General features: G+C 51.0%; 1 protein-coding gene across 1 annotated transcript; it reads left to right on the forward strand.

The window, feature by feature from the left end:
* The first annotated feature begins 11,442 nt into the window (after positions 1 to 11,442).
* On the forward strand, positions 11,443 to 120,841 carry Shb (SH2 domain containing adaptor protein B). The gene is made up of 6 exons (XM_021161323.2): positions 11,443 to 12,670; positions 53,232 to 53,352; positions 84,715 to 84,930; positions 95,843 to 96,014; positions 98,763 to 98,882; positions 119,996 to 120,841. The coding sequence occupies exons 1-6, from the start codon at positions 11,972 to 11,974 to the stop codon at positions 120,177 to 120,179; spliced, it is 1,512 nt and encodes a 503-aa protein (XP_021016982.1). The 5' UTR covers positions 11,443 to 11,971; the 3' UTR covers positions 120,180 to 120,841.
* Positions 120,842 to 134,689: the final 13,848 nt, after the last annotated feature.

Below are 134,689 nucleotides of genomic sequence, written 5' to 3' on the forward strand. Positions count from 1 at the left end.
GAGTTGTGGATGCCTGTCTCAGCTGCAGCACAAAGCTGTTCCATTCCTGATTGCTGCTTACTTCTTAAAACAAATGCAGCGAACACAGCCTTCATTCCTCTACATCCCACTCTGAAGGCTGATTGCTGCCAGCCTCCCCTGGGCTTACTCTGAAACAGGACAGAAGCAATGTTTGCACCTTTCTCCTCCCCCTGAGACTTCCTGGGACTATATTTTCTCTACCTCTATCAGGCCTGGCTCTTTTCTGGACATGATCACTTCTTGGTCCATGAGCTCCACAGCTCCTTGTGCCAGGCCTCTAAGTTGTCTGACCCACACCCATGAGCCCATCCTCTCTGTCCTACTCCTGCTTCTTCCTGGCCTCACTAAAGTTATTGCTTATCCTCTTTTCCCCTTCCTTCCTTCCTTCCTTCCTTCCTTCCTTCCTTCCTTCCTTCCTTCCTTCCTTCTCTTCCTCCCTCCCTCCCTCCCTTCCTCCCTCCCTCCCTCCCTCCCTTCTTCCTTCCTTCCTTCCTTCCTTCCTTCCTTCCTTCCTTCCTTCCTTCCTTCTTGTTTTTTGGGTGTGTTTTGGTTTTTGGTTTTTCTTTTCTTTTCTTTTCTTTTTTTTTTCTTTTTTGGTTTTCCAAGACAGGGTTTCTCTGTATAGCCCTGGCTGTCCTGGAACTCACTCTGTAGACCAGGCTGGCCTCAAACTCAGAAATCCTCCTGCCTCTGCCTCCCAAGTGCTGGGATTAAAGGTGTGTGCCACCATGCCTGGCGGTTTTTGGTTTTTCAAGGCAGGGTTTCTCTGTCCTAGAACTTATTCCATAGTCTAGGCTGGCCTAGAACTTAGAGATCCACCTGCCTCTGTCTTCTAAATGCTGGTATTACATGCCTGTGCCACCACTGTCTGACTCCTTATCCTCAGTAAGTCTCAGATGCCCATGGTAACCTTCAAGATTGCTATCAGACTGACATTTGGGACTGAAATCCTGAAGTTGTTCTCCACTTACAATTTCAGAGATGCCCCTGCCCTTTCTTTGAGATGGGGTCTCACTACAGCCCTGAGTGGTCTGGAACTCACTACACAGATTGGGCCGGCCTTGAACTCACAGATATTCTGCCTACCTCTGTCTCCCCAGTGCTGGGATTACAGGCATGTGCCTTGCCAGGCCAACTGACAATCTCACAGATCTTGCTATAGTCATCAGTTGCAAGCAGTTTGTTCATAGAGACGCCTCCCAGCCCCACCAATCCCTGCCAGTCATTTGCTTCTCCAGCTCTTCTGGGATCTAGCCTTAAGTAAAGAACCCCATTTTGCACAAGGAACCTCCAAGATATTTTGGCCCTACTGACTCTTTGGCATACATCAGAATGATCTACAGGACCATGAGACTCCAGTTTCTAGTGCAGAGGATCTGAAGGGTTTTCCTCTTCAAGAATTTGCTTTTCTAATCTGTCTCAGGTTGGGGAAGGTGCAGGTCCAAGGTCCTCGGTTGGAAGCCACCATGCATTCTGATCTGTTTGTTTCAAACTTGACTGTATACTGTATGCAGTTAGGAAGTACAAAACAAAGACAGACAGACAGACACACACACACACACAGAGGGAGGGAGGGAGGGACAGAGGGAGGGAGGCAGACATGGTGCTGCAGGCTTGTAATCACAACACTCAAGAGATGGAACATAAAAAAGTGTAAGGTCATCTTTGGCTATATAGTAATTTTGAGGGTAGTCTTGGCTACATGAAACCTTATCTGACTCAAACAAACCACACCTGAAGTAGCCAATACAAATTCTGATCCAATGGTCTGGATTAAAACCAGTTCTTGCTGCTTCACAAGCTCTCTGGGTGATCCTAAGCCAGCACTGAACATTTCTGCTTTTGTCTGCGTCCTCAGTAGAGTCTGGCAACGGGGACTGAGTCTTCTCTGTCCCTAAAAGTGGACTTGGAGTTAGGTCGGGAGAAAAAAAAATAACACCCAGTAAAACCTGACGTTCAGACAAACAGCAAATGCTTGATGCCCCTAAGCATGCCCCAGCTAGTTGCTTTTCTAGATTATGTTCTCCTTACTCTTTGACCTCTCTGAACTACTGAATAAAAATCCTGGACTGGAGAGATGGCACAGCTCTTAAGGGCGCCTACTGCTCTTGCAGGGGACCCATGATTGGTTCCTAGCACCCACAATGGGTGGCTCACAACTGCCCATAACTCCAGCTCTGGGAATCTGCTGCCCCCTTTTGGGCTGAGAATACCTGCACAAGCACACATACATACACATAAATAAAAATAAGTCGAAAGGAAGAAAGATAGGCAACGGCCTGTCCGCTTCCATTTTACAGATGGGAAAACTAAGGTCCAGTAGTCCCATAGGGAATCAGACTATGGATCAAGGTAAGGGTTCGGGAGTCTTGAGCCCAGCCTGGAGTGCCTTCCTTCATTACACTTAGCAGCACTGGGCTGCATAATCTTCTTCAATAGAGGGTTGCTGTCATTTCGCTGCCAGGAGGTGACTTCAAAGGGGTCAGTGTGATTTATGTCTTTTCTGCTGCACCCGTCTTCACTTCTACCATCCCCTTTTATGCTGTCTGGAGGCATGATCCTATGGAGGGCTGTATCATTAATGGTCATCTCAGGGAGGGAGTTGGCTGGAAGTGGCACTGGCCAGAGACAGCTGCGAGCCAGAGCCCATAATTAGGTAACACAAGGACAAGTGGGATTTGGCACAAGCAAGCAACGGGCAAAGCATGTTGGGAGAGGCCCACTTAATTCACAGAGACACTTGGAATTAGTTGTAAATTCTCTGGGAAGAGATCAAGGCAGCGGCATAAACAGCTCAATTAAGCTGTCGGCTCAATACTCGATGCACAGTAATGGTCAAAACACAGCCTTTAATCTAGATATAGAGGATTATCTTCGGACTCGTAATGAGATTCCTAAGATTAGCTGTACCTGATGTGGAAGAAGTGGCTGGCTCAGTAATATCGCAAGGGACAGGCTTGCAAATCAGCAGGACTTGGACTTCTGGGGAAGGGGCTACTTGGAAACCACAACCTTCCTAGAGACCCCTCCCGATGCTGGGGAGGTAGGGATGAGTCACAGCCTGCTTCCTCTGTTTAAGGACAGGGTCTGGGAACAGAACCCCAGACGCATCTGCTTCAAAAACACAGCAAGTGAAAACAGTGTGGTACTGGCAGAAAAACAGGCATATCCGACCAGGGAACAGGATGGAGCGCCCAGAAATAAACCCAAGCCTCTACAGTAGCTTTCAACAAGGACATCAAGAATACAGAATGGAGAAAGGACAGCTTCTTCTATAAATGGTGTTAGGAAAACTGGATATCTATGTGCAAAAGAGTGAAATTAGACTCTTGTCTTATAACACACACATACACACACACACACACACACACACACACACACACACACCCCAAACTCAAAATAGATTAAAGGCCTAAATGTAAGACCAGAAACTATAAAAGCCTAATAGAGAAGGTCATTGGAATTGACCTTGGTAATGAGGTTTTTGGATGCTGCTCTAAAACAGCATTTCTCAACCTGTGGGTCACGACCCCCCTGGCAACCCTCAATCTCCCAAAACGTTTGCATTATGACTCACAACAGTAGCAGAATTACAGTTATGAAGTAGCAACAAAAATAATTTTATGGCTGGGGGTCACCACAACATAAGGAACTGTATTAAAGGGTCGAAACCCTAGAAAGGCTGAGAACTGCTGCTCTAAAAGCTCTGACCCTAAAAGCAAACATAAACCAAAGAGATGACATCAGACTGAAAATTCAGCCACTGCGCAGTGAAGGAAAGACTATGAAAAGGCATATGAAATTAGGGCCATCACATAGCCAAGCAATTCCTCTGCTGGTATAAATAAAAATGAAATGAAACTGTCTCCCTGTAAAGACATCTGCACTCCAGTGCCCATTTGCAGTATTGCTTACAACAAGCCGTGGTATGGACGTAGCCTGAGTAAGATGGTAATGATCAAACTGGGACACAGGGTGAGATGCTCTACCCAGGAGCTCTCAGGGGTTCAAGGCCAACTTTGGCTCCAGAGCAAGGTTTGAGGCTGAGTTGGGCTACATGAGATGCTGTCCCCAAAACAAAACAAAAGTTAGATGTGATAACATGTGGCTATAATCTGAGCACACAGCAGACAGAGGCAGGAGGATTGTCTGGGAGTTGGAAGCCTGCCTGGTCTACATAGTAAGCGCCAGACCAGCCACTGGCTCATAGGGTACATGTGAGACCCTGCCTCAGAGAGGTGTGGGGACAGGGAGCTCAGTCAGTGACATGCTTAATATACAGACATTGATGACTTGAGCCGTGGGTTCTCACAGTCCACGTCATAAGCCAGGCATTAGCAGTACATCCCTGAAACCTCAGTTCGAGGAGGCAGATGATCTCTCGGACTTGCTGGTCAGACACTGGGGTTGGATTGGCTCCAGGCTCAATGAGATACCCTGTCTCAAAAAAATAAAACCGAGAGTGATTGAACAAGACACTCCATATGGACTTCCTGCCTCCAAATGCACCTCACACATATCCCACACACATGTGCACACACAGGAACACACATGCAGAGAAATACACTCAGAGATCGTGCCAGCTGTTAACACAACACAGATGAATCTGGAAAACATAGAAATGCAAATATTACAAGATCTCACATAAATGTGAAATCTTTTTTTTTTTTAAGTAAAATCTATGGAAACAGGAATCAGGGTAGAGGCAGGGGCAGGAGAATGCCGTTAGAGGGTATCTATAATTGCATTTGGAGAGTAAGTCCAGGAGATCTAATGTCCAGGATGAGCATTAAAGTTAATATTGGAAGGTTGCTAACAGTCTAGGCTGTAGATGCTGTATGATGCAGACCCATAACCCCGGTTACTTGGGAAAAAACATTCCCCAGGGAAGTGCAACACATGTCTACTCACTCCAGATAAGGGAACTCATGACAGACCAAAGTTTGGATAACTCCAAAGACCAATTTGGCAGACCAATGAGTTTTACCAGCATTATTTACAGGACCATGGCTGAGATAGGAGCAGAAAAGACTCAAAGACAGCAGCGTCACCAAAGCCCACCCCAGCATGGATGACAGTTCACAAAAACTGGATCGTGGCGCCTGAAGACTGCACAATAGGCTGGAGAGTGTCCTTTCCAAGTGGCTTTGGTCTAAACCTCTGCCAGGCAGCTTAGCTAGTTTCTCCTTCTCCCCGACGCTGATCTGGTCTCAGGGTCTTCTTTGCAGCTCCGCTTGATTCCTTCAGTGCCTCAGTTGGTCTAAGCCTCCTCCAGGCTGCTTAGTTGGTCTCTGTTTCTTCCAGGCAGCTGGCCTGGTGGATCTTCGAAACTTTTCTTGCTAAGTGTTTTCTTTGCAGCTCAGTTTCACTCCCTCTGAGGGAGACACCCAGCTTTTATTGGTTACTCTGGCAGGGAAGGGCTAGTGAATCTGGTCAGTTTCAGGGACTTCCTGAAGCTATTTTGAGCTGCTTACTTTCCCGCTTAAGGAACTTCATTGAAGGAGGAAATGTTTCACAAGAGGCAGGAGGATTACAAGTCCAAGCCCTGCCTTGTCTTAAAATATAAAGTAAAAATAGGAGTAGGCAGACAGCTCAGTAGTAGAGGGAAAATAGACATGTCATGTCATGTATCTGAAATATATCTATGTATCACCCTGAGTTCGACATGTTCCCACCTCCAGGCCAAGAAAAGCCACTAGAAGACAGATACAGACAGGAATACTAAACTATAGCTCTTCTGCACAATTCACCCATCCATCCAACAGATAGGAATCATTTGTCTACCTACCATGTCAGACACTATTCTGGACATTGGAAATGGCAGTGAACAGAAGGGCAAAGATCCTCCAACCATATCAGGGCAAGATAAAAAGTAAACAAGAAAACTAAGTAAATATGCAGTGGATACGATGGAGTGGATGAGCAGGTGAGATGGATTTATTTACTCAAATAAATCGAGGAAGGGGCGACACCCAGTTCTGGGACCACACTTGTAGATAATGCTCTTAAGGGAGGCCTCACTGAGCATATGACATTTAAATAAAAACCTGAAGGACATCAGGAGTGAGCATGGGGTGGGGGTGGTACTGGGAATACAGTCTAAGCAGAGGAAGGGTCCAGGCAGCAGAGTAGCATCCTGGTAGTGCAGAGAGGAGAGGCTATGATAAGGGCAGGAACTCAGGCATGTGAGAGCTCATGGGCCACTGTAAAGATTTTTGGCATTTACTACTAGGGGGATGGGATTCAGTCTCCAAGATTTGAGCAGAGGAGGGACATAAGCAAACTTAGGTTAATGTTATAGGATGGCAGCTTCCATGTTGAGACAGAAATAGGAAAACTATGCAGTAATCCAGGCCAGAGACTCCTAACTAACTAATGGGATGTCTAAGTAGGAAGGAAAGGGTCAGGAGGCTGGACAGTTGCCACAGATCCGTGCAGCCAGCCAGACTCCAGCCCTAAACTTGTGTCTGTTATGCAGGTTGTGCGTATACGAGCCTCTGTAGTCTTAGGCATTTGAACACTTAGCCTCCAGTTGGTAGTGCTTGCTGGGGAGACGGAGGTAATGAGCCCTTGCTGGCGGAAGTATGTCACGGGCGGTAGGCTTGAGGGCAAAAGGCCTCCTGGCACTTTGCTCTCTTCTTTATGCTTGTGGCTCAAGATGTGAGCTCTCAGCTGCCCATTCCGGCTGCCACGCCTGCTGCTTACTGCTGTGCCTCCTAGCCTCCTCAGGGACTCATCCCTCTGGGATCATAAGACAAAATAATGCATCCCTCTTGTGAGTTGCCTTGGTCATGGTGTTTTATCCCAGCAATAGAAAAGAAACTAATTCATGTGTGCCTTAGCCACATATTCCCTTTAAATAACTCCTTTGTTTTTCAACTACAGTATTCCTGTCACCAGGCAAGGGCTGGTCAGTTTAACAAGTGGCCCAAGCCAGCGGTCTGGGAGTCCTGCAGAGTCCATTACCTAGCATTCTTCCATTACTGCAGCATTCGTTATTCATTCAACCAGAGCGATGGAGCACTTTCTGCGTACCAGATGTCATCCTGATGACATTTTTTTTTTAATATTTAAAAGCATGCATAGGCAAATGCAATAACAGGGTAAAAAAAGCTAAGCGGCTGCTCTGCCTACCATCTACTCACCCCACCAAGTGCGTCCTGCATGGGGCTCCCCCAAATGATCTTCAGGAAATGCAGGAAAAAAAATTAGGGAATTTCCTTATTTTAGCAAAGATCACAAGTGATCTTTTTAAAATTTCATTATTATTTTATATATATACTTAAAGATTTATTTATTATTATTCATAACTACACTATAGCTGTCTTCAGAAGCACCAGAAGAGGGAGTCAGATATCATTATGGGTGGTTGTCAGCCACCATGTGGTTGCTGGGATTTGAACTCAGGACCTTCGGAAGAGCAGTCAGTACTCTTACCCGCTGAGCCATCTCACCAGTCCCAGCAAAGCTCTTTCTAATGGGCAGCCCATCTTTGCCCTGTTACCCACCATTTCCCATACCTCACAAACCCTTAGATACTCACACTACCCTGCCCACTAGTTGCTCCAGGGGCTTCTCCCGTGTCCTGTCCTAAGTCTCTGCTTTGACTAGTGCTGAGACCTCTGCCTAAATCCCCCTGCCTCTTCCTGGATTTGTCTTGGGTGTTGTTTTGTTTTGTTTGAGATGAAGTCTCGAGTAGTTCCAATAGGCCTTAAAGTCACTCTGCAGTCGGGGATGCCCTTGAGTTGTCAATCTTCCTGCCTTCACCATCCAAGAGCCATTGCAGAAGGCCTAAGCGAGCTAAACAGCGGGAAAGACTATAGGCTCCACACTGAGCAAGTGAAGGGTGAGGTCCTTGAGGCCCGTTCATAGAGACAGTGGTCACCTACAGTGGCACCCTTGTAATATTAGTACTTGAGAAATGGAGACAGGGAGAAGAATTCAGAGATAGCGCGTTTGAGGCCAGCCTGAACTACATGATGCCCTGTCTTTAAGAAGAAAAAAAAATCAAAATGTCACTCATTGTTCAATGTAATCCCAGGTATCTTTTCAAAGTTCTTTCTACCACGGTCTTTTCTAGCCATTCTCCTGCCCTGCCCTTGTCTTGCCTTGTTTCAATTACTGGGAAGACACAAAACTGATATTTGAATTGTCCCAGTGCCTCTGAGGCCTCATATACAGACAGAAGATGGCCAGAAATATCCGAAAAACTATCTAAGCATGGTGGTGCACACCCAGTACTTGGGAGGCCAAAGCAAGGAAAGTGTGTCAAGTTCAAAGCCAGCTTGATCCACATAGGGAGTCCAGGCTAACCAGGGCTACATAGTAAGACCCTGCTCCCCTAAAAGAAAGACAGAGAAGGCCGGTGTGCTAGTCCACACCTGTTATCCCAGCACTTGGGAGATGGAGGCAGGAGGAACAGGAATTTGAGGCTAGTGACACCAGCATACTGAGTTTATGAATCTGAGGCCAGCCTGAGGTATCTGAGACCCTGCCACAAACAACAAAGATTGGAGGGGTGACTGCCAGTGGACTGAATGGTGCTTTATATAAGGAATGGATGAACCCCTTGAGTTGGTAACATCCTTTGGAGCCTCTCTACAAATGTCATTTTTTTTGTCCTGGTACTAGAATGAGGGACAGAAAAAGCAGCTGCCACGTTTGGCCCTTTGCCCTGGGTCTAACGGGGGAAGCTGAGATGGGGCAGAAACCGAAACATGGCTATCTTCACCTACCCCATCCTCCAAGAGAACTGGGGGCAGTGCAGGGAGGAGGGGACAATGCCAAACCTGTCAAAGGAGGTGTCAATGTCAAACCAGGGGTTAGCAGTAGAACTCGGGCAATAGAGCAAGTGTGAAGTCCTGTTATGGGTCTCTGACACTGTGGGGAGGGGGGGGCTTTATTTACAGCATGACATAGGGTGGGGCTTGTGACACCCAGAAAATGGCTATCAATCACAGCAGTTCTTCTTGACTGTTTCTCTGCCACTGGTCCTAGTTCTCCTCTGTGAATCCTGGAAGCTGTGACTGCAGAGAGAGAGAGCCCATCTTCTGGCTACTCTGATGATTTTCCTACAAGCATCTGGCTCCCCGAAACACCGGGCAGGATGCTTCTCCACTATCTTCTTGAAGATTTTCTGTTTCTCTTCAGAATTACTATTTCTGACTCCATCTCTGAAGGTGTGTCTCTATACGTTCGCAAAGGAAAACACCCATAGACATCTTGCTTGTATCAAGTAAATACCACTTTAGGCCAGCCACCCCATCTGTAAACCAGGAATAAGATCCGATTGCAGGGATACTGACTGGGGTTAATTATATACAGTGTTTAGGGGCCAGGCAGTTACACAGGGACTCTGGAAGCTCTTGGCATAATACTATAGCATTACAATAATTCTGGCTTGCAAATTATAGCCCAGAAGAAACCTTACAGGAGAGACAACTCTGACTCCGTGGCCAGCTGAAAGCAGAATGTGAAAAAATAAGTTGTGAAAGACAACTTCTCTTCCTAAGCCTTCAGAAAAGCAAGATACTGTTTCCATGTGCAGCACACATGCAGGGAGCAGCGAACAGGCCTCCAGACCCTGGGGAGGGCTTTCTTGGCCCAGGTGGCCTGGCTGACTGCCAGGATCTGGCTTCCTTTCCTTCCTGAGCCTAGAAGCGGGAGGGAGGGGGCGGGACGGGGGTGGGGCTTAAAACGAGGATGTCCTGGTCGGTCAGGTTTTTTTCCCCCTTAATTGGGGCCTCCCTCCATGCAGCATGATTAAGTGCTTGTGCAGCAGAGCAAGGATTTAAAGGGTAATTTGAGACATTTAAGTGTAGGGATACCCAAAATAAACATCTTAGCATCAACTTCTGGGGCCTCTCCCTATCTATGCTCCAGACACTAAACGTTCATTCAGTCTTGTCCTGTGTGCACAGTTTAAGACTATTTCCTAAGGATGCTAAATGAATAGGTCTCAGGTAAGAAATAAGTGGGAATGTTATCCGAGATTGTTGGGGTTCAGGTAGCAGTGGGGTTTGGGAAATTCAAGTGGCCTTAGGGAACGAGAGAGGCAAGTAGTTTGACTAAGTGCGGCTGAGCAGATAGATTGGAGCCTTCAGAGTCCTGGCTCTGCCTTTCCCTAGTGTAGTGTCGCTGGGGCCTGAGTCTGGTAGGTCGCAGGGAGAGTTTGGAAGAGGTAACACTGTGCCTCACCAGGTCCCGAAGTCTCAGGATGAGAGTCTGACCTCCAGTTCTAGCAGATCCTGGATTTGCTCTCTACTTCGATAGGTTACTGTTCCTACAGGACACAGGAAAAACAGTGTGCCCAACTCATATATATAATGAACAGGTGACAGGTGAAATTACGGTCACAGTGTGCTATTTTGGCAAATCACCATTCTGAAGGACGGTTTCAGCTCAGAGGTACTCAAGGGGGATGAGGGGTGGGGCTGGCCAAATAGAACTTCCAAACAGATCTAACATCTAGAAGACAGATACCTTATTTCATTTCCAGGCAGTATTTTGGTCTTGACAAGGCTCCTGCTACCCCCTCTGAGAGCAGACTAGTAGGAAAGCTCCCCCACCCCCACCCCCTTTGGCCTGGCTTTCCTCACGTTTGGATAATAACTCCGTTGTCTTAAGTTACATCATCCTAGTCATCCATGTATAATCTACCTCGGGGCCTCAGTTTCTCCATCTGGAAAACTGTCTCTGGATTAAATAGAGTCTCGCCAGCTCCGGCAACCTTAAGCGTTAAATGTTTACATAGCTGGTTCCACTAGGTTGGCAGTGAACAGGGTTAAAGCCCCACTTCCTAGAAGGTGAAAAGGTAAGCAAACAGTCCGACCTCCCCTTAGCCTTGCTCCGGGATTGGTGCCCCGCCTGGTCCCAGCCGCCTATCCCGTCCGGATCCGTCATCTGGATTGCTAATACACTCATTAGCATAAAGAGTTTTTCGAAGATCCGGCGCCGGAAAAGCTGAACCGGAGTCTCTGTCCCTTTAAAGAGAAGAGAGACAGCCAAGCCACTCTCTCAGTTTAGGGCATCTCCTCTGCGCGGTCCTCTCGGTCAACTAGAGGTCGTGCGTTAGTCCAGCCCGCCTATCACCTCGATGGTGGACATCCATTCCTAGAGTGCACGGCGCGCGGACCCCCCAGGGACTGTGCTGACTGCTTTGGCTTCAAAGAGCCGCAATCCCTGCTGGAGGGAGGCACGGTCTGCCAAGCCTCAGGACGCGGGCGCCCTAGGGCAGGACCCCGGGGCTGGCGCCCAGGCGGCCGCAGGAGGTGGCTCCTGCAGTCGTGAGGAGGTTCCGGGCTGCACGCGGGGGCGTGGCCTAAGGGGCGGGGCATTGGCGGAGGGGTGGGGCCTGCGGGAAGGGGCGGGGCCGCGGCGCTGGGCGGGTTCTGGCGGCCGAGTGTCACACACGCGGCGGCTCGGGAGGCGGCAGCAGAGGCAGCGGCAGAGCCAGGCGCCGCCGGGACTGGCAGGGGCGCGCGGGCTCCGCCAGGCGCCGGCCGCCTCCCTCATTCGTTCGCTTGTTTTCCGCCCCGCAGTGGGGCCGGGCTCGCCCCGGTGCACTCGAGAAGCCCGCAGCTGGCCGCGGCTCGCACGGGGCAGGGGCGCGCTCCGCGAGGGTGGGGGCGCTGGGTGCGGGCGTGCGCGGCGGGGGGCGCCTGGCCTTCCGCTCTAGGCGGCCCGGGGCCCTATGAGACACGTCTGTGCGGGGCGCGAGATCCGAAGCTCGGTCGGCGCGCGGCAGGGGCGGAGGGCTGTGCAGCAGCGGCCGGGGCCAGGCGGCGGACAGCAGGAGGCGGCGGCTGCGAGAACTTGAACTTGGCGACCGGTGCCCCGCACGCCCCCCACCGGGGCAGGGGCGTTGCGGGACTGGGCGACAGCGTTGTCCCCCGAATGGCCGCGGCGGCGGACCGGGCTCGCGCGCCGCGGCCCTAGGCGGCCCTTCGCCATGGCCAAGTGGCTGAACAAGTACTTCAGCTTGGGCAACAGCAAGACCAAGAGTCCGCCGCAGCCGCCGAGGCCGGACTACCGAGAGCAGCGGCGCCGGGGCGAGCGGCGCGAGCAGCCCCCGCAGGCCGTGCCGCAGGCCTGCTCGGCGTCCTCGGCGTCCTGTGGGTCGGCCGCCGCCTGCTTCTCCGCCTCGTCGGGCTCTCTGCCCGACGACAGCGGCAGCACGAGTGACCTCATCCGCGCCTACCGCGCGCAGAAGGAGCGCGACTTCGAGGACCCGTACAACGGGCCGGGCTCGTCGCTGCGCAAACTGCGAGCTATGTGCCGCCTGGACTACTGCGGCGGCGGCGGCGGCGGGGACCCCGGCGGGGGCCAGCGCGCCTTCACGGCGGCAGCGGGAGCTGCGGGCTGCTGCTGCGCGGCGGCGGGAGCGGGCGCCGCCGCGTCCTCGTCCTCATCCTCCGGCTCCCCGCACCTCTACCGCAGCAGCAGCGAGCGGCGGCCAGCGACGCCGGCAGAAGTGCGCTACATCTCCCCTAAGCACCGACTCATCAAAGTGGAGAGCGCGGGCGCTGCGGGGGACCCTCCGGGAGGCGTGTGCTCTGGCGGCCGTACCTGGAGCCCCACGACCTGCGGAGGCAAAAAACTGCTCAACAAGTGCTCCGCCGAGGAGACCGGAGCTGGTCAGAAAGATAAGGTAAGCTCCAAAGCTATTGGTGCGCTTGGGGAACTGAGGCATTGCCACGTTTCCCATCCCTTGCATCAACTTTGCTCTGGCATCCTGGGGTCTAGGCTACAGCGCGCATTTTGCCAGATGGTTGATCAGACTCTGACTCTTTGGTTCCTGCTCCCCAAACGCAGCCTTGCGGATCCCAGAGCCAGAGCGAGAGCACCCCGCCTAACTACCCAGAAGACAGACCCAGCCAGCCCTTCCGGCTCCCCCAGTAAAGTTAGCAGCGGCTGACCTAAAAGAGCATTTACTCTCGTTTACCCCGGGGTCCCTGTAATGGCCCCCCTCCCAGATGCAGATGGGAATTGAGGTCTAGAGTGGGAAAGGGAATCTCCGGGTCGTAGATTTCCTTATTGGCTGTCCCTGAATATCTGTGTGTGTGTAAATGCTTCTAAACGTCCCACTCTGCGTGCCAGGTTTCCGAAGCCAAGCGGCCTTTTGTACTAGGAGCGATATTGGGAACCCCCACGCAGGCTTTTCCGGTGTTAAGGTTCGTCCTCCCAGAGAATTCACCCATCTGGCCGTTCCCACCCGCTCTCCCCAGCTCCACAGGCAGTCTGCTAAAAAGATACCCTCCTCTGCCCACTTCATTCTCTTTCCTGATTCCATCCCTGTAGTACCATCTCGGGAATGAGAAGCCTTTGTGGCAATCCCCTGCCCAATCTATCAGGCCATCTTGTTCCCTGCTTCATAACAAGGGAGTTAATTACAGGCAGGCCCCTCTACTCTTCCTTCCCTTCACACTCCTGAGTTAACCTCCCTTCCCCCATAAAATACTTGTTCTGCCTACTTCTCGCTGAGGCAGTGTTTTGATTAAATCTGAGGCCCAGTGAGAGATCTTCACTGGCTGGCCGGCCCCTGCTTTGCCTGCGTTCTCCCCCACACTCTCCTTGCAAGCTCAAACTTTTGCCTGGACTGATAGAGATTGGCTAGCCTAGCAGGGAGACATTTCCTACCTGTCAGCGGGTGCTTGGCACGGTTTCTTTTTGTTTTATGGGAGAGGTGAGGAAGGATATGCCCTCCTGAAAAAGTTGCCTGTCTGGTCTTCTCCCTGGGGTCATCCTGCATTGCCTGCCCAGAATGGATGGTATGAGCAGCCCGAAGGAGCCTATGTCCCCAGGAACGGGGTGGGCACACACGTTGGAAACGCATACTCTGTGCACTTCCCAAGTATCCAAGATGCCACACTGAGAACAGAGAGCTGGAAGCCCTGGTGACTCATACAGTCACCAAGGGTACAAGAGGAGAGATGTCCCTGAGAAGAGCTGAGCTATTGGGCTTGTGGTTGATGTTTTCTGGAAGTCAAGCTTCCTGCAGCTTCCTATGTGGTGGGCTCACTGGGCGAGCCTGGAGCGAGAGCTTTCCAGAGAGGTTTGCAGCCCACCCCACCTGACTCAGCATCCCTAGTTGCCCAAGACCGTTGCCCCCCAGGGGGCAGACTTTCCTTGTTTACTGCTTGTGCTTCAGCCTGCTCTCTGAAGTCTTTGTGTGGCTTTCAAATTTGTTGTAAACATTTTTTCCCCCCAATTAGAGTTAAGACTTTCAGATGCTTAGTAATCATACTTTGTAGCTGGAATGTCAAGTGTGCCTAAGACTTGGCTACATTGTCACAGTATTTCCCATGGGTCTTTGCTCTCGTCTACCAGGTGCTGGAAGGGGGATCCTGAGCAGGGTATGTGTGTGTTGAGTGCTGTGACAGAGGGCACCCTGTGATGGGGCCTGGTGTTAAATGGGGTCTCCATTGTTGACCTGGAGCCAGGAGTGATCAGGGGATGGCTGGAGAAGGGTCTGCTGCTTTAGAGATCTGCAGGTATGAAGTCTTACGTGGTTGGAACGGAGAGGTTAGGATTGGACAGGACCCGAGAGGGGCTGCAGGGCCTGGACCAAGGAAGGTAAACTGAGTTGAATGGTGGCAAGGGATACGGTTTTAAAGAAACACTCTCTCAGGGATGGTTTTCCCTTCTCATGTTGAAGCTTTGATCTTTTAAAAGTTGTCTCTCCTGGGAGACAAGGGAGGAGGTTACCTTCTGGATGTTCCTTCTGTCATGAGAAAGAGAGGCAGCAAGGGAGTGGTGGCAAGACAGCAGACTAGCTAGTAGAGGGACACGGAGTGTCCTGGAAGGCTGGCTTGGACACTACTTTATTTACTTTCTGAGATAAGACTGATACAATGCTGACCTTAAAGTCACTAGGTAGCCAAGAATGGGCTTCAGTCCCCTTTCCCTTCCTCCCTCTTTCTTCCTTCCTTCCTGTTTTTAGAGACAGGTTTGTGTGAGTGTGTGTGTGTGTGTGTGTGTGTGTGTGTGTAGCCCTGGCTGTTCTGGAACTCATTTTGTAGACCAGGTTGGCCTCTACCTCCCGAGAGCTAGGATAAAAGGCATGTGTCACCACCTCTCAGTGGGGATTACAGGTATGAACCACATCTAGTTTTGTGCAGTTCTGGAGATTGAACCCAGTGCTTTGTAATGCTAAGCAAGCAATTCTACCAAAGGACCTCCATCCTCACCCCTCCTCTGCAACTTCTTAAAAAAAAAAAAAAGCCCTGCACATATTTGTTTTTATAGACTTTCTGACAGCTTTCTACATAGATGCAAATGTATCTTGACCACGCCCACTCTTTGCTCCCCACTCCCTCTCTACCCCCTCCCCCACTTGCTGTTCCTACCTTAATCTCCTTTTAAAAAAAATCACCTACTGAGTCAAATTAGTGCTGCCTGTATGGGCATGGGCAAAGTACCAGCTGTACCCCCCACTGCACCCCCTGCTCCCCCAAGCTCCCCTAAGAGCTGCCAGTAGCTCCCCAGTGACCTCCGACCCATGCTGGAATGGTTATTGACTGACTTGTGTGGTTGTGTGGTTGTGTGGGTGTGTGGGTGACCATAGTTGCCTTGAGTCCGTGAGTGCGATGGTCGTCCACGGTTAGACCGCAATGCTTCACGGCATCTCTCCCATCCTCTGTCTCTCACATTCTTACTGTTCCAACTCTGATGCATTCATTCCCGGAAACGGGTGGCTCCCATCAGTTCTCGTGGGAGCCTTGAGAATTAGCCTTTTGATAAGTGTCTGGGTGATTGCTCCTTATGGTCTTGGGTCCCACTTTGGCAACCCTGTTGCCACGATGGCTCTTCTCCACCTAATTCCCCAGTCTTCTGGCCAGGACCACTTTGGATACAGGCTGCAGGTGCCCATCGCCAGCTCAGTATGTGGCCAGTACCTCCCCATCTGGCAGTCAGATGGCAATCTGGTTTTCACATTATTTCTAGCAGACAGCATTTGGGAGGCCAGACCTACTGTGATCCAGCTCTGAACATCCCTAAACTTGTCTTCAGTCCCTACCTATAGCTTTAGGAAAATCCCACTTAGCCTGGGGCAGCCTAGCATCCTGTTGGTGCCTTTTGAGAATTGGCTGGCACCGGCACCGGCACCGGCACCGGTGTCAGCTTTAATCCCAGACCCAAAATGAGAGTTCTTGTGGCATGCAGTGTTGCTGCTGGCTTGTGCAGCCATCTTCTAGTGCTGTTCAAACATGATTCAGCTTTGGGGTTCCATTCCTGCCCTGCACACTTGAACCCTTTCCTCTTTTGTACGAGTAAGTTGTCCATCTCTTTTCCCAGGTTAGTGAGTCCTGGGGCACATCACCTGGCCACATCCCACTCCTCCACCGCAACATCTCCAATGAGGTGGTTTTTTTTCCCTTACAGCCATTCTTGAAAAAGAGTCTTTTTCACTGTTCCGAATTCCCCCTTAACATAACTTAGTCACCATCTCTGTGCTCAGAGATGAGATGTGAGTGAGTGAGTGGAGTGGGGGAGAGGGGTGGAGGTTAAGGATGCAGTAATCTTTGGTCTGAGCTTCTGCAGGAAGTTCTGATGGGAGTTTTCATCCCCCACAGTGATTTTTGTCCTGAGAACTCGGGGAGGCCTTTTTTCTAGTAAGTAGGTGTTTAAGGTGAACCTACAGGCGATGGAAGGGGGGATTTAAGTGGGATGGGGTGCCTACAGGCTGTAAGGGGGCTTGTGTGTGTACATGTGCTCATGCTGGTAAAACACATCCTAATGTGTTCTTGGAAGCCAGAGCTCATATGTGGTGGGTCTTGCTTGGGAAATAAGAGGTGACAGTATAGGAGAGGTGGGGTAGGGGCTTCAGCCGGTCTCATCCAGTTATGTTTTCTGCTGGTCTTGTTTCTTTTTATCATAATTAAGTGGTGTTTCCAGTACACCTGAGAAAGTCAAGAATGCATCATGAAGTCAGTTTTCCTAGGTATTAAATACATGCTAATGTGTACCAACACTTGGTATAGTATCAGCATCTACAGAGTTGTGTTAAATAACACGTTTTCCATATCAAACGAATAAATAAAAATAATTTTTAGCTGGGCAGTGGTGGTGGCGCACGCCTTTAATCCCAGCACTTGGGAGGCAGAGGCAGGCGGATTTCTGAGTTCAAGGCCAGCCTGGTCTACAGAGTGAGTTCCAGGACAGCCAGGGCTACACAGAGAAACCCTGTCTTGAAAAACCAAAAAAACAAAAAAACAAAAACCAACCCCCCAAAAAAACCCAATAATAATTTTTAACAAAAAACATAAAACAGAACAAAAACAACACCACAATAAAGCACCTAGCAGATTCTGAGCTCTTAAAAGCTAGACATGGGGAATTCAGAGGAAAGTAGGTGTGGTCACGGAGGTTCACATCAGGGTACAGCAGGGTATGTGTCCTGTTTCTGCAGCTGTCTGTGCCATAACCACCTGCCACTCAAATGGGGACAGAGAAAGCTCTGTGTTCCCAGCTACTCCGGAAGTTGAGTCAGAAGGATTATAAATTGAAAGCCTACCTAGGCTACAGAATGTTCAAAGCCAGTTTGGGCAACTTAGACCTTGTCTCAATGTCAAATGTAAAAAACTGGGTCTGGAGGGGTGGCTCAGTGATTTAGAGTACTCCCTGCTCTCCAGAGGACCTGGGTTCAATTCTCTGCATGCACATGGAGCTCATGCGTACAGCTCACAAACACCTGCAACTCCAGTTTCAAGAGGTCCAAAGTCTTCTTTTGGCCTCTATGGGGACCAAGCACATAGTGCACAGTGAGCATGCAGACAAAACACAGAAAATAAAAAGTCAAAATAAGAAAAGAGAGAGAGAGAGAGAGAGAGAGGGTTGAGGTATTGCTTAGCAGTAGAGTGTTTGTCTAGTATATGCCAAAATTGTGAGAGAAAACTTTTCTTGGGTATAAGCAACACTCAAGTCTTTGCAGCTCGCTTCCTTCTGAGGGGGGAGGGGGGCTCTTCGCTTACTCTGGCAGGGAGGGGCCTAATGAATTTGGTCAGTTTCAGGGACTTCCTGAAGCTATTTCTAATGGTTTACCTTTGTGCTGAAGGAACATTCCTGAAGTATGGAGTGCTTCAGTCTTAGAGGAAGATTTTACACACACACCAGCCAGGCCTTGGATTCAATTCCTAGTATTTTGCCCCCAAGTTGAAACAAAATTATTGACCCATACATCAACTTATATTTTCTTGTTATTTCCTAACCCATAAACAGTTGTGTAACTTATGTAATATTACTTTGTATTAGGTCTTATAAGTCAGCTAGACAGGACTTAAGGTATGTGGAAGGCAAACAGCCTTGTGCCTTTCCCCTTTTTATTTAGTTTGAGTCTGGCACTCGCTGTGTAGACCAGCCTGGCCTTGAACTCATAGAGATCCTCCTGTCTTTGTCTTCTAAGGTCTGGGTTAAAGATGTGTGCCACCACGCCTAGTCTACTATGTTATTTATATAGGAGACATAAGCATCCTTGGTTTGTGGTATTCAGGGAAAGTTCTGGAAACAACATCCTTTGGGTATCAATAAATGAACAAGCCCACTTGGTTCTGAAGCCTGAGACGGTATCAGAACCTAAGGAAAGGCAGGCTGAAGTGCATCCAGAAGGCTGGAGCAGCCCGAATGCTGGCAGGTGAAGGAGACCTGCCGGAGGAGCTGCTTGAGCTGACTGGTGAGTAACAGTGGGACTGCCTGAGCAGGCACTGGGGAGCAAGGCTCCTGTGCTGAGTGCTGGGCCCAACAGGCAGGGGCAGGGGCAGAGCCGTTGGCAGAATGGGTCTAGGGGCCTTGATGTAGAGGAGCTGACCAGTCATTTGATCTTTTTCACATAAATCACTAGTCCAGATCAATGGAAGCCAGGATCAAAATGTCAGGCGTTTTGATTTGATTAATAGCCATCTTCTCCAGCCCTTAAAATGTCCTTTTTGGAAAAGGTTAGAACAAAGTTCATGGCCAAGGACAGGTTCCCCATTCATGTCCCAACCCTTGATAGGAGAGTGAGAGAAATTTTGTCAAAGCTATTCTCAGTGTTAATTCCCCAGAAGGCTTCATTGTAACACTTCCTTGGTCACAAAGTCCTCACAGCCAGTCTAGGTTCTAGGTCCAGATACTGTGTCAGCTATTGCTCCATCCCATGTCACTCCAGCCTCAGAGGTCAACTTTTTTTTTTTTTTTTAAAGGGCTAGAACCAGGCAGTAAATGTTTTCAGGTTTGAGCTGGTCTCCATCACAGTGGGTTAGCTCTGTCATTGCATCTATAGGCAGCCTTAGAGACTATATTAGTAGGAATACTTGTGTTCTGAGAAACCTTTATTTCCAAAGCCAGGCACTGAGCACCGAGCACCATTTTCAGTCTTGATGGGGCTCACTCTGTTTAGGGTACACTCAAGCTGTGCCAATCCGCTCCGTTTCAGTATGGCTTGGCCTCTTATTCTTCAGCATATGTGCCTGTGGCAGGACAGGGTTCCAAGAAAGGGCAGAAGCCCTTGAGGTTTCTTGAGGTTTGAATCTGGGACACTGTTCCTTTAAATGCTGTTGACCAAAGCAAGTCACAACACAAGGCCAAGATTCAGGAAGAGAGGTGGAATGGTGGGGTAAGGGGCAGGGATGGAGGCAAGACATTCTAGGCTTTCAGGGCTGTTCGTACTGTCAGCTCACCCTGAGGTTTAGAGACATCAGTGATGGACCTAATGTCGTAGCTTTTAAGGATGACAACAAGATGCACACCGTGCATTCTGAGTCCACTCACTACCCGTGTGCTTTCTACTAAACTGCTTCACTCTTTCCCAGCCTAACCAGCCGTGAGAAAGAGGGCCCTGCTGTTGACTGATGGCTGTCATGTTTCCTCTCCCTGCTACCAAATATTCCTCTTAGCCCTTTCCTTGTTTTGACCCACAGCTGGACTCTCTCTCCCATCTGCTGCCGAGTTCCATAAAGAAGATGTTAATGCCGCACTTGGGTTATTTTATAGAGAAATTCTGCACGCAGAGTAGGCGCATCCCAGAGGACAGCTACACAAAAATATGTGTCTTGTAACTGTCATGTCTTCTCATTCTAACACCAGACCTTCCCTCCCCCTAGGATCGGCTAGGCTGTGTGTGCTCTGCTTTAAGATAAAAGCTGGTGGTACCTCTGCCCATATCTAGAAAGAACATAAGTTTCCTAAAAGGAGGTCAGGTGAAAGCCTCCTCTAATTAGACACTCTGGAGAACAAGACGGAACCTTGGCCTTGGTTTTAGGATTTCACCTCAAGACTTGATCCCCATCCTCTCTCAGCTCTTAAAGCATTGCTGGGCTGTACCTTGGCTTTAAAAGGCAAATCTGAAGCAGGTGTGGTTTCCTCTGGTCCTGCAGCCAAACCCTCCCCTGCTGAGTTTAACTTGTGTTGCAGAACCATTGAAGCAAAGGTCAGCTTTGGTCATTGAAAAACCAACCAACCAAACCAAGCCAACCAAACCAAAACAACATAACCCTGGACTTGGGGACCAGGAGATGGCTCAGCAACCTGATTTTGATCCCTGGAAAAAAAACAACTTTTTTTCGGGTTGTTCTGTGGCTTCCACATGGGTGTACACACACTCGTGTGCGCGCACACACATACACAAGCCTGAGACTCAACAACTTTACAGCTGAAAACTGGGCTGCTGGCTGGTTGGTGGCACCCATTGGTTGGGGGTGCTTTGATGGAAACAGGTTGCAGTGGTCTGTAGCCTCTCAACTCCTGTTGGGCCTGTATTGTCTGAGGAACTTTTATATGCAGACCATTGTCCAAAGCTGGGGGATATGAGGATGGTGCCGGAACTGGCCAGTGCCTGCACATAAGGAACTTCTGGTTGGGGGACACCGGAACCAAGGTTGGAACACAGCTCTTATCTACATGACAGAATAGATATGTAAACAGGTTTTGAGTGAGCTGAGATCATGAAACAAGACTGGTCCTGGCAGCACCTTGGTTCCTGGAGCAGAGAGAGGAGGAAGAAGATACCCTTCAGCTGAGGGAAGCCGGGAAGGCTCCTCTGAGGAGCAGATACTTGGACAGAGGGGTAGTTACTGTAGTCATGGGGATTTGCATGCCTGTGCTAGCTAGTTATAGTATTGCGTACATTCTGAGCCAGACGCTGTGCTGTGTGCTGGGGTTCTTTCTCCTCACTGCCCTCCTTTGATGTGCACGATACTTTTCGTTCCCACTGTACCTACTCTACTTATTTTGCTAGTACAAGGCAGAGATGAGATTTGAAACTGGCACTGTGCATCACAGCGAATTTTTTCTGCGTTGCGGTTTGTTTTGCTCTTCACCATCTCCCCAAACCCTACAAGAATGACTGGGTCTACGTCCTTGTAGTTGTTCTACAGTCAGTGTTTATACCTGTAGCTCACTGACCTCTCAGATCTGCTTTGGTGAAGGTGCTGGAGTCCCTGTCAGCACTGGAAGGAGGTGAGCCTGCCCTGCATCTCTTAGCCAGGGTGGGGAGGCAGCTTGGCCAGAACTTGAGCTGTCAGGAAGCAGGACAACCTGATTGAATTCTGTCCCTTCTGTGTTTTGATTGTGAAACACTTAGCTGAGACTGTTGAGGCGCATGGACAGAGGGCCTTACTTCCACAATGGAATTTTCCTTTGCTTCCTGTTTGGTATTTTCCAGTAATATTTCTATTAATGTTTCACTTTCAGAGTCAGAGGTGCTGACTTCCTGAGAAGCGCGAACTTTCTCAATGCCGAGCCAGGAAGGACTGACTTTTCCTCTTGGTCATTCAGTTCCTTTCTCTTCTCTCCAAGGGGAGTTCTGGACTTCCCATCTTGCTGGAAAGGAAAAGCTTAGGGAGTGGGTTTCAGAGAGGATGGGTTATTCCCCACCCCGGGGAGGTGCTTACAATAACGAATGGTCAGACAGTGGCTTCCCCAGGCCCAGAAGGAAGTAGCTTGGTGTGTGTGTGTGTGTGTGTGTCTGTGTGTGATAGAAGGTTAGAGGTCCTCTGGGCAGTATTTGCTGCCTGAACCCAAAGTCTCCAACTGGAATGAGGATGGCCTCGTTCATGTATTCTCTTTTATTTATTCGACATCTCTTGCTTAGAGGTGCTACATGCCGGGCACTGCTCTGCGTAGGTGATAAGAATAGAGCTGTGCACCAAACGTGTATACCTCACTCCCCCTGTGGGTATGTGGGATAGAGAGCCTAAGGTGGCTGTGTATGGGACTTAACTATAGGGTCAGTTGGTGTGAGCTGTATCTCTTCCAAAGAGAACTGCATACAAGAGAAAGGCCAAGCAAGAAGGGGGGAGGCAGGAGCTGGCAGGATTGCTCCAAGGACAGTGCAGAGGGCCACATGTTTGGGCAGGGCAGGTGGAGACTGAGGGACGTGCAACAGGCAGAGAAGTTGAGCCTTGTGGGTATAGGAGAGATCTTTCACTAGAACTGTGAAGTGAAGTAGGAAGCCTTCAGGGAGTTCTGAACAGAGCTGTTGCATGGATGGCTGTAGGTTTTAGAGAAGATTGCTTCAGGGATAGCATGTAGCCTAGTGGCAGAGAACTTGGTCTACTGAGAGGTCTTTTAGAATTTTCTGTAAGCTTACCTTCCAGCCCCATGGCAGGGCATGGGTCACTCTGTCTGGGGCCATCTTACCCTGTCCTTGTGCCTATCCCTCATCTGGCAGTCTTGTTCCAGTTTTCTGGGTTTCTTTTGCAGTTCCAGACAGAGGTCATCCCTGTCTCCTGCGTACTTAGGAACCCTAACAGACCTTCCCTAGAGAAGCCAGTGACCACTCGTCTTCCCAGCTACTCAGGCCAAAACCTACCAGACATGTTGGCCTCTTTTCTTGCTGTGGGTTCTTACTTCAGAACATGCCAGACTGGATGTCTTCTCATCAGCTGCCTATGGGCACCCAGGTTCCAATGGCTTCCGGTCCGTTCCCTCCACTCTGTTCTCTGAGTTAGTCAGGGCAATCTTTTGGAAGCACTGAGGATGGAACCCAGAAATAAACATGATCAGAAGGTTCCCAAGGGTGCAGCTTTACCATCTCAGTGGCCATGGGCTCTCAGAAAGCCCCACAGCCCCACAGTTCTGGTATATTCTAAGCCATAGCATGTGATTTAGGGAATGCATAGCATTCAAGGGATGGTACAGCCCCTACCTGCCTGCTGTTGTGAGCTAGCTGTGCCCAGAGCCAGTCCTCAGAAAGAGGCAGGAACTGAGAAGTGTATTATGTATCAGTCTCAGTGGTAACTTTACCTGTTACAACAGGATTAAAGTTTGCTACAGAAAATATAAAGGAAACTAACCCAGACGCCAACCCCAACTACACAATTCAGAGAAAATTCACAAGTGTTAACCTGTTAGTGTTCTTACGTCTCAGCATCTTCAGTATACATATATATTTCCCCACATAAAAATAGTTTCTTTCTGACCAAAGACATAGAATGGTGCTTACGCTGTCTCAAACATACAACAGCAGGAATTAATGCTGGTATTACGTTTGCATCGCTCTTGTTTACTGGTTTTCACCAACTTAGCAGGATTCTGAGAGCACCTTTGTGACTAAATTCTTAGCAGAGGTTCCTGTGATTATTTCCCTGGCTTAATAGGAGAAGATCTGTTGGGTATGCAGGGGAAGTGTTTTGATACCTGCTTTCAGAGTGTGTCCTAGAAAGGCACATTCGTTTTAAGGCCTGCTCACTTTTTTCGAGAACCGGGATTTTGGTTTAGTTTGTGGTTTCTTGGATTTACTGGTGTATATGAGCTTTAGCTGTTTGTTGCCTTCCTAAAAATGTTTACCTCTGTCTTCTTCCACACAACCCGTGGATGTGTGACGGTGTCTCGTCAAAGCAAGCTATAACACTGTCTGAGAGGGCCAGGTTCCCAACCAGGCACCACGAGCTAAGGACAGGGACCCTTTGGGATCCCAGCAGAGGAGGGCTTTGATGAAGCTCAAACTCAGGAGTTTGCTATAAAGAGGAGACCGGCCAGAGCAAGTTCTGAGAAGGTGGGCCACGGTAAATGCTCAGAAGTTCTCAGAAAAGACAAAGGTGGTGTGGAGCGGGGTCTCATTCGTGAGTGAATGGAGAGGATTTAAAGATCGAAAGGAGAAGCAGGACTGGATTCCAGAGGAAGCGCTTGGTGTGAGGCAGAGGTTGCCTGGCTGAGTGACACGGTGTCGGGAGCTGGGCATTCTCTCTCCTTGTCCTTGGGGCTAGTCAGTAAGGCCATACCTCGGGGTTCAAAACTGGTGATCTGAACACTGTAGGACCCTGGTGGCAGGCAGTCCACTGATTGTGGCTTGAAACCAGCATTGGTATTGGGAACAGAAGGCCTAATCTTCCATGCTGTTCCTGGGCTTGGAAACTTTGTAATTTGGAATAAGTAATTCGTTTCCCTGGACTTGGAATGTCCTGTCTGTCACATGGGGTTAATGGCAATGGTGTTTCCTGACCACTCACTGTGTAGGCTACTTTTGCCATGTTTGACCTTCATGGTGGGTCTTTGAGGAGGTACCATGAGGGTCCTCACTTTATAGATGGCAAATGAGATGCTGTTCAGGGGAAGTGTGTCTGTCAATCATTGTAAGGGTTAAAGAAAGCCGTTGCTTTCTGGCAGAGCACAGAACCTGTGGGAAGAGCCTTAGGACTTTTGTATTACTTTGACCCTGCCTGTCCTGGTCCTTAGCCCAGCTTTAGACGCAAGGCTTGGCTTTCAGGCTCCTGGCTGTCCTTTTCCTACTCTGCCAGGGAGGAGCAGAAGGAAACACTTTCCCTGGGACCAGCCCGAGTTCTGAGACTGTGTGTGCTCCTCACAGGGCCCCACACATTCCTTAGGAGGCACATTCCGAGAACCCCCATCCCCATGTTAAGGAGGAAACTGAAGCACACACATGACACAGCTACTGATAGGGAGATCTGGACCTGGGCCTTGAGTCCAGTCTGGTCCCTGTGTCTGCCCTTAACCTCTTGTCAGCACAGATACAGGGGTGTTGAGAGGAAAGTGCTGTATCACCTGGTGGTCTCAGAGCTGTGAGGCCACCAGGGCAGTTTAGTCCTTATGTGGTGGGAGACAAAAGTAAGACACTGGAACAAGGAAGTGACGGGGTCAGGTCTGGGTGCTCTCAGAAAACTTGTGCAGCCTAAGGGGACAGCTAAAGTAGGGAGGTCTCAGTTGAGTCCCTCCAGAGGTGGGGACCTCAGTTAAGCAAATGTCATGTCTGTAGGCAGAGGTAGCAAGGATCAGACCCAAATCTGCATCCTTAAGCCATGAAGTGCGTGGCTGGCCATTCAGGCAGCTCTCAGAACAACACTGGTCAGTGGAGGGAAATTGACCAAGCACTTGTCAAGGTATAGGTTTTTCAAGATCGCTGTTGTCAATAGCCCAAATGCCCTCTGTGGGTGTCTATAAGTTACTTCAGCTTTTAGAACAGCTGACCACATTCTCTCAGGGTCCCATGGCATGGGTAGAGGTGGGAGGGAGTGTATCACATCTTGGAACTGCTGGTGATGAGCAGATGGAGGGAGCCCAGCAGATTTAACTGCTCACCTCTAAAGGAACATGGAGCAAGTAAAGGCCTTACTTCTCTGAGGCAAGAAGGGGCAGAGCAGCGACTGATTGGCTCATCTACCTGGGGCTCAGGAGCCTGGTGGAGACAGTCACGTGTGTTTGGAAGGTGGACAGAGCTGGCCACCGAGGCTTGGATTGAGGGTCTGCTGTCTCATCTGGTATCACACAGAGTTGGAGGCACTCCCAGGTGTCAGGACCAATGGTGACTGCGAGGAAGCAGCCACAGCGAGGCAGGGTGGACCTCATGGTCCGTAATGTCCTCTCAACAGGGAGCATGGGGTTCTGAGCTCATACTGACCTGTGGCCTGTCAACAGTGTCCTCCCAGGGGACATGATCTTTGACAAAAAGTAAGTGCTCAGAACACTTTGGGTTACCAGAGCAAAGCAGCAGCCTATGGAGATGCTTGCCGGTTGGGGGACCCTGAGGAGTCCCCAGCCAGGTCTTCCTGCCTTTGTAGTTCTGTGGCTGGCCACTCTGTCCAGCAAGGAGCCAGAAGGAAGACTTCACAGATCGAGGCGTCACACTGCTTCTCAGTAGACTTCCACGGGGCCTGGATCCATTTGAAATCCATCTGTGGTGTGACTGTGAAGTGACAGGATGGTGGCAGTGAGTGTCATCACTTGCCAGTCACCTGTAGGGCAGCTGTGAATGCTGGGACGGCTTGGATCCCATTGCCCGAACTTGAGCCTGGAGGTTGTTCCAAGTGCAGACACTGAACTCAGGGGTGTGGCTGAGTCCTATCAACTCGCCCGTACCTCATGGCAGGGTCCCTGTGTGGGTGAGGTGGCCGTGGGCTGATTCTGACATGGGAAACTTCAGTTCAAGCAGGCTTCTTGCTTGGAGGCCTTGCTAAAAGGTTTTAGCCACGATGCCTCTGGTGGCAGCGGAAACTGCTGACATTGTTTGCTCTCCATGGGCTGCTGATGAAGTAGTTTGGTGGTCAGTTTGTTGTCCGTGGGTGGAACCTTTTCAACTTTTGAGTACTGTCCTTTGCATCTATTCCCCGACTCCAGCACCCCCCACCCTCCCTCCTGGTTTCCTCTGGATTGCTTTAAACTTCAGCAAATTGAGGTTGCCTTGGTACTCCACCTTTTGGTACCATGAAGGTACATTTCAGCGGTATGATGTCTCTCCTTTTTAGTTATTTTATACTTTGTGGTAGAAGGACACCGAGAGAACACCAGGTTCATACATTCTTGTGTCTTCCCCAGACTCCTCAAATTCAAATAGGAATCAGCTCTTCCTTGGTAGAGAGCCCTGCCATCCTGTAAAGAGTTACATATTTGAATTACAAAGGCTTGTGTGAATGGGGCATGGCTAGTAACCTGGAATTCAGTCTAGAAGTTGGTTAGCCCCCTATCCCCAGTAAGATTGTCATCCTTCGTCTTCCTCTGTTACTGTGGTGTGGCGTTACTTGTTCTTTAATGAAAGACCACCATTCTGTAAGGGCTCCTGGCATTTCCCAGCCTCGGTCCAGGGATGTTCAAACCTTGACTGGCGTATGTGGGTAGACTCAAAATAATGAGTTTGACCTAGAGGTTCATACTATAGCAGTCTGTGTTGTAAATTGTCGAGCGCCATGGACTTGATTTTAAAATGCTCCTGCGGGACAGTATTGGATTTGATCCCAGAACCTGTGTGATGTAGTCCTATGTGCTTGTAACCCCAGCACTAGGGAGGCAGAGATGGGCACACCCCTGGGGCTCCTGGGCAGCCAGCCTAGTTTACCTGACAAGATTCTGTCTCAGAAACAAGGTAGGCAGCAGTGGGAGAAGACACCAGGAATTGACCTTTGGCCTTCACCCCCATCCCTGCACACACAGGAACAACGTATACACATAGTATAAATGCCTGGATTCCCTCTCCAGCAGGCACAGCAGGGTGTGCTGGTGTACGAGGGAGGGCCTTGAGTTCTAGGCAAGACCTGTTGGAAACAGAGCTAGTTGTTGGCTTGCTTCAGGTCAAAAAGAGTGACCAGAAACAGGGATGACACAGTTGGGAGGCACCTCAGAAGTCTGAGGAATTTATTCAAGAATAGAATGAAGAGTGTTACAGTGATTTAGTTACTTTAAAGCACTGGAAAAAACCAAAACACTGGTAATTCCCCAAGCATCCCACCACGGGAAATGGCTAATGTGAGATGCAGGCCTGTAGTGAGAAGGAGCAGCCGATAGGCGTGGAGTTCAGCGACGACTGTGGGGCTGGAGAGGGAGAAGCTGTGGGTGAAATGCCTGCGATAGGAAAAGCCGGTGTGTGCATTCCCCGCACTTCCTCCCAGCACACCCCACCCCCCACGTGTAGAAAAGGGGGAGGGAGGAAATAGACCCGAACTGTTAACAGTGGTTGTCACAGGAAGGTTGGATTATTTTACAGTTTCAAGAACAAAGGCAGATTATTTAATCACAAAAGCAAATTAGAAAATGAAGTTTAAACAAGACTAAAAAGCCCTGTCAACAACAGTGCCGCCCCAAGCTCCCTGGGAGGGGTGTGGGGAGGTAGGGAAGTTAGGCAGTGACCAGCTGAGATTTGTGCTGGGCCATCTGAATGAATTGCTGAACTTCAAAGCCAGGGCTGAGGGTGTCTCATTGTGTCGGAATGCTGGTGATCACAGGAAGTGGTGACAAGCCCTTTGTTATATAAGCCTACCAGGCTTGCTCATCTATGCTAGCCCTCGGTGCTGGATGCGACCGACATCTGTCTGTATCAATGGCCACAGCCCATACATGCTTAGCACTGTATCGGAAATGCACTGTCAGGCGGGGGAAGGTGAAGTTCACACCCTCTCTTCCTTAACTCCCTCTGGCGCTGTGGGGCGAGGGAGGAGGGGAATTACCGCGGAGGGAGGGCCTGACTGGCTGTATTCCTGCCTGACCCAGGAAGGGGTGGGGATTTTCTTGGCTATCTGCCAAAGTGAGAGCCTGCATTTTGATCTCTTCTGTTTCTCCAGTCCTGTCTGTCTGTCTTGCTGTGACATCTGTGAACATGCTGTGGAATGTTGTTGCTCTGCAGACAGGGGACAGTTTTCCTCTCAAACTTCTCAGCAGGAGGCAGACAGAAGCACAGGACAGGTGCCTAAAGAAGTTTCAGAGCCTCTGTGTTTGTGCTGCAGGTGTGTCTCCACTGGTAGATGAGGAGCCCTGAGTCTCACAGGGAGGAGATAGCTCAGTTCCTGGCTCAGGGCTTTGTTGTTGTTGGTTTTGTTTGGTTTTGTTTTGTTTTGGCTGCTTTCTATGGTCTCCAGGGCATGCTGTACTCTGTCCTATTAGTTAAGTCCCTGCATTGCCCCATGTGGTCCACATGGATGTGAAAGGAATGTACCAACCATTTTTCTTCGAAGGGAGGTGTCCTGGAGGTCAAGGCCTGCCAAGCTTCCCTGTTTTTTTTTTTTTTTTTTTTTTTTGGTTTTTCGAGACAGGGTTTCTCTGTATAGCCCTGGCTGTCCTGGAACTCACTTTGTAGACCAGGCTGGCCTCGACCTCAGAAATCCGCCTGCCTCTGCCTCCCAAGTGCTGGGATTAAAGGCGTGCGCCACCACCGCCCGGCAAGCTTCCCTGTTTTTATTGACATCCCTGTGTTATCTGGACACCGGGGATCGGGCTCCTTGAGCACACATACTTATTTTTCATTGACCCTCCAACAGCTGGAACAGAACCTGGAACACTGAAGCCACTTTGGGTGAATTGAACTTTCAACGTCCAGGGCCCAGGTGCCTTGGCAGGTTCCATCCTGTCTGAGCCACTGGGCCTGCATTTGTAAAATGGCCAGGTCTTAGTCTTGTTCAGAAGTCTTTCCCCAAAGGCTTCAGCCATCTCCAGACAGCAGGTTCCCATAGAATGCAGTAAGAGAGACTCAGAAGCCATGGCGAGTGATGGCTTCTTACTGTCAGGCCAAGGCCCAGTCATCCGACGACGACTGTTGTTTGCAGTTAAGGAGACACAAGAAGTAAAGTCCCACAGCTTCTTAAGGAAACCACGTTTCTCACTATGGTTTCCAGTCCTCCTGTGTGGACAGCACTTGGCCTGCTCTTGGAAGGCCTGTGTGCTCATTCTCTGGTCAATCACTCACCTTTTCACCTGAATGGCGTTGGAAAAGCCTCAGGCACTTAATATCTAAAACTGCAGAGGGTGGAAAATTTACCAGACCAAGAGCTTCAGAGAAATGTGGGGCCTCCTTGGGGAATTGCTCAGACAAGAGGGACCAATAGGGTGTTTAGGCATGAGTCTGTTGCCCCAAGGGTGACAATATGTTGTTGGCCTGTGTTACGTTTTTCATTTGTACAGCACAGGGGTCAGCAGGCTTTCTGTCTGAAGCATGTAAGGATGAAGAGTTTTAGGCTTTTGCCAATGGCCACTCGGTTTCTCTTGTAGCTCCTCAGCTCTGCCCGAGTCACACAGCACTGAGCAAATGAATAGGTGGGGCTGGGCTCCAGTTCCCACCGTGGACACAAACGGAGGAGTTCCTCCTCTCCATAATCAAGGCCCATATCGAGTTGTTCTTGCTGGGTTTTATCCAAGCCCGTCTTGACCTTCTGAGTTCATGGAGAACCCCATCCACTCCACCCCTTAGCTCCCTGCAAGCCACCTCTGGCCCAGGCATGCAGAAGGCCTTTGATCTCTCCAGAGTTGCACTTCAGTTACCCACATTCTCATGTCAAAAATACATTTTTATTTTTATTTATTTATTTTTAAACCTACCATCTTTTGATCTTCTAGCAACTGTGTTGTCCTGGGTAAGATCTCTCATCATATCTGTAAGGGTTAAGAAGTGGATGCATTAACAGATGGTCTATTGTTAGGGTTTTGTTAAATGTGTGTCAGAAGAAAAGCCCTATACCTGATAGCCCTTGTTGCTTTCATAAAAAAATTCACTATTAGCTGGGCAGTTGGTGGTACATGAATCTAATCCCCGCTCTCGGGAGGCAGAAGCAGGTGGATCTTTTGAGTTTGAGGACAGCCAGGGCTACACAGAGAAACCCTGTCTCAAAAAAACAAAAGAAACCCAATTAAATCCTCTTGCTATGCACAAGTGTCGGTATGTGTGTTTGTGTGTGCCATGACACACACATGGGAGTCAGAGGACAGTTTTCAGGCCTTGGTGCTCCTTCCATCGTGGGATCCACGAATTGAATTCAGGTCGTCAGGTTTGCCCAGCAAAGCGCCTTAACCATTGAGCAATCTTATTGATGTTTCTGGAGACCACCTGTCTTCTGAATGTGGCTGTAGATAATGTCATTGCTTAAGCTTCTCCATGACTTCTGTCCTGTCCAGCCTCCTAGTTTGACATCTGAGGCCTCTGCCTCTTAGAAAGGCTTCCTGTTGCCTCATTGCCTCTGGGCCAGCCAGCTAGAAACGTCTTGCCTTGCCTAGAGTTGCAGGGCTCACCTGTGTGCCTCCAAATCACAGCCCCCCTTAGCCGGCCGGCCGTGTCCTCTCAGCTGCCGTGCCTCCTACCCTCCATCTCCTTCCCTCTCTCTGTGCACAGGTCTGCAGCCCTGGTAAGAGAGGTCACAGCATGTCTGTTGTCACTGCTGGGTTTGTGGAAAGACCGTGAGAGCTCCCTCACTGTTGACTTCATAAAAGTTGACCCTCAAAGAGGACCTAGGGTTGCTTGTCAGCTTCAGACTCAGTGTGCTCTGTAATTTTGTCAGTGCTCAGGGATTCCTGTAACTCCAACATGGGAAAACACCTAAAAACCCAGGGTCCTGTGGAGGAGCCAAGACACGCCCTGTTGTAAGCATCTGTGGCTCTACAGGCTGAGTAGCCGGCTTGAGCTGCCTGCTTTTCTGGTATAGCGCAGAGACTTTTGGGTGAGTGTAGACATCGAGGGAAAGCAGCTCTCCTCTTCAGTGGCGAGTGGGAGAGAGAGAGAGAAGATCACATCTCCCAATCCCTGAGTAGCCCCGTATGGGGGGAAAAAGCATTTTCAAGGGACTTGGCTGTGGTCTGCTCAGAGTTCCAAGTGGGTGGGACGGACAGGCCCTTCAGTTGTTCTAGCATAGTGCCCAACACAACAGAGGTATTTAACAAATATTTTGAAGCCGGGCAGTGGTGGCGCACACCTTTAATCCCAGCACTTGGGAGGCAGAGGCAGGTGAATTTTTGAGTTCGAGGCCAGCCTGGTCTACAGAGTGAGTTCCAGGACAGCCAGGGCTATACAGAGAAACCCTGTATTGAAAAAAACAAACAAACAAAACAAAAACAACAACAACAAAAAAACAAATATTTTGTGAATGGACTAAGCTAAATAGAGCCCCCCCTTTGGAGGTGGGGGAAGCTTTGTTGTGGTTAGATTGAAGGGCTGCAAATGTCACAGTAAGGAGTTAATTGAGCCTTTGCCATGCAGGCAGTGGGGACTCAAGGACAGGTTTGTGCAGGGAGGGACTTCATAATGCAACATGTGTTGCTCTTAGCCCATTATTTGCCCTTTCCGGTGTGACTGAGATGCCAGATAATGAGGCGTTGGACTACATAAAGTGCTTCCTTGTGTTGGAGAGAGGCTGGGCCAGTCTTGAAGCCAGTTGGCCACCAGCCTCCTCCCTGTAATTTATGTGCAGTGGCAGGTTAGAGTGGGAGACCCCGCCTCTGCTGAGTACCAGTCAGCTTGCTGGCTCCCTGCCTCTGAGTTTCCCTGAAGGGTTGAAGGCGGGGCTGGCTCTTCCCAGGACTGACCTACACAGTTGGTAGTTCCTGTGGCATGTGGGGGGACAGGTACCGCTGACCCTTGGTTTCTTTTCCTCTAGAAACCTGTTCCCCAGCTCGGTGACCTCAGGCTTTTCCCAACTAAAGATACTAGTTTTCTGTTTTCAGTCCCGGGATCTAAGTCTGAGGGGAAGTCATTGAGGGAGGAAGCAAGCAGCTCACCTGCTTTGGTGCTGATGTAGAGGACAGGAACAGACCGTGTGGACCAGGCAGAGAAAAGATGGAGGCAGGCGGGGCCGTGGGACCAAGGAAAATGGAGTGTTAGATTTTCATCTAACACTCCATGGGAATTGTGGTGGGGTGGGCACCCCTTGGAAGAAGTGGGATAGTTTTAGTTCCTGGAAAGCGACTGAGGGGAGAATAAAAGTATGTCAGACACAGGGCGCCACCTGCCACAGTCATGGAAGTTGGCAAAAACAGGTTGAGCCTGGGGCCTGGCTGAGGGTAGCATATGAGTGCCTTCTAGAGCTGTCAGCCTTGCTGGTAAGAAATGGGGGTGAGTGGTCATCCCTGCAGGGACTCAAGAAAAACCCAGGGTTGGGGGCATTTGGCAAGAGCTAACAGGAATTCAGCTACTGAGGTAGGCCCAGCAGAACTAGTGTGCTTGGCCAGGCTGGAATTGGGCCCCTGTTGTTCCTGCTGCTGCCCTGCTGTCTTTCTGGCTTGGCCTTCCAAGAGTCCTCAGAGTGAACTCTGAGGGAAGCTGACATGTGGGCAGAATGGAGATGGCTCTCCTGTGGAGGCAGGGCCCGCTGGCCCCAGGTGGGCGCTTTACACTTGTCCTGAGCCAACAGTTCCACATCACCTCAGCTGCCTCAGAAGGCAGAGAGAGGGGGATCTCCTCCCCCCTAAAGAAGTCATGATTCAAGGCACCCCAAAGACAGGGAAGCTCCGAGCAAGGCTGTGGCTCCCCCCCCCCAGTATGTTACTCATACAGCACCGCCCCTCCGTAATTAAGAGGGTGTGCGCACACTTTGGAGGTAAGGTTTGTAATTAAAGGACAACTGAAGACAGTGACTGATATCTGGATTCTCCTCCCTCCCCTTTTAATATAAGGTCTCATGTAACACAGGCCTGCCTGCAGCTCCATGGTAGCTAAGAGTGACCTTGAACACCTGATCCTTCTGCCTCCACCACTGGATCACAGTTACTCATGTCTAGGCCCGGTTTATGCAGAACCTAGGGCTAGGCATAAACATTCTAGGCGTACGCTCTACTACTGAACCACATCTCCAGCCCCACGACTGGATTTTCTAAACCATCCTAAGCCTGCCTGGCACTGTGCTAAGAGGGTCTCTCCATTCTTGCGATAACCGTTGTAGGCAGGTAATTGTGTTTTCCTCATGAGACCCAAGTATGAAGGTGGAAGGAACTTGCGCAGAAATCTTGCTCAGGGACAGAACCATGTCTGGTTCTTCCCCGGGGCCTGAGCTCTTTCCCCCGACCGATGCTCCAGTGTCTGAGAGCCTGGTGCTGCCTGCACTGCCTCTCGTCAGCCTTGCTGCGCCTGGCGTGCTTTATAATTAGAACAGACTGCAGCTCTGCTCGTGACATCACTGTGAGATTAATATTCAGAAACTCAGGAGGAAACGGAAGAAGAAAAGGCAGAGACTGAGGTGGTGTGTACCAGAGCTCAAGGCCTAATTAGAAGGAGTGCATGGAAGCTGACTTTGAATGACTTCGGTCATTTCAAGGCTCCCTCCCACTGCAGGTCTCTCTGCTTCTGCTTGTGCTCTGTGAGTTTGGTCCTGCCCATGCCATGAAGTTTTATCAAGGACAGCACAGATCACATCCCTCCCGTAAAGCCCAGCACTGCAGCAGTCATTTGGCTTTCTGGGGGCTTCCCTTGCCTTGGACTATCGGGGAGTTCTTTTAATTTGGCTTTCAAGACCCATGAATGGATTCTAGACTGAGGCAGGCCAGTCCATCAGCTGCCCCTGGATAACACTGGCTCCCCTCACCCTCTCACATCTGTGGACAGTGCCTGGGAGCCTTGCTGCTGACTGGAGACCTGTGCTGTGCCCGTGCCTTAACAGGTTTACAGCCCCTCCTGTACAGATAGTTCCTAGCTGCTGGACTCAGGGTGCGCTGGTTCTAGGCATAGTACCTAGAGCGAACCGACTGGCAAGACGTCAAAGAAAGATTCTCTGCGAGGAAAGGGGGCTGTGTGAGTCGCAGGCCAGAGGACTTGTTTCAGTTTGCAAAGAGCAAACAAAGGCTGGCTGGTTGGGGACTGTACTTTTTCATTTAAAGAAAAGCGACCTCAGGCAAAAACAGATGCCCTCTCCTGGGCACCACGCTCCTGAAGCTACCGACCTTCTTGCTGAGAACCCCAGGACAGTATTTTCTACCTGCCTGTTTCCTCTCCAGTTTGGCTGTGGGCCCTCGCTTCAGCTCTCACCACTGTATCTGTCTAAAACCCTAGAAAGAAAAGCCAGACATGGTGGCATGCACATTTGAGATCCCAGTGCTAGGAGGGGGAGATCAGAGGATGCCTAGAGCTTACTGGCTTACCTAATCAGTGAGCTAAAAATAAGCCCTAAAAGCCCTGGTATGCAGGGTCCTAGAACCTATAGTAAACTCTCAGGCACCACAGACTGGTCTCTTTACTTCCACCCAGAAGACAGTGCTGCCTGCCAGAGGGAGAAGCCTGAGCCATCTCCTCCAGGGTGGCCTTGGACCACTCCAGTACAGCCAGGCATTGGTGTTTGGAGTCGGGTCTACCAGTGGCTCTTGACCTCCATCAGCATGGCCTGTAGATTGGTCCCACATCCCCTCTGCATCCCATCCTGTGCCTGGACGCAAAGGCGAGGAGCCTGGCTTTATTGGTTCCAGCTGATCCCTGTGAGATTACACACATGGTCTCAATTCTTCCTCCGGGTGTCCTCAGTGGGCGTCACCTGTTTTATCATGAGGCAGCTGAGACTCGCCTAGATTAGACACATTCCAGCTAGTGGCTCAGGCTGGGCCATAAGTGGCCTTACCTCATCTAGGCTTGTGTCTTTGTACCTCTTTCAGCCTGATTGCCCCTCCCCCCAGAGCCGGGCGGGGGTGGGGGCTCTGAGGAAGTGGCTTTTCCCTGCAGCCAGGGTCTGTGCATCCCACCGTGGTGTGGGCTGTGCATTTCTGAGAAGTGTAACAAGGCTTTTCCTTTGAGGATAGCCATGCTGTGAGAATTGGGCCTCTGCGAACTCCCCAGCTCTGACATGTGGTTCCGTCCCAAGCAGTGATCCTATCTCAGATAAAGCTGTGGCCTAGGGATTTGTGGAGCACAGAGCCTGGGCTGCCAGAATCCCATCAAGACTGCTCAGAGGAGTCTTCCTCTCACCCTTCAGTGCTGACTTTCCCTGGAGGAGAGGCCTTGTTGCCCTTGGGGGTGTGTGCAGCCACTCCCCCAAGAAGTCAAGTGTAGCAGGGCCAGGAATGACACTTGGTGCATGGAAGTGGGAGGGAGCCGAGCCTCCACGAGGAGGCCTTGCTTAAATCTGAGCTGCATCTGGGTCACCCATTTGCTCTATTTTTAAACTGGTTGTATGGTTAGGAGGGTCCTTCGGAAAGCTAGCCTGGTGGCGTCACCAGGAGATAGGATGGCAGGGGAGCTTGCAGGGGCTCTGTGGCCTCTGTTCTGCAGTTGGTGGGCAGGGTCAGCTGGTGGAAGGAGAGGATAGTAAAACTCATGAATCATGGGATCCATTCCCACAGGAGGGGAAGGGGTGTCGTCAAGTGTGCCCCCCTCTACCCCCTGCTCCTTTCCATTTCTCATTCCTTGTGATCTGAAGCAGGCCAGGCCAGCTGAGGACAGCAGTGCCCACCCTGCTCCTGCCCTTAGAGTTTCCCAAAGACCTGGCTTATACAAACCTGTTTTATCTGCTTTCTTCTAACGGAGCTGCCATGGTGAATCAGGAAAGAGCTGGGATTGTTACAGGTTTCAGTCTGTCGCAGGGGCAGTGTTGGAGGCTGGAAGGCTAGACAGCAGTATCTGACAGAGGACTGAAGAATGACCCTCTCCTTAGCTGCAATGTCCCGGGCACCAGCAGTCCCGCCACTCAGGTCTGATAAGCTCTGTGCGCTCCAGAGTTGCCAGGCTATTGCAGGAGCTTCCATCCCCTCACTTCCTCAACCTCCCATCCTGCCCATCCCTGCCTGTGTTCTGTCTCTATGTCCCTATCTGTCCTTTCCCACCCCTCCTTGTCACTTTCCAGCCACCTCCCTAGTGGGTAGCCTTGGTCTCTGGCCTTCCCATGCCCAGGTCGGTCACAGGTTGGCAGGGACTGGCTAATAAATGACTGAGTGGGTAACAGTGGGGACAGAGTCCCCTGTGTCAGGAGACAGGCAGGAGACTGAGGCAAGAAGGGATCTTAGGGTCAGGTGGACCTGCTGCTTTTCTTTGTGACCCTGGGTGTGATTCTTAGCCTCTCTGAGCCCATTTCCTTTCTTAGAGAACTCCGTTTTCCATATTCGCTGTCAGGCCCCGCTTTAGATACAGATAGAGATCATAAAGATGAATGGACTCTGCCCTGGAATATTCACGTTAAGGACTCTTAACGAGCATGGTAAGGTGAGTCAGTGGGGGTTGGGAAAAGAACACATAACATTTAGACATAGAAATGACGTCAGTGCTCAGTGTTATACACATGAGAAGCGTTCAATCCTGGGCCTTGCTGGACCATTGTTTTCTGGTATAACAAGGTCTGCCTGTTGGCACTCAAGCCTGGAGGTCCCCTCAAGTATTGTGCCCATGTGCACATCCTGCCATGTGGCATTGGCCTCTGGCAAGTAGAGACTGGAGTTGGGCAGCAGAAGGCAAACAGCCCGGCTTAAAGGAAGAGGGTTCTGGGAGCTGTACCCAGATTTCTAAACATACTTTATTTAGTTCTTTAAAAACACATATAGCTTGCTGGAAGTTAGTGACAGTAGAGACAGACTTTAAAAAAAAAAAAAAAAATCCTGTTAGCAGAAGACAGTGTGGAAGATCACTTTGGAGGCACCTTGTGTCACTGCTGCTCGTGAGCCCTTGTCTGTCCCCTGGCTAACCTGTGATCTCCTGTGGACCCAGAGTTGTGTCTCATTCTGCTCTGAGTCTAGAGCCCAGCATGGGCCCTGCCTAAGGAGGCCTGTGGAGTAGCAAGCACATGGAACTCTGGGCTCCCTTCTGTGTGTGCTGGAGGGGCGCCTCAGAAAACAGTATTAAATGGGTCATGGACCTGGAGTGATGGCAGCCTCAGTTAAGCCCTTGCTTTGGCCTAGCACTGAAGCTGGGCACTCTTCTTACCCACCACTGTGGTGGAGAACCGAGGCCCCGAGAGGTTAAGTGATCTTCTCAAGGTGGTGCAGCAAGGATTTGAACTTAGAGATCACACCCTCAGTGCTCTGCTATGGGGATACAGTACGTGTAACAACATGAGCAGTCCAAGTGAGTCTGACATACATGGACAGAAAGCCATGGAAGCTGGAGGCTGGCAGTGAGTGGGAGGGGGTATCAAGAGGGGGATGCTGTCCCTGGGCCCCAGGAAGAGGGCACTTCCAAATGTCACTGGTCCCTTAGCAGTTGGTACATAATGCAACATACAGAGTCCTGGGAAGCTGGCTTTCGCCTGTTCAGCAGGCTCCTGGCCTCCTGTTTGAGCCCATTGGCAGATGCCATGAAGATTTGGGATTTGTTTGCAGGATAGAATTTGGCTTGGCTGGGACAGTGGGCAGTGCTGGTTTTCCTGTCCCTGAGCTGTGGGTTCACACAGCCCTCTCTAGGTCTGTTCCTCCATCCTCAAGAGGAGGACATCAGGATTTTCCTGTCTGCTGGAACTCCTTGCTCTGCAGACATTGAGGTCATCACTCTAAGAGACCGCCTGGCCAAGCTCTTGCAACATTTCCAAGGCCCTGGGGGTTCCTTGTGCTGAGTCCTGTGTGGGCAGAGCTCTGGGCAGGCAGCACGTTTTGGCAGGTCTCTGGTGGTGTCATTGGAGAAAAGCTTCCTATGGCTGTGCGCTCATTAGGACTGAAGAGCCCCAGCTTTTACAGCCTGCTTTTGTTCCTCCCAGATGCTAATAAACAGTTACAAACTTTGGTTAAATGCAGCTTCTGGAAAGAAAGAGGGGTGTTTGGGAGAATTCTGTTCCCATGGTTTCTAGGTCATCTGGGACAGGGGAGTGTCTCCTTTATTGGGGTGGAGTGGACCAAACATGGCTGGTATTTTTCTGGGGTCCTCGACTCCCTGGAGTGGAGGGACCCCAGAGCCAGGAAGGCTCTTGTTTCAAGCTCTGCACAGCTGCATCTGCCCTGTACAAGGTGAAGGCTTGGGCCGCCATTCTGCAAGCTCAGATTCCCTGCCTCTTGACTCATCGTGGGACCTTGAGGAAATCACTTCCCCTGGGTTTGTGAAACCATGGGATTAATAGTGAGGTATTGGCACACATCTGTTACTACTGAGAATTCTCAGTCTTGGGGGTTTGTGCCAAAGCTCCCAGAGAGCTTTTTAGAAAACACGGGCCCCAGGTCCTTCCTGGTAGCGGTTCAGTCAGAGTACCTGGTGGGAACCTTCAGGGGATAGTGATGTTGTGCTAGACCAACATGAGACTGGACCAGGAGTAGGTCAAATCTGGGGTAGCTTCTGTCCATATTTTGTGGGGTTCTGTTGTGTTTAGTTAACCTTTATTTGACTAAGAACTTGAGTAGGTTAGCAGATGTATGGGAACCTCCCATTTTTAATACCCCACAGGAAGCCCAACGCTTTACCTTTCTCCAGAGAAGAGGCCCATCCCTCCTGAAGGGAGACACGGAGCTGTCTGGTTTCTCTGTGTACCATGGACATCATAAAATTCCAGATTCGAGTGCGATTATGCCTCTCCCACATCACCCAACCTTTCTGATGCTGCTGGGACCCTCCCTGAAGCTACCCTAGAGACACTGGGCCTGGTCCCATGCCCTTCATCTTTTCTTAACTTGGAACAGCCATCTTGTCCCCAGTGCCATGCTCTGCAGAGCCGTGGAGATCTCAGGAAGGGCATAGAGCTTCCATTGACAGAAGATAGCAGTTTAGGTGCTCCTGTGAGCTAGTCCTGGCCACTCGTTCTCTGTGGCAGAGAGCCCACTGTCTCAGAGCATCCTGTTCTGTGTGGAAGTGCTGTCAGGTTCAGGCCATCCTGAAATTGAGTCAGAATATTTCTCATAACTTCTGCTTATCGGTGCTCATGCCACCCTTCCTGACCCCCCCACAGAACACTTTTGCGTCCTGTTGTCGGGATTAGCTACTCATCCGGCAACCCCCACACATTAAGTCCTCTCAGAACACATTTCTTGGTTCCTCCTCCACCAATCCCTGTGAGACAGAATCCAGATGCCATATTATTATGGGGTGTCCAGAGTGGAGAGTGCTTCTTCCAGGGGACCCCCCCCCCAGCCAATTCTGTACACAGAATTGAGGGGGGGAGACTTCTTGTGGGTAGAAGTCCTCAAGTGAACACAGCTTGAGATTAGGTCCGCTTTGGGGCACATAGGTCTGTTAGATCACATGTGTGCAGTCTCTGGTAGCCAAGACACTGGGTGTGGCACACATGTGTAGGCTCTTGTCCACCGAAGGGCCCTAGGTCCTCCTGGCTTGCTACCAGGGAAGGGGTGAGTATTTGACTCCTTCCGATAGCAGATGGGGAGTGTGGCCATGAGAGAGCTTCCTGGGCCTTGGTTTTATGACATCATTGGGAACAAGGTCACTATTTAATGGTGCAGGGTGAGCCCTGTTATTACTGGAGCTCATTCAGCGGCGGCAGCAGCAGCAGCAGCAGAACTTGTTCTGCCTGTTAGCGTCTTGCTGTCCTGAATGGAGATGGCGAATAGGAATCCAGTTTTCTCTTCAAACCCGAACCCCTGGTCCCTAAGTGCAGGAGGGGTCGTTTGGACTTACGGCCATTTTTCCTGCTTCACTCAGCAAGCAAGCCCACCCAAGCTAGTCCATAGACTCAGAGGCTCAGCTGTGATTAGGCATTTTGAGCTGTCTGTTGGTCTCACTGCTTTTTGAGGGTGGCTGACAGAAGTGGTGCAGAGAGATTTGTCACTGAGCCACTCTGTTTGGCGCTCCAAAATGGCTGATGTGTCTACAAGAAGACCCGTGGGTATTCCAAGTCACCTGCTTCATTTCCAGTAAATGGGCAAGCAGGCCACCCATCAGGATGTTGGGACTCATTCAGCTCTTTGGAGGGTGCTGCGTTGAGTCATGGCTTGACCCTCACAGGCCCACTCCCCCTCCTAACTCCCAAGGGTCTGGCACCTTTTGTCTCTCCACTACAAATATGGTGACTTGTAACCCCACTGGGTTCAACTCGTAGCTCCAAGAAAAGTGAGTTGACTCTACCTTGCTGTTGTTCCATTTTCTTGGTAGCTCTGCTTAGAAAATGTAGCATCTTCCCCCTTTTATCAAAAACACGGAATACCAAAAACAAGTGTGTTCACTGGGTACCTGCCACTTCATAAGAATACCTTCTCAGCAAGCCGGGCCGAGGATGCCCGAGGTGACTGTGTAAGGAGTAGATGACATCTGTTCAGAGCAGCTCACCTTGTCTTGTGCCCGGGACTTGACCTGGCTTGGCAGCCAGGGAATGAAGGAAGAGTAGACACGTGTAGATAAGCTGCGGTCAGCTGGCCATACTGGCTCTGGGCGAGTAGCACCAACCCCAGGACAACCAGGAGCCACAGTGCCTCCATCTTGTATAGCACTAGGAACCTCAGTGCCTCCATCTTGTATAGCACTAGGGAGGGCTTCGCTCCTCTCTGTTGGAGGTCCTTATAGGGGAGCAGCCTAGGGGGAGAAAGCTGAGGTTATTAATTTTTGTCCAACCCACTAATATTAGTGCTTGAACCAGTGGAGAGCTTTGTCACTCTGCTTCACCCTGCCTGTACAGGGACAGCTTGGCCGTATCCATGGGTCTGAGGCATTGGGTGTGGCTGTGTGTCTCAAACATACATATCCACTCAGGACTCAGTCCTCCGAACTCAGCTCACTCAGGGAGGGAGGCAAGTTCCCAGTTCCCTTCTGGCTTTTATTCCCTCCTCTGTTCAGAGGACATCTTTTGTGGAAAGGTTTGGGGATCAGGAGAGGAGGTCCAGTGGCCTCTTTCACAGGATACTGTGAACTGGCATCATATCATTCACTGCCTCTAAGGATGAGGCCTGTGTCAGTGTACTGCTTTGGGCGGGGCCATAGGGTTCCTAGGCAAGATAAGCCTAGTGTAGAGATGGAGAGAGCTAGAAGCCAGCAGCCTGTTAGCACAGGCCACAAGAGGAAGCCCTGCTTCCCCAGGTGTGGCCCCGGCAGGTGGCAGGTGTGTGAAGTAAGTCACAAGGGCCGCTGCTGTCTGAGGAAGAGAGACTTCCAGTACTGGCTGACGAGGGAGTGTTAGGGCCGCCCTTGCCTAGGGTTGGCACATCTGAGCCAAATTGGCAAAGCCTCCTCCTCCTCTTCCTGTCAAACCTTCCTTTGGAGATTTCCTGTTACTGGGAAAAAGTGGGTGGCATGGGAGAGCCAGCACTGGGGATGACGCATCTGCTCAGAGGTTAGGTTGGTGAACTAAGATGATATCGGAAACCCAGAGCCAAGAGCCCGGCCCTGGGGAGGTGCTCCCTCAGCAATACCCCTATGGCTGCTTCCCATGCTCTTTGTGCCTTCAAGGTCTGGTCTGAGGTTCCAGTGTCCTCGCACTAGTGGTTTAGGGTTTTCAGGACTCGAACCCCATGAGCCAAGCCTGGTCTCAGCAGAGAGGAAGCAGGTGTTGGATAGTTGCCTTATCAACAAGACCCCATCCCTTCCTTAGCTCCCAGTTTACCTAGCAAGACCACTGTAAAAGACTGCACTTTTTTGTTGTCTTTTTTTAATTGATAAGTCTGGTGTTCAGCTCAGCATACCTCTTTAAGGATGAGATGTGTCCTGTGGCTGGTGAATTATGGCCTGTTTGGAAGGAGATTTTTACGATGTACATTAATAAATACGAGCTGTTCTGGGCCTGACTCACGGAGCTCTTCTCTGAAAATTGTGATGGTGCTTTCTAGAGACAGTTCAGGGGGAGTCCAGGAGAAGCCCTGGGGAGAGGACTGGCCCAGGCCAGGACCTTAGTTAGACACACACCATTACTGTGGAATCCACACAGTGATTGCCTTGCTGTGCTGCTTCCCAAAGGCTTGGTGGTGTTCGAGGAACCACAGAAATGAAAAGCTGGGTGGGCAGACTGAACTTTGATTTGTGCTTCGACTTTGTTCTCTTTTAAATGACATCTGTCCCCCGCTGATGGGGAAACAGGCACTGGATGTGTAATTTAGCAAATACTGCCGAGCTGGGGAGAAGAGGCCTTTAGGAATTTGAGCCTGGGTGGTGGTAGCACACACATTTAATCCCAGCATTTGGGAGGCAGGTGGATCTCTGTAAGTTTGAGGCCAGCCTGGTCTACACAGTTAAGTTCCAGGACAGCAAGGGCTACCAAACAGAAAGAGAAACAAACAACAAAAAGCCCCAAGGGCTCCATGGGAACTTCTGGGTGTGGAAGTCAATCAGAATCAGCCGCATGGATTGCAGGGCCGCCCCATCCCAAAGTAATGTAAATCACGTCATTAAAGAATTACTGAGCGCAGGGAGTGTAGCTGAGAGATGTAGCCCATACTTAACACTTGGGAGGCCCTGGGTTCAGTCCTTTATGCTAAAGGGAAAGAACTTTCAAATCAGTGACAGAAAGACATTAATTCAAGCCCTGGCCTATGTGACTGCACAAGCCACATGTCATGACGTTGTCCCTGGGGACCATAAACGTCAAAATCCCTGATAAATAAAACCCTGTAGTACTTAACCCAAGAATCGAAGTACGCTGAGCCAGGCCTTTTAGATGCCCACGATCTCAAGAGAGCATTTTCTCTGCTCCCTGCAGACCTCTTCCATGCAGCTTGAAGTCTGAAAGAAACCAAAGCAGGAAAGCCGCAGAGGTGAGGCCTCTGGTAGCCCTGGGGGAGGAGGAGATGGCAGGGCTCTCCATGTTTATGCGGCCTTCGGTGCCTGCCCTTCTGTCTCTACCTTCCTGGGGACGACTGTCACTCGAGGCCCACCAGGTCCCCTGTGATTTTTGTCCAGGCACCTATTTTGACGATGAAGGGACAGGAGGTATTGTTGGAGAAGCTTCCTGCTCGAGAGCAGGTGGCTTCTGAGACCTGGGCAGTACCTCTAGAATTTGCTCAGCATCCCAGAGGGAGGTTCATCATAGAAGATTGGTCTCCTCTTTCACAGTGAAGAAATAGAAATGACGAGATCAAATGTGTGGGCAGAAAAAGGGACAAGGTGATGGGAGCCCAGCACAGTGTGTTTGGTGCTCTTCTGGTTCAGCGGGGATGAACTAAGCAGAAAGGTCTCCGTGGGTCCAGTCAGTCTCTCTCCAGGGGCCCCTTCCTGCCTCCCCTCTGGGGATTTCCACCCCTGCTTGAGGGTTCTTACTGTTGCTTTCTTGGAGCACATCTACTCAGCTGACCCTGCAGCCCAGTTTTTCTAGCTACCCTCCCTTCTCAGGCTCATTTCCCTGTCTTCTCATAAGTGTCCTCTGCCAAATATGCCACTTGAATGGCAGTCCGGATGAAAGATCCGTATCTGGGGAAGTTCACACAGGCCTGTGGACTGTAAGGGAAGATGGCATCCTTTATGTATCCCCAGGGCCCTTGCTGTCGCAGTACAGTGTGCTGAGCATTGTGCTGTCCTCTGGTTCCTTTACCCCATCTTCTCCATACACAGGAGGAAGGAGGCTTCCTAGAGAGTTAGGAGGCACAAACTGAGAGAAGGGATGCCGCTTGCCCAAAGCCCAGAGCTGGCAGAAACCTGGAAACAGCGGCAGTCAGCAGTCGGGGCTCAGATCAGCACCACTTGCCATCTCCGCCATACCCCTGCCTCTTGCCCACCATGCCTTGCTGGAACCCTGCTGTCCACCAGGAACTGTGCTAAGGTTAAATAAGGGGCAATCTTCAGAGCCTCCCTCCTAGGGGAAGTAGGAAAAGACAAGCCTATTAAAGGTTATGGACCAGAGCCTGCAGCAGGCAGAGGGACGATTGAACAGCAGGCAGCCCAGGTCTTTGTGAGGTACCCGAATTCTGCTACCAAGTGCCAAGGGCATGTGAGACAGCATTTTGGGTGTTAGGACAGTTTGTTAACATACCTGAAAAAGTCTGTTGAGGATTGGCCACTGGGCATGACAAGCAGATAGCATTACTTTAAAGTGAATCAACGGTTCCTGAGCATTCACTATGAAGCTGAACATAATCGGGAATCTCGTGGTGGTGGTAGTTGGGGCTGATGCTGCGTGTTGTCAATAAAAATGAAAGTGTCTGTTGGGGGAGGGCAGCTCTTTATTGCTCTTGTGCCTAACGATGCCCTGGTCTGCCTCTGGGCTCGGAGAGGAGCTGTGTATGAATCATTCTAATGGGCCCCATTCAGAGAGAAATGACCCTTCACTCTACAGTTGGCTGCTGCTTATTGAAATGCACCATGTGGGGGCTGGTGAGATGGCTCAGTGGGTAAGAGCACCCGACTGCTCTTCCAAAGGTCCAGAGTTCAAATCCCAGCAACCACATGGTGGCTAACAACCATCTGTAACGAGATCTGGCGCCCTCTTCTGGAGTGTCTGAAGACAGCTACAGTGTACTTACATATAATAAATAAATCTTTAAAAAAAAAAAAAAAAAAAAAAAGAAATGCACCATGTGCCCAGAGCTGCACCCCGGCCAGCAGCCTCCCCTTGTCCTAGTAGCTTCAGCACAGAGAGAGGGCCTCTGGAGGGATGGGCTCTGCTTGGTGATGGGTGCCTGGTTTCTGAAAGGTCCCACCTTGCACTGCACAGGCCTTAGGCTCCCAGGCATTGCTGCTTTGCTCTGCAGACCATCCCAGTGAGCAGATACCCTACCCTGGGGCTCCACTCTCACCGCAAGAAAGCCTCACTGCAGTCCTGGTTTTTCCTTGTGAGGGGAGTGGTAGTAGATGGGCCATGCCTGTCAAAAACATGGAAATGGCCAAGTGGTGGTGGCTCATGCCTTTAATCCCAACACTTGGGAGGCAGAGGCAGGCGGATTTCTGAGTTCCAGGACAGCCAGGGCTACACAGAGAAACCCTGTCTCAAAATAAGCCAAAAAGAAAAAAACAAAACAAAACGTGGAAATACCCTGAAAGTTGGGAAGTGTCAACTGCGTTTTAGAAGTATAGACAGTCTATAGGTACCCACACTAACAGATGACTTTAGCCATGCCTCTTGTCCTTCAGGGGTAGGAGGAATTCTGCTTTAGTCTACCTCTGGCTGCGTGGAAGCCTCTCATTGCTCCTGGTCAATACAGAACAGAAAGGGCCTGCTCTGGTGTTCAGGTGACCTTGGCAAAGCTGTTAGTTCTACCCATTGTTTGCCCATTGTCTTTTTATAAAATGTGGCAGAGGGTCCTTAGTTCCTGCAACCTTCTTGTCCCCACATCCCTCCCTCCCTTCCCAGCCTTAGCTCTGACATCACTGCTTTTGATTTTGTGGACCTTGGTATGGCACTGTGCCTTGCTTCCCTATCCAACACCCCACCACCACCCTACTCACCCCTGCAAGAAGCCCGGGAGGAAGGGTTGTCTGGTCTGTAGGTTGGCCCAGCATGATGGAGGCTGCTATGGAGAAAAGGGAGCAGTAGTAAGACAACACAGACCCAGCCCAGCCTGGTGTCCACCTCCCACAGAGAGCTGTTTGTGGGTGGTGCTCCTTGCTGGAGAAGCTGAAGTGGAGGGGCGGAGGTGGACTATGGTGGTGGGCTTCCAAAAGGGTGGCTATGGTGAGATTTCTTTGAAATATTTATTGGTGGTTTTAAAAGAACAATTTTGAACTGTAGGAATTGCAGAGATGGAGTGGTGTGGACTCAAAAGTTAGGAAAGGTATTTGATTCCTGTCTCTGGCATTGACTTGGCTAGTTCATCCCTTCCCTGGGCCTCCCATGCTCAGTGGGTTCCTGGACAACCACCTCCTTTCTTCAGGCAGTGGCGTATGTAAACACTGTAAGGTTTCCCTTGCGCAAACCTCGCACACTAGCCGAGAGCCAACAGATTGACTAGGTCAACTCTTCGAGTCCTCTTGGGGGTGTGGAACACCACTGGGTGTTGGCTGAGTCTGAACTGAGAGAGATGTCCTCAATTCTCTGTCCAGAGATCCTGGCAGAGAGCAGTTGAAGTTCTAGGACTGAGTTCAAAAAGAAGCTCGCAGTACTAGAGAGATGCAGACAGGCCGGTCCCTAACATTTGACAGTAAGTTTCTGGGTAAACAGGGTTGGGCCAGGCTATGCTCCAGCTTCCTACCCAGATTAACAGCCTGGGTGGAGGGTGCTCAGCAGAAAGAGTTGGGTGGGTGTGTGAGAGAGCAAAGGAGGGCTGTGAGTGGGCCTGACAGGAGCCAGCAGAGGCTGGTTTGGAATGTCTTTTTCCTGACAAGCTGGAACCTGCACGTATTTAGGCAGGCAGCTGTGGCTATCCCAGAGGCGGGACTAGAAGGGGGCGGGGAGGGCGGACGTTGCATTTGTTCCTCTGGCCTCCTGATGTGGAACAGGTATGGACAGTCAGTAAAGGGACATCTTGGTGGAATGCCAACTAAAAGGTCACACACAGGCCCCGGTGGAGGCAGAGCTCAGTGTAAATGGTAGATCCCTTCCTTAGGGACGGCACCCTGCATAGCGGAATCGCCAAGTCCTGAACTCCTTTTGCTTGAGTTTTAGGGCCAAGCATTCAGCAGGCGCCCTTCCATGAGGAAAGAGGAGCCTCAAGCTTGGAGTGGTCAAGACTGAGGCAGATCTTGAGAGGGAAGAAAGGGAGCCCGGTCTGAGACCGAGTTGGAGAGTGCTCTCCCACTCTCTCATTTCCAGAAGCTGAGGCTGATTGCGTAGATGCAGCTAATTAATCTTTCCCAAATTAATTTCCTTACCATGTCAGAAATGATTTATTGGCGTGCCTTTACTGGGGGTTGGTCTGTGCTGGTCCAAACCCCAGAGGACAGGGAGAGGCAAGTAAGGGCACTTGCTTGTATATCTCTGTAGGGTGTCACAACTGGGTCTGTGGACACCTCTGAGCCTTGTGCACTGGCTGGATGTGGGCTGTGCACTGCACAGACAAGGGTGGGCTTGAACCTCTGGGTGTTTGCTGAGGTTGTAGGGAGGTGCAAAGGCGGGAAAGAAAGGGTTATTCTTTGAGGCTGTCCCTTTGGGGACTGAGAACTATGAGAGCTGTTGTTTTGTTTAATTATGGTTATTTCCTGTGTGTAATTACTGGGGTTTTGAGGGAGGGGGTTAAGGGGTCCCTGAGTCTGTTTCACCTTTAGGTTTTGGCTTCTCTTAGCCTGAGGTCAGTCATATTTGAGGTTTTTGCACTACAGTGTTTATGGGCGCTGAGCACACAGAAGGTGCCTCCTGCTTTGAAGCAAGCACTCAGTGTTCTTCATAAATACCGACATATCCCAGAACCATCTTACTTGCTCCTTACAACCACTCTGTCCCAGATCTCAGGGGAACTCAGAGCACAGAGAAATAAAGCAGGTTGCAGGGAGCTACCCAGAGCTGGTTAGCAGAGGCTGTTCAGAGTGTTGCTTGTCTGAACTCTCACTGCCCAACCTCCCCTCTCAGTGCATCTGTATGGAGGGCCCCATGAAGGTGCTTTTCAGCCCCAGTGCCCTGGTTGGGGGCTCAAAGGACAGCCCACCCATTTGATCTTAAAGCTGGGCTGCCTGTGCCTGGGGCTGCCCAAGAAGACACACCAGAGGCAGTGTGGCCTGTGACCTCCAGTTAGCTGACCTTCCACCCAGAGCCTCCGACAGGACAGCCTCAGTGCAGGCACTTCCTTTCCTGCTGTGCTTGCCCCTTTACTGCTGCACACAAAACCCTCTCCACTGCTGTTTCCCCACAGTCCTCTATACTCCCTACACCCCTGTTCCTTTGTTGGTATGGCAACAGAGGCGCCATCCAGTGGATGCCAGGCTGCCAGGTCCTGTGTCACAGTGGGTCCTAAGTGGGTCTGGGCCTCCTAAGGGGACAGTCACAGAGCCCTTTCACTGCAGCAAGAATGTACTGCTGTTTGTACCCGGCAGGAAGCCCTTCTGGGCCCCAAGTGACAGAAGGGGTCATGGCCCCTGGACTTAAAGCTTGCAGGCAAGATAAAGAGCCCAAGGCCAAAATGCTTGTGTTGTCTCACCCCCACCATCCATCAGTGAATGACAGGCCCTGTCACACTATACTGTGCCTCTGTAGCCAGGTGAATTACCATGACGCCAGGTGGCTGCTCACCTGACACCTCATTACAGCAGAAAGCCTGTCTGTTTTCACTCTTGCTGAAAGTGGTCCTAATGGGAGAAGGCTGGGCATGGATGAATCTAGACTTCACCTGGACCTATCATATACTTTAATGTGTAAAACAGGGTGGGGGTGGGGCTCCCCAGTTACCTAGAGATCCGTGGCCTCAAACTGTTACTGAAGCTAAGGTCAGTGTTAGTAGTGAGTCGATGAGAAATGGCCTGGCTGGGACTTGGCAGGCAGACCCAGGGGTCTCCACCTGGAGCAAACAAACAAACTGGCATGGCAAGTCTGGGCCCTCATGGGATCCCATCCCCTCAATTCCCAGAGATGAATGGGAAAGCAGCATAGAGACCCCACCCCCACAACCCCACAGCTGAACTGGAACCTCTGTGCCACCAGTTCCCAGAAGCTGCAGGTACCTCAGCGTGACTGGCAGGTGGGAGGTGCCAGTGGAGGAATGGGTGTGGGCTGGTGCATGCATCCCATCCTTAGAACATGGCAGCTGCCCTCCCCTTCTGTCTTTGTAGGCAGATGAGACCTAGGCTGTATGCATCTGTGTGTTGAGAGCTTGGTAGGCAAGGCCCAAAAGCACCGGGACTGTGGACCTCTGCGAGTGGGAGGGGCGGGGCAGGGGGCTTGCCTGTGAATCCTCTGCTCCTGCACGGGCCTTGTTGCTCAGTTGGAACCAGCTCTCAGGATAGCAGAGGATACCCTGCCTCCTGCATCTAAAGTAGATTCTCAGCGATAGACCAAAGGCAAGTTAGGTCAGCTCTCACTCCTACTGACTGACCCTCGGGCTGGCAGGGGCCCCACAGTTGCTTAACTTCATGAGCAGGGCTGAGAAACCCTGGGAAAAAGTGAAATTCCGGAATAGTGACTGGAGGTTTGCTCTCAGAGCAGTGGCGGAGGAGAGGGCTGGCTCTTGCTTTTGATCCCTGATAAGAATCACCTGGGTTGCTTGTTAAATACACAGACAATTGAGGCGAGGAGTCTGTTGTCTTAACAGTCATTCCAGGCCATTTCTGTCTTAGACAGGTTTGGGAAGCAGTCTGTCTGCTGTTCTAAAAATAGCCTGTGGTAGAGTTTGCGGCACTTCTTGGGCTTGCATGTCGAACAGTAAAATAGGTCCTCCTTGTTTGCAGTTCTCCCACACCTGCCAGTCTAGGGACTCGCTCTGTGCAGACTTTTCCCCAGCTGATCAACTCAGGTTCCTGTCTGGTTTCTCATAAATAGGCACGTTGTGTTTAGCATCCCGCAATGGCCCTTTCCTTTCAGAGCAAGGAGCAGCTCATGGAGAAGGCTGTTGGCCGTCGATTAACTTGGAGGTTGACACCCCATGGTGGGATGACGTGCATGCTTGACAGTTCTCCTGTTGACGGATATAGAGTTGTGTGGGGCTTCTCATTGTGACGTACTTCAGTGGACATTTTGCTCGTGTTTCCATGTGCAAATATTAGAAGTAAATACTGAGATGTCAAATCGCAGTGTCAGACTTTGTGCATTTGGGGATTTCCATTGGTTCTGGTGAGAGTTACTGCACTTCCCCTGAGAGGTCCCAGTTCTTCATACAGGGGCAGCTATCTTATAAGAGCAATGAAAACACCCAGGCATAGGGAAGGAAGGGAGTCATATGGCCACACCCACCCTCCTCAGCACTTCCCTTGGGATGGATGGACCAGCAGACTGCTTCCTGTCTCACAGCTAATCCCCAGGGTCAACACCGCAAGCCTTGACTGCTCTACCCACAGTTGTGCTCTATAGGGTTGTCTGTAGGGCCAGCTCCCGACCTGTAGGCAGCCCACAGAACCATGGTGAAGAACAGTGCTGGGGAATGGTGGCCTCTAAATCCCAGAGTGGGACCTCCTCATGGATGCTCGGTGACTTGACCTGGCCCTGCCTCAGGGCTGCTCCGTGGCTGTTTTATAAGCCGGTGAAAATCCTTTAGTCATAGGGGAGAGAGCCAAAGCATAGGTGGCCTGGATCCCTGCCCTTTCGCTATCTCAGACCCCTTTTAATGTAGGGACCAGGGGCCTTGCTTCCCACAGAAGGCTGCCTGTGCTGTTGGGCAGCCGCCACACAAGTCTTGGCTGGTTCCCATGGTTGAACAGTTCATTTAGACTTACAGGACTTACCTGCTAACTGGGGCATCCTAAAGCAAGCAACCTCAGCAGGCCCACATTTGTGGAAAGCCACTGGTTTTATTTGAAGGCATAGCAGCCTTAAGGAACAGCTCCTGCCTACGAGCCCCAGGTAACCAGGACAGTTACCTTAGGTAAGCTGCCACACCACCCAGTCTTTGTGGCCAGGGGACTATGGCTGTTCACAGGGGCTCTGTGCCTCCCTGCCCCCCTTCCTAATACCTGGTTAAATTTTTACTTCCAACTAGGACGTGATTTGCGTAAGGTTGGACCGTTCGGTGCAGTGTTTGCCAAGTTTCAGGTTGCTTAAACTCATTGCCCTCCCCTCCACCTGCCTCACTTTGAAGTTCAAAAGCAAATTGATTAAATATACATTTTAGGAACCTTCCGATTTTCTTCTTAAACTAACAGAATTCTAAACTTTTTTTTTTTTTAACGGAAGGATTTTCAGCTGTCAGCATGTATATAACTGGAACCACATGTCATCAGAGGCCAGGGGTTTTCCCGGTTTTAGGGTTTGTGAGTTTTTATTGAAAAGGAAGCAAGCAGGGCAGGCAGCCGGGGGCCCATGACAGTCTGAGCTCAGATCTCATTTTAATTAGAAAATACAGACAACGCCTGCTTTATCGCAGACCTCCCAGTGCTCCCATCCGAAGGTGTACAAAGATTTGGTTTATATCCTGAAAGCCTCCATGTTTGCAAATTACAGAGCACTTCCGAGACGGGGCAGGAGTGCTTATTGCTGAATTTCCTTGGAGACTGTAGCTAGGCTAGGTGCCACCTTACCGGCGACCCACGGGCTCCAGGAGAAACACCAAATAATTTCATTGTCTTCTGCTTTTCTCTGAGGACGAGAGGATTTTCATATTGCTAAGACAGGGAATTTGGGGCAGGAGCAGCTTGTTGTCTGTCACCTGCAGCAGTTAGCTGTCTATGTACTTCATGGTCTCCGTTGGGATGCCTGGTCCCTTGAACTTACGGCTTTGCCCACAAGACCCACATCTGAACTGTTCTGACCCACGGTGCTTCCCATACATGACTTTTAATGTATCCTGCAGATGGTAGAGTGCAAATATCAAATGAAAGACAAAGCAAGCCCAGCTCTCCCCAACCCCCTTCCTTCCTGGCCTGGCGTCATTTGAGCTCACTGAAAGGCACTGATTACCATGTCATCATGTGGAGGAGCCCCTTGGGACCAGAGCCTAACTTGGCTTTGTCTGCTCAATTGCTGGGTGCTCTGGGCCTGGGTCTTCCCTGGTCATGTGCTCCAATTTAGTGACCAGGGACAACTGTCTGCTCTCCCTTTTTGGGCATTACATTCTAGGTAGCTGTCGGTCTCTTGTACTGCCCTGCCAGGGCCGCTGCCACTGGCTGCCACTCGACCAGTCAGAGGCTGGGGTCTTCTCCAGTTCCTGAGTTTACAGGCCTTGCAAATGCCTTAAATTCCAGGAGCCCAGAGAGAAGAGCGGCTCCTGTGGTTTCTAATTAAACCTACAATTTAAATAACAATCCAGCAAGGGGGATGCTAACTGCCGCCCTCCCTGGGGCAGCAGCTGGGAGATTGGGGACTTATTTGCTCTTTGCTAGACACCTGACCTGAAGTGGGGAGGGGGAGGTTGGTGGGCGTTCGGGGTGAGGCTGGTCTGTAATAAAGGTTTGGGTTGAAAAAGCTCTTGTCCTTTTCTTCTCTGTGAGGTCTGGGGACTCAGAAAAGAGAGAGGAGGTGCTGTGTTCTCCTGATTGGAAATAGTCCTCCCTTACCAGGAAATGTGGTACTTCTGTAGAGCAGTAGAATTCCAGATATGCACACTCCTCACCAAGCCTGAGACCTGCCCCAATGACTCATTCTTCCTCTGCTGTTAGTCAATGGGCTGGCAGGGCTCTGGCCAACTGCCAAGTGAAAGCACCAGAATAGGCCTTGTGAGTGAGGGTGTGGGGGCCCCAGTGCCCACCCTGGGCCTCAGTTGGCTGTCCGTCTGTTACAGAAGGGTCTGCTGGCCCTCAGACCCTCGGCCTGTTCTGTTTCTACCCTGGCATCTGTGCATTGCCGAGTCCGGTGTTTTCATCGGGCCTGTCTAGGGCCGCGCTCATCTTTTATATGTGTTGATCTCACCAAATTGTTGTGTGATGACCCACGCCATGATTGTGTTCCAGATTTGGAGAAATGCGAGATGCTGAACGCGACTCTCCTTGTCTGAGATCTTGGGCCTCAGCCAGCACCAAGGGCCTGCCAACATTTCTGTGCTTTCTGTGATCTCCCGACTTTCTCCCCATTGTTCCATCCACTTAAACCTAGTAACACATTCCCCACGTCTCCAGGTCCTCATCTCTGCACTCTGAGTGCCTCTGACCTCCACTCAGCTCCTCCTCTAGTTCCCCCAGGGTGGGCTCATGTTTCCCGCTCCCCCCCCCCCTTCCCCTCCTTGCTAGCTCAGGAGCAGTTTCTGTCAGCCGGCCGGCCGGAGCAACGCCTGGCCCTGGCAGTGCACAGTGGTGAGACAAAGCCAAAGATGGCCTCACACTCTCTCCCTCCCTGTAGGTGACCATAGCTGATGACTACTCCGATCCCTTTGATGCCAAGAGCGACCTCAAGAGCAAAGCAGGAAAGGGTGAGAGCGCTGGCTATATGGAGCCCTACGAAGCCCAGAGGATCATGACAGGTGAGCAGAGCTCCGTGCGGGGGTTTCAGCTTGTTTTCTGTTGCTGTGACAGAATACCCGAGGGTGGGCCATTTATAATCTGTATAATAGGAAGAGGTACTTTTGTGACTCTACAGGTAGGTATGTTTAAGATCAGGCAGACTCCAAGGCCTTGTGCTACATCACAGTGTGGCAGAAAACAGCAAGCAAACCTGCACTGAAGAGTCAAGAGGGAAGACCTTGCTTTCCCCACAGAGTAAGAACTCACCCACTTCCACAGGATGACATTGGTCTGTTTATGAAGACTCGGTCACCATTGCTCAAACTCCTCCCATTAAATCCCACCTTCCAACACTGCTGTGTGGAGCAGCTAGTAAACCCCATACTAGGTCTAGGGGTACAGAGCACATTCAAGCCACACCACTGGGCTTACAGCGCAACAAGAAGGGTCTTCTGGACATGCTGCCACCTTCTCTGTGGAAGTGTGCTTTGTTCACAGTGATAGCTGAGGGTCAGTGAGCTGCTTTATCACTCCCCCATGGTGGTTGTGTAGGTGTGGGTGTATGTATGTATAACCTGCATTCAAAACATATGCCACATGCACATGAGAAGGATAGAGGACAGATTGGCAGCAATAGGTTATTTTACCATGTGAGTCTTGAGTTTTGAATTCAGGTCATTAGGCTTTGTGGCAAGTGACCTGTGGAGTCACTTTGCTTGCCCCCCCCCCCCATTTTATTTGTTTGTGTTTCACCAACATCGAAAAAAATAACTTTTAGATTAGAACACAGTTATAGTTAACCATAGATACCAAGAGTTAGAGGAGAGTTTGCTCAGAAACTTTTGAATACAGAGAGGTAGGCATAAAACCTTATGTGGAGCCATCTACCAGCTAGCACAGAAGTGGAAACAGACCAGTTCATGCCACTTGTTAACCAGCAGAGGAGGAGGGTACCTTGTTTACGCAGAAAATTATTCTGCAGCCTCTTTGCAAAGTGCCTGGTGTTTGCGGCCCCTCCTCTGCCTCGTGTTACCCACATCTTTTCCTTTTTTAGAATCTGAGCAGTTAAAAGAGCCAGTTTCTGGTTGTGAGGATCTTGCCAAGGCTTCTGTGACTCTTGACTTCTTTGTGTGTACTGTTACCATGGCGATTGATAGTGTGGGCAAGGCCCAGGGTGAGTTGTCAGTGTAAGCACTCCAAGAAGGGACTTAGATCCCTGGACAGATGCAGAACTTGTTAGTGCTGAAGGCAGCCATGACTAGGGTAGCACAGGAAGTTGAACTGTTTACACTGGGCTTCCAGCCCAGAGTGGCCCTGAACTTTGTAGCTAAGGATGGTCTTGAACTTCTAATCCTCCTGACTCTAACTTGAGTCATCACATTCAGTGTCTGTGGTGCTGGGAACCAGCTCTTGGGCTAGGCAAGCGCTTCAACCTAGCCACATTGCCCACCCATCAAATTAAGCCTTGAGAGTGATCCCTCCAAGGGAACTGTTTGAAGTTCTGTGTTGTGTGTACAGAACCTCCTACCAGGGCAGTGTCTGGTGCTTGGAAGGGGCCCAGGCTGGGGCCAAGCACACTGAGACTGGGCACATGCCACCCAGTCAATCTCTGGGATTCAGTTTCCATTGGGTAGCAAGAACCTTAAATCAGGCAGTTAACACAGGGTGCAAGGCTGCTTTGCCCACATTCTGTGCCTCTGCTTTTTCACTGTGTCAGTGACAATAACAGTCACAGTGGAGGTTGCCAGTTCTCTAGTCCTCATTTGCAGTAGTTGATGTGGGATTCTAGTAGAAGGCTTGTTTTTACCAATAGAGAGCTGAAGCCCCAGGGAACCAATCCAGCTGCTTTGTTGTGAGGCAGCTTCCTGTGTCAGGACCAGCTAGCACCTTTCCCAACCAGGGTTGGATGCCTACTAGGGCATCACTGATGGTGTTCCATTGCCCCTGTGCAACCCTAGCTCCAGGTGATGGGAAGCTTTTGTGAGCAACTGGTTCCACCCTGTGGAGACCTGAGCACTTGTGGCTTCTTCTGACTCCCTCAGCTCACTGTCACAGCTCACACTACATTTATGTCACCTGTAAGAACCTGTCTGGACCCAAGATAGGTGCACAACTCCATGGGCTCTGTGTTCCAGTGCCTTCTAGATATGTGAGCCTTGTTTATACCCTACCCAAGCCAATTCTAGAACTGCCTCCTTAAAACCTTACATTGAGTCAGAGGTTGCAGCTCAGTGGGGAGAACTCTAGCCTGCTTCACTCCCTGGTTCCACAAAACAGAAGACTTAGCTGGAGAGCCAAAGACCTGTCCAACTGTTCTTTGAATTGGGAAATTAGGGCTAGAAAACCAAAAACAAGCTAGTCCTTTTGAGACTTATTTATTTATTTATTTTATTTAATAAGATTAATTTATTATTATTATATATAAGTACACTGTAACTGTCTTCAGACTCCCTAGAAGAGGGCATCAGATCTCATTACGGATGGTTGTGAGCCACCATGTGGTTGCTGGGATTTGAACTTAGGACCTTTGGAAGAGCAGTCTGTGCTCTTAACCACTGAGCCATTGAGACTTATTTTTAACCCACTGATTAAATGGGAAGATATTTGATATCACCAATCTGCCCATGCCTCAGTGGTTGGTACATTGGGAGACAATGTACCATTTCAGATGTGTGATTGGTTCAGATGACCTGAGGTTTATGCTAACCCTGAACTCTGAAGCCTTGGGAGGCCATGATTCATTGTGACTGCCCAACCCCACTCTCTTACACGCACGCATGCACGCACAAACACTCTCTTCATACACTTTAGGACTGGCTCAAAGAAGGGAACAGGCAAGGACAGATCTCCCTTGGCTCACCTTCCAGACTCTCTCATATTGACTCCTTCTATGCCCTGCTGCCTGTCTGGGCCTCAGTTTCAAAAAGAAAGACTAGAATATTTCTGTGTTTCCTTCCTGCCTCCACGTGCATATTTGATGTTCTTATACCAAATCTCCTATTGGGCCAATGGTCGAACAGCTTCAGAGCCTAAAGTACTTTCTTTGTTACTTTGTTTTTTGCCCCAGTGCTAGGCACTGACCTCATAGGTCTAGACAAACAGTTTAAGTGAGCAACTGTATCCCAGGCTCTCTTTTTATATTTTATTTTATGATGGTCTTGTTAAGTTGCCCAGGCTGGCTTTGAACTCACCGTGTGGCTCAGGTAGGTTTCAGTTTCCTGAGTATTGAGGAATACAGGCAGATGCCACCAGGCCAGCCACAGCTCAGTCTTTTCCCTTCCCCAAGTCTCTGTCCCAGGCTGCAGGACTCTCTGGCTCCCAACTGTCTGTAACTACTGCTCAGGAGGACCTGATACCCTCTTCTGGCCTCTGTGGACACACGCACTTACATGCACTGTGCCCCCCGCTCCCCATGCATATGTACTTACCGAATAAAAATAGTAAAAATAAAATATTTTTAAAAATAAAGAGTGCCAAAAGGCTGGCCTGTATAGCTCAGTGTAGATCAGGTATGGGGGGCCCTGATGGGGGCCTGTCGGCAGGAGGGACGACTTGGGATGGGTGGGAGTTCAGAGGGCTTACTGCGCTCATCCAGTCTTGGGGGGAGTTTGCAGAGAACACTGAAGCTCGGGCCTGTGAAGGAAGCAGCAGCTCCAGGATCCTGCCCCGAAGTCTGTGAATGTTTGCAGACAGCACCTGACTCAGAACCCCAGCTCATAGCTCTTCCCAGAGGGTCTGAGGAAGCAAGGGAAAATGACCGTGGCCTGGGCCTCCTTACTGTTTCTGGTTAGGGTTTATGTGAAAGTACCCTGGAGGCCAAGAAATGCCACAGAAATCACATCATGCAACAGATCTCACACAAGAGAGGGGGAGAGAGAGGGAAGGGGAGTGAGAGGCAGAGAGAGAGAGAGACAGACAGACAGTCAGAGACACAGAGAGACGGACAGAGACAGCGGTGGTGATGGGAGGTATGTGTGTCGTACTCGGCAGCTGGTGATAATGTGCCTGCTGGCACTGAGTCACCGAAGACAGGCTAGGTTTCTAGAACCCATGTGAAAAGCACCTGATTTCTGACGTTTCTAACCTTTGCCTTCAGAATCCTTTACAGAAGCACTCAGTGTCAGCTCCTGAGATGACTCAGGCCAGTTTTAATTGAAAGCGTTTTCACATACTTTTTAATATGTAAGCAATTACACATTAAAAGCTCCTTAGCCGGTTGTTACTAAATCAGCTTTATAGCATAATAAGAGAGATTAAGAGAGGTCCTTCTCCACAGCCCGGCTGCCCTGATGTGACTGACTTCATTACACTCATCTTCTCTTTGAAACTCTCTACCTGGTAGTTGTGCTGTCCACAGGCCTGAAAGGATACCCTTTGTGTTGTCTCTTCTTGTGTAGCCTCTGGTGGCAGGATACTTTCCAGAAACAGTAGCAAATGTATTGAAAACAATATTCTTCCTGAGGAAAGAGGACACTTGGGGCTTCTAGTCTTGGCCCTATCCCTGATTTGCTGCGCTGCCCTAGACAGGTTGCTTCCCTCCTCTGGTCTTCATTCCCTCATCTGTAAAGCTAGAGTCTGCTTTTTATGACCAGGTGTGAGAAGGATCCAAATGAGGTAACAGATCTGGCTTGACTAAATCTTTAGGGTACTGTTTCTGGAGTCATCTCTACGGACAGCCCCCTAAGAATCCTGAATCTCCTGACCTTCCCTGTGCAACACCCCTGAGTCTCTCAGTGGGTGGGAGACAGACAGAGAGCACTCTCTGTCCCTGCTATTCTGTTCTCTGCTTCTAGTCTAGAGTCCAGTACATATTTGTGAGAAAAGGGCTCTAGGCCTTGCCTGAGATTCCTGGCTCTGAGTTCATCGACGTCTTGGGCAGCTGGTCAGGTTTCTGGAGAGCACAGAGTCTTTCCGGTCTGTGCAGAGGACAGGCTTCCCCTTCCCCAAGCTCCCGACATGTCCTTATATCTGTCTCTCATCCTCACCCACTCTGCCCTATATAGCTCTACTTCCCAAAATATTCCTCATATCCCTCTGTCTCCAGCTGCCCTGGGGTGGGGTCATGCTTTAGCCTGCCCTGGTGGTCACAGTGTTCCCTCGATAGTGACAGGATGAAGAGCGGTCCTTTTGGCTCAGCATTCTTTCTGCCGGAGGCCCAGATGGGCAGACACAGGCCAAGGTCACACTGTAACAAGCATCAGAACAGAGCCCTGCAACCCAGAGCTCCTGGGTCTTGTGTTGAAATGTTCTGGAGCCTGTCCTGGCCTCCTCCCATCTGGCAGGCAAGAGGGCTCTATCAGGGATGGTGCAGAGTCCCCTGGTTGGTCTCTCGTTTACTGGAATAACTTACCTACTGGACAGGAAGGAGATAATCAAGTGTAAATAGATTCTGTATTAGTCAGCAATTACTTCCCTGGTCTTGAGAAAGAGCGGAGCTTAACACACCCAGCTGGTACTGCTTATCCACCTTGCTACAGACAGGGTGGGTAGAGAGGTGGGAAGCTAGGTTGCCATGGTGACGGGGCCCCTCCAGAGTTGTTTGTTCCCTCCCACACCTGCCTCTCCCCTGGAACCCCTGACTCTGAGAACATCCAGGTCTTTTAGGACAGATGCAACAAACCAAAGTAGAGCCAGATGGGTATGCTTGTGACCCCAGTATCTGGGGGTCTAGAGAGAAGAGTCACAAATTTGATCCCAGCCTGGGTCATATAACGAGATGCGATTGTTCTGTGGGCAGTGTCTATGCCTGCAAGCACACATGATTGTCTTTGGTATAGAACAGACCTAAAGGACCCAGGGGTGGCAGATAATGGGCCCCTGAAAGAAAGGGTGTGGGCTGAGCCACACAGAGCATGGTGCTGGGGGAAGCTATGGTCTCAGCAAGGGCGGGCTTCGTTTGATATTTCACCCATCTTTTCTCTGCTTGAGCTTGTCTCAACACTTAGCATTATTGGGCATTTTCTGACTATTTACCTCCCATGTTCCCTGCAGGGGCCTCTGTACAAATACAGTGGATGACTTGAAATAGATGCTTGTCTCATTGGTTGAATGAGTGAACGTGCTAACTTAACCTGAGAGACCCAGGGCTGTTGTACAAAGTGCTGGGTGTTGCTCAGGCACTGTGAGACCAATCTTGCCAGCTCTACCAAGTCTGAGTTTCACACCTTGCTAAATGGAGGGCTAGGAGTGACTTCAACTTGTAGATGGGTGCCTCCTGGCCAATTCTGTCTCTGTCTCTGGCAGATTATGCAGAAGGTCTGATTATCCCTCTGCTCCCTCACTCTCTCCCCGAGCCGAAAGGAGATGCTGGGGCTGGTCTGACCCCATCTTCATTTCTCCTCTGGATTTGGTAAATATAGTCACTGATTAAACGAGTGATCCAAGGTTGGAATGCAAGGCTGTATGGAGAATAAATGAAAGAAAGACCATGAAACAAACAAAAACTTTCCCCATTTGGTAAAGACTTGTTGTCCTTAACCACGGAGCATCAGTTTAGCAGCTGGGGGTTTCAAATACTGCTGTGTGCTGGCACTTGTGAGGCCTAGGGCTTCCCTGTTCTCATGGATCTGGGAGTCAGCTCAGGACCAAGGAGGGGCACTGTCACCTGGCCATGGTTCCTGAGGCCTGATGCTTAGGGTCTTTCTTTATCAAAAGCAGAGTGGAGACTTGTCCTGTTCTCAAATAGGCTCGGGAACTCAGGCGCATTGCAACCCAGTTCCTGCTTTCCTGGACACGCCCCACAAAGGTGAGACACGTTCCGGAAGTTATTTAGCATAATGCGTCTGCCTGGGTATGGGACTGGTAAAACAGTGGCTGGCAGACTGGTTCTGCGGCTCTCCGACCAGGACAGTCAGTTATCTAGGTCGGAGAGTTGAGGCAGAAGCCTTGCTGTGGCTGTACAGATGCTGCTTGAGAGAGCTTGCCAGCCGTGGCCGCAGTGTCTAAGAGACAGGAGGAGCCTGATGGCCTTCAGTGGGGTTCTAAGTAGCTGTCAGTTACCTGTTAAGGATATCCTGGCTACAGAGGAGGGAGGGAGGCTCCTGACAAGACACTTCTGGGGCTAGAGACACCAGATTATGTTGGTGTATTAGAGAAGGAGCTGGAGCCACTTCAGGGCAGGTCCCAAAGTACCCCAGAGGCCTAGGCCAACAGAGAGCGTGGTGCTCCTGGTTTGAGGAGAGAAGGGGGCCCACAGGGCCCACCAAGAACAACACTGTCTGCCTCTGCCCCTCTGAAGGCTGGGGAAGGGGGTTAATGCCTGATCTGAACCCTGCTTTAACTAATTATTACCCCCCACTTCCAAAGTAGGGGCTCAAGTGGTCTTTCTGGAAACTTAAGAGGTGACAGTTCTGTATTTAAAGGATGCAAGAACCTCCCTAGGCCTCTGGGAGGAAGCTGGGAGGATTATTTCAGGGATTTGGATGCTAAGGAGGAGTCTCCCCTCCACCCAGTTGCATTGCAAGTGGTTTTGTTTTTTTAGGGGGGAGGGTGTTGGTGGTGTTTGTTTGAAATATGTGTGTATGACACTGTAAGGTGGACATGTTTGTGCCACACACATAGGGGTCAGAGGACATCCTTGGAGTCCTCCACGTTTATGTGGGTCCTGAGGATTATGACAGCCTTTGACTAGCAAGAGCTTTATCTGCTGAGTCACTGCTCCCCGCCCCACTGCAGGTTTTAATGGCACCTAAATGTCACCTACCCACCCCTTTCCATTTTCATGTGCTCACGCACATATGTGAATGCATGCAGAGGCCAGGGATTGATGCTGTCCTCAAATCGGTATTTACGCTTCATTCAGTGAGGCAGGGTCTCAGTCAGACCCAGAGTCTGCCGCTATCCTGGCTAGACTCAGTATGGCCATTTTTGCTGGCCAGCTTGCTCTATGTAATACCATCTCCCTCTTCTGAGGCTAAAATTACAAGCCAGATACCCAGGCCACTCAACATGTACGGGGGTTTCGGGGATCTGAACTTTAGCCCTCATTCTTGACACAGCACGCATTTTCACCATTTCCAAAACCCCATATCCCATTTCCTTGGCAGACTGGTAGCACCAGGGTTTGAGACACTGGCTGGGCTTTCCTGTGACAAGTGTCTTCTGGTCAAAACCTGTAGGTGGAATGTCTGGGAATGATGGGAAAGTAGACTCTCCTGGAAGGAGGCCTTGTGGGCTCCCTGCCTCCTCACCACTCTGTAGTGTCCACTGGGCCTCCCTGAAGCCGGCTTGTGTCTCTAGTGGGTCCTCTACCAGGCCTTAAGTGTGGGTACACACACACACACACACACAGGCACATGCCTTCCTGTCACCTAGTTACGTGTTCCCTCGTATTTCAGCCTTTGGTGAGCCCCACCTGTTTGTTCTCCCTAGGTCCTGCTCTTCCTCACATGAACAGTCTTAGGCCATCTGGCCTTCCCAAGCACCTCCCATTTGCAGCACCTGTCTCAGCAGATATGCAAGTACTCTACTTGCTGTGCTCTGTCTTGGACCTTCACTCTGGTCGTGAGTTTTGGGGTGGCATTCCTGGTTCAGCTAGTTTAGGCTTACTTGAAACCCTCCACCTGCCAAACTGCAGCTTCCCCTAGACTCCGTCAGTCTTTCAGGTCTGATGGCAGCCGCTGCTGCTCTATTTCCTGACCTGAGGTGCTCCCTGAGTTAACCTCCCAGCCTCCCTCCTTTGTCTCCCAGAGAGTTCAGGGAGCTGCAAGATGGAGCCTACCTGGGCCCCCTGCCTGAAGGGAAGCAGTCCGTTAGTGGATGACTGACCCGGAGTTGTTGTTCTGAGTGTCCGCATAGGCATCTGCCTCATCTGAGTGGGGCCTGCAGGGCCAGATAGGTATGATCCATTCTGCTTCCTGCTGGATACTGGTCGACTCCTCTGGTGACAGATGAGAAATGTTGGGCTCAGAGCAAGTGATAATGCTGACAAGAGTTTGATGGTCGCCAGGGAGGGCCATCCTGCAAAGCAACCCCAGAAGCCCTCATGTTTTGCTACAGGACCTCAGTCTTGTACAGTGTCTGTCTCTTCAAGACAGTTGCCTAGGCCTCACCTTCATCCCAGAGCCTCACCCTCATCCCAGAGCCTCACCCTCATCCCAGCACCTCACCCTCATCCTAGCACCTCACCCTCATCCCAGAGCCTCACCCTCATCCCAGCACCTCACCCTCATCCTAGCACCTCACCCTCATCCCCAGCACACCCCAGGCTGTTGAACCAGAGCAAACTAAGTGGTGTGGGATTTTTATTCTCATAATTTATGCCCAGATGTTAAGAGAGGTTTGTTTGTTAGTAGAGTCGGCCTGTTCGCTCCCTGAGTTCCTTTTCATCTAGATTAGACTCACTGTCGTACTGAGCCTCTAGGGCTGTGGGAAGCTTCAGACTGCCCTGCAGCCCCCAGCCCCATGCTCTGGGCCCAGTTGGAGGAAGAATGTGATGTCTCAGGGCAGAAACTCACTTTTAAAACCTGGAGCCCTTGTAATCTCTGCTGTGGGGAATTTGGCATAATGCCCTGGAGTCCCAGGGGCCTGGCGCTGGGCTGTAGTGCAGTTCAGCCGACTTGGCCCTGCCCTGCCCGAGTTACTGGCAGCTGCAGCTCACCTTCTCTGGAGATCTTCCTCACAGATCTGGCGAGCGTGCCAGAGCTGACGAGCCTGGAACACTTGTTGGCTGGTCCCCGCTTTAAAGGTGAAGGCAGAAGGCAGGGGTGTCCCACTCATCCTTCAGGTGTGGTCCCAGGCTGGGCTCCAGGACCTTCCTGTGCATTTTGATAATTGTAACTCAAGGCCTTTTGCAACTCCTGTCTCCTGGTGTCTGGGAATTCGTTACCTGTTAATGATGGATGACTGCTATGGTACATACCTCGGTCTTTTATTGCTACCCTTGGGGTTGTCACCTCTGCCCTTGTGCGTTGTGGGGCCCTCCAGAGCCCCACCTAGTCCCCAATTCTGTATCCAGTGATTCCTTTTCCTCTCATAGGTTATGGGTATGAGGGGAAACTGCATGTTTCAGGAGGTCTGTGGATTAGGGGAACCCCCTCAACTTGACCTTTCTCTAATTTACTCCCGAAGCTCAGCACATGGTTCTTCTGGGGGTGGGAGGTCATCATTCTCCTTTTCCTGACAACTAAACACTTTTAAGACGTCTCATTTGTCCTTAGAACCACCCTGAGGGCAGCCCTTGCTAGTCTCCTTTCTCAGAGAGGACTCGAAAGCCAGTGCATCCAGATGAGAAGAGGGGACTCTGCTGGAACCCACCAATCCCTGTGGCTTCCCCTTGGACAATTGAGAAGAGCCTGTACTCAGGCAGGTTCTGTGCTGAGGGGTCACTTGTCACCACTCCTGTCCTCCAGCACTCCAGGCTGCCGGGGTACAGATGTTTTTTTTCTCTCCTTCCTCCCCTCCCATCTCCTCTGTAATCGAGGGCAGGTGATGCTCTGGAATCAGCAGGCTGGCCCAGCATGTAGGCCCAGGAATGTGTAGCCACCTTCTCACTATCAGGGCTGCCTGTGGACCTGTCAGGCAGGACTGCCAAGGACCCAGTTCTAGAGCCTACAGCCCAGCCCACCTGGATGAGTTACTGAGAGGACCAAAAAACAGAAGCCATAGCACAGAGCGGCCAGACTCCATCCAAAGAACAGAAGCCTTAGCACAGAGCGGCCCGGCTCCCCAGCCCCCAGAGCCTGCATGCTTGTGCACTCGGAGAAGAGAGGAATAGACTGTCTGGAAAGAGCCCTGGCTTTGACACTAGGCACAGGGCTGTAATTACCGTCTTTAATTACTCGGCGTGGCTGTGCCAGGCTTGGCAGTCACTTCTCCTGACAGGGTGGCTCCTGCTCCTGTGTAAGCACTGATACAAACACATGCTCACTTGAGGTTCCACTGTTATAAAAAGGGCCATTCAGAGCTGCCCTCCCCAGGGCTCCTGCCTTCTCTGCTAGGAGAAGGGGTGAGCCGCAGAGCCAAGCAAGTGCTTTCTTGCTCTTGCTCTTGCTCTTGCTCTTGCTGTTGCTGCTGCTGCTGCTGCTGCTGTTGCTGCTGCACCTCTGAGCTGACTCTAAGAAGTGTAGAGCAAAGGACAAACTTTTTCCTGATACTTAAAAAAGGAAAGAAATGGGTAGGGGAGCAGAAAGCCCCTCCATGATGAGAACATCCCTGTAGGGGTGATGTCTCCTCTGTAAAGGTGAGGAGGGCCTGAAGGGTCTCAGAAAATAAAGAACTTTCTGGTAGTCACTTATGGGGGAAAAAGAAACCAACGAAAACCAACCAAACAAAAAGAGACTGGAGCCCAGCCCCAGGCTATAGCCGAGGCCTCTGCAGTCAGGGCTGGGTTTGGTTAGTAGCTTTCTGTTTCTGAGCTCTGGCTTTCTTGTGGAAAATAAAGCCCCTAGGCCCGAGCCGCTGAGAGCTGGGTGCCGGTGGTAGGGAGCACAGGGACTTTGTAGGCTTAGGAACATTGTTCCATCAGAGGAGTCTGCACGTTACAAGGGGTGCTCTGGGGAAGGCTGACTAGATTCTCTGCCCATCAACATCCCAGGTCATATTGAGGAGCAAACCACCTTAAGGCGCTGTCCCTTGAAGACCCCTATAGGTCCCCAAGTATCTACATGGTAGTTAGTGTATGACTCTGGTTCTGAGACCAGGTTTCCATGTATAGGGATCTGGGGCTCTGCTGTGGTCTGCCAGCAACTAAAGCGTTCTTCTCCCTGACTTCCTCCTTGTCTTCCTTTCTGGTTTGCTGTCTGATGCCAGTGGGAGTGTGCGTCTTTGTTGTCTCCCCCAGCAAGTCCCAAGGACATAGTTGGGCTGAAAGGACAATAGAAGCCACCTGTTGTAGTGTGGTGGTCCAGCCATGCATGGCCTTGCAGGGTTGTGGTTCTGACGAGGAGAACCTTACCTGTCTCGGAAGAGAGCAGGACTGCAGTCGGAGGATGAGAGAGTCAGTCCCTCCCCCTTCTCCTGGTCTGACCCTGAGGATACCTCAGTATTAGGAGGCTCTGGGTGGCGGTGGTAGCAGTAAATATACTAGGCACATGCAGGTCCTACCAAACTCAGAAACACCATCCCCCAAAATCAGATACCTTCTTCCTTGTGCTGGCTCTTGGTCTCCAGGGTGTCTGGCTGCTATCAGACCTCCACGTAACATGTGATGCTTGGCGTCAGCAGCTTCCTTCAACACCTCAGAAACCAGTTTCTGAACAAAAGACATGCTTGCTTCCCTGGGAGATACTTTTCTATGGAAGCCTGCTTCCAGGTGTGGCCTAGTTTGACCATGCCTGCTTTTAAAAAAATTGATTTTCTCCCTTTTGAGACTGAGTTTCATTACTTAGCCATGGCTAGCCTGGAACTCACAGAGATCTCTCTGCCTCCACCTCCCCACTGTTGGAATGAAGACATGTGCCATGCCCAGCTGCTTTTTGAAAAGTCCCTTAACTGTTCTTTATTGTACTTAATTACACACACACACACACACACACACACACACACACAGCATCTGAGGAGGTGAAGGGTGAAGGCGCTGGAGTTTGGCTGCCCTGTGCTGTTTCCCACCCCTGTCGTCAGGAGAGATTTTGGGAAGGAGGCAGTGAGGGCTGGACTCACATTGCTAGCTTGGGCTTCTAGGTTCTTCTCACTGTCCTCTAAGGAGTTAGTTTCCCAGGTCTGGCTGATCTGGATCATGTTACTCACTTGGTACAAAGCCGAAGCCGTTGCTGTGTCCCGTGGATCCCCAGACTTCAGGTCTTCCTCCATTCTCCCTCCCATCCGGGGCTCTTGCAGCAGTACAGCACAGGGTCTAGCACTCACCGATTCAGGGTGAATGTGGGTCTTTTGTCTCCGCAGTCCAGACCCTGCTATTGAAATCTATCGCACTGCTATTAACAGAGTAACTGGTTGACCTGTGTGATCTCTTTCTCTGCCCTGAAAAATTCAGCATCCCCAAACTGTTTGGGGATGGTCCAGGCATATGCTCGTCTGTGTTTGAAAACAGGCTGTGCTGAGACCTGTTTTCAGATCCTCAGGCTCTGAGGGATGTCCTGAGTCTCGAGGCGCCTGTGGTTCTGGGGAGTTTACAGTGGCGGAGCAGGCTGTGGTGAGAAACCTCAGGCTAGCAGGATCATGGTCTGGCCGCCAGGGCCCCTGGTTCCTTCCCATCACCTCTCCCACAGAGCTACCTTGCTGCTGGTGGTCACTATTGCCCCCCGTTCCCTTGAAATTGTAAGAGTGAAAGCTCTGATCTCCGCTGTGCTCCCTGTTACGAGGGCACATAAGCCAGACAACTGCTTCATAGGCCAAGCAGCTCCACTACAGCAGAGAAGTCACCCAGGCCGTCATCTGCTTCATTGTTCCCAGTGGTGCTATGAGCCCGACTCCTCTCTGTCTCCATCCTGTTCCAAAGCCTCTCCTCTAGAAGGATTTCTCTGTGGGACTCAGACCCCAAGGTATATTGTTCCCCCCACCAACTTACTTTTGTCTGGCTGTAGGGCACTGCTGTCTGATTGCCTGGCTGCCTGCTGCCTGGCCTCAGGGTGGAGGGGTGGACTGCAGGGGGCCACAGAGTGGAGCTGGACTATTCAGTTAAAAGCCACAGAGAGGATTTGGAGTGGAGTTGGCAGCTCTTAAAACTGGGTGCTACTCATTCAGCAGTCGTATTGCATTTGGTCCTAGGCAACCAGGGACTGGTATATATCAGACTCAGGCCACTGTATAAGGAGGAGGTGGGCAAGCTTGGCTTGGTTTCCTGGACATGGAGGTCAGCAAGGATGTTGTATTGTCACCAACATTCCAGGAAACAGGGAATGTGAAAGACTTTTGAGTGGTCAGAATTTGTGTTAAAATCCCAGAAGGTGAGCAGGTCAAAGGGAAGGGGTCTTTTGGGTAACAGAGGAGTGGACATCATGTTGTCCCTTAGGACTTATGGGTGCCTTCCTAGGCACTGAACTGATAACAGAGCTGGGTCTTAGAGGTCATCTGGATATGGGAGGTTGTATTAAAAAGAGCAACAGATGTTTAGGAGTGACCACAGTCTAGCCATAGCCAAAGGTGGAGTAAGCCACCCACCCCAGGAGCCTGTGTGGCCATAGCCACAGGTTTATGAGGACATGCGGCTGCCAGCATGCCCAGTGACCAGGACTTTCTAATCTCTTACGAGAGAGCTTTACCCTCAGGTAGTCTGAAATTGCTGAACCTTCACCTTTCTGCACTCCACCCCCAAACTCAATCTTTTTCCTGGATTGCGTGATTAAGCTCAGTGGATTCCTGCTGATATCAGGTGGGTGCTGGGCCACATGGCTTGATCATCATGGAGCCTCCTCTCCCCAGAACACTAGGCCAGGCCTGGAAGTTGCATCCACAGTCAGTCATGTGGTAGTTTTTAAAGCCAGCACCTCAAACATCCTAGAAACTTGGATGAGCAAGTGATACCAGAATGGAGCAGTGCTCAGTGCTAGTTCTGGAACCATGGGGACAGTAGCTCCCCAAGAGGGTCAGGGATGACGCTTGCAGGAGGTGAAGTCCAAGCTAGACCTGGAAGCTTGCCGTGTTGAAAAGAAGAGCTGAGAGACAAAGTCATAGTGGTAGGTGGGAGCAGGTGCTGACTGTGACTTAGAGCCAGTCCATCAGTGACCACCCTGAGGTTGTCACTCTGAGCCTGTCCAGTGTTCAAGGGCTGGGGAAGCCAGCCAGTGGCCTGGAGATAAGGGTTTTAGATCCACATACAAGTGTTACTGATTTAATGTTTATTTTCAGCCAGCTACCACTTTATGTAAGTACTGCCCTCGAAGTTACATAGGCCCATGTAGTCTGATCATGGATTCTGCATGCTTTGAGGCTTGGAAAGTGGGACCCTATGTATGAATCAGGTAAGCTTCAAGACCACTGTCCACAGGAACTGAGTTTCCTGTGAAACAGGCTTCATCAGGAGCCCAGCTGAGCCTACAAAACGCAGAAGGCTTCACTTGGGGTGTCAAGGGAAGCTCAGTCCCTTGGAAGCTCAAATGTTCACTCAAGGGGCTGGTGAGATGGCTCAGTGGGTAAGAGCACCCGACTGCTCTTCCGAAGGTCCAGAGTTCTAATCCCAGCAACCACATGGTGGCTCACAACCATCCGTAACGAGATCTGGCACCCTCTTCTGGAGTGTCTGAAGACAGCTACAGTGTACTTACATGTAATAAATAAATAAATCTTAAAAAAAAAATGTTCACTCAAGCCCCATGGACAGGTAGACCTCAGCTGCAGCAGGTGGCTGCCCGCCTTGCTCCCACCTGTGTCCCCTAACTAGCGTAGGGCACATAACATGGCAGCTTGAACACTTTTCAAAGCTGCCATTTGAGGTTGTCTGACTTGTCTAGGGTCTCCAAGCAGCAGGAGGGTAGGGTAAACAGCAGGCATTTCCTGCTGAACCTAGAAGAGGAATTGGTTGCAAATTAAAGCCCCCCTGGAACCAGAACGGTTTGACCTATTAGGTGGAACTGTTGGATGGGAACCAACTGAATGTTGAAAGGCATCTGTCTGAGATGAAGATTTGGGTCTTGGAATAATCTGTCCCACTCTGTTCTTCTGGAAGGTTGAGTGGAGCACACTCAAGGACCCCTGGTGGCAGTGAGCCCCTTGCAGGGGTTTGTGAAGTTCCTAAATGCCTTCCCCCCTTTTTCTTGGCGCCCCGGCTGCTCATGTGATACTTTCTTTTATTAATGTATTTGTCTGTGATAAAAGCAGACTAGACAAGAGCCTCCCCCAGTGGAGGAAGAGTAGTAGGAGACTCCCCAGAAAGATCTCTGAGGCTCGGTCAGTCCTCAAAGCTTGGCACAGGATGTGACCACTGCCTTTATGCCGGCTGACAGGTGCCTAGCCAGCTCTGACAGGGCTGGAGGTGAGCTCTGGAAAAGCAGAGGTGTTGCGTAGTCAGGGGCAGGGGGCAGATGGTTGAGCTGTTCGGTCTGGCGGCAGTAGACATCCATGACCCAGGAATTTAAGAGTTCTTGGTGACAGAGGTGGGGGGAGGGGTGGGGACGGTTTCCCTCACCTCTTTGTCTCTGCATCAGGAGGAAGATAAGCCAGAGTCTTTGGTCATGTGGCCTGTGGTCATGGTGCCTCCTTGTCAGGGGGATGTGAGTGAAATCTGAAGTGAGCCTGAGGTGGCAGCTGTACCGTGACAGCTGCCGCCCTCCCCTCGGGCTCCGGCCAGCCCCATCCTCCCCAGTGCCGGGTGAGGAAGCTGGTCTGGCAGCAGCACTCAGCTGTCATAGCACATCAGTGGTTGTAGTTCCCAGCTCAGGGAACCATGCCAAGCGCCAGCAGATGATGTACTTAACGAAGCTCTGAGGAAGGGAGGCGGGTTTGAGAGGCAATGCCAAGGTGCTCCTTTCTCGTGGGCTCGTGGGCTGCTTTGGTACAGAACTGTCAAACTTTTGAACCTGGGGAACCAGATTGTGTCTTCCCAAAACAGAATTGCCTTTTTGGGGGGAGGAATTGTGGGGTTGAAGTTGACTTTATCAAAAAAGCTCTGTCCAATATAAAATGGCATGCATTCTCCTGTGGACTCGAACCAAGCCGACGGACTGTGTAAGTCCATGTGTACCAGCTGTCAGTTAGGAACAAGGCTGTGGGACTCTGCCCGTGTGTGTCTATCCCTCCCTAATGTGTAACATCTGCATGGGGCTTTACGGTTTACAAGCTTCTTTTATATCCTTTGTCTGGTTTTATTTTATAACAGCCCCATGAAGTCGATATTAATTTTCTCCCCACTCCACAACTGAGCCTACAGGACTCCGCTGGGGCAGGCCCCTCGAGTCAGGAGCTGGTAGATTGCAGAGCCAGGGGTTGAATCCAGATCCAGAGCATACCCAGGGATATGTAGAGCTGCCTCCATAGTCCATCGCTGAAAGAACTTAGTGGTTTGATTTGTACTTGAGTCAGTCTGCTCTGTCATGCAAGGTTGGAGGCTGGGTGAGAGGTGAGGTGGAGCAGAGCGCTTGCTTAGCAAACACAGGCCTTCCTTGGGTTAGAGCCCCACAGCAGCGCATACCCAATCAGAGGGCAGGGGCAGAAGAGACTCATGCCTCCGTGCCTCTGTGCCTCTTGCACCTTATTTCTTACTCACCGAGGCCTGCTGATGTCATCCACTTGTGAGCTACAGGAAGCCCAGAAAGGTTAGAGGGCTTGCCAAGGTCACCAGCTAGAAGTGAGCTGGCCAAGAGGTCACTCCACATGCCCAGCGTGCCTTCTGCTTGCTTGTGTTGTTGTGTTGCTGCAGTCACATGTAAACATAGACATAAAGAGAACAGTTTATAGAAGATCATTCAGTGTCCAAGTGAGCCACAAGGCTAGCAGGCCTAAGTTTGGTCACTGTGAAGATAAGGAAGTTGCCAGAGGGGACGGGGCTGTGTGCAGTCTGCTGTAGAGCTGGCCAGGCTCCTGACCTCCAGCCTGCAGTCATGCGTCCTTCGGCCCATCCTCCACCCACTGGTTCTCAGCCTCAGACAAGCCTTCATGCTGTGAGGTTCCTGTAAGTTTAGGGGGCTGAACTAAGAGTTGGCCCCAGTCCTCTGTCATCAGGAAGCTGGAAACGAACCTGAGCACTGTGCTCCCTTTTGCTAGCATGACTTCCACCCCAGGCTCACAGCTCAAATGCCTTGTTTCTCGAAGTTGAGTCCACATCCAGCGCCCCAGTTATTTTTAGGTGGGAACTTCCTATTCTGTGCTCTATCCCAATCCGCCCCTCCTCAAGCTGAGCGTATGTTTTCTGTCTGGCAACGGGGTTGGAGCTGCCTTATTTTTAGCATAGCTTGTTTTTCTTCCTGACTTTCCTTTTCTTTTGATTTAGCACGCACGCACACACACACACAAATAGGCATTTCTCCTCACCCCACCCTTCTTATTCACTAGGTCACCCGACTCAATCCATGAGGCAAATGCTAAGCTCCATCCAACTCCAGAAGAAAGGACGAGGCAGTGGCTTCAGAAAATCTTGAGCACCTGTGTAGCGCATACTCCCCTTGTTTCTACTAAAGTCCCTTCACCGTCACTCACCCTGTCTCCAGTGGTGGTCTGTAACACTCACACTGATGTACATACCTGATTAGAAATGCATACAGTGCTGCTGGAGAGCCAAAGAGGGGTCCTAATTCTGTCTACGGTTTCCACAACATTTGATTCTGGCATATGCTGTCATGCCTGCACTGGGGATGCTGAGGCATAGAGTGTTGTATAAAGTAAAATACCCTATGTTGCTGTAATAAAATGCCCTGGTCAAAAAACAACTTTGGGTAGAAAATGTTTATTTTAGCCTAACTTCAGGTTATAGTAGTCCTGGGCAAACCAGGGCAACAGGCACTTAAAACAGCTAATTGTATTATATTTACAATAAAGAACAGAGAAAAATGAACACATGCATGCTTATTGGCTTGCCCTCCTGCTTTTGCTCAGTGATTTCTCCACACTCACATTGCAGGAAACCCTGCCTAAGGAATGGCGCCACCAACAGTGGGCTGGGATTTCCCACATCAATTAACTTACTTAAAACAGTTCCCTATGCACGAACCCAGTGTGGACAATCCCTCCCTGAAACTCTCTTTCTTCCAGGCTTTTCTTTGTTATGTCAAGGTGACCGGTAAAGTGAAGCATCATGTAGGCCAGCCTGGACTATAACGCATAGTACAGGGGCAGGGAGATGGCTTGGTCTTTAAAATGCCTACCGCTCAGTCATAAGGAGCTGAGTTACAATTCCCTACACTCGTGTGGTAACCAGATATGGTGGTATTTGTCTAGAATAGTGCTGAAGTGAGGACGAGGAGCTAGATAAGATAGGTGGGTCCTGGAGTGCATTGGCCAGGCAGCCAGCCCAGATCAGTGAGCTGCAGGTTCAGGGGGAGACTGTCGCCAAAAACACTTCAGGGTTAAGAGCGTTTGATGCTCTTCCAGAGGACCCAGGTCTGATTCCCAGCACCCACATAGCAACCCACAACTGCCTGTAGCTCCCGTTCCAGGGGATCTGATGCCATTTTCTGCCATCTGCAGGTACTACACTCACATGGTGCACAGATACACATTTAGGCAATACATCCATACACATAAAAATCCTAAAATGTAAGTAAAGTCAAAACAGTTTACTTCGGGGTTTGTGTATCAGGCTTTAAATGTGTACACATATGAAATAGGAACTGCTTAGAAATAATACCAGGACAGAAGCTGTTGGCCAAAGCCTGTCCCAGCAGACCGTGGCTGACACCGAGGGATTCCACAGTACTCTGATGAAGGCAGATTTGGGAAGTTCCTGCCCCCACATATAATCCCAGGCATCTTCACTTGTCTTGGCCTCAGTTTCCCCATTTTTCCTGGGGCTGAGGTAAAACTAATGGTAGCTGTCTCAGTATAGATAGGAACAGGTGTTGGCAGGACCAAAAATGAATATTCCTGCATCAAGAAGCTGAGGCGGGAATATTGCACATTCTAAGTCAGTTGGACTGCAGAGTGAGACCCAGTCCTTGAGAAGGGTGTGCCAAAGAATGATGTGTGCCTAGTGTACAAATAAATAAATAAAATCAGTGGTCAAACATATAGTGAAAAATAAAAACTGTTTTTTTTTTTTTTTCTGGGACAAGGATAGCTAGTGATCATATGTTCTTTTTGTGCATGGTGTATGCATGCCTTTGAAACAGGAAGAGGGCAGAGGAGGATCCCAGTTATCTTCTACTTTATTCCTTGGAGACAGGGCCTGCCACCGAAACTCAGTCTGGAGACTGGGAGGGCTGTCAGCAAGCTCGGACCCATCTTCCTCTGCCCCCTAATGCCAGAGTTACAAGCACAGTTTTCATGTGGGTGCTGAGGGCTGTAACTCAGTCCTTACACTTGCATAGTGAGTGCTCTTTGTCATCGCCCAGTTCAGTGGTCTGTGTCTCCTCTAAAATCTATTCTTTTTATTTTTAGAGATTGTTTATTTGTATATGTGTGTATGTCTTTGTACGTGAGTGTTTGGTGCATGTCTTTGTGTACATACATGTGTATATATGGTGTGTGTGTGTGTGTGTGTGTGAGAGAGAGAGAGAGAGAAAGAGAGAGAGAGTGTGTGAGCGTGGATGTGCACATTTGCAGGTCAGAGGATGACCTGCAGGAGATTCTCTCCTACTTCCTGGGTCCTGGGATTCAAACCCGGGTTGTCAGTCTTGGAGGCGGTCCTCTTTTGTTGAACCTCACTGGCCCAGTTCACACATTCTTTCAGCGTTTCCTCACTTGCTTATAACAGGCATCTGCACATACTCACGTGTGCAAACACATTCTTTTCTACAGACATGCTGGCTGGTCACAGATCTTGTCTGGGGTCATTAGCTCCTGTAGATGACTCTATCAGGTGACTGGAGCGCAGTGCTTTTTGTCATTCTGTTCACAGTGAACATCCAAGTCCATTTATTTCTGCCTATGGGTGTAGGTATTTTTAGAAAGAAACTCCAGGCCATGTGGTGTTGAGTGCTTGTTAAATCTACCAAGCTCACCTCTGAAAAAGGCCATCTTTTGTTTATGTTCCCTCCAGCAGTCTGGTAGTCCTATTTCTTTTCTAGACAAGTATCTTAAAAATATCTTTTCTCTGTGCTAAATTCTGAATTTGTAGCAGACTTGTTTGTTTATGTTGTTCCCTCAGTTTGTAGTTCTGGAGCATCTGCAGAGCAGGATTTCTGGGTTAGGAATCTCAGGGGTATATCAAGATGGATTAGACTTGAACCCAGCCCTCCGAAGCAGAAGGGGGTAGGTGTCAGCAGTCTCAAGGCCCCCCATGGGTGGAGCAGAGAGACTCCACTGCCTTTTTCAGATTCATCTTTGAATCCCTCAGTGTCTGTAGCTCACAGGGTTCACTTCTCTGTCCAAAACTAAGCAGAAATTTGCCCTTGGCCCCAGGGTCAGGTCATTTCAGGCGGGGTCACTCCAAACAGTGAATCGAAAGTGGGGGGACAAGAAGGCTGTCCCTGCTTGCTGTCTCCTAGGGCCTCTGCTTTGGATTCCAGAAATGGATGATACTTCTCAGTGTTAGGTCTCTGCAGGATCCCTTGTCAGGACCCCAAGGTGGGGCCACCATTTGGTTTCTTCTGCTTCATTTCTGCCTAGTGCTTTTCCCCACATAGTCCTTAGGATGGCTGTGCACGGAGTGGTCTGTGTGAGCTGTTGGTGGAAGGGGGCCCAGCCCATTGGAAACCAACCTGGTCAATGGAAGCTTTGCGGTTGCTGGCTCTCCAGTCCTCATGTCGATTCCCTCTCTCATCACTGGGTCTGTTGTGCTGTGTGACTCTGGGAAGAGGTAACCGCAGAGCTGAAAGAGCTGAGGAAAGGGACAGTAAGCTGACCTCACCCACTAAATGCCCATGGTGGGCCATTCTGCGGTTGGTGGCTGTAAGAGCCCAGCAGTGCAGAGGATGTTCTGAGCTGAGGAATGTTGGGGACAACAAGCGACTCTCTACAGCCTGTTATTTTGCTAAGTTTGGGTTGGACTTTGGCTGGCCATCATTCTTGAGCTAGGTGAGCATCCTGACTGGGTAAGCCGGTGGTCTTCTGGGCTGAAGCCACAGCTGTAGAACAGAAAGTGCTATGTGAGCCTCCAGGGTACCCTGAGAAACCAGGCTGAGGGACTCCAAAGTGAGAAACATCATCATCTTCACCCTCTTCCCTCACCTAAGAGGAATCTCAGCTCCAAAGGACTGGCAAGCAGAGGGCCAAGCTGGTCCTGGGCCAGCAGCCCCATTGCTGTAAGAAGGCTGGGGTTGTCTGTCAGTCCCAGGAGGAATTACTTCTTCTTTCATGAGGAAGGCTAGGCAGAGTTCTTGCCAGGTCTCACCAGGTCGCTTCCACCGGACAGCTGTACTGGGCATAGGGCATGAAGCCAGCCACTTTCCCTCAGCATGAGACAGTGACCCTGTAAGGAGCCCAAGGACAGTTGAGGTTTGACCAGTGTGCCTGGGAAGCCTGGCAGCGTGCCTCGGTTAGGTGACTAGGACCAGCAGCCAGAAGAGGATCTTGGCAGCTCTGGAAGGAGGCCTCTGTGCCTGCTGTTGGTTTGTAGTTGCCAGCTTTGGGCTGCAGGACTGAGGACCGGCACATGCGCTGGCTGCCTTTGTGGCATCTAGAGTGTGCTGAATGGCTCCCTGGTAGACAAGTCTGCCTCATGACACTGTCTTTGCTTTCCTCGAAGGCTGATCCTAATGATGCCTGTAGGCACCCCCACACGGCTTTGCCAGATCGTCCTCAAGCCTTGGGCTTGGGCGGGGCCCATTGGGACATCCTGTCATTCTGATTGATAGACTGTCAGCCAGAGTCAGGAAGCTAGTGTGTCTGGTCCTTCCGCTGGGCAGGACCTGGTCCTTCCAGGGCTTGTGGCTCCTGCTGACTTCGGTTCATGCTCTTTCTGCCCCTGGTGGAATTCGGGGAGGTGGAGGGGACACACTGCCTTCTGGTATAGATGACCAAGGGTTGGGAACATGAGCTCTGGAGCCAGGCTGCCTCTACCTACCCTCACTCGGTGGCAATGGTAAAATGGGCAGGTCTGTGAATCACTACCTCCTAGTTGTCAAAATTAAGAGAAACTGGATGTACTGCGATCAACAGACCTGGCACCCGATAGTGGCATCACTGTATAATTGTATGTTGTCCTCTACACCCTACCCTACAACAGTGAGCTATAGACTCCTTGTCAGCTCAGGATGGTCCCGTAGCTCTTCTAAAGCTGGCTCTGAGCCTCTTTGAGGACATGTGAGGACCTGCTTCGTAAGGGTGAGGGCTGTAGCTCTGACTGGTCTAGCCTTAAAGCCCATCCCTCCGGCTTTATCACATTAGAAAGTGGCCTTGGGTCCCTCTGGAAGCCAGACTTTGTGCTCAGTAGACTGGAAGAGTGCCCCAAAGGGGCACAGGTGCTCTGCAGCAGGACTGTCCTGGTAGACTTAGGTCTGCCTCTACTGGCAGAGACTGATGGGTCCCTGCTGGGCCCTGGCCTCTTTCTGCAGCATGCGAGCCCGGGAATGCCTAGCCCACCCTCTCAAGGTTGATCTGAGGCTGATGTTTTCTGGATTTGGGGAATATTCCCATGTATTGGGCCCCAAGTGTAAACGTGAAAGTTGCGTATGTTATACACATCTATTGGCAATAACTTAAAAATAGCTGTATTTGGACTTCAGTGTGTCTGCATTTTGGCTGTAGCCTGTAACATGGGGCCTGCTGTGGAGTCATGTCAGCGCTCAAAAGGTTTTAGACTTTGAGTTTTTGGATTTGGACATGTATTACTCTATCCCAATACACTGGGATAAGGAACACTCACCCAACTACCAGGATAGTGCCTGGACGCAAATAATTCAATAAAATCAATGGTAGATGGATGTCAGGGTTCTCTAGAGTCACATAACTTATGAAATGTCTCTAGATATTAAGGGAATTTATTGTAATGACTTACAGTCTGTCGTCCAACAATGGACAGCTATGGATAGGAAGTCTAAAAATCTAGTAGTTAATTCAGTTCGACGAGGCTAATTGTTTCAGCTGGTCTTCTGTAGAAGTAGGTTCCAACAGTTGTGCTGGCAAGGAAGTGCAAGCAGGCGAAGAAGAGTGAGTTTTCCTCCTTCTAGTGTCCTTATGTAGGTCTCCAGCAAGAAGGTGTGGCCTAGAACTTGCTTTGTTCCAGGTTGGCTTTGAACTTAGAGATCTGCTTGCCTCAGTCTCCTGGGATTAAAGGCATGCATGACCTTGGCTTGGGTCTAAGTTTTTCATGACCACTATGCCTCAAGATCCTGGTCAGAAGCCTGTGTCTTCTTCCAGCCTCAAGTTCTGGATCACAGCTGTGCCTTCCATTTCTGGATTGTAGTTCATTCCAGATGTAGTCAAGTTGACAACCAGGAATAGCCAATAGGAGTTGTCTTGATTCTCCTGCTGAGCCATGAGTTCCCTAAGGTCTCCAACACCCTCTTTTGGTACAGGTGGTGGAGGGTGTACAAAGGGTGTGTGTACAAGAGGGAGTCAGCAGCCTCTTTTAGTACAAGTGCCTTTATATGCGTGCTCTCGCGCGCACGCGCGCGCACACACACCCACACACACACGTCCACGCACACACGTGCACATACACTTATACATGCATGCATACACACAAAAATCTTGAAAAAAGAAAAAAACCAAAATGCCATTGTTTCCTTTAGAAGGAAACCCGTTCCTGGTGGCCCCTTGCCCCATTGTATCTCTACCATAGGCCTCCACACATAAAGGCAGCCACTAGAAGATGCAGAGCAATAGACTAGGCTCGAGGACACAGCAGAAGTGACACAGGACACCTCAGGAGCTCTATGGCGAGGCTCATGTGGACTTGTAAATCACAAGGGAGCCATGTTGGTACCGAAGCTCTGGTCTTCCAGGCCCTCTCTAGAGAGGCCAGAAGACCCTGTCACCGGACATAACCAAGGAATGGCCTGCACAGTGGACCCCCTGCTGGCTTCAGATTGGGCTGTTTTGTCTCCCCTGGGATGAACAGGAAAGAGCAAGTGCAGGCTTGCTGACTGCCGAGATCATTGTGTGGGTTCACGCCCCTGCTTTGCAAAGTCCAGCCTCTGCTGCTTGTGTGTTTCTGTGCACACCTATGAAGGAGATGCCAAAAGCAGCCTAACTCGTTGTCAGCTTCCTGCCTCTGTACAGCTCTGGAAATGGAACGCAATAAAGGAGAGGGCAAGGGACTTGTGTGCACGGTTAGATTGTCTCCAGGTTTTGTCTCTGAGCTGGCCTGCCCTATCAGACCTCAACCCAAAAGAGGCAGGCTGCTCACCGGCAGCCTTCAAGGAGCACCTGAACTCTAAATGCCTGGGCAAGTGCGGCCTCAGGTAGTGGGAGGGTCTTTCTCTGACAGGTGTTACACAGCTCAGACGAGGAAGCCTTCTGCCCCTTTGATGTGGTACCCTGGCACCAGGCCAGGTTTCAGCTGTGTGTCTAATTAGAAGCAGCCGCCTGCCACTCCCATGGAGTTCACTTGGTTGGGGTGCACGATGTGCTTTTAGCACCTCAGAGGTCTGCCCTGCTTCCCGGAGATTAGAACAAGACAGGCTGATGAAAGAGATGTCAGAAAGCATCTGGGGGGCCGAAGGGGGGGATCCTGGTCCAGGAGTTAGTTATGGGGTCTTCGGGCCTCTTTCCTGCTTCTCCAGGCCCCAGCCTCCCCGTGTGTGCACTGTGATGACCGGGACCTCGCGCCACTCACTGCAGCGTCACAGAGCTTGGCTCCTGCATGGGTCGGGTCGGGTTGGGGGTGGGGTCCTCAGAATGCCAAATTAGCAGCTGAAATTGGAAGTTTGGAGTCAGAAACAGAAACTGATTCAGGGGTTGGTTTTGAGGCTCTTCTTTAAAGGTTCTGTGGTGGGACCGACCTGTCCAGTTGCAGCAAAGCGGATCACTGAAGCCGTGAGATCAAAGGGCAGCCTCAGTGTCAAGAGACTGAGTGTGACACTGAGGACAGGTGGGTGTTGGAGAAGTGGGTACACCTGAGATGGGAGCTCAAAAATGAAGCTACTTAAGATCTTGAAGGGAAAAGATCCCTGAAGAGTAGGGAAAAGGTAAGATTTTAGGCCTGGTGTGATGGTGCACACGCCCTTAACCCCAGCACTAGGGAGGCAGAAGTGTGCGGATCTCTGAGATCCAGGCCTGCCAGAGCTACATAGACCTTGTCCTCCACCAAAAACCTTATTTTATTCTAGTCTTCTTATAACTTTTTACAAACTGTATTGTATAGAGTTTTTGTTTTGTTTTACTTAGATATGTCTATTTAAGATACACATTGAGCTGGGCGTGGTATGCCCGCCTTTAATTCCAGCACTTGGGAGGCAGAGGCAGGCGGATTTCTGAGTTCGAGGCCAGCCTGGTCTACAGAGTGAGTTCCAGGACAGCCAGGGCTACACAGAGAAACCCTGTCTTGAAAAAAACCAACCAACTAAACAAACAAACAAACAAGATACACATTGAACGCTGCCTGTATTAGAAAGAAAAAAATGTATGTGCCAAGACTATACTCAAAATCAGATCTATAAAAGATGAGGGTATTTGCTCACTGCCTAAGGGAGCAGAGGCTGAGTTTACACATCAGATTAATGCTCATTTTCTAGGAAGCACCTAGCTTGGCCAGTCCTGGTCCTGCCTTCTTCCCTCTTGTCTTCCCCCTCCCATCTTTGGTTGTCTCTTATGGCCTGGGCTTCCTTAGCCCTTCAGAACACCCAAGCAAATAAGAAGAAGTTTGAAAGTATAAAATGGTCTAGCTACTTTGGAAGACACTTTGGCAGTTTTCCCCAAAAATAAACAATCTCTTACACAGTCATATACCCAGTACTTACCCCAAGAGGTAGCACAAGGGTATTTCCGACTTGATTTATAATTGCCAGAGTCCAGAAGCAGGCAAGATAGCCTTGAGTAGTAACTCTGCATGAGAGGGCTGGAGAGAAGACTCAGCAGCTACAAGCACTTGCTGCTCTTGCAGAGGACCTGAGCTTAGTTCCCAGTACCCATGTCAGACAGCTCACAACTGCCTGCAATTCCACTCCAGCTCCAGGGGATCTGGGCCCTGTGGATCAGACCTCCACAGGCAATCATGCTTATGTGTTCCTTCTCTCGGAATCTCTTTAAAAAAAGACATGTGAGCTGTTATTAAACTATCGGGGCAGGGGGAATATAAAGGAAATTAAAATGTGTTTTAGAGAAAGAAGCTAATCTGAGGAGTCTGCATACTGCCTGATTTTGCCGTGTGTCATTTTGGAATTGGTAAAATTATGGAGACAGGGAAAGATAGGAGATTGCGAGAAGTTGGGGGAAGCGCCGAGACCAGGCAGAGGGAAGATAATTCAGTATCGTGGAAATGTCACCTGTACCGCAGTGATACCATTATATGTCTGTGTAAACCCACAGTTCTGCCACCAGGAGGGAACCCTCAGAGTGTGCACTGTGCCTGATAACCATGTGCCATCCATGTAGACCCATCAGCTGTAGCAAGCTGCTGTGGTGTGGAGTGTGCTGATGACAATGGAGAAGGCTGTGTGACTAGGGGCACAGGATACGTGGGACATTCCTCCGTCTTCTGGTCAGTTTTGTGAAAACCTAAAACTGGTTTAAAACATAATTCTTTGTTTTTTGTTTTTGTTATCATTTTGCTTGTTTTGTTTTTATGGAGGCAGTGTTTTCCTATGTAGCTCTGGCTGTTCTGGAGTGCATTCCATTCTGTAGACCAGGCTGGCCTCCTACTCGCAGAGATTCACTGCCTCTGCCTCCCAGATGCTGGGATTAAAGGCGTGCTCCCTACCTTCTGGCCTATGTGCTCTTGTTTTAAAGGGGGAAGCAGAGTTGCTAAGTGCAGGGCAAGGTGTAGCTTGTTTTTCATCAGCTCTCAGGTCTGACTCTCAGCACATCCATTCCAAGGGGCTTCTGGCTTGCAGCAAGCTCAGCCTGACCTGGTTGCCCTCTCCCTTCCTGTCATGATTCCAGCCCTCTTGGTAAACTCCGCAGGTAAATTATCTTAGGGTCTCTTCCAGGTCTAACATCCTCTGGAATGTAGGATCTGTTGGGTTTTGTTTCTATTTTGTTTTTTGGGTATTTTTTTCCCCTGGTTCTACTTGAAAACCTTTCTACTCCAGAGGTCAAGAGAGATCCCCACGCTGTCAGTGTAACATTTCTGCTTGCTGCCGACAAGGCGTGAAATCACAGCCTGCCACCCAGCATCGAAGATCATTTCCTTTGAAGGAGTGGATGTGTTGTCAGATAACTTGTGGCTTAGAACATATGGGCACCGACTCTCTTACTAGATCTTTCTGGGGACTGTCACCAACGGTCCTGGCTAATAAGGGGGATGTGCCACGATCATTAGGCAGGAAACACAATGTCCTGCCAGGTGGCCTGGTGTGGTGACCCATGACTTGCACTCTTGGCAGCCTCTCAGAAGGACTGCTCCCAACGGGCCTATTCCAGGGGCTGGGCTGGTGGCTGCTGCTGACACAGAACACACACTGTAGCTTTCAAGTGTGTCTTAATTACACTTTGCTGTTCACAACAACTTTGAAAACTAATTAAGCAGTGGTCTCTTCCCGGTTTCAGCTCTTTATTCCCGTGTCTGTATTGAGACATTGCTGTCATCTCAGTTTAGGTGTTATGGTCAAAATGTACTGAGCTGTTTTGAGTAAATCCCAAGCAGGGTGCGGAATTCCCTGCGGGTGTTCCGGTTGTCCACTTTGCCAGGATTTGTTTGTTTGTTTGTTTGTTTGTTATATGTAAGACTGTAGCTGTCTTCAGATACTCCAGAATAGGGAGTCAGATCTCATTACATTTGGTTGTGAGCCACCATGTGGTTGCTGGGATTTGAACTCAAGGCCTTTGGAAGAGCAGTCAGTGTTCTTAATCGCTGAGCCATCTCTCCAGCCCCCAGGAATTGTTTAGGAAGTTCTCAGTACACAAACATTTCTGTAGCTCAACACAAGCTGGCTTCTCTGTTCCCATGTAGCTGCATTTGCTTCCTATTAAATCATTTTAATGATTGCTTAATATTCCATCCAGTTAACATGGCTTGATTTACTTAACCATTCCCTATTGTTGAGCCCTAATGAAAATATGAACCCATCCTGTCATACAGAGGGAATGTGGTTTCAGTGAACAAAACGGCATCCCATCAGCCCTAGCTGCCATTACGAACCTAGCTTTGGTAAGGAGTAGATGTGCCCCACGAGCCCCTCTGATCGAATGGCCATTGTGTCCTTGGCACATCTTCCTTTCGACTGGTGTTATATAGTGTGCCTGTTTCTTCTCTAAACTATATACAGTGGCTTTGCCAGGCACGTCCATCACTGGAGGCTGGGATTTTAACAAATTGACAGGAATTTGGGGTACAGAGTGGTGTCTGGCTGTCTTTTTTGTTCTCCCTCCCTCCCCCAATTTACTTGAATGTCTGCAGTAGTTTCTGGGCGGAGGAGCAAGGTACTGCCTAAGGAGCTGCTTAGCAACAGCTCTCAACCTGTGCATCGTGACCCCTGTGGGGTGGAATGACTTGTTCATAGGGGTTGCCTAAGACCAGCAGAAATTGAAATTTTATAATATGATTAATTTTTTTAAAAAAACAAACTAATAGTTACAAAGTAGCAGTGAAAGTTTTATGGTGGGGTCACGACAGCATGAGGAACTGTGTCGGGTCAAAGCATTAGGAAGGGTGAGGACCACTGTCCTAGGGTGGTGTGAGTCAAGGAAGGGGCGGTCTTCCCAGGCCAGCTTTATCAGCTGCACCAGAGTGTGCCCAGGCTTCACCTTCCTTGGAACCAACAGGGAGATGTCAAGGACCTCTGCAGAGCAGGGGCGGCCTAGGTAGTAGATCCCTGAAGTAATTTACAGAGTCCTGTGTAGTGCTCTACAGTTGGAGCCCTCCCTTTTTTGTGTGTGAAAAAGGAAAGCGTAGAGCTCAGATCCTAACAGTCCCACGGAACCCAGTGAAAGCCACACTTTACCGAAGTGTGGGGACTTCTCCTGGGAGGTAACTTCACATGGCTTACAAACCACAGTTCGAGGGTCCCTGCTCATTCTCTCCCTTCTTGAGAGTGAACATTTTCTCTTTAGTACTTGGTGCCTACTCCTTCCTACACTTAAAAATCCCCCTTCTCCTTAACCTCGTGCTTGCTCGGCACGGCACTAGAGTGGCATCGGCCTAGTGGGTTTGGTTCTCACTCAGTTTTGCTCTGCTTAGTAGCTGTTATTTTGGCGAGATAATGACTTCAGAATGTTTACCAAAACTTCCTTTTTAAAAGAGTTTAACAACAAATACTTAATGGTTCTGGAAAGAGCCAGAGCCAGGAAGTCGGGATGGGACTTGGGGAAGTGCTGGCATACGGGCTGACCAGTACTGAAGAGCGGTGCGGTCATTGGCCTGTTTCATCAGGGCATCGAGCGAGGGGCTTCGTGGTCTGGGTGAGGGGTCTTGGCTTGCAAAGCAGAGATCTGAAGCGGCTCTGCTTGGGAAGGCACTGCCACTCACTTGTGTATAGCAACTGATCTGAAAGACAGTCTCCGGTTTGGCGCATGCTTCATACCTACCTTAACACATCCCTGCCTCCACCCACACCCCTTTGTAGGCAGCCTACTGCCACTCCCTCCTTGAACCCGGACCTCAGCATGAGGGGAATGTCTGCCTCACAAAACATTACTCAGCCTGAAAACACGTGAAGTTCTGCCACGGGATCCCACTCTGGAAACACAACAGCGTGTGCAGCAAGCCAGCCGCAGGACAGATGGTGGATTACTTATGGAAAGTGCTGGCCAGAGTAGTCAGACTCAGAGAGAGGGGAAGGAGAAAGGGAAAGAGGAGACGGGTATGGTAGGGACTTTTCTAAGAGGTGGGGAGCCAGTGTCTAACAAGTATAGAGTTTTAGTTTGAGAAGATGAGAGAGTTTTAGAGATGGATGCTGGTTTTGTCTGTACAAGAGAACGGACAGTTGTTACCTACGAGTGTGTGACCCTTGCCTGTAATCCTAGCCCTGGGGAGGTTGAGGCAGAGGAGTCGGGACCCTTTAATACAGTTCTTGAGTTCAAAGCTAGTCTGGATCACATGGATGCTCCATGGGCTGCATTGTGAGACCCTGGAAAAGAAAGGCAAGCAAGCTGTGAGCTTATTCTGTATGTGATGGGGCCTTGGCTCACACTGGTGAGCCACAGGAGAACCCATTTCCCTCTGCTTCCACTTGCCAGAGCTGTCAGCTCCAGTGCTAGCTCTCTGCTCTGTTCTGCCCCTCCCCAGCCCCTGTGCCTGGCTTCCCTACCCTCAAGTCACTGTCATGGTGATGTAGGTGTGGTCTGCTGTCAGGGATGCCATCCTTCCTAAAAGAAGCCAACTCCTCTTCCCCCAGCTCCAAATCCCTGGCATGTTATACTCTCGTGGGTGAGTGGGCTCTGGGCTGTGGGAGAACCGGGAAGCATCATTCAGCTTCACAGGGTTGAAGAGTAGCCTGGCAGGACCTCTCCAGGAGAGTCTTTGTATGTTGGCTCTTTAAAGTTAATCTCTGAGCCAGGTGGAAACAGGAGGGTCACTTGGCCCAATGTGGCTCTGTGCAAAAGGGATTCAAAGACGGCATCGGTTGGTAAGATGGGTCAGGTACGAGGGCTGCTCAGAACCAGAACACATATGCCACTTCCTGCTCACAGCTAGCCTAGTCTCTGAAGACAGATTGATGACAGTGAGAGAGTGACGTTAGTCTTAGGTTGACCGTTACAGTCAGAGAGCTGAGAAAGCACTTGATGCAGAGCAGCCAGGAGTAGGAAGACGTCCTCACTGCTGGCCTCTCCTCCCTGGCTGATAGTTCTGACCACAGACCTGTTCCCTGGTGGGAACTGCACATCCACAACTTGTCTCCTTCCCTCCTTTTTGCCTGCAGAATTCCAGAGGCAAGAGAGCGTCCGGTCACAACACAAAGGCATCCAGTTGTACGATACCCCGTACGAGCCGGAAGGCCAGAGCGTGGACTCAGACTCAGAGAGCACTGTGAGCCTTCGGCTGCGGGAGAGCAAGCTACCCCAGGATGACGACAGGCCTGCCGATGAGTACGACCAGCCGTGGGAATGGAACCGGGTCACCATCCCCGCCCTGGCAGGTAGGAGCAGTGTGAACAGAAGACAAGTGGGTCTAGCCTGGCCAGGTAAACACCAGTTGAGTTGGGCTGTTCTTTTTCTTAATGGCACCACAAAGATAATCCGGGTTCCTGAGGGAAATGAGGCCAGGCCAGAGAGAAACTCCAGTCTGGCATAGAGAGTTCCCAGTCCAATCTCACCACCTTCAAAGCTGGTTCCCTTAGGCCTCATGGAGTTGCATTCTGCAGTCCCCTTCAGTCCTGAATAGCCCTCAGGGTCCCTGTGAGGAGGAGACAGTATAAGACAGGGGAAAGCCCAGCACCTGCCTGTGGTGCTGACTCATGCTTGGGCTCATGGTGTCTGGGAGAGCTAGTCTGGCACCTCCTTCCTCAGCTTGGTCTCAGAACATCAGTGTTAGATTGCCTGTGGGCTGCCCAGAAATCTAGCACCTTGGGTCAGTGAGTAAAGATACTGGCCACCAAGCCTGCTGACCTCAGCTCAATTGCAGGGACCCACGTGATGGAAGAAGAGAATTCTTACAAGCTGTCTTCTGATCTCCACACATATGCCTTGGTGCATGCGCGTGTGCACACACACACGCGCACACACACACACTCACTCAGAGCATGTTCTGCCAGATCCTACATGATCTGTGTTGATGTTTAAGTGAGAAGCACCTAAGCAGTAGGACATGATCTCTCAGAAGTCTGTCTATCTGGAACCTGCCCACTCATGCCTGGAGACAGGTATACTACTGTCCATGTAGTTGGCCTCAGGTAGCGCTAGTTGGCAGTAAATCTCAGGACCCACAACTGCCCAGGCTGCTCCTGCTTCTTGTCACTGTTCTGTTATTGTTGGTGTCACTCAGACTCTTACCCTGCCTGTCTCCCAAGTCTCTTGGCTTTACATGTCTTACTCTAGAGCAGACCTGTGCCTGTCCCAAGCAGCTTCGGGTGCCTTCTCATTTTCTGGGATGAAGGCGGATGCTGTGAGCACCAGCCTTCAGTCTGTTTCCTCTGCCCAGGCAGCACTGGGTGGAGGCCAGTGGGCTACCACTCAGGATGATGGTGCTTAGCAGCACCTTGATTGGGTGGCCGAGTGTCATCATGGTTCCAGTTGATAGCCCCGAAGTGCGGCTGCGTGGAATGAAGGGCACAGTTCCCTACGGAGTGGCTGTTATATGCTGTATCAGTGTGCATGCACAGGTATGCGTGTACAAGTGTGTGTACTCATTCTTCAGCGAGGCCCTGGAGTGTCAGGGACTGGCAGCTCTGCTAGGGCCTGTCATTGCTGTGGTGTCTTGTAACAACCCCAGTTTTTCTCAGGTCTCAGGAGCTCACTAGGAAAGAGCTGTGTAAGATGAAGTTTGCTGAGCACAACTGCCCCGTCTTCCCTCCACTGCTCTGTTTTTGTGACTCTGCATGCTCAACCTGGAAAAACTGGCAGGGACCCTTTTCTGAGTTTTCAAATTCCCAAAAGGCTTAGAAGGGGGAAAGACTGAGCGTAGACCCAGAGGGTGGCCAGCATTCTGGAGGAACCTGACAGTAGAACATAATACGCAGCTCTGGAGGCCACTGTAGCTGCAGTGAGGAAGGTGGGGAGCAGAGACTCACTCTACCGCAGGAGCATGGATTGTAGGCAGTTCTGGGCACCCCAGCATGCCAGTGAGTATAGGCAGGGAGGCTGCTGGTCCCACTCTGTGGAACAGAGATGTTTTCTAGCCTGTAGGATGCCGCTCAGCTCTGAGCTGCTGACTACAGGACCTTTCCAGCCAAGCCCCTAGCATGCTTTCTCCAAGCTTCCCTGCCATGTGTGTGTGTGTGTGTCTGTCTGTCTGTCTGTCTGTCTCCTCCCCTCTTGTCCCTGTCTCAGTTAAGCCACAGGAGGAGTCCATGGGTGGCTCTGTAGCTGTGCAGACAATATTCTGAGAGAATGGGGTGACCCTAGCTCCCAGGGACTGGGAGTCTTCCTGTCCCTCAGGAGTCTGCAGCATACATCTCATTAAAGATTAGAACTGGGGGAGTTAGATGGGATCCCACCAGCTGTTTAGTGAGCCCTCGGTGCTCCTTTCCGTCTGTGTTTTGAGGTAGTGAGGTTGGTGGGACAGCTTGCAGGATGAGCAGGTCCTGCACAGAAGCTGGCCATGACGCTTAGGCCAAGGATGGGGATGAGGAAGCAATCGGGCTGGATGGCAGACTCCTGTGGCTATCACACCTCTGGAGGGATTGTACCTGCCTGGAGACGTTGACTGCCCTGCTGGTAAGTGAGCCCAGCAGCCCTGTGAAGCTTTAGTGAGCTCGCAGAACCTCCCATCTGGAAAGCATGGTCTCATTGCTAGCATCAAGTATGCACCTTCTGTGTGCACAGTCTTACGTATTCTCATGGCCACCTTCTGCATGGCTCATTTCCTTCTTTTAGGGACGGGGACAGAGGGACCCCTGCCTGGTCAGTAGCAAAGCCAAATCTCACTGCAGAGCCTGTGCCTGAGCCTCCACAGTGTCACATAAATTATGTTTGGGGACCTGCACATGCTGTAGCCCCAGCCTCACATGCCAGGATAAGGGACTAGGGGGGCTCCAGGCTAGGTTTCAAGTCTTTTAATACAATGAGGACCTTGCATGCTGTTTGGTCTCACTCTGCTTGTCCTGGAGAAGCAAAGGGGAAGAGAACCACAGAAGCCCTTGTGACAGAGCCGGCTGGGCTGTCTGTGGGTGTGGGAGGTGTGTGCCCTTTCACTTCCCAGATAGAGAAATATCTGCAGTTGGGTCTAAGAAATAATCAAAGCACCTCAAAGATAATCAAAGCACTATCAAAGATAGTGTAGAATGTGGCAGCGGCGGCTGCGTGGTGGGCACGCCTAAGAAGGGAGCCTGCTGGGACTCTGGAGAGATGGTTATTTCATTTGTGACTCACTGTCTTAGGATTGTCTCCCTTCAAGGTACTTTACGGTGCCCTGGGCTCTGCCAGAGGCGGAGATGGAAAACAGACACATGACTCAGATGGGCTTATACTCAGCACTTACTTGGGGCCCTTGTCTGTACCCCATACCAGCTCCTTGACAAGTTGCTCTGCCTTTGAAAGTTTAGGCCAGTGTGTCTTATCTGTTGCTTGCCAGCTCATCAGCTTAGACCTCAGGCAGGTTGCTCACCTCCCTGAGCCTCAGTTTTCCCATCCGAAAAGTGGTGATTTCTCTTAAGTCTTGTAGCGTGAGCTTCTTGAAAAGTCCAGGGAAAACCAATGGATTTTCATGCAGAGATCTCTGGATGAAAAGACAGTGTGGGCCCTAAAGGACTGTGCCTGTGAGGTTTATTACTGGAGTTCTGGAAGGGCTTGCCAAATTAAATAAAGTTTAATTTAATTTAAAAAACAGCACTGCATGAAGAGGCGCTTCGGAGCCCTGGAGGCCTCGTTTACCAAGCTCATTCCTGATGATGCCTGGCAGTGGGAAACAGGGACAGGAGGTCTGGAAAGCAGCCCTGCTGTCCCTGTCCCTGTCCCTGTCCCTGTCCCCGTCCCCCCTGTTACCCAGCCCTCACTCCTGCGCATCCCACCTGAGGCTCAGGCCAGGCAGAAAGCGACCTCTGCCTCTCCCTGTGTTAGAAGCGATCTGTTTGGTCTTCCTAACTTGAGCTGCAAATAAGCCACCACAGGCAGGCCACCTGAGTCCTGACTGTGTGTATGAGAAGTCACAGTTCTCTAGAGGACTCCACGTGGAAAACCTCCAGTTACTCATGACATACTGTGCATCAGGTGAGGGGATGAGGGAGCCAGGGAGGGTGTCACAGCTGATCTCGGGTGACACCAGTGTTAGCCCTTCCAGAAAACTTCCTCTAACACAACAGTCCCCTCTCGGCCTCCCGGATTTGGGCTGAGCCTCCTGTCATATTCTGTGGGTAGTCTGTTCCGGAACAGCCAGATGCACCGTTGTCATGGTAATCTCATGGGGTGCTGGTGCTGTGCCCCATGGGTAGCCCCTCAGGAGTTTTGACTCCTCAACATTATCAAGGGCCTTTGAAAGGACAAAGGGAAAGTGATGTCTTGTGTGTGTGTGGCTGCTTCCTAACAGGTGAGAGTCGTCCGAGCCAGCTCAGTCGGCTGAGTTATTTAAAAGAACCCCAGTATGGTAAGAGGGGAAGAAGGAATGGACAGGAAGCCAGCTTTTATTGAGCAGTGCTTACGAACCTGGTTTGAATTAACCCTGTCAAGCCCTGCCGTGTGTTTGTGTTGTTTCACTGTGGTAACATAAATGATTGTACTGAAACTCAGACAGTCAGCAGCTCACCTGCAGTCCCATAGCAGTGAACTGGGGCCCATCGGGATGCACAGTACCTTCACCACCCACCACCGTTGCATTGGCCTCATTTGAACCTGGTACAGGGTAGCTTGGGAGATCCCTGAGGTGGAAGCAATTGCTCCACTTGCTCTTTGGCCTTAGCGTTGGTCTGGTCATTGCCCCCACAGCTGCAGACACCTTGAAGTTAGTACCCTGGTGCTGTGCGCTCTGGGCATGGCTCACACTTCCTGCTCCTTGTGCCTCCTTGGGGACCCAGAGTCTGCAGAGGGTCCCACAGGGAGTCTTAGACCTGGCCACAGCTCTCTCCACACTCCAGCCGTGTGCTGCCTCACAACAGGCTCCCTAGAGTTCCAGAATGCCTCCTGACTCCTTCATGGCCTCCCAGAATGCCTTGGGCCTGTGAGGAAATTAACAATTGTGTTTGTATGGGAAGCTCTTTGCTGTGTAATGAGTAACAGCCGTAATTAATGTTTAACATGCAGGTCTACCAAAGGAAGTGTGGGGGCAGGGTTAGAGCTGTAGGGACCTCTCTCTCCTTTGGCTAAATATTATTGAGGGACAGGTTTCTCTGGCTGGTTTTTCTATCTGACATATTAATGAGTTCATTTATTACTCTTAAGAAAAAGAAACGGAAAGCATCAGCTCGATTCCGTGCTGTTAGAAGGGTCTCTGCAAATGTCTTCTTTTCCTGTGTGGAATTCAGTGAGTGGCTTTGCCCTTCTGCTTGGCAGGTCAGAGATCTCCATGGGGATGGAGACTGTAAGCCGCATGAGGTCAAAGCTCTGCCTGCCCTGTGCACAGATGGGTCCTTACCCAGCTTCAAGCCTGGTGCCCAGTGCGTGCTGGGAAGTTTGTAGTTACTGAGTCAGTCCTGGCCACACAAGTCCTACCCACGCTCTCTTCCAGGCTAGGCTCTGCCAGTGGCCGTGTGGCAGCAGGTACTTGGTGCTCACATCTGTCCTCTTGTGTGTTGGACATCTGTCTCCTGGCCACATGAGGCCAAAGGAGTCCGCAGTGGGAGGTCACTTTCGTGTGGCCACTGGCCAGACCCCCTCCCTTCTTGCCTATGTCTGAATTCCCTCTAAGAAACTGAAAGTGTATCCTTCCTGTCTGTGGAGGAAGCCCCTTCCCTGAGCCTTGTGAGAGCTGTGTTTGTGGCCAGCACTGGCTTGTCTCTCCCTTCCTCATTGTCTGCAGCTGCAGTGGGCGGGCGGGCGCTCCCTCCAGTGCAGAGCCTGCTCTTAGGACCAGCAGATGGAGGAGTAATCACTTTCCCCGGGCTCTGGGAGGCTCGTGGGTGTCTGCAGATGAAAAGGTTACAGATCACAGAGGGCCTCAGCCTTGAGCGATTCCCAGTAACAGGTGACAGGTGAGCCCAGCCCTGAGCCCTGGAAGGAATCAGGTGCTGGGGCCATGGGTCTGGATTCAAAGCTGCCATTTGCTGACAGTGACAAACGTCTGTGTCTTCTCACCTGCAGGATGAAGGTAGGCACTAAAGTTGGGGCTGTGGGTGCCTGGTAGGTGGTGGCTGTTGTTACTGCTGTGGGCTCTGATATCTGTTGCCCTGTAAGGAGATCTGTGCTGACCTTGACTCTGCCTGAGGAGACCCTGGTTCTAGCTCTATAGTTCTCAGCTAGGGAATAAGCTGTGGTGGAAAAGATGGCCACTCTCAGGTGTGGAACCCTCGGTGCTTCATAGGTCTTCTGCAGTCAGCACTCAGCTCTGCTGTCCATGTTTTCTCTGGGGGCATAGTCACAGATGAAAGGACAGAGGTGAACACCTTCTGCCATCCTGTATTCACCGTCCCAGGCTAGGCGTAGCCATGTAATTGGTGTTCTGGAACCATTGAGGCTCAAGGCCTGCCTTTGAGCCTTTCAGAGTCACCAGCCCCCACTCTTCTTGTCTTCACACATCCTGTGAGACAGCAGAAGTACCCTAGAGGCCTCTTCTTGATCCTGCAATTGCAAACCTGTGTGAGGCCCTTGCAAAAGAAGGGCCGAGGGCGCACTGGAGAGTAGAGGGGCCTTTCCTCTGTGGGACTCCGTCTTGGCATCTGTGGGGTGTGGGTTCTCAGGGTCAGTGGCTTCATGTATATGCAGGTTTGGAACACTGCAGCTGAGGGTGTGCCTCTGCAGAAGGGAAGTTTTAGTCACGCACACGCGCTAACTGCCTTGGGGTAGGTAGTCCACCCCACCTCCAAAACCAGTGTACAGTCTCCCCTCCTCAGCATCCTGATGCCCACCTGACTCTCGGTGGCATCCGGCATTGTATGCAGAGCCCTGCATGAAAGGTGCCTGCACAGGTTGGCTCACCCTCTGTCTCTCTCAGAGTAGTAGGACATCAGTGAACAAGCCACAGACCCATAACTGTCGCAGCCCCTCCCGTGCAGCCCATAATGTTTCCTGAGAGGGCTGGTCCTCACTCCTGGTTTATCATTGAGGGGCTGAAGGGATCTGTGGCAGCTTAGAGTCCCCTGTCAGTCCCTGCACACTACCTCCTCCTCCTCCTCACCGCCTCTGCTAGTGGCTGCTCGATCCTGTGCGGGACAACAAATAAGCAGAGGCTGCAGGCTGGCCAGAAAGAAGAAGCAGGATTACCAGGGCAGTGCCCACCCCTCCTGGGAAACCTAGGTTTGAGGAGGCCCAAGGCTACCCAGCCAGTAGCCTGGCACGGCAGCCTGCATCATTAGCTGAGCCAAGTTCTACAGCCATACAGACCTGGTTTGTAAAAACATGGATATAGCAGCACCAATCTCACAGATGAGAGGAAAATGTGCTCCCCAGATCTTCTGTAGTGTCCACCCACCTGTGGGAAGTACAAACTGTAAGAATGAATAAAACCACTTCCAAGAGGATTCTAAAGTAACTTGATTGGGACCGGCAAAACGGTTTGGTTCGTAAGGGTGTTCACTGCCACCAAGCCTGAAGACCTGACCTGAACCCCTAGAAGCCCAGCACAGAGCTGGCAGAGAAAGTCCAGCTTGGGTGTCATTTCTCAAGGAGTGAATGGAGGCAGAGCCCTGCAGAGCTCTGCAGAGCCTTACTCATTCAGCAGGTTTTGGTTGTCACCCGTACGTACACCAGGTCTTGTTCTGGACATCAGTGCAGAATCAGATGGCCGTCCTGCTGAAACTTCGTGAGATTCTGAAGTCAGTTCTGATACAGGTTACCTTATCTGGGTGACTATATGAAAAGGCACATCCCCCACTCATGACTGTGACAGTGGAGAGGGGGTCTGCCACAGACGGAGCTCCCGCCTGAACCATTTCTACAGCTCTTCACTACTTAGGTGGTTATTAGCAGATGAGGCCTCTGAGTTCGGCGAAGTTTAAAAATATTCTGGTGTCACGATGAGTAATAACGCAGTAGGATGGCATTCAGGTGTCCCCAACTGTCACCTTGGGCTGCAGAGCTGCTGTTCCTCCCTGGCCAGGCTTCAGTCTGGGGGCCACTCCTTGGAGCCAGATAGATGCACAGCCAAAAGGGACTGTGCTGAGACCATCTGGTTGTGTGGAAATTGCTGCATTCTTTCCAGCACAGGCAGATGCTGGGATGGTAGGCAAAGCACTTTAGGGCTGGAGGAGGCAAAGGAATTCTACCTGGGGGCCTAGGGCAAAGCTACTCCAGGAGGTACATTCCAGAGGCTAGGCAGAGACAGAGCTGGGCCCAAACACAGGTAGCAGGTGATGGATTCAGGAACCAGCCAGCCTCAGTGAGTAGAGCATAAGGTGAAGAAGGAGGTCAAGCTGCCACCAACTTCCTGAGGACTATAAAGGAGGTTTTGCCTTTGAACCCAGGCCGCTGGGGCAGCGGTCAAGGGTTTTGCTGTAGAGGCTGCTGTTTGTGGCCTGCTCTGACCAGAAAGGAAATTACACTGTAGGAGCATATTGGCTTTATGCAAGCTGCAGCAGCCTGTGGCATTTTGTAAGCATCCTCTCTAGGGTAGACTATAGAGTAAATTGAGCAGATGAGACTGGAGAGGGCAGGAAGAAAACCTTCCCGGGATCTGCTCCATAGAACGCTGGAAGGCTCCTGGAGCAGCAGACACACTACCAAGGACTAGAGCCATAGAGAGAGGCCAGCTCATAGGGAATTGTGGGCCGCATTCATGCCAGCCCTGGGGGGCCTGTATATGCAGCGCCATTCAGATGGAACATCTGGCCAGGTGAGGGAGACCACAGCTTCTCCCCACTCAGACCTCAGCTTATGAAAATAGGAGACAAATTGGGGTGAGCCTGACCCTGCTGTCCCAGAGTCCTGGGCTCAACCTTGCCTTGCTTCCCCATACCTAAAAGGTAAAACATGGCAGGAGTATTGTGGAGTTCAGCGCTCACGAGGTACAGGTACCTTAGATACCTCTTCTGTTATAGAAGGGCCCAAACTTCAGTATATAGGAGTATCAGGTTTCTAATATGGCAGGGGTGGGAGGGGGACCACAACTTCCAAGACAATCCAGGAGAAAGTGAGCCCTGTCCCCTGGCTTCAACTCTTGGGTAGACATTTAGCGCCAAGCTAAGGTGCAGACTTGCTGACCCTGAAGACACTGCTGTGCCACCACCAGGGCTAGTCTCCATCCTGGGAATGGAAGTAGATGCTCCCTCCCTGCCCTGTTCTACACAGTGGAGACGTTCTCCCTCCCTCAGTATCCCAACTTGCTCTTTAATTGCCTATCAGTGGGACTCATTACGTTCTGTTCTTCGAACAACTCACGGGGGCAGCATCTTTTCCTCTGAATGCAGATATCCTTTTGAGAAATTGTGTCTTTATCTCTTGCAGGAAAATCACTAAATTAAAAGAATTGCCATTTTAAATTGCAGATTAAAGAGAAACTTAATTAGAAGGGATGGGAGCAGTTGTATTCGGAGCTTTTGTTCAGAGTCCTCCCCCCTCCCCCCCTCGGTTGTTGAATAGTGGCACTTGGAGTTTGTATATTTGTGTTTTAGGTGAAATGATTTGCCTAATTAAGCTTGTCATTCATCACCACCTGCTCTTCCTGAAATATATGGCTGCAGTATTAAGCATGCCAGAGGACGTATCAATTAATTCAGTAAGGAATTACAGTGTTGCCAGGACATTCTTAGGTTTTATCTGATAGGAAAACCAATTTTTTTCTCACATTACTTTTTCATTTAGTCATGCGTTGGGCGCTTGTTACCTTGCAGGTACTATGTAGGTGTGGGACAAGTGGTATCTAAGCTGTGGTCCATTTTCAGTGGCCCATGGGACCAGGCAAGGAGACTGGTGACTTGGGTGGCCGAGGGAGTTCTGAGAAGGCACCCTGAAGAGGCAGCTTCTGAAGGGTAGTGGAGCTGGCCAAGCCCTGAGCCTCAGCAGGCAGCCAGGTGTTACAGCGGTCTGTCCCTGAGAGCTTGAGTTCCAGGGCTGGGGAGGTGGCTCAGTGGTTGGCTGTTCTTCTAGAGGACTGGAGTTTGGTTCTAACACCCATGCTGGGTGGCTCACAGCTGTAACTCCAGCTTTGGTGGATCCAACACCCACTTCTGTCTTCTGTAGGCGTCTGCACACACGTGGTACGTGCGAAGGCATGGGCATGAGCACACGCGTGCACACACACACACACACATGCACGCACGCATCATATTTTCAGAGCTTGGGTTCCCCAAACTTCCTAATGCTGCAACCCTCAGTGCAGTTCCTCATGCTGTGGTGACCCCCAACCATAAAAGGATTTTGTTGGTACTTCATAACTGTAATTTTGCTACTCTTATGAATAGTAATATAAACATGTGTTTCCGATGGTCTTAGGCAACAGCTATGAAACAGTCACTTGCCCCAAAGGGGTCATAGGTTAAGAATTGCTGCTCTACAGTCTTAGTCTCTGGTCTACATGGGAGGACCTGTCCCACTATGCAACAGTGTGCTGTGTGTTCACTTGTGTCTGTCCATGCACAGTATCTAAACAAAGAGGAGCAGACTCAGGAAGCAGTGTGCCCCTCACAGAGCTCAGTAGGGCTTGCCAAGGAAGAAGGGCCTGAGACAGGAAGAGAAAGAGTTACCTGGCAGCTATGGGAGAGAAAAACTGGGGGCTCTAGGGACATTCCTCTTGCTCATGGCAGCTGATCTAGTTTGAGAATTTAGCATTCATTCTTGAGGTGCCCACAATATAAATAATTCCCCTCCGTCCTGCTACCCAACATTGACTCATCCAGCATAGGAACTTTGGGGGACACACTTAAGCCATAGCAAAATCAGCATTTTGGGAGCCCCTCTCGCTACTGCACGGTGTTAAGTGCCAAGCAGAAAATTGCACTGTGTGCTGCCCAAGTGGGACTGGTGCTCCAGGTGGGACTGGGCCTCAGGTGGAACTGGGCCCCAGGTGGGACTGAGCCTCAGGTGGGACTGGTGCTCCAGGTGGAACTGGGCCCCAGGTGAGACTGGTGCTCCAGGTGGGACTGGGCCTCAGGTGGGACTGGTGCTCCAGGTGGGACTGGTGCTCCAGGTGGGACTGGGCCTCAGGTGGAACTGGGCCCCAGGTGGGACTGAGCCTCAGGTGGAACTGGGCCCCAGGTGGGACTGAGCCTCAGGTGGGACTGGTGCTCCAGGTGGGACTGGGCCCCAGGTGAGACTAGGCCCCAGGTGGGACTGGTGCTCCAGGTGACAGTGTCTCCTTTCCTCTGTTCTCAGCCCAGTTCAACGGCAATGAGAAGCGGCAGTCCTCCCCATCACCTTCTCGGGACCGACGGCGCCAGCTCCGTGCCCCGGGAGGAGGCTTCAAGCCCATCAAGCACGGGAGCCCCGAGTTCTGTGGGATTCTGGGGGAGAGAGTGGATCCCACCATCCCACTGGAGAAACAGATGTAAGTTCACTTACATGCTTCCTCCAGCTGCTGCACTCTCACCCGTTCTTTCGTAAGAACAAACTTAGTCACTGGCCCCTCGTAACAGAGGTTCTCTTGGGAGGTCAGGTTTCTGACTCCTGGCCAGGCCTGGTCTGTTCACACCAGGCTGCCACTCTGACCCTCAGTAGCTGGCTGTACAAACTGCAAAGTGTTGGCTCACCTCTCACTTTCATCCTGGCTGCTAAGTCTAAACTAAACCTGCCCTCATCGTAAGTTAGATTTCTTCTCTAGCTGTTGTGTGGCTTCTGTACTACACGTGCCGGCTGGTCATCAGCTCAGGCCTTGCGCTCTTGATTCGGGTTTCCCTGTCTCTCTCCAGTCTGAGCCCACCCTTGCTGTCCTACCCCTCCTCCAAGGCTGTGCCAGGCCTGGCCCTTTGCTTGCCTTTCCTCTTGACCATGGTGCTGGCTCCCCCCTGCTCAGCCAGGTCTGTGTCCTGCTCAGAAACCTCCTGTGACTCCATTACCCCCGATGAAGCCTCAGCTCCCTTGGTTTCTTAACACATCAGTTCTTGGACAAGAGTGCGCTTCTCTAGGTGTATCATCTGCTTAGCAAGTGATGTACAGTAAAAGGGCTCCCTTGCTGCCCAGACAGGGACACTGAGGCCCAGCCTCACACCCTAGACCCTAGTCTGTCTGCTGTTGCCTCCTCTTAGACTTCTCTTATGCCCAGCCAGAGCCTGTACCTGGTGCAGAGTGGGTCTTTATAAAATGAGAGATGGCTGATGTTAGCACAGAGTAGGTCTTCATAAGGAGAGCGATAGCAAACGCTGGTGCGGTTACCAGGAGCGTTCCCTCTGTGTGTGGTGACTTCTTACCAGCTCTCACCAGTTCTTACAGGTTCTCAGGCAGTGTCCTTCTCCAGGGCTTCCCTGACCACTCATGCCGCAGAAGTGCCTCTCCCCATGCCTGTCAGGGCCCCTCACGGCTCTTGTACTCCTACGGAGCACTGGGCTGTCAGGAATGGCTTCCTGTAGCTCTTTGCTGACTTTCCCTTCCTGTCAGCCCCGTGAGATCAAGGGTACAGTGAGCGAAGGCTGGAGAAAGCAGTTGCTGCTGGATGGAGGAGTGACAGTGACTAAGTCTCCCTGATCCCTGCAGTCTGACCTGGCTGGCTGTCTCTGCATGCTCCCAGAGTGACCCCTGCTCAGACTCAGCAACAGTGGGCCCAACACCACCACCACCCCCGCCCCCAGGACCACCCAGGATAGATAGCCTGTGCTCTCCAGATTCCCTACAGGCAGGCTGCCGGCTGGGCTCCCGATCCAGTGCCCTTTGCCCCTCTTTTTGCCACTCCACTCCAGGCCTTTCCTTTCTTTCAACTTGAAGTAGCCAGGAAAAGACCTGGTAGCCCTATCCTGTGTGCCACCAGGGACAACCCTTAACAAGGCCCCTGGAGGGCCTTCTCTATCTCTGTTCCAGCCCCTGTGTTCAGGGTGGGCAGACATTGGGCAGCACTTCCCTAGAGACCCTTTCCTATCTTCCCTGAGGACCATTCAGTGTCAACTGGCTGGAAACTGTGTTCTTAATAAAACGCTTTTTGTCATCTTGTGGGGGGTGTGTCACTCAGGCCACCCCTCCTGAGCCTGGTCTCCCAGATCTGTTATTGCCAACTTTGTTTTTCTTTACCTGTTTGCCCCCATGGCTGCCTTGGGCCCTGGCATCTCTGGCAATGTTCTCACTATGGCAGCCTAAGCATCCCCACTCCATGGTTCTGTGTCTGTAACCATAAAAAGAGAGGCGGCTGGCAGTCATAGAGTCTGTGCCCCTGCGTCCCTACACCCATACACAGACACACACCTGGCATCCTACATACAACACTTCTGCTGCAGTGTCCTTTCATGGGCCCAGCGTAGATACAAAGGAGTTTTTTGACTCTCTTCTCCTGTCGGGGAAGGCCTTTGCTGTCCACTGAGACTTTGTCTCCAGCTTTCCACAGAAACATGGTTTTCATCTCATCCCATGGCCAGTGGGACTGTACCACCCTGTCCCTCTGTACCACCTGTCCCTCCTCCGTCCGCTCTGGCTCATGTAGTACCCAGAAATGGGATGCTGTGATTCTCATGTGCCCAGCTAGTGCCAGGACCATTCAACAGGAGCAGGTTCCAGCCACTCTGTTTCGGATTAGAGCTGCCCTGTGCCCCGCCCATGTTAGGCTTTCTGTCAGCATGGTCTAGAAGTCCCTTTCATTGAGAGGAATGAATGCTCAGGAGACCCTGGGCCGTGCTGCCTGCCTCTGTCCCACCCCCACCTTTCCCCCATCTCTCTTGCTTTCCAGCCTATGACTCTCACATACTTAGACTTTCTAGCTGCTGTTTTTCACACATCTTTTCCCCACCTCCTTAGCTCTGCACTGATAAATCCCTGTCCCCACAGGCTTTGCTAGTCACCATGCCTAAAATAGTCCCAGCCGTGTGGCCTGGCTTCACTTTCATCTCCCTCAGCACCTGTCACCACAGGGCCAACTTGATGAGCACAGAGTATCTGGTGCTGGACTGCATAGATTGTGAGCCTTCCGTGGGAAGGGACCCAGGGGTTTCCATCAGGGTCTGACATGTGGCAGACTGTGGCTGGGCAGCTGTTGAACCTCCTCACAGGAGGCTGGAGCCAGCAGCTGCCCCAGGAGGGCACCGAGCGAGGCTCCTCAGAGGTCACTCTGAGGGCCCTGTCCCCCTCCTCTCTGACTACACTCTTGTTCTCTCCCCAGATGGTATCACGGGGCCATCAGCAGAAGTGATGCTGAGAACCTGCTGCGACTCTGTAAGGAGTGCAGCTACCTTGTCCGGAACAGCCAGACCAGCAAACATGACTACTCCCTCTCCCTGAAGTGAGTACTGTATCCCCTCTGCCTGCCCCGGCACAGTGCAGCATGCCTGCATGAGTCTTCACAGAAAGGCCACACTCAGTTCCCCCACGAAGCTTGTTCCTACCAGTTATTATTTCAGGCCGTGGTTTTAATTTAGCCTCATTCTGGGAACACAGAGAAGTGGTGTGCTTTCCACCGCTGCTTTCCAAGGAGGAGAGCCTTATCCTCAGAAGCCCAGGCTGGTGCGTGGCTCTTAGCACATCCTGCCCAGCATCCACTTCACACCAGTCCTTTGGTGAAGAATGTGTTGTCCCACTCTATAGACTGGGAAACTGAGGCTCACAGAGAGCAGGCGATGATGACCGTCTGTCTGACCTTCTTAGTGCTGTGTCGCTGCTTGTGAGAACCCTTTCCTATTCCCCAGGTTATCTTCTGGACTGGCCTTCTTTTTCTATTCCCCTCAGAGTTTGGTAGGGAATGCTGTGAACTGGAAAGACGCCCACTGATGTGGCTTCCCTGCAGCTGCTCAGGGCCTTCTGACCCATGAGCTATTAAAATGAACGGGTGTAGAAATAAGAGGTTGGACTTTTCCCCTCTTGCTGGAGTGTTCCATTTTTCAATGCTGTTGCTACATAGGATCCAAGGAACTTTCCAGAATCCATTGTGGAGATGGGAGATATGAGACTCAAAGGAAAGAGGAATTCTCCAAGGGCGCAGAATTAGTGATACAATGGGGTGTGAACCCAGGTCCTACGTCCACACGTACTGGGTAGGAGTGGAGCCCTCTGCTTTGCCTCCCCTTGTCTTCGTCATTGCCAGCGGCTCACAACGAGAGTAGGCTTGGCTGCACTTCTTCCAGGGAACCTTGCACCCATGCTGGCAGGATGGACTTCCTGTCACATGGCTAACCTTCCCCTGCTCCCAAGTCCCAGACAGCCTGCTGCCAGTCAAGGGCACCGGGGGTGCTCGTTTGTTCCTCCTCCCTTTATCTCTCTCTGAGCTCTTCATGGGTCATACTGTCTCTAGAATCTCCATTATCTGGGGACTATGGTGAGGTCACTACAAAAGACCTGGTTAGACGTTCAATAGCAAAAGGAACAGAAGCTATGTGTACCAGGGCAGGGTCTTGTCAGGTACCGCCTACAGGTTTGTTACATGGAGCAATGCCTCCAAGCAGTCTCCTGGGTGCTGGGACCTATGGGAACTTCAGCACAGCTGTGCCTGTGGAAAACTGTTTACTGAGAACCTGTAATGTGCTAGGACTGAAGGAGTCTGCAGCCAGTTGCTAAATTGACCCCAGTGAGTCTAGGGTCAGCCATGTTTCCACCCCTTGTCTCCTCATTACCTTGAAACCAAGTCATGCATTGAAACCAAGTCACAGGTAGAGGCCAGAGGCCAGAAGCTTGGCTCCTTTATCCCTGCCTTGCATATTCGTTGGGTTGGGGTCCCTAGGGAGGTAGTACCTTGGTTCTGCTTTTATGGTGATAGCCTTACCTTTCAAGTGGTCTAGGTGCTGTGGTAGCCAGTAGGAGTCCACCTCCCTCCCTGGCTTGTGGCTTTCACAACTCTGAGCCTCCCAGTCTTTATCTGTGCGCTGGGATGATGATAATCTGTTCCTAAGCAACAAGCATCCAGTCCAGTCAGATCCTTGCCCACATGACCTAATGTAGTTCCCACCCTGTCCCTGTTTCCTGCCCCAACCTTGACGATCGCTTGTAGTCCGGTTAAGAAACCTTTTGTTCTAGCCAGGCATGCATGAGGCACAGTCCTTTTAATCTCTACACCTGGGAGGTAGAAGCAAGTGTGTCTCTTGAGTTTGAGGCCGACCTGGTCTCTGCAGCAGGCTGTAGGCCAGCTGGGGCATATCATGAGATTTTGTAGTCCAAGACTGTAGAAGCTGTCCTGCCCTTCCACACACTGCTCACTGTACAACCTAACTTAGCCAGTCTCTTCCCTTTTCTGGGTCCATCAGCATGTGTCCCTGGCTGGCTGGCTACTTCCCCAGCCAGTGGCATCCACATGCTGGACAAGAGCACTGTGCCCGGCCAGAGATCTGGTTTGTTGTATCTTTCCTATCTGATCCAATCACACAGGACTACAGTGTACGGACCACTCTCCTAGCACAAGGAATTGGAGCTGAGGGGTTGGATTTGTGCTTGTTCGGAGCCATTAGAATACCACCCATGATGATCTGTGCTCAGCTAGGCAGCCTTTCCTGGAAGGAAGGAGACCTGGGGAGAGGTGCCTTCCAGAACAGCTGTGGCACTCTGAGTACTGCTGCCTGGGAAAGCACCACCTTTGCCAGCCTGTGTGCAGTGTGTGGTTTCTCACACCCTCAGGCCTGCTGCCAGTGGCCAGGCGGGGGAATGGCAGCCCCACATACACAGGGTGCAAACTGACATCAGAATTCCAGCTGTGCTGCATCTCAGTCTCTGGCCGTTTTCACGTTGGCCTCGGGTCCTTCTGTGAGACAAGTCTATGGGGTAGAATGTGCTTGGGGAGGCCTATTTATGCCCCAAGACAGGGCCCTCTACCTGCTCAGTCCTTCCCTTGGAAGAGTTTTGTGGGATCCCTCCGTACCTGGCACTGGGTTCTATAGAGAGCGAGCCAAGGCAGACATCCAGGTCTGGCTGAAGGAGCTCACACTCTTCTTGTTCTGACTGCCTTGCTGCTTGCAGGACAGCACAAAGGGCTTTGGATGCCCAGACGTGACCTGTAGAGGGTGGTCACTGTCACCAAGGCAGAAGCAGCACATGACTCTCCAGACACACCAGGAGAGGGCATCAGATCCCTTTACAGATGGTTGTGAGCCACCATGTGGCTGCTGGGAATGGAACTCACAATCTTTAGAAGAGCAGACAGTGCTCTTGATCACTGAGCCATCTCTCCAGCCCAGCACATGACTCTCAAGAGAACCTAGTGTTCCCTGAGCAACAAGGACATCAGTAGATGGTAAAGCCAGGCAAAGATGTGGGGTGTGGTGACAAGGCCACTGACTTGGAGTTCTGTCCTCTCATCTGTCAGCAGAGCTATGGTGTGGGGACACACACACACACACACACACACACTCCCTCTCCCTTATATTTGATTAGAGGGCTTAGGGTGTCAGCTGTGGAAGTGATGTTACAGATTTACCTAAGTGAGGAAGCAGCCCCAGCGGGGACTCACAGTAGATGTAACCTTAGGAGGCAGTGACTTGCTTGGTCTGGCCACACTACCCCGTCCAGCTCCCTGTGCCCTTGGTGACCCAAGACAGTGTCTATACTGCATCCTCTGTCACATTCACATGTGTCATCACTCCCCTGCCATGGTTGACACCTACCCTTGATGCTAGTCAGAGAGCCTGCAAGTGCCTTTATCGCTCACAGTATCTTGCTGCAGACGCCTCTCTTGCCACTGTCAGCATGGCACGTGGACTAGCCGGCCTCACGCCTACCTCTTAGTGGTCCTGGGTGTGCAGGGTATATCTCCAGTCAGGCAAGCAAAGGTTGAGCCTTTGGCACCGGTGAGAAAATGCCAAAAGCTGACGCCCCCTGATTCCCTGGAAAGGCAGTCGGACCTGGGGAAAGGGACGGGGGTCAGGAGCAGCCTCCGGCATAGGACTCTTCAGGCACTTCTGACTGTCAGGGCTCTGCGAGGTTCTGCAAAAGAATCTGGAGAAGATAGGGGAAAGGGGACTTAAACGACAGCAAAGTTTGCTTCTGGGGATGGTGTGAGTCCTACTGGGGGCAGGAGTGGGGACCATTTCTGTGGGGCCTGGGATGGATTACACACACAGTCACACTTCTGAAGCCTTAGCAGGAAGCTGGCTGACAAGGACTCAGCCCCACCTCTTCCCACTGCACTAGGACAAGCGACCCCTTAGAGCCCTCCCAAGATAAGCTTTTGGTTTTCAAGTCCCCAGAGATGGATTGCCTACTCCCAGGGATTGGCCGGTTCCCATCACGCCCCCAACTCCGCCTGAGCATTAGACGCCTCCCTCATGCTTTGTCCTGTTTGGGACACTACTTCTTGAGCTCCATCCCTGCAGGACCTCACAGCCTGGCAAGGAAGAGAAGACACCTGGGTGTTAAAGCTTACAGGTTGAAAAATGCCCTGGGCTGCACCTGAGGTAAGGGACCAGAGGGGGATTTGAAGGACAGTAGGTAGGCCTTAAAGGTAGGTACTAAAGGAAGAACCGGTCAAAGCACACTCCGAAGAACAAATCCACAGTGAGCTGGACCCAGACATGGCACGTCCCAGGTCACCTGGCTAAAGGATGGGACTTTATCTCAGAGGATTGAGGAGTCCCTGCAGGGTGGGTGTAGCCTCCCCTCCCCTACTGGCCAGACACAACAGGTGGGCATAGTGATAATCTCTGAGTCTCATTCTGGAGTCATCAGTGAACTAGAGACATGAGTGTTGCCAGAGGAAAAGGCCTCCCGTGTCCCACATGCCACCCGTGTCATCTGAGTCTGCGCTGGCAAGGGGCCTGCTGCGAAAGGTTCAGAAGTAGCATGAGAACACCCTGAGGTTAAAGGTCAAATCAGAGGCTCCTTGGGTGGAATTCTGGTTCCAAATCTTTCATCAGCCATCTGGTGCCAGGCAAGTGGTTGTCTCCCCTGGGCCTCCCTTAACAGGAGGCCTATGGGTAAGAAGTAGGCTGGGAGGGTGAGGCCCACTGTAGCGCTGGCACACGGTAGGCATTCAGGACATAAGCTGAGCTCTGTTCCACCCTGTTCTTGCAGAGCCTTTCAGAGCTACCCTGAAAGCAGCACACCCCCCCACCCCCCACCAGAGCTCATGTCATCCACATCAGTGTCCTTAAGACTGGGGGTGGGGAGCACGGTGCTGGGTGGCAGACATGAAGGTCAAGGTTCAAGTCCCACACTGCAAACAAATGATACTAAGATCTGAGGTTTGGTCATTACACTTGCTTCCAGCTTTGTGTCCCTACAGTGGACCACAGCGGCTTTCTTTGGATCTGGGGATAGGAGGACCCGCTGCATCCTGCAAGTGTGGGGTGGGCAGTGTATGAAGAAAGGCCTCCAGTTGCTTAGGGACTTCCATTTGCATTGCCTGGAGCAGTAGGGTGTGTCAGCTGCTAGATGCCCAGTACCAACCAGTAAGTCCCCCCGGGCTGTGGGGAGGTAGGCGGGCCTGGGCCAGGAAGAGCTTAGGAGATATATTTTAGTTAGGGGTATTTTTTTTCTTCTCTCCCCTCATTGATTTGTACGGTAAAGGAGAGAGTTTTCAAACAGTAGGCATGTCTGGGACCAGCCAGGCGGGCGAGTGATTAATCTTAGTTTGTTGCTGCTGACAGCCAGGAGCAAGAAATAATAAATGTTTGCAGGGAAGGGAGGGGGCCGGTGAGGAGAAACAGAGCCCTGCATCCAGCAGTGAGGAGCACAGATTTCACTGCCTTCTGTGGAGTCGACAGCAGAGTTCCAGTTGCCGGGGCTCCAGTGGTATAGGGAGGGCCTACCTAGTTTGTACAAAGCCCAGGCTCTGTCCCCTGGCCCCTAAAACAAAACCAAGTAAGTACGTGGGGAGGCTCCAGAAGTTCTACTGCTCTGACTGAGGCTCCCCCCTCCAGGTCAGAGCAGGGCTCCTCAGGGCTGTTGAGCTCCCTTCAGGGTCCCCTAGAGTAACTTCACCCCGGCTCTCCGGCTCTCTGGCCCCAACACATCTCGGAGAGTATGATGAGCCCGAGTAAGGGCAAACCTTCTAAGGAAGGCAGTTTGTGTGCAGTGTCCAGCCCGAACACTACTTGTCTGGGGACCCCACACTACCCAGCTCTGATCAAAGGACCTTGGGCTTTGTTTCTGTATGCCTTGTGGTCTTGTGAGCTGCTAAGCTGGGTGTAAGCTGGAAGACTGTGTGCAGGAAACAGCAGCAATAGCCCTGTCTGGGGAGGGAAAGAAACTGTCCTAATGAGGATTAGAACAGTTGAGGGTGGAAAGGCATGAGGGGCAGCAGGCAGAAGCCTCAGTAGGAGAGCGGGGAGGAAGTGTCATCCTGCATACATGGTGCAGGCCAGGTGTTCTAGCTCTGGTCCTGCCTGGCTCAGGAATCTTGCCCCAGCTCCCCAGGTACCTACAGCAGACTGCCTGAGCTTCTGTTTTCTCTCATCTGTGACATGTCTCGTGGGCATTTTAATGAAGAGACAGTGAATAAAAGTGTCTCATCATGTATACCTGAGCCAGAGTCCTGCTGTGTATTGCATGTTGTAGATCATAGGGAAAGCGGACTCTGCCCGTATCCATGCTCTATCACAGTGGAGGCATAGGTGTGTGGAGGCTGGAGAGAAGGCTCAGTGGTTAAGAATTCAATTCCGAGTATCCATGTTGCAGCTTATATAATCTTCTGTAACTCCAGTCCCAGTGGGTCTAACGCTTTCTTTTGACCTCTCTGGACACCAAACACGCACATGGCCTACAGGTGGGCATGCACACAAACCAGCCATCACATAAAAATAGGTAAACCGTAAAAAAGGTTTATGTGGCTGTAACCAGAGCAAACCCCGCACCCCCATAACTGAGAACTTGAGTCTCACAGACCTAGGGTCCAACTCAGGCCGCCCTCTTTTGGATTGTGCCAGCTTGGAGACATCATTTGACCCCTCTGGCCTGTGCTTCTCTGTGGTTGTAGTGATAACTGTCTCGGGAGGCTCTGGCCTCCTCACTGCCCTGCTTCCTCTCCTGCTTCCTCTCCTACTCCCCTGCCCGCCTCATCCTATGCTTTGGGAATCCTAGGTTCCTTCCTCAGAATCGCATTCTGGTCCCTCACGCAGCATGCTGGGCTGGAACACTGAAGATCCCATGAGCAGGTATCTTGGGATGTATACAACAGAAAGAGACCCTGTAGATGAAAACAAGGCCGAGAGACAGGAAGTCATTCCCCACCCTCATCCAAACCTCAGTCAGCATTTGAGACAGGTGAGCTTGGGCCAAGGTAGACAATGTGGCTCTCAATACACAAAGGATCCCTGACCTTTCAGGACCGCTAAAGGAAAAGATAAGGTTCTGCTCAATTAGTGTGCTGTGTGTTTTCTCCCTCTGGAAGGTTAAAGGAAGCAAGTAATTAAGAAGGGCGGCTTTAGGCAGAGGGACCCTAGCGCCCATCCACAGGGGTTTGGGGGAGAATGCTGAGTCGGAAGTGTGCAGACGTCCTCCAGAATGGAAGGATGCGGGAAATGTGCCTGCCAGCCAGCAGACCTTTGCCTGCCACTGCCCTCGACCTGCAGCCAGCCACCTTCCAGACCCCAGAGCCTGTGCGTCAACAATTGGGTGATGTGGTAGGTAGAAAAGGTGCAGGCAGGTTCAGAACAGTGGTTTCACATCCTGCACGACCCTTGGGTAGATGGACGTAACAGTCCTGGCTCTCCCTTTGGGAAAGGATTCAGAAAGACCTCAGGTTGCATTCCCCAGCAAAGCAGGTGGGACGTGTCCAGCTGAATAGCTCGGGACTACTGAAATCCCACCATGAGGTGGGACAAGGGGAACACTAGAAAGGGGGTGGGCACCTAAAGTGTAGCTCTCCCTCAGTGACAGTGCCACCAGAAAGCTTTCATTCTTGCAGCTAGCAGAGGTCATGTGATGCCACAGCTGTGAGTGAAGCTCAGATTTTAATGCATCCTGACATTCTTTCTGCCCTTCGGGGTCCATCTGAGCAGAAGACCCCCCCTTCCTTACCACTAGGACTGCTCCAGATGTTCCTGGCAGGACCCAGGTCAGGCATCCTCTGGCAGCTTTTCCAGGCAGTTGTAACATGTCAAAGCCTGAAAACATAAAGGGTCTGGGACCTAAGGTGGGGCCTGAAAACAGGGCTCCTCTGTCCGGCTCTTAACCCATGGCTGGGGTAGGATGGGGTGGGGTAGGGTTCTGCTTCCTTCTCTGAGTCCAGTCTCAGTACCATTGGGGAAATGCAACCCTCCTTCCCCCTTTACAGTGGGGGAAGCCAAGCTTAGCTAGGAACCTGCTCTGCTAGGCTGTGTAACCAGGGGCAGGCGAGGCATTCTGCCTGACCCTGGTCTCTGTTCTTCACACACACACACACACACACACACACACACACACAGAGAGAGAGATTCACTTCAACTAAATGTGGAGGTGTGTCTTGGAAACTGGCGGTGTCTGGTAGCAGACAGACGCTCAAGGCAGCTCACAGGGATGGAGTGCCTGCATAGCTCTTTAGATGGGCTTCTGCCCGTGGATATATGCTAGGTCAGGAGGGAGGCAGCTGCACCAGCTCAGGGAAGGACAAGGACAGGTGGTGGATGGGTGACAAACAGTAAGGGGAAGGAAGGGTAAAGTTGAGGGCTGTGGCCAAGTTTCTGAGCAGCTAGGGGATCCGGTACAGTTGGCTTTGAAAATGCTCCCCCCACACATACAGACACAGGGCTCCCTGCTTCCCTCCAATCATGCAGACCCCAAGGCAGTGTGTGCTACACCGATTCTGCCTCGCACTGCCCGTCTGTCTGTCCGCAAGATTTGTGCTAGGAGGTGATGGTTGTCTCCTCCCAGCCTGCTCCAGCCTCCCTTTGTTCCTCCCAAGTCCTCTCCAGCATCTGACCCACCCTGATTACATTTCCAGCAGGCTTTTAATTATCTCCTATCAGCCTGCTTCATCTGCCTGTGCGGCTCAGCCACCAGGGGAGGCATTCCAACTGCCCATTCGTCACCAGGAAGATTCCATGGCCTGGGCACTTCCCTTTGGAGGCTGGCTGATCTCTCCAAACCAGAACATTTCTTTCTAATCACCCTCATACCAGTTTGTTAACATAATGTATTTAATGAAATTTTGCCAGAGCCATCCAGGAAATGGTTGTTCGGGGCCTTCAGGGACATCCCCTGGGATGTTATAGGTCGAGAAGCCATGAGGACAGCTGCAGAATGTGCCTGCATGAGAAAGAGGAGCCTTGGAGCCAGACGATCAGGCATCCCCACCCGGTGGCCTCCCACCTTTGCATAAGGGCATGGGAACTTTATGGAATTGTGCTTATCTGTGACATGGAGATGCTTCAGAGATACAGGGGGGTCATGGCAGCCTGAGTGCTGGCTTCAGCCAGGGGTGCATGGGGGAAGTTAGACCATGTAAACAGTTCAGAGCTCCCACAACAAATCCCCATCAGCCATAACTGAAGCATCTGGTGGAGCCCAGAGCCACCGTTGCATACAGTAAGACCCCAGGTTATAGACAGGGTTTAACTGTTCCCTAGGCCCCTGTCAGCTAGAGCAGAGTCAGGAGGTGACACAGAGACTCTGCCAGCAGCCTGTCATCGTCTTGTCCCACCTCCATAGTCTGCAAGGTTATAACCCTTCTGAGCCTCACCAGCACTGTGTTTCCTTCTCTTGTTTTCCTCATAAATGTTCTTGGTATTTGAGGCAGATTTATAAAAATCATGCGGCAGGTTTTACAGCCCTTGTCTTTGCTGCCATAGCTCAAAGCTGTAAAAGCTCCATTTGGCTTTGTGTGGCTGTGAGTGAGGTGGGGGTCCCAGGCATGCATGCACATCCTGTCACTTCCCCTCAAACCTGCTCATGTCCAGGTAGCCCCTCCCTCTAGCAGCCAGACCTCCCTGCCACACCTGCAACCCCAAGAAAGCCCTTGCCACTTTTAATCAGGCTTGGGCTTTCCCCCATTTATCTCTAAGATTACTTCACCCAGGAGGACTGTCGGAGTGAGTTGGGTTTGGCAAAGCTGATTTATTAACAATGCTTTAAATAGAGTATCTTTTTCCCCACCCCTTTTGAAAGTTTCCTTTTGAAAATCCACATGTGGCTGATGGTCTCCAAGTGTGGGGTTCATGCCACGTTCTCAGCCCAGATGCTTAGGGTAGGGGGTGCAAACAAGCAAGCAGAAGAGAAGGATTCTGGTGGGGCGTTAGGGGGCTTCCTCCAGGTGATGGCATGTGGACAGGGCCTTATGGGATATAGAGTTTGTGTTAGCCTTCCTGTCACTGTGACCCCAGTGTCAGAAACAACTCTAGTGACAGATGGCTTATTTTGTCTCTGTGGTTTCAGTCCCCGGCAGAGAGCAGAGCACCTCATGTGTGATGGCAGGGGAGTGTAGAGGCTGCTCACATCATTGAGGGTTAGGAAACAGAGCCAGGTAGAACCAAGGTGGGTGCAGTCTTCAAAGACTGACTCCCAGTGACCTCCCTCTCCAGCTCAGCCTTCTCCCCACTCCACCCCCCAAACATACAAGGTTTTCATAGCATCCCAACACAGCTGGGGAGCAAGTGTTCAAAACACGCGCCTGTGGGAGAGACAAATTTCAGAATGAAACCATAACAGATTTGAAAGGAAAAAACAGGAAAGTTGGCGTTCCTGCCCAGTGGGAGCAGTTCCCTGGATCACCCCCACTTTGGCTTTCAAGATCAGCGGCTCAGGAGAGTCGGGGTTATTCACCTGCAGCCGTGCGGGCCGCCAGCACTCGTAGCCCTGCATCCTTTGCACAGTCACCACATCTTGGCTGGCCAAAAAGCAAGCAGTGTACTAGATATAACCTTCCATGAGGTGATGCGCCCGCCGTGTACCTTGGAATCTTGTGCAGTACCTGGTCACTGGTGTTGGGAACCAACTCGAGCAGGCTGTGAACAGTGTCCTCTGAGGGAGGTGGAATGGTGCCAGCGACCGTGATCACAAGCTGGATGGCGCATGAGTTCTGACTGACACTCAGACCTCGACTGTGATCTGGGCTTCTAGCGTGTTCTGCCCCCACAGAGCAGCATACCCCTTCTGAGTTCCCATTTTTCGGCCTGTGGAGGTAATCTTTTCTGTCCTGAATGGTTCCAAATCCAAAACACCATCCAGGGCTGACTCTTTGTGGGAATGGCAGTTCTAACAGGCAGCCAGGCAGTTCTGATGGTGAGCAACTGAAACTAATTACTTACAGCCATGCCGGGGGGGAAAAAAAAAAAAACATAATTAATGTGGCCAAACCCTGGCCAAATAATAAAATGGAGGCTTTGTTGTGTATCAAGGCAGAAATCAATTCCATTAGGGAGCAGAGAGCTAGAGATTTAATTTTGAGGAAATTCTCTACCTTGTGGAAAGAGGCTGTCAGACAACTGCCAGAATGAATGTCCAACAGGAGCGATTTTGCACTCCAAAGCCAAGATAACTTGAAGTGACCGTATCCTTCTGGAATAGTTTGTCAATCTTTTGAGTGTGAGCTAAGCTGTGGCTTTTGCTTGTTAGCAGTCTTGAACATGTGTCCTTTGGTTTGGGTTGAGAAGTGAGAACTTTCTGCACCTAATGGTCGTGGGGGCTAGAATCCTGTCATTTGAGATTGAGAGGAGGGGGAGGAGAGAGGTGCCCTCAGGAGGTCAGCAGTCACCCACCATTAATGGTGGAGTTTATGTGCAGATGTCAGGAGCAGTGGCCTAGCTAGGCAAACCCACCAGGGACACCAGGCAGGCGTCTTAAACATAGAGTGACAACTGTGAGAGGGGAGGCCATTGTTCCCTGTAAGGACGGCTGGACAGGAGTCGCCGCCTGTGTTTCCTTCCCAGGGCAGGTAGAATGCCCAAGGCCTGCTAGAACCAGACCCTGGAGCTGCCCAGCTAGGTGTAATAGGAATATTGAGAGGGGATAGACTGCAGTGTAGAGCAATGGAAGGCAGGGCATTCGGCTGGGGACTGTGCTTCCCAACGCTGCAGGCAAGCATCAGGAGCGTGCATGCAGCGCTCACACTGAAAGCTTGTGTGTCTCAAAGGCATTTTCTTCCTCAGATGGAACTAGGAAGGTGGGTATGGAGCCTGAGTGGCTCAGAGTTCCCTGAGAAACGTACTGAAGGCAATTTCTGGCTCTAAGGAGGTCGAGGGAGCTGCAAGCCTAGGAAGTGTCTTCAGGGACCCACCCTAAGAAACAGCCCTGGGCCTGTGGGCACCTGTGAGCCATTTCTACGTGTATGTTTGATCATACGTGGGCTTCTAAATTTGCATGTGTAGGACCTCTGTAGTCATCTGGTCTCCTGTCCCATTGTATAGATTGGGAAACTGAGGCTTGGGAGGACAAAGCCGGCCAGGGCTCAAAGGGACTGCCACCTGGTTCCTGAAGACAGCTGGGATTTTTTTTTTCTACTGGGAATCACTGTCATTCATGTGTCTGATCTTTTGACAGTCCACCATGTGCTTTTGGACTTCCAGAGAGGAGAAAAACATCTCCTGGTTGTGGTGAGGGCTGTTGAGTCCAACCTAACCCAGCCTCCAGACAGTGTGGGAAAGTGGCTGCTTCCTCTCCTTACCGTCCCGCTACTTACTTGGGTCTCATAGGACTAGGTCATAAGTCATAGGTCTTTACCACTGATGGGCCTCAGTTTAAGGCCAACCCAGGGAGCCTCAAGCTCCCAGATGTTGAGATTCCATGATTTCCCAGGACTCCCTGCTTTCCCTGCTCCTGCTCTCATGGGTCCCTCACACCATGGTGGGAGTTTTTGTTTTGCAGTATAAGGTGTGCCCACTGAACTTCGGGCCTCAAGCATGCTAGGCAGATGCTCCATCCCTGAAAAATACCCTTCTGTTTACTTTTTATTTTCAAACAGGCTCTTGTTTCAGCCTACCAAACAGCTCCAGTTACAGGTTTGCGCTGCCAGACAGATAGAAACCGTGTGCTTTCCCAGTGTCGTGGAACAGGACTTGATGTGGACAAGTGTTTCTCAGGCCAGTCCACACACTGCTCTGCCCGGTGATACTCAGCAACAGAGCTGGGGCCGGCACCCAGCCTAACTAGGGAGCCTGTAGCCAGAGGGCAATTTGGCCATCATGGGTTTGAGGTTGCCAAGTTGTCTATGAACAACAGACCCGACAGGCTTGGGGGTACATGCTGGTTCTGGGCCCATAGTGACTGGAGCCAGCAGACAGACCAGACGGACAGCAGTTGGGTGGCAGTTTCTGCCCAGCAGGGGAAGTGAGACCCATATTGGGGGCCCAGCCCTTGGCCCTGCATTTGCACCAGAAGAGAGCCTGCCTGCCCTTTATTGCCAGCTCAGACCTCAAGAGCTCAGGACAGCCTTTACAACAGGTAGAGAGAACCCCCTGACTCAGGTGAGAGTGAACGTAAAGGGTGTTATGCCCTCAGAGGGGCAGCATGGGTCTCAGACCCAGGGCTAGCTGGCCTAGGGCCTGGACTGTGTCTATTCTTGTCTCCCACCTATGTAGGTCCCAAACCCAGGAATGTGCCCTCTCCTGTGAAATAGAGTCCCTTAAATTTGGCTATGGAAATAGAGATAGGTGCCGGGATTGGTTCTTGACAGTGACCTAGAAGCCTTGGGAAGCAAGCTGTTTGGCAAGTCCTCTGTCGTGTCTTGAGCCTTTACCAAGGAGCCAGATGGCCTTGCCTTAGCCAGACAGTCACATTTGTTTAGCCTGAAAGTATCCGGGAAGGCAGCTAGGTATGATCCCTGTACTGGTGACTACGGAGTGTGGCTTTGCCCTGACACTATCAACATCTGGACTGAGGCATTGTTTTGTGTGTTGCCGTCCACTTAGAATCGTCCTTGGCTTCTCAGTAGATGCTAAGCCCTGGACTCTCCAGACATTGCCAGATCCTTCTCAGGGAAGGTAGGGCGACGGCCAGTCAAGAACCTCAATCTCCTAAGGACATCGTAGGCTGGGAGAGACCTGTCCTTTTGGACTGGATGGATTCTGTCTGTCCTATTTGTCTGTCTCTCCAAGCCCAGTGAGTCATGTAGATGGTACTCGATAGAGGTGTCCCCATTCTTTGCCCATCCCGTGCAGTGGCGTCTCTCTCTAGCCTGAGAGCATCCGTGTGAAGTGGAAACTTGAGGCTTCTTTGAAGAATAGGTTAGATGGTGTTTTGCTGGGACAAGCACATGAAGGGACATTTTGTTAAAGTAGACAAAGGTGTGAAAGGCAGACTCGAAGGTTCTGCTGAAGCAGACACAGCAAAGAGGACGTTCTGCTAAAGAAAGCACATGAAAAGACATAAGATAAAAGATTCTTTGCTAACGAAACACATGTATTGATCCACCTCACATTGCATAGTTGAGCTGCATTTGTTGGAACAACATAGAAATGCACCCAAAAACTTCTGGTGGTGTGCTGCAGTTTGTTGCAGCTTCCAAGGACTCGGGGCTGATTGGATGCACGTGCTGAGGCAAGGCACGCAGAGGACACGTGATGTGTGGAGGATAGAAATAGGACTCCGTGGAGTGACAGAGACAGAGCTTGGCTTGCTGGTACAGCTAGCTGTGCAGTGCTTGTGACTATCAAATCTTCACTGATCTTCACCTCCCTGAGAAAGGCACAGCTGAGAACTTCTCCTGGTGTTCCTGTTGGTCCCTCCTGCTGCTCGAGCTGAGGCTAAGAACTGGCTGTCTCTGCTAGGTTGTGTCACCGCTGTTGCTAACCCAGCTCTACTGAACTGGACTGCTGGTGTATCCCTGAGGTGTTTGCGAGTGGATCGAGCTGCCGCTGCCTGCAAACCTGTGTACTGCTGATTTCCAGATAGCATAGAGGGGGGGTTGCTCCAAAGAACCTTTCTACGCAGGTCTACTCCCCCCACCCCCACCCTACCCTTTCTTTCCCACTACCTCTAGTAGATAGTGGGCTACAAGGGAGGTTAAAGTGTTTAAGAACCATCATTAAAAATAAGATTTGAAAAAAATTGAAGTTGTACCAGTGGAAGGATCTATACTTTTGCAGAGGGGACCTTGAAGCCCAGGGACAGAGGGAGGCTGTCTTGTGGCATCAGCAGGATCAGAGACTGAGCCAACATCTGTGACTTGGGTCAGCACTTGGACAGTCATAGCTGCCGCCGCCGCCGCCGCCGCCGCCACCACCACCACCACCACCACCACCACCACCACTACCGGTTCTCCTGCAGGTTTCATGTTCACCCTTGAATCAGGATGCATGGAAACATTGAGCCGAGGGGAAGACATCACGAAGACGTATTACAACTGTGTGGATGTCTCAGCCAGTGAGAGGCTTGCTCCTGCCCGAGTCTTGACTTTAATAGCTTCTAGGATAGCACTTCATACAAGTTCTGTCCCTGAGAAAACCACCTTTCGTGGTCTCATCTTGCCCTTCTTCCTCTTGGTCTGTGAGAGCTAGCCTTTTACTCTGTGTCCCCCGGCCTGTCTGTCTCCGTGAGGATGGCACTGTGTTGATGCATCGTGATTCACAGAAGGCCTCGCCCTGGGCTGTCACTCAGAGCCTGAGGAAGACTAGGCGCTCCGTAAGCCTGGTCCCTGCTGGTGCATGCTGAAAGTGTAATGATTTGGCTATGAATCAAGCTGTTTGGCTCAGCAGGGCTTACATTTAGACATTGTTAACCACATGGGCAGGCTTTAGCTTATCCTTGGAGGTGGTGGGGTGCAGGTGTTCACCCTGTGGCTCCGTCAACCTGTTCTGTCCACCCACCTCTTTGGACTCTTAGGACATCTCTGCTAGAAGGGGCCCTTAGGGTCCCTGGCTACGTACTTGGAGAGCACAGTCTACAGTGAAGATTGCTGTTCTGTCCACGGCACTTGGGAAGCTCAGGGTCCTTGCCCTGTGACCCAGCAAATTGCTTCTCCCTCGCTTCGACACTCGCTTTTCCCATCCGTGCAGCGAGCATCTGTGTGTACTGCCAGTCTCCTACGTTTATCATGAGTCAAGAGAACAGTCACGATCTTCCCAGGCATCTCAGGTGATCAGGCTGTTCCCTCCTCCTCCTCCTCCCAAACCCTGAGGCCTCATCTACTGAGTGCTGTCGGATTATCTTGTCACAGAGGCCGCGTTAGTCTAAGGTGTCACAGGAGAGATGATGCCCTCCTTCAGTGTCCCTTGGGCAGGTAGCTTGAACTGTCTAGGGAGGTTGCTGTGAGGGCATACAGAGCCCTACAGGGCCGCCATACTGGTGATACTGCTGGAGCACCTGGTCCCCAGGTTTCCCTAAAAGGATGCAGTCCTAGTGAGATGCTCCTAAAAGTCAGAGTAGCTGGGAATATTTGGGTTTGCCCCCTGTACTGGCTATTTTTGTGTCAACTTGACACAGCTGGAGTTATCACAAAGAAAGGAGCTTCAGTTGAGGAAATGCCTCCATGAGATCCAACTGTAAGGCATTTTCTCAATTAGTGATCAAGGGGGAAAGGCCCCTTGTGGGTGGGACCATCCCTGGGCTGGTAGTCTTGGGTTCTATAAGAGAGTAGGCTGAGCAAGCCAGGGGAGGCAAGCCAGTAAAGAACATCCCTCCATGGCCTCTGTATCAGCTCCTGCTCCCTGACCTGTCTGAGTTCCAGTCCTGACTTCCTTTGGTGATGAACAGCAGCATGGAAGTGTAAGCCGAATAAACCCTTTCCTCCCCAGCTTGCTTCTTGGTCATGATGTTTGTGCAGGAATAGAAACCCTGACTAAGACACCCCCATAGGATCCAAGCACTTTGAGAGGCAGGGAGGATCATGAGTTCAAAGCCAGCCTGGGCCACATAGCAAGCCCTTGCTGGAGAGCTGAGAGGGGGGCAGAGATCTGAGTCATAGACTGCTTTCAGAGGCAGGATGGCTCTCTATCCAGTTAGCACAAATGTCCCTGTGTGTCCTGCATGCTGACCATAGAGCCTGTCCTCTCAGCCTTGAAACTGTTCTTGCTCTGTTGTGTGCCCTCCACCTCCCTTGGTTGTTGAGTTCATTTAAAATGCATAGCCTTATTCTTTTTGTTCCTTTACTAATCTGCCCCTGAATCTGGGTTCCGTGGTCAGAATCACATGTTTTAAAATGGCCTAACAAGAAGAAATGCAGCCCCTGGGAACCCAGCATAAGAGCACCCTGACTGAGGCTTAACCTTTTAGGAAGACCAGGGTATACACTGATCTTATATTTGTGGTTCATGCATGTGAGCCCATGCAAAGAGCAGTGGCTAGCCCAGGGATCCCACACATGAATTCTGAACTCCAAGGAAGGGGGAGAAAATCTCATGGTTGGAAAGACATGGCTTTATACCCAGCCTGCAGGATGGTTCCTCTCAGAGGTCCCTCCTCCCCACAAGAGCTGGTCTGGGCTCACTCTCCAGCTTCCCTACCCTTGAGAGCTTACAGCTGGGGAGGAGTCAGAGGACCTCAATTCCCTGCTCTAGGCAGCCAGTGGGAAAGGATGGCAAACCCGGAGTACCCTGGACACAGGCTAGGCAGGTGCTAGGAGCCCAGAGCACGGAGGCATCACGGTGAGCAGATAGGGTCACCAGCCTTGGGCTCACAGAGCAAGGGAGTTCCCTCTCTTGGCTCAAGGCAATTTCTAAGACCTGCCTAAATCCATTCAGTTGGCTGACTGGTCAGAAAAGATGAGGTCAGGTCGCAGTGGTAGCTGCAGGCCTGTGTGAGGCCTGAGGAGGGAGCTCAGGCTGCTGAGTCCAAGAGACATAAGTGTGAAGACTCCTAATACCAACACTTGAGAGGTGGGAGGAGGTTCAGGAGCCCAAGGTCATCCTTGACTACACAGCAGATATGAGGGCCAGCCTAGGCTAGGGAGAGCGAAAGGTCCAAATCCTGGCCCCATCTTTCCCCATGAAATAAGGTACATGGTTTTCTGAGCCTCAGTTTCCCTATCTGCAAACGATACTAGTCATGTCCCCTTAGCTCTGCCTGGTGGGATTTAAATGGTAGTGTTCTGAATTCTGAATTGCCGCTGGGGACCATGGGTTATCTGGAGCCGAAGGATGTGAAACGTTTGGCTCAAGAAAGCATCTCCCTTTCAGTCAAGGCAAAGCAGAAACTCCCCATGTGCGGGCTCCTGTGACGCTCTCTCTATGCTAGTCCCATAGGGCTATTTCCTCCTTCATCCCACATAAATATTATATGCTAGTGTTTTTAAGTCATTTCATCATGAAAAGAAACGATTTAACATAACTATTACCCGGGATTCTTCATGAAATATGCATCAAGCAATTAGGTCTAAAAGCGAGAGGTGAAGCCTCGCACCCCAGCTCAGCGGCGGGCGGGCAGCTGTGGGCTGAGTGATGTTTTATTAAAGCTCATGATTAGGAGGTGAGGTGGGGCCTGTTATTAGGCCAGCACACACCAGGCATGCTTGCTGATGGGGGCTGTGACAAGGAGGTGCTTTTTGTGATGGTAATGAGCGATCTAAGTGCCCTGACAGCCCCAGCACCCTGCCTCCCTGGGCCTTACAAGACTCATTAGACAGGTCACCCACCAGAGACACCCCAATTGTGACTTTGCTCTCACAAGATGTCCTATCAAAGGAGATGGAACCAACAAAGAACCAGTTGGCAGGAGCCTGTCAGAGCTCGCTGGGAAGGGTGCTGTCCCAGAGCCACCATGGCATCCTTGCTCCCTCACCATGCCTTGAGGAACCTAGGTGCAGGCTCTGCCTGGAGCCCACCCACCTGGCCCTGCACACAAGCACAGAGCTCTGGGAGCATCTGCAGCGCCCCCTGCTGGCTGCCTCTCTGACCTGTTTCCTCCAGTGTATCAAAGCAGGTGAAGGTATAGCAGCCACAGGCTATTTCCCACTGCAAAACCATCTTGTTATGAGCAGCCACGGCCACCCTGTGCATACCCTTGCCTGATGTGTCTGTCTGTTGCCCATGGAGATTTGAATATCCTCCCTTGTATTCTAGTTTGATTTCAGTTGCTGCGATAATACCCTGCCTAGGCTGGGTATTTTTGCACACACCTTTGATCCCTCTACTAGGAAGACAAAGGCAGGCAGATCTCTGTGAGTTCAAGGCCACCCTGACTGAACCTCTTGGGGTGGGTTACCACCCTGTCTTCATGGCTGGGAGGTTTCAGTGGTTGGAACCAGCCATTCTCAGTGCCTGGGACAGTTTTGTGTTTGGCCTTCCAGCCTGCCTCTCTGCTCTCTGACCAGAATTGGTCAGGGGTGTGGAGGCTCTGCACAGAGGACATCTGCTTAGTCCCTCCTGCTGCCCCTGCTGCCCTGCCTGGCTTCATGTGGAGCACTGCTGGGAGAGCACTAGGCCAGTCACCTGGGCTGTTAGAGCCATTCCTACCCTTGATGCCTGCTGGGTAGCACAGAAATCTAGTGTGGAAATCTCATGTTAACTCTTAACCTTGTGAGTTCCTTGCCCAGACCCCCTTGAGATGTAATGGAAGCCATTATGTCAGCCTCTTAAGAGTTATAGTGGCCTCTCTGTCTTACAAATCCTCTGCTCCCTCCAATGTGACTATGGACCCCTCACAGAGCTAAGTTGCTTGGTGTCCATCAACTTCACTGCAGTGAAGGGAGGAGGGTACATCATGGTCACACCTGGTATCTATAGCCATATGACTGCTCAACATCCCAGACAGGCCAGGCAAGCTTCCTGGACACCTTCTGGATGTCCCGTCACTGCAGCTCCAGGCCCTTTTCCAGCTGACTGGTATTTGTGGGCCCTACATCATGCTGAGGTGAGCCCTCAGCCTCACTCGGGTTTGTTTTCTGTGTGGCATGCTGGCCCTTGCACGTGCCTGAGTAAGCGCTTCTCCCCCATCACAAAGCTGATCTGGGGTGCAGTGACCCTTGGCTGCAGAGCCGAGCTTGCCACGGGCTCTGTAATTCGAACAGCACAGCCTTAAAACTCTTGATTTAAATTTTAGTTCTTCACAAGAATTATTCTCTCTTGAAATGTAATTGCTGATATCTTTGAAGCCCAGGGTAACATCTCTGAGTACGCCGTTGTGCGTAGACACATTGTTCTGCTCCTCCACGTCTGTAAGCAGTTTTTTCTATCCATTTGGAGAGCAGGTTTTTTTGGCGAGGGGGCATTACACCCAAAGGGCAGGTAAAATTTAAGACCCCCATTGGAACACAGAGACCAGAAAGGGAATTGGGGCTCAGGAAGACCATGCCCCTAAGAATCCATGCAGGACTCCTGACCTCCCTAGGTAACCCTGGCTGCTGGGTCCCTAGAGCTGTCCACAAGTTACCAAGGACGGGCTCTGAGACGGTGGCACCGCCTCAGTCAGGAACCTGAGGTTTGGGTGAGTGAATGAGAAGAGGCGGGGTCTGCACAAAGACAGTTGATGCAGGCATGTTCAGGTGAGCCAGGGTGTGGCTGCAGCTTAGGGCCTCAAATGGGAGAGGCTCTCTGGGACATGCAGTTGAGAAGCTGACCTTTGTCACCCGTGACCAGTGCCCACCTGGCACACTGATAATGAGCTATGCTGACCAGGACACATCGGCTCCCTGCACTTGGGACCCACCGCTAACTTTCCTTCAGGTTTTGCCAAAGTTGTTCTCCCTGGACAGATCTGAAACCAGGCCGAGTGGGCACAGAGACCCGGGCTCTGCTCTTCTTTAGGCTCTTGGGAAAATTGAGCATCAAGGGTGGGGTTGGCAAATGCTATCACAGCTTCGAAAGTTGAGTGTTCAGTACTGGAGAGATGGCTCAGCGGTTAAGAGCACTGACTGCTCTTCCAAAGGTCCTGAGTTCAATTCCCAGCAACCACATGAGGGCTCACAACCATCTGTAATGGGATCTGACGCCCTCGTCTGGTGTGTCTAAAGAGAGCTACAGTGTACTTTGGTGTAATAATAAATACATCTTTAAAAAAGATTAAATTGAGTGTGTAGATAGCGTTCACGGCAGTCATGTGAAGGAAGGAAGTGTGCCTTGGGGTTCCTGGGAGACTGCGACTAAGCGCACCTACTACCTAAGCCATGCTTGGTGGGGAGCAAGTATCATGCTACCACATTCCATTGATTATAGCATTGTCATGCGGCTCACTGTACCCAAAGGGAGCTGGGAAATGTTCCTGGCTGGGCCGCCCCATCCCTGTCTAAGAGAATATCTTGCCTGCCATCACTACTTACTACACTGGCCCGCGGCCACCTGTCAGTTTGGAGCATCTTGAATACCTGCAAGGTGTAAACAGGTCCCTGCTTTGTTACAGGGCTGGTTTTTACCACCACCCCTGAAATTCCCAGAAGCTTTCAGGTGGAAAGTCCTAACATTACCAGTGGTTTGCTCCTGGACCCCAGGCAGGTACAGAACTGAGCGGTGCTCCTAGGTGTGGCTAGGACCCATGTCCTAGACAGCCGAGAGACTGCACCCTGGCCCCAGTGGGCAGGGCAAGCTCCTGGGGAGTACATGTGCTTATGGGAGGAGAAGCAAGTGCAAGCAGTGCCCTGGCAGTGCCTCCTCTCTCCTTGAGCACGGTGCACAGCCTCTGACCTCTGTGTTTTGTTCACAGGAGTAACCAGGGCTTCATGCACATGAAACTGGCCAAGACCAAAGAGAAGTATGTTCTGGGTCAGAACAGCCCCCCGTTTGACAGCGTCCCGGAAGTCATCCACTACTACACCACCAGGAAGCTGCCCATCAAAGGGGCCGAGCACTTGTCCCTCCTCTACCCAGTGGCCGTGCGGACTCTGTGAAAAGACCAGCCTCTCCCTGCTCCGAGACCAAGCCTGTTCCTTGGAGGAGCTGCTAGGGCACCGACCAGCTGTCTGTGCTGCCAGCAGTGTCCAGTGTGTGTTGTGTGTATGGTACTAGCACACCACTGCATGTCTTAGAATGCTGTCGCCACTTACAGGGTTGGAGAAGGCCTGAATGAAGAGGGCAGCCAGCGGCCACACCACCCCAGCCCCTACCCCACCCCCTCCTCGAGTTTCTGTGAATTAAAGTCTTTGCAATCCAAAGAGATGCCTTCCAGGGTGAACAAAAGTGGAGCTGCTCCAGCGGTGGGCGGGGCCCAGCAGTGGGTGGGGCCCAGCGGTAGGTGGGGCGGAGCCCTGGCCTGTATCTCTTTGTTTTCCAGTTGTCAGGAACTCACCTGTGTATGGGCAAGGTTTTTCCCATTGGTGCTGGGAGCCCAGGAAGCCCTGGGAGCCACCCCATCTGGTCTGTGTCTGTGTCACTGGGTGTGCATATTAAGTGTACACAAAAGAGACCATGTCATAAGCCAGAGTAAGCCCCCATCTCCTTTTAGATGTACACTCTGTAACCGTTAGATGTCAAGGAACAATTGTGCAGACAAAGAGGATGCAATTATTTATGAATATGATAGGGTGTGTAAATAAAATAGTCATTTAATATATATTATTAGCCGGGTTTTTTTAATTAAAATATATATCTCTGAGACGTTCTCTACAGAGGGAAATGCTGGTCTGCTGGTTTGACTCCCGATCAAGATGTGTTTCCTGGGCTTGTTGGCTGGTATAGCAAGCCCTGTGAAGGAGAATAGAGAACTCAGGTCAGACCTTGGCAACCTTCTGGGCTCCTGAGGGGTCACTATGGTCTAGGTAGGAGTGGCCATGTGGTCACAAAGGGCATCAGCATGAGAATGCAGCCAGACCTGTATTCAGACTCCAGCCACTGTGGCTGCAAAGTTAACTGAGCTTCGAGACTCCCCTCCTACTCCTGGCAGCTAATGACAAACCTGGTGCATAGCGCCCAGGAAGTCCACAAAGGGTTTTCTCCCCATTATCAGTCGCCCTGCTCTGAAAGGTGTCTCACGTGGGGAGGGCTGAAGTAGCCTCCCAAGGTCACACAGCTGAGAGCAGCCCACAGGCTGGCAGCTGGCTCTGAATGGCCTCCCCATCACCTTGTTCCTGATATGTCAGGGGACATAAAAGCCTCTTGGTCACCACATGGGTGAAAATCTGTTTGTGCACTCAACACATACAGATCTGATGTGTTGGTCACCTTTCTGTGACAAGATGGGCACCTAAAGGGGAGGTAATTTTCTCACAGTTGAGGGTTCAGTCCACAGTGGCTGGAGTGTTAGGCCTCTGTAGAAAGATGTGTGAAGGGTCCTGCTTACCTGATGCCTGCATTCATCCTGGGACCTCAGCCCATGGGGTAATGCCACAGTGTCCCACCACCACCAGCACCACCACCAGCAGGAGCAGCAGCAGCATCTCTTACTTTTTGAGATTATAATTGTATCTTTCTTCCCTTCAAACCCTCCCATATAACCCACCTTACTCTGTTTGAAATTCATGGCCATAATCTTGGTGGGTCTTTCCCTGGCCAGTGAGCCACTCTGGAAGCACCCTGGAGGTCTAATTCTCCTAGGTGATTGTAAATTCAGGCTAGAAGGCGATGAAGGTTGACCGTCGCATCTGACTCTTGCATCCATGGGCAACAGGAAAGCCTTGGCTGACCTTGGCTGACCAAGGTACAAGGGAACTGGTTCCAACAAGGTTCTGCCGCCTCTCCCAGATTCATGTCTAAGCCACCCAGATGGTCTGAATGGACTGGAAGGTTGGTGGCCATTGTCCCCAGTGCATGTGGGCAGAGCACAGTAAATGACAGTTTGGCCATCTCCAGCAGTGGCTTCAAGCCCAGTGTTCAGAGGCAGAGACCTGAGGCAGGTCTAGACTTGCCAAAGCTGCCGTTCAGGTTGGGGCAGAACAAAAGTAAAAGCTACCTTTGGGTAGCTGCCACCGATTTCAGCAGCTTGAAGCCAAGCCGTTTCCTTGATTTCTTCCCAGTATGTCCCACCTCCTGCATCTGTCTCCTCTTTGCTGTGTCAGTGTCCCCAGCACCCTAGTGACTGCCATGCCGCCTGGAGCTGACTGAAGCCTCTGCAACTGTCTCTCCCTGGTTTGCATTTTCCCAAAATGCCCTTCTCGGGAAGTGGCGAGGGAATCACCTGAAGTGACCTGTGTCCCCTCTCGGAGGAGGAAAAGGAAAATGAGCAAGCCACTGCCAGGGCCTGCGCCCCGGTGGTCTGCTGGTTGGATGTGGGAGGCAGGCCTGGGGTCCCAGTTTCTGTTGAACATTGGCATGTTCAGAGTTGGGCCTCCAGGGTATTTCCTGAGGTGAGCTGAGCCACAGGGTCCTCCCTGGAGGCAAGACCAGAACAGTCTCAGAAAAGACCCTGTGGGCGGGGCAGGGGGTTCCTCTTCATCTGCCTTTGCTCTGTTAGGTGACTCCTGCACCCCACCCCCCTCCAATTCTCCCTTTGTCTCCCTGAAATTTCCCCAGACCCAGCCTCTTGCTCTCCTTAAGAACTGAGACATACAAAGGAGCCGGCCTACAGGATGGGAGATGCTAAAAGGAATTTTTCCCCTTAATTTTATGAACCCCTCCCTTTTCCTCTTCACTGTGGCCGGCTTCCTCTGTCAGCATGTATTCATGTTTTCTTGGACATCTAACAATTGAAAGGGCTTTTCCATCTCCAAAACCTTCACACTGGTGTTGGTTTGGTTTTTGTTTTGGCTTTTTTTTTTTAATCTGCTGCCAATTAATGGGGGGAGGGTGGATGAGTTCTTTGCGGAGGAAAAGAAGCTGCTGCTACACACACAATCTCAGTTTTTTGTCCCAGAGCACAAGCACCAGCCACCAACAGGCCCCTCGCTCCCTGCCACAGGGCTGTCTTTCCTTCTTTCCTTTGGCTGGCTTCATTATTGGCCACAATGCCCAGGCCACTTCAGCAGCTTGTCCCTGAGCACTGGAATCAAAGAGCCCTTTTGGCAGCCCAGTAGAGCAAGATGGCTTCTGCAGAAAGAAAGGCTTTTTTGCGGGGTGGGGGGTGGCGGGGGTGGGGGTGGAGTTGGCTTGCTGGTCTTTCAGCATATTCTGGAGAGGTTCTCTGAGCAACCCTTTGTAGTAAGGAAGTTGGGAATGGCCCAAGTAAGTCTTCAGAGTCTGAGCAACTCTGGCTGGTGGCCTTCGGTGACAGGAAGGTCTCACGTCAAAAGCAGAGACACCCTTCCACCCTCAGGCTCTCCAGCTGCAGTCCTCAGAGAACCAAGACATTCAGATGTTTGGTGTCACTTGACCAAAGGTCCAAGAAGGGCAAGTGCCCCCAATGGCCCTAGGGACAGCTCATCAGAAATCCTGGGGCAAGCAGGCTGACTTTTGGAGTTGACTCATGGATGCCCCGGAAGGGAGGGGCCTCAAGTAACTCGGTACAATCCAGCAAACTGTCACTTCCTAAGCAAATCTGTTGAAATCTCAAGGCTACCACCTTTGGGACCCTAGTGGCTCCCTTATGGCTGAAATGTGCCCTGTTGAGTTTTGACTCTGGATGATAAACTACATTGTGAGGTCCATTTTATGTGACACAATGAATGTACACGTGCCTTGTTCAAACACCCTGTGTTCTATGTTTTATGTTTACTTTCTCTCAAATGCAACCAGAGGCGGAAGGAATCTGCAGATGGCTGCCTGCCTGCCACAGCTTAGCTATGCCATCCCTCAAAGGGACAGTTTCAGGAGAGAAGGAACCTAGCTCCCTCTAGATGAGGCAGCTGGGTCCCTTATGCGCTTCTTAAATGGAAAACATGGACTCAGCTGACATCCACTGAGTGCTCTCTGGTGGATATTGAGGTGAGTGGACCTCTGGACTTGGGGGGTTTCCTGGGTGGGAAAAATAAACAAGAAATAACTGGACACAGTACAGGTCATAGCAGGGGTGTAGAGGCAGGAACACATGGGTGACCAGGTCTGTTTACAACAGTCAGGGCATGGTAGGCCCTGGAGAAGAAGCAAGAGTTCACAAGGGACTTTAGAGCGGTGTGGCTGTTCCAGGTAGAGGTATCAGGTGTCAGAATCAACAGGAGACATGGACAGGGCACTGCAGTGCTGTTTCCCCGGTCTCTTGGGGCTTCCTTGGAAGGCGCGCGCACGAGCCTGCATTGCTGGGATGGAACCCAGGGTTTTGAGCATGCTAGACAAGTGGTCTGCTGCTGAGCCACTCCCATCGTTTGCCCTGACACTATGGTCATGCTAGCATCATTCTGCAGCCTAGAATCTTTCTGAAGCAATAAAGCCCTCCATCACATACAGAGCAGCATTGAGGGCCCTAGTGTGACAGGGGCCCTCACCTCCCAGGGGAGAACCCACCTGCTTTTCCTACTCAAGGGGGTAATCTTGCCTCCTCCCAAAACAGACCTCCCTAGAACTCATTCTCCCTCTGCACAATGGTGGGCCCCAGGCATGCACGCATGCACACACAGAGGAAATGCTGGTCTGGAAAGGGCAAATCCTAGCACAAGAACCTGGAGACAGAAAATGTTCTTGGGCTTAGCCAAGACCCAAGTGCTACTGATGTACAACCAGACGTCCTAAGAGGAAGGAAAGTACTTCACCTCACTACCTCACTGTTCTTATCTGGAGGAGTTTCTGTTTGTGTTTGTATGTGTATGTGTACATATTTGTGTGTTACAGCGTCTGGGGGAGTTGTATGTATGTGTATACATAGATATACAAACAAATTGTGTGTGTGTGTGTTTGTGTGTAACAAACATGGAACATAAAACAGATGCAGATCTGTGGGTGGGGCCAGCTGAGGAGGAAATGCACATCTTCCTCACAGAAGCAGTGGGTGGAGGGAGCTAGAGGACCAGAGAAGCAGAGGCTTGCCAAAGCCTCAGGGCAAGTGGATCCTCTAGGATCCTTGTGCCAGGAGCTTAGAGGATCGCTTTGGCCAATGCCATTCTCGGACGCTGGGGTGGGACTGACTGAGTCATCTGAGTTTGCGAGCTGTTTCGGTGGTGGTGGTGGTGGTGGCTGGTTGGTTGGTTTGGGTTTTTTCCCCTCACTGTCTCCCTCTTGAGTGGGAACCCCTCAGGCTTGCCATCCCCACCCCCGCCCCATTCCTCTGCTTTGGAGGACAGTTTCCATAGAAGGCTAAACGGGTGGCCATTACCAGCATGGCTCTGGTGCCCTCGTGTGCCTTTTGTCTGCATTACAGTCAAGCCTCAGAAAAAGCAAAATGGAGGTGAAACTAAACCCCTGGGAAGAAGAGATGGGGGGGTGAACAGATGAGTGAGTGGCTGCCAGGGTGAAGAGGTGGGTGACGGGTGATCTAGCTGGAGAGACAGGAAGAGGATCTGAAGTGGCTCTTACAGGAGGGAGGTTGGCAGGCAACCCAGGTACAGGAATTCCTGAGTGGAGCTGAGAAACTGCCTCCCCCTGCAGCTCCCAGTCCTTGGTGTACCCTCACAAAGCTGTGAAGATTCACTGGTTGAGGAAAAAAGCAGGACTGAGGGGGGACAGCAGGGGTAAGGGGGAGGGCAGGGGAAGGGGGAGGATGGTGGAAGAGCAGGACTGAGGGGGGAGAGCAGGGGTGAGGGGGAGGATCGGGAGAGTGCAAGACTGAAGTGGGAGAGCAGGGCTGAGGGGAAACAGGTCTGTCTGAGGGAGCAGGGTTGAGGTGCGGAGAGCAAGGCTGAGGGAGCAGGGTTGAGATGGGGAGAGCAGGGCTGAGGGGGAAGATCAGGGGGGAGGAGGATCAGGATGGGGGAGAGCAGGGCTGAGGGGAAACAGGGCTGGTGGGAGAGAGCAAGCAGCCTGAGAAACAGCTCAGCTCATAGCATCCTCGTGTGGCACTTCTCCCAAGTTCTCAATCTTCTGATTATAAAACTCAAATGTTCTCAACAAACTAAATTTGTATTTCAGAAAAATGTAATGAAGACAACAGTTACCGTCAGTGACGCAGTTTCCTGTCCTGAAGGAGCACCCCTGTCTTCCAGGCACAAGTATAGTAGTTTTACTTGAAGCAAAATGGAGCCCTTCTGCACTTGTGGCTTTGTCTTAGGATTTACTGCCGTGAGCAGACACCATGACCAAGTCAACTCTTACAAGGACAACATTTATTTGGGGCTAGCTTACAGGTTCAGAAGTTCAGTCCATTATCAAGGTGTGAGCATGGCAGCATCCAGGCAGGCATGGTGCAGGAAAGGCTGAGATTTCTACATCTTCATCTGAAGGCTGCTTAGTGGGAGACTGACTTCCAGGCAGCTAGGATGAGGGTCTGAAGCCCATGCCCACGGTGACACACCCACTCCAACAAGACCATACCTCCTAAGAGTGGCACTCCCTGGCCAAGTGTATACAAACCACCACAGGCTTCATCCCTTCACTTTCCACTTAAGAGGGTCCTGTTCTTTTTCTTTCTGTTATTAAATCCCTGAAGGCACGGGCTTTTTTCCCATAGGCTTGTGATACACTGTTTTAATTTATTTAACTTATATTGAAGTTTTTATATAGCCAGCCCTGTGAGGAAATATCTTCATTCAGAAATTTTCTGCTTGGGTTTTTGTTTTGTTTTGTTTTTCTGGTTTTGGTTGGTTGGTTGTGTTGTTGTTGTTGTTCCAAGAGAAGTGTACAGAGGGCATTATGGGTGAGAGAGTGGACCCATCTACAGAAGGGCATTATGGGTGAGAGAGTGGACCCATCTGCAGGTGCCTTTTTCCTCCTGGGAAGCATCAGTTGGCTTTCCATTGAATATTTGAAAACGCCCCTAAACAAAAGCTTCCTAGTTACGTCTGAAGCTGAAGACCTTTTCCTTAAAAACTCAGGTTTGCTTACAACGTGAGACAACAGGCTTAGCAGTTTCCTCCCAACAAAGAGAACTAAAGTTCCAGTGGGTGCTGAGTGGGAGAGGCCTGGGCTTAGGTCGTGGGGGTGACTAATTGTCCCCAGCTAAGGCATTGGTAGCACACAGTGCTCACTCAGTACAGGAAGGTGAACCAGAACCATCCCTTTGGCTGCCGCCCGGCTCCGTGTATGCCTTTGCATTTGACTTCCATCTGGCACTAGCTCCTCTGCCCAGTGACAGTGTGAGCCGGGGCTGGGAGACCTGGAGACATTCAGAAGAGCTGTGCCCTCATGGGTACAGAAGCAGAGGAGGGAAGAGAAGAGCCGTGATTCTCGGGGGGAACACAACACCCCTAGCTCACACTCTGCCTCTGTCTCTGCAGCTATGTGAGCCAGTCAGAGATCCCACGGGGTTATCAGGAGTGTTACACAGGCAGGATGTCCTCGTCAGCCAGGTCATGGCAGCCATGTAACCTCAATGGCTAGAATGTCTACAAGACACAGAGACTTTCAAAACTATGAGTGTGGGGACCTTTTTACAGATCAAAGATGCTCTCGCCTGAACGATGACTGACAAGAAGAAGCAGGGACAGCTTAGGTCCCCGTAGAGATGCAGGCTCAAAGCAGCACCCCCACACCCCATCTTTTTTTTTTTTTTTTTTTTTTTTTTGTTCTTTTGGTTTGTTTGGTTTTGGTTTTTCAAGACAGGGTTTCTCTGTATAGCCCTGGCTGTCCTGGAACTCACTCTGTAGACCAGGGTGGCCTCGAACTCAGAAATCCGACTGCCTCTGCCTCCCGAGTGCTGGGATTAAAGGCATGCGCCACCACGCCCAGCTCCCACACCCCATCTTTGTTGTTTAAATCCACTCTGCCTAGCTGACTTGGTGTGGGACACACCTAGCACTTGGGAGGTGAATGTAGGAAGGTGAAGGGTCATCCTTGGCTGCATACTGGGTTTAGCCATCCTGGGCTACTGGAGACTCAGCGATTTAAGAAAGGAGGGTGGCTGGGGAAGTAGTCCAGTTGGTAGAATACTTGCTTAGCGTGCATGAAGCGGTGGATTCTATCCCCAGCACCACGCAGACTCAGGCCTGTAATCCAGCACTGCATAGGTAGAGGTAGGATCAGGAGTTCATCATTGCCAGCCTCAGCAACATAGACGAGGTTAATCTGGCCTATGAGAGTCCCTGCTATCTCAAAACAAAACAAAACAGGCCCAGCAAGATGGCTCAGTGGGTAAGGGTGCTTACCACCAACCGTGACAACCTAAGTTCCGTCCCCAGAATACACATGGTGGAAGTTGAGGAACAGCTCCTTAAGCCGTCCTCTGACCTCTACACACACGACGGCACACGTATGCCTAGCTATTATCTAAGTAGTAAGCACCTGTGTTTACAATTTAAATAATTCCCAGGAGTTAATATTTTATTTCTCAATGCTTTATTTATTGTCCTATTATATAAATAGGAGCTCCCTGCATCCTTTATTGTATGAATATTAAAATCATATTCATTGATTTCATCATGCTCCTTATGTGTTTATCTTCCCCTACACACACACACACACACACACACACACAGGGGCCAGGAGAAGGCGTGGATTGTCAGTGATGGAGAATCAGGGTCCCGTATATGGCACACTTGCCATGTGTGCACTTGACACTGCACACTTTGAGGCCTCTGCGGGGCAGAGAAAAAAGTCTCAGAAAGACCAGTGACAAAGAAAAAGCAGACGCTGGACCTGACAATGGAGACTCAGAGGAAGGTTGCACGCAGTCCAGAAGTCCTGGTAGTCTGGTGGGAACTGCAGGGCCCACTGTCCCACAAGAGGAAGAAGGAAAGCCGGCTCCTTGAACTCGGGCGGGGGGGGGGGGGGGTAGGGAGGTTGGGGAGGAGTCTGCCTCTAGGAGAGTTTCCCCAGATGCCCCAATCCTGAGGAAATGTTAGGTCTCAAACCTGGGACAATGCTACCTACAGGGCTATTACATACCAAAGCTGGCTTAATCGCCAGCCTTTCCCAGCATCCCCAACTCCTGTTACAGAGTCATCCTGTCTGTCCAGCCATCCCTAGGCTCTCCAGCCCAGGGCCTGAGCTGCCCTTCCCTATACAATAACCTCAGTCATTTTGGCTACCAGTCCTTTGCTCTCTTGGGTTCCTGGGTTTCTGGTCTCCTGGTCTTCTGGCTCCCTCCTGGCCTCTTGGCTCCAGGTTCCTCTCTCCTCCTCTCTTACAACCCCCATCCCGCCCCGCCCCTCATCCACACATGGTCCAGTTCAGTCTGCTGGTCATGTTTGCTTTGAATTTCTCAGATGTTTCTGTCTCTCCTTTGTAGCTATAATAAAAACCTCAGCCGGGCGTGGTGGCGCATGCCTTTAATCCCAGCACTTGGGAGGCAGAGGCAGGTGGATTTCTGAGTCCGAGGCCAGCCTGGTCTACAAAGTGAATTCCAGGACAGCCAAAGTACACAGAGAAACCCTGTCTCAAAAAACCAAAAATAAATAAATAAATAAATAAATAAATAAATAAATAAATAAATAAAAACCTCAAACCCTAGGAGCAGTCATGGCTTCCTTTTCTTTCTTTCTCTCTCTCTCTCTCTCTCTCTCTCTCTCTCTCTCTCTCTCTCTCTCTCTCTCTCCCTCCCTTCCTTCCTTCCCTCCTCCCTTTCTCTCTTCCTCCCTTTCTCTCTTTCTCTCTTTCTCTCTTTCTCCCATTCAGGAAGGACCCCACATGTCCAGCTGTAAACGCAAAGGTTTCTAGATATATAACCATATATCTAGAAGATCCTGGCTTTGAACTTGTGGTCCCATCGCCTGATCTCATTGAAACCTATGCTATCTCGAGTTCAGCATTTCCCAGCTTGCCTGATCACAAGGTCCCGGAGTGGCTCTTGTAATGCTACAAATCCCCGAGTCATGTACTTGATGATTTCGTTCACATCTGAGGTTGGTCTCAGGAACCACAAGGTTCCCTGGGGCATCAGAGTTTGGGTAACATTCTCTGGGGTAAAGGACAATTTGGCTTGGAATTATCTTCACCCTGGGCCTTTAGTACCAGGGAAGTATGAGGTATCGGGTACTGCTGGTGAACTGTACCTCTGTGATCAGGTCCCCAGGCCATGGAGGTGGGACAGCCCCACCCCACCTCTACCAGATAAACACAGGTCAAGGGATTTCTCCCAACACACAAAACATGTGACGTCAGAGGGAATAGTCATTGTGTAACTGCTTGGAAATCCTAGAGCATTGTGCAAATGTTTGCTGTGTACTGACTGGCCTTTTACTAGATAAAAACCTGTTTGTATTTCACAAGTTTGTGTGTCACTCGGATACCAAATGAGGTGTCTCCTGACCCTACTCAGAGGTCACCAAACTTTCTGGGACGAAGCTTGATGCTTAGGTGTGCCTGAGAGAAAAGCACCATTGAAGGATGGAACAAGGTCCACTGAAGGAGCAGCCTGATGTCTCTTCCCTTGAGGCCTTCTTCCTAAGCTATGCTTTTCCTGAGGCCATCTTGCTGGAGTCCTGGCCATCTTTTGTGACTGCCTCTTCCAGGTAGTCTTCCCTGACTGCAGCTGGTCCTGCTTCTCACCTCAAGCAGCCCCTCATACCTCCTTAGCACTCTTTCTCTGCTGGGCTGTGAGCCCATTCATGTACATCCCTGATTCCTAAGAGACCTCCAGTCATTACGGTGGGTTAGGATCTCAATTTGGAGTTGTTTCCTCAAAATTACCTAAAGATCACTGGAGACACATGTCCAATCTCTAGGCCAGCTGACCGTGTTTTCCCTCAGAAATTCTGACCTACTCTGCCTCAGGACTGGGACAATACATTGGTGTGTGTCTGGTACCCTTGAATTTAATGTGTCGCGAAGGCTGGCCATGAGTTCTCATCACCCTGCCGCAGCCTCCTGACTTCTAGGATTACAAGTCTGGCCCACCTCTAGATCTAGGGAATCTCTGCAGCATCTACTGTGCAAAGCACCATCCCAGGGGCCAGTTACATATCAACCTGGCTCCCATAGGCCGAATCGCTGGGAGATCGCCACTGACGTCAAGGCCATGCCACTGCAAAGCAGCCAAATTTGGATCTCCGGGCGGGGGTTGGGCTTCGTTTTGCAGTGTCTGGGGATGGTACCTAGGGTTAAGCACATACTAAGCCAATGGTCTAGAACTGGGCTACATTCCCCTTCTTTTTTATTTTTTTTAAGAGATGTCAAATGTGCACACAGTTTGGGGGAAAACATCATTGATTTGCTGGGCTCTCATCCCCATGGAATAAATGAATGAACAGACAGAACAGACAGTCTCTCTGCTGAGAAGTTAACCTTGACTCCTGTTTACAGATACAGGCTTGGAAAGGCGCACCAAGGGACCCTGCATGCAGCCTCAGAGAGGAAAACACTTGCCTGGCTTGTGCAAGGCCCTGGGCTCCAGCTCCGGCTTCTCAAGAGAAAATAAAAAGTTGAAAAGGAACCAAAAAAAGGACCAGGTCTCAGAGCTGACATACTCAGCATTTGGACAGACAGACTGGAATCTGCGATGTGTGGTTTCCAGGGAAGGGCTGCCAGTGCAGAGGACACTGCAGCCTGAGGCAGTGAGGTCAGGTCAGGGACAGCAGGGATAGGAGTGGGGGTGGGGGTGGGGGTGCTGTTGGAACTGAGGGGTGAAGAAGCGACAGGACATTTTCTTCTGGGCAGAGGGGACAAAATGTGTGTGTTTCCCAGGTCAGGGAGGGAATCAAGGCTAGGGACAGAGCCTAGGGGTCTGAAGGGGAGTGGCAGAGTTAGGCCCAAAAGATTATAGTCACCTGGGAAATATGAGCAGAACAGAGGAAGGTCAGTGGCCCCCAAGTAGTGACCAGAGGTGACTTTATCTGAGCAGAGCTACTCAGTCGCAGCAGTTTGCATAAAGCTCGCTGTTAAGTTGGACTGACTATTAAGTTGGCCCTAGGGTGGGCACATGGCAGATTCCTAAAAGGCATGGCGGTGGGGTGGGGCAGGTAAGGAGTCCTTAAAATGATGAGAGAGCAGCGTTCCCATGTACTTCTCCCAAAGACCCAGAGACACAGTCCTAAGTGTGCTGAGAAAGCCTGCACCACCAAGTTAGCCTCAGCTCCTAGAAGCCCTGCTTAAACCTCTGCTTGCTAACAGCATTTTATTCTGCTTTATTTTGTCAATCCTTTTCTTCCTCCTCCTCCTCTTCCTCTTCTTCTTCCTCCTCTTCCTCCTCCTTCTTTTTGAGACAGGGTTTTTCTGTATAGCCCTGGCAGAGTCCTGGAACGTGAACTTACTTACAGAGGTCTGCCTGCCTCTGCCTCCGAAGTGCTAAGGGAGTGTGCCGCCACCTCCACTTATTGGCAAACATCTATGCTTCCTTTGGAGCCAAACTTTTAAGCTGAAGAGCCAAGAATGAGTCAGAACGTTCTGTTCTTGTAATTTGTTTGTGGGACAGAGACACCTTTTTTGGGCAACCGTAACATTCTGACCTCTCTGTGTCTGGGACGAGGCAGCAAGAGGAGTCACTTTTGCCCAAGGTGACCAGGGAAAGCCTTAGGTGGAAGAGGCAATAGGACCTTGCCAGACTACCATGTTGGGTAAAACTTTGATGGTGACAAGGACAAGGTTTATAGAACCAAGGTTTATAGCCCAACCTTGGACTGTCCTGTATGCCAAGTTAAGAAATGGGTTGTCTGGGAAGGTCCCAAAGCTGAGCAATGACACAAACACACCTGGGTTAGAGGGCGCTGTCCGGGGCCCCTGTGGAGGCAGGACAGTTTTAGGATACCAACAAAAGATAGACGGGTAATGAGTGGGGCTGGGTATGGAAAGCTATCCTGATGATGAAGTCTAGATTTAAAACCAGGTGGCTTTCATCTTTACAGATCTGCGAGAACAGTGAGTAAAGTCCCTTGAACCTTCTGAGAAGAAGCTAGAGGCCTGCACTGTGGCCTGCAGCATGACAGGACCACACTGGCTCCATCCAGGCATGAGTGTTCTGGTGAGGAGGGAGGGGCACTCTTCTGCGTCGGTTACATCCCTAACTGTATGTTTAATTCCAATCTTTCCCTTTACGCCCCCCCCCCATAGGAGAATAACCTTTCCATTCTAATCTGAAATTAATTATTTATGCTTGTGAACACACTGGATACCTGCCTGGTGTCTTTGCTTTTTGAATAATACATTTGAATAGAAATTCACAGAAGCCAAGGCAAACATAATTTTGAGGTAAATGCCCTTTCCCCAATTGTTGCCTGGCTGTTCTAAACCATAATGTGGCCTTATTATTATTCCATGATCCAAAAACCTGTCCCTTGTGCTTATGACAGGGGAGGTTTGCACTAGCAGGCCCACTATCTGGCATTTACTGTCTTATTCCCTCCCACTGCTGAGGTGACTTCCTTTTCTGGCCCATATTCCATCAGATCACCCTGAGGCCCAGTTCAAACACCTCTTACCCCAAGAATCTGTCCCTGGTTCCTTATTGTGGGGCACTGGGCTCTGCACAGACAGGCTGGTCTCCAGTCGAGCTGAGGTCTGAACCCCGATGGTCATAGGATAGGGAAACGCTGGCGGGGTGTGGGCCTTTTTTCCCTTTTCCCACTTCCCCCGGGCCCCCTTTTTTTGTCCCCACACCTTCTCAAGGGGGAAAACCTCTCATATTTCTGCTTCTGTAGGCTTTGGGTCCATCAGACTCTGAACTCCCTTGGAGGTACCTGCTGCACAGCTGGCACCTACCTCCTCAAGGGGCCATGATTGTACGTGTGGCAGAGGACACTATCAGTGTGGCCCAACCCAAAATCAGGAACTTATTTTAAGACTTGAGGGTTGGGTGCTGGAGAGGTTGCTTGGTCACTCAGTTGTTAAGAACATACACTGTGCCGGCAGGTGGTGGCGCACACCTTTAATCCCAGCATTCGGGAGGCAGAGGCAGATGGATTTCTGAGTTCGAGGCCAGCCTGGTCTACAGAGTAAGTTCCGGGACAGCCAGGACTATACAGAGAAACTGTCTCAAAAAAAAACCAAACCAACCAAACAAACAAATAAAAAAAGGGGGTTGGGGACTTAGCTCAGTGGTAGAGCGCTTGCGTAGCAAGCACAAGGCCCTGGGTTCGGTCCTCAGTTCTGGAAAAAAAAAAAAAAGAAAGAAAGAAAAAGAAAAGAACATACACTGCACTTGAGTCTGGCACCCACATGGGACAGTTCACAGCCTTTAGTAATTCCAGGATCAAGGAATCTGAAGCCCTATTCTGTCCTCTCTGGGTACTTATACACATGTGCTAACAGTAGGATAAATCTATTTTTTTTAAAAAGAAATGTTTTGTAAATTTGTTTCCTCTTAGGAACTAGATTGAATGGATCTCTATGCAAACTTCCTTGAAGGATGCTTTGAAATACCAAGATTGACACGCCCATTTGCTGACGCTAGAAGGCGTGGCCTAGGAGGCGTGGTTTCCGACAGCTTCAGAAACCTGTAAACACAAGCAGGCTGTGTCACCCACCTGGGACGATCTGTAACGGTGAGATAATCCCAGTCCTAAGAGGCATGCTCGTCGCACATTCAGGAGTCTGCTGAAGAGCCTGCCCACGAAGGCTGACTTTGTCCCTTCTGTCC

The sequence above is a fragment of the Mus caroli genome, unplaced genomic scaffold (genome assembly GCF_978045245.1).
Source record: "Mus caroli unplaced genomic scaffold, Mus_caroli_1 scaffold_6, whole genome shotgun sequence".
NCBI classification, from domain to species: Eukaryota; Metazoa; Chordata; class Mammalia; order Rodentia; family Muridae; genus Mus; species Mus caroli.

Bases quoted from the DNA above. Each gene is read 5' to 3' on its own strand.
- Shb (XM_021161323.2), top strand. From the start codon at position 11,972: ATGGCCAAGTGGCTGAACAAGTACTTCAGCTTGGGCAACAGCAAGACC. The intron at 53,353-84,714 runs GTGAGCAGAGCT...TTTTGCCTGCAG, and splicing joins AGCCCAGAGGATCATGACAG to AATTCCAGAGGCAAGAGAGC. The intron at 96,015-98,762 runs GTAAGTTCACTT...TTCTCTCCCCAG, and splicing joins ATCCCACTGGAGAAACAGAT to ATGGTATCACGGGGCCATCA.